Source organism: Vulpes vulpes, chromosome 8, assembly GCF_048418805.1.
Source record: "Vulpes vulpes isolate BD-2025 chromosome 8, VulVul3, whole genome shotgun sequence".
Lineage (NCBI taxonomy): Eukaryota > Metazoa > Chordata > Mammalia > Carnivora > Canidae > Vulpes > Vulpes vulpes.
The window spans coordinates 55,246,967-55,391,145 of record NC_132787.1 but is presented as its reverse complement, the minus strand read 5'-3'; the positions used below and the strand labels follow the sequence as shown (position 1 = coordinate 55,391,145).

Here is a 144,179-nt window from a genome sequence, read left to right as displayed (position 1 = left end):
AAAGCCCTAGATAGGAAGCCAGGCTGCTCCCACCCATAGAGTTCCCTGTTTAGGAAGCCATGGGTAAGCTAGATAACTGAGTGACCCTGCTTCTCATTTCTGGTGCCCTAATTCCTACTCTTACGTCTTAAATTTGCCAATAAAAAGAGCCTAGGAACCCCACCCTTGACCCCAACAAAGGCAGAGAGGGCCAGGTCCTCTCTCTCTCCCCACCCACACCCTCCACCCCACAAACTTGCTGTGTGGCCTTGGGTCCAGGGCTTGTGAGTAATGAATGAACTTTGTTTTTTCAAGATTCCTTGATGGTTGTTGCTGAGATGCACCTTGCAATCATAATAAAAACCATAAGGGCTGGACTAGCTACAGCATTAGCTCCAGTCAGGGAAATGTCTGTGGCGGCTCCCCACAAGTAGAAGGAGCCCAGATGAGTGCCCCCAGGCATCGCCAGCTCATAGCATCACTATGATAGGCCAAGACCCACAGTAAACACTTAAAAACAACAGAAATTTATTTCTCACAGTTTTGAAGGCTGGAAGTATAAGATCAGGCACCAGCATGGCCAAATTCCGATGAGAGCCTTATACCAGGTTCATAGCCTGTGTGTTCTTGCTGTGTCCTCACGTGGTAGAAGAGGCTAGGTATCTCCATGGGGTCGGTTTTATAAAAGCATTAATCCCATTCATGGGGGTCCACCCTCATAATTTAAGCATCTTCCAAAGGCACAGTCTCCTAACACTACCATCTTTGAGGGTTGGAATTTGGAGGGGAGAGACACACAGACATTCAAACCATAACAAAACTCTAAGGTTGAGCTTTCCACAGAGGGGCAGGATTGGCTATTTCATTTCTTACCTGTCATCTGGAGGACTAGCTGCTTTCTGATATGGCCCTGGGCAGGGGCAGGGCAGCAATCCATCAATGACTTACATTAAAATATCAAAAAGCATAGGAGGCACAGGCACCTGATAGCTTCCAAAGTGCAGCTCTTATGGCTTAGGACCCCAAGTGCCAAGGTCTAGACCTGAGCCTGCCATGAATGTGCTGATTAATCTTGAGAAGATCAGGAAACCTCTTTGTCTCTAATGTCTCCTGGGAGTAGATTTGCTACATGGCACTATGGCTGAAAAGATGGATGGTGGGTGAGGAAGGAGGGCACCCTGACAAACATGTGTAACATAAGTCTTCCATGTCTTTCTCTTATTCCTTTAAGTAAGTGGTTTTCAGCCCTGACTATACCCTCAAAACAACAGGGGGAGCTTTAAAAGCCTATGCCTCACCCCACAAGTTCTTCTGCTGTGCAGCCAGAGAATCTCTGGTTCAGGTCATGGTGATCACTCTGCCAGCCATGAAGTCACTTGAAACAGCCTCAGCACTGGTAGGAGGGCAATAAGAGGTCCACACAGATCTCTCTTATGTGGACTTCCTTGTCCTCCAAAAACACCTACCTCTCATTACTTGGTGACCAAAGTGGCCCTTACCATGAAAGGCTTTCACATTCACCCAAAGGAAGGAACTTCTAGGATAGGTGAAAGCATAACAGAAGTTCCCCTAAGAACCGTACCTTGGGATGACGCTTTATGGAGAACGGAGCTGAACGGAAGCCAACTCTACCCACGACCAACAGATGGCGCTATTGGCCAACGCCCCGATATTTAGGTCTCTGCCAATCATTTCTTCTGTAAAATTTAGAATAGCCGCTGCATTTGTGCATGATTTTGAGATGTTTCACAAACACTTTTGACTTCACATACTTCAGAAGTGCAAAAAGCAGAAAGAATATCAAAATACTGCTGAAAAAAGGAGCATAATTAAGACAAAATGGAAGTAGAGATAATTTTTAAAAACAGAAGGTGGCAAAGAAATAAATGAAAGTTTGCACATCCATATGGTATTAATTTTTCGAGAGTAGAAGTAATCCCAAAGGTCAGAGTGAATCACGAAGCCTGAGAAAAGTGTTGTGCCTATGCAATTGACAATAATAAGCAAGGGACGCAGAGGTGGATGAAATGGAAAACTTTATAGAGTGCAGCTAGAGAATTATACAGTACTTGGTGTGTGCCTCATCGTTACCACCAACCATCCCAGAACTTTCTTTTCTCAGCCGGACAGCCAAAGCCAGTTTAAATTAGGCTGTTTTCAATTCTAGAGACGGCTGGGGGTGTTTTTCTAGAACTTGGAACTAAGTGTGGTAAAAATGATGCCACTTAAACTTCTGGAGTGAGTCATGGCAGCTCTGTAATCTTCAAGCCAGTTCAAATCTGTGCTACCCCAAGGCGGCAAGGCAGCCTGATCTCATCTAACCTTAACTGCTAAGAAGGTCTATTTGTCACCACACCTGCAGAAATGATAGAGGAGGCAGGTTTGATCAATGGGTTTCACATAGATCAAACAGGTTCCTGTTAGGAAAAGACACTTGATAGAATCTATCAGCAAGAAGGAGAAGCAGAATGCTGATACATTCTGGTATCAGCAAGAATGATTTTAAGCTGTGAGAGTCTGACATCTTATTTACTGGACATGCATTGGGGAGCTGTGAGTACAAACCTTTTTAGACATTTTGAATTTATAGTGCGTCCATCAGGATTAGATCAAAGAAGCAAAACAAATAGGACGTATATATTAAGAGATTTATTGCAAAGAATCGGCTTATGTGATCACAGGGCCTGGCTAAGCAAGCCCTAAGTCCGTAGAGCAGGCCGTCAGGAGGGGCAGGCTGCTGAGCTGAGGTAGCTGTCCACAGGTGGAATTACTTCTTCAGAGAAGCCTCAATTCTGCTTTAACACCTTTCAACTAACTGAATCAGTGTTACCCAGATTATGTAAAATAATCTCCTTTACTGAAAGTCTATTGACTATAGACTTTAATTATATTTATGAAATACCTTCACTGTAGCACCTAAATTTGTGTTTAGTCAAATTTACAGACTAGCGGGGACTGTAGTCTAGCCAAGTTGACACATCAAAAGGACTATCACAAATAATGTTTTGGAATCTAGTCTGTTTCTGAAGAGTTTTTAAATTAAAAAAAAAAAAAAAAAGGCATTCCACAGGCTCTAGGAACCAGATGTCGTTTGTAGACAGCAGAGATGTCATTGTCTGGAGGATCAATACCCAATGGTGAGTGTGCACTGGTAGTTCAGAACGGGCCTATAACCTAACTTGTGAAGTCAAGGAAGGCTTGCTGGTGGAGGAGACACTTAAACAGAGTCTAGACTTAGACTCTGTGGAATGTGGCATTTAGGGGTGGAGAGAATGGATGGCAGGAAAGCACCTACCTAGACTATGCTGCCCCCACTCCAATGTGGTACTGACATTCTTAAACACATCATAAAAGGCAAGTGAGTTGTGGCAGGCTCACAGATCATTTCCACTTTAGTGTTTCCACCCCAGCAGCTCTCAATGTGGCTGTTAATGGTGTGTCCCTGGCCCCTCCCTCAAGTCTCCAAGCCCTTAGGGAGGTATGCCTCAGTCAGAAGCAAGAGTTTGATTCCTAGAGTGGCAGCCCACACATGGTCCAGGCGCTCAGAATGGTGGCTTTCTCTTCCCATCCCAGCGTGGCCGGTTCATCTGCTTCCCTGGGAAACATCACTCTCCTGGTCTATTTCTCTATTCCTTTATCCACATCTTTCCTCCCTTTCCCTCTTCCTTCAAGTCATCAGTCCCGAGCCCTGGTCATCTGCACATTCATTAGCATGTGAGTCTCTTCATTTTCAAAATGGATTAAGTAATAATATCTGTTGTGCCTACCTCTCAAGAAAGTGAGGGTAAAATAAGGTACGGTGTGAAGTCCCTTAAAACCGGCACTGCCACATAAAAGTACAGATGAGGTATTGCCATTATCTGTTTCTATCCATTATCTGTCTCTATGTATCCATTCATTCATCACACCTAAATTGCGTGTCACTTAAGTAGAGAGATCACCACTGAATCTATGTGCTCTATGCTATGGTACCTACCTAGCACAGTTTCCCGCACATCGTAATTGTTCATTAACTGTCTGGTAAAGCCAATGATAATGAAATCACCTTTAGGAGACAGATAATTGCAAACAGCCATTCTGTGGTTTAGCATGTTCCCCTTCCCTAACCTCTGGCTAATTGGTTAAGACTGAGCTTATGGAACATCTTTGCTAAGAATGCTTTTCCTCCCTATCTTCTGTGTCTGAGTTTAGTGACTCTTCACCTTTTCTTGTAGAATCATCTCCATACTTCGGTCATTTCTCTTGCTGTAGTGGGCTTTCTCTCTCAAAGGGTAGAGGGGTTCTCTGAGGTGAAGGATTGTGTTCTAACAATCTTCACCAGCACGGCTCATATCCTGGCACGGTGTAAGTATGCCATAAACAACAAATTAATAGCATGATAGTCATCCCTCTTGATTTTTGTTTCCATAATCGCCTCATGTCAGAGAGATTGTCTGTAGAGGGAATAATGCTTCGATGTGTGCTTAGAAATTTCTTCTGTGGCCTTGTCAAACAGGTTGAAAATAACATGGAGTCAGGAGGATGGGCTGAGTTCCTGACCCAGTATTTTCTTAGAGAAGATGTGCTTCCCAGAGTTGTACCTCTTTGAAGTTTCTCATACATGGATTCAGTGACTTTCCTCAGCTTGTGTCCCTCACAGGTCTGGGCATGTAGGTGGTTAAGTGGCATCAACCAGCAACAGCAACATGCCCCCCACACCCAAGGAACTTCTAGAGGGTGCTGGTGGAGGAAATTTCATTCTCTTGGGTTTTTGTTATTTTTTAAAAACCTCAGAATATTTATGCATGTCTGTAGCACTGTGGCCTGTTTACAAGGAGTCAAAGCATCTGAATTTATTTTTGCATGTCTAACCCAGAGTAGGCAATCAATGAATATTTATTGATTTAAATATCTGTTGAGCATGTACCCTCAAAGTTAGGGCAGAGTTCTGATTTTATTGTCCTTACTTATTACTCCATCTCTCAACTTGACTGTTGCTCCGAGGTGCCCAGCAATGTGATTCCACAGCACATACATGGAGGAACCCCACCAGGTCACCTTTTTTAGACGGTGAGTCAGAAATATGAAGACAAAGGAATTTTGAGTTGCACATACAAGGGAGAACCTACACACCAAGTTAACTCTTTTTTTTTTTTTTTTTTGTAAAAGGCACAGAATTATGAATTCAAGCATTAACTAACATAACACTTTGCTCTCTTCTGGAATGTGACCGCCAAAAAGCCATTGCCATGGGGGTAGATCTGCAGTGGTTCAGGAACTTTCAAATGCCCGCTGGACTATAGGAAGAATTCATGGCACTAAGTAATTTATGGGGTGTTAAGAAGTTCCTTAAGCCATTATTAAAAACATGCAAATTCCTCCCTGGTCAGATCTCTGGTAAGTCAGACTTCTAACTAAGCAGAACTGATAGGCTGTCTTTTGATGTTTAATGAGTTCTGCAGCAGATGGGAGATGTGATGGACAGGGCCATGGTGGTGATTTACTGGTCATGAAACAGAATGATGAGAGCCCTCTCCTGCAAAAAGAAAATGTAGCCAAAAGGACAGGTTTCCCCCCTCGCCTTCCTCTCCCACCAGTCTGTTCCTCTTTCCTTCTTGGTGCATGTGTTTTTAATTTCCTCACCCCCGTGCCTCTCAGTACTGGGCTCATTTCCATTCAGGCGCACACAGAACACTGCAAACTAATTAGCCTTGGATACTGCCACAGGAAGTCAGGCTGCCAAGTCCTCTTTCCCCACAATTCCTCAACTTGCTCAGCCCGTCTCGGGCCCACAGCCTTGCACTGGGCCTCTCTGTATAAGTTGCCAGTTCTAATTTTGCAATTTCCCTTCACCTTATCAAATATGCCCCAAGCCTGCCAGTGGACAGAGGGGGGACAGCTTTAGAGTTGCTCTTGTCCTCTGGACTCTTTTCTTTGGCCCCTTCTCTGCTCTCTCCCCACAATTAGAGAGTCTTGTTTGGATACAGTTTCAGTGTTGACTTGTTAATCTGACCTTGGTTAATGCTTTTTACAGGAGAGTATTGCCCATGACACAAAACTCAAGAGTTCCCTACTGGTTTCTTCCACCCCACTCACATCTTCACCTTCAGGGGCCCTATACCTCTGACTCTTCTCAAAGGTTAACCCATTTTCTCACAAGCTGTAGGTGTCAACTCTTCTCCAAGCACTCTTGATCAAGAGCCCTTGACATTTTCTGAAACAGGATGTGAAAAGGAAGGTGGAGGGAGGAGAGAGGCTGAGGGATGGAGAGATGATATCCTGGACTCTGGGATTCCAGCAGAGAAGGCTTGGCACCCAGGCTCCTGCTAAAGGGCATCCCTTCCATAGAAGCCCCGAATCAGAGATGGAAAACTGGTAGCTCCCAGGCCAGCTCTGAGCCACTGAAATAGAAAATTAGTTGTCAACATTTGGAAATCAGATTTCACATACAAATCCAAATTGTTTGCTTCCTAGGAAAAAATTAGATGTGGTGACACTGGGCCAACATTAAGACCTGCATGACCCCAGCTGGCTGGAGCTGGAACTGGGTAGTGTTGGCCCCCTAGAGGTAGAGTGTGGACACTCCAGGTCACTCCAGCCCACACTTGTCTCTGTTGTCTTATTAATTTCACCTACCTGGCTCCTGCAAATGTTTGAGTTGGCCATTCTTGCTCTAAATGGAGGAAGGGAAATTTAATATTGACTCCTAAGAGACTTGACAGGGCTTTCTGCATGGCTTTTCTTCTTTTCCATACTCATTTTATCACATCAAAGTACCTACTGTGTCACAGTGGTTGTCTGCTAGGTTCTTGGGCTTCCTTCTCCATTATGACCATGAGCTCCCTGAGGGCAGGGATTGTGGCGGTCTTGTTCACTACTATACTCTCAAAGCCTTGCACAGGCCTGAATGCTTGATACATGTTTCTTGGCAGATGACAATGATATTCTTTCCCATTCAGCAAGTGTTTATCGAATGGTCCCAGTCATCGTGCTAGGTCAGTGATAAGTATGATTCAAGGTCATGAGACATGGGTCTTAATGGGCTCTGAGAGGAAGAAATACAGAAGTAGGAAGTAAGATATGCATGGAAAGTAGAGAATTCAAGAGAGTAAAAAAGAAAAAAATTGCTGTTTGATGGAGCAAGTTCTGGAAGTGAGATTCTTAGAGGAAAACACTCCCATACGGCTTTCTAAATTGGGTAAGATTTAACCACACTCTTTGTCTCACCTTTCCATTACAGGGTTTATCCTCTGAACTCACAATTTTTATCTATCTAAATCTGCCAGTGACTGAACTATATTAATTTCTAATAGTTGCTTCATGGCTTTGTTGCTCTCTGGTAGGAAGCCAGCTGTTATGGAAAACCCTGAGCTCCAGCCCACTCTGCGGTATGCCTAGATGAACAAGTATAGGTGCATAATAAATATAGTGATAATCCAGAGAAGGCTTATCAAAAGTCTTGATGACAATGATAATGAAACAGCATGGGCAAAAGGCTGAAACATTAAACATGCAAAATGTGAAATGCAAAGAAGGAAAATCATCCTGTCTTCATGATTTGGAATGAAAGAAATGTTCAATGTCACCTAACAGAGACTACTTTCCTGGACCAACTGTCACTGACAGTGGAATATGTGTTGGGTGGCATGGCCCACATAATCTTTGTGAATCAAAGAAATTCCTCTCTTGTGCTGTGTTCAGTGCTCGGAATTACCTTTCCAAGAAGCCCTTGTGATATAACTACCACTTGCCAGACTGATGGGAATAATCTCAGGGACCTCTATATACAGGCCCATGCCCCTGAAAGCCAGAGAAATTATGATTATGAGAGTTGCAGGGAGGGGAGAGGAGTTGCCCAGGAATATTTTATAAAACTAAAATATGGTGAAGAAAGAAAATCAACACCTACCATGCTTTCTTTCATAAACATTGGCTAGTACTTTGTTTAACACTGAGATAGATTCATCAAATATATGCTTAAACTATGATCAAATCATGGTGGGTATCATCAGAAAAACAACACTGAAGGGAAAGGATTAGCAACTTACTGTATAGACTTCATTTAGAAATACTCATTCCAGGAGCCCTATGGAAAGAGATTTGCAATAGTCATGATCTTTAAGATCTTGAATCTGTTGAAAAATAATTCTGAAATTATATAAAATTTAATTATGTAAAATTTATAGATACATATATACACACAGGTATAGGTACAGATATATCTAAATTATATATTTAGATATTATATATTTTTACATATTATAAATTTTATATATTTTGTGTGTGTATATACACACATACATATATACATACATACATATATATCATAATATTATAGACATGTTTGCTGTAAAACAGATTTCTGTTCCAGAGGGTTTGAATTTTCACATTAGACATTTTGTCATCTATAAGAAATACATGTGCTGCCAGTCACCCCTCCCATGGCCATGACAAACATCACTAACTGATCACAAAACTTGCTCCTGTTGTACTAAGATTTGTCACCAAAAAGACTCAGCACTATGCCCAGCTACCACTCCCAACCTACTGAAGTTAACATTCAAATTAAAACTTATTTGCCATCATCATCTAGATCTTCACAAAAACAGAATATTTTTTGAAGACATGTTTTAGATCACATAACACTTATAGAGTACTTATAGAGCACTTCACAATTCACAGACATTACACTGTTTAATCTACTTAACATCCATGCAGAGAAAATGTGATAATTCCTATTTTATGATGAGGAGACTGAGATTTGACCTGTGAATGATAATACTAAAGAAACAGGTACTTCAGTGCTTCTTAGCTTCTGGTCTTAGAGCTGGTAGAGACCTGATAATATAAGAACTTCAGACTGCTATACTATAGTAGGATTTACACAGCAGAATTTCTTTTTTTAATTTTAATTTTTTTAAAAGATTTTATTTATTCATTCATGAGAGAGAGAGAGAGAGAGAGAGAGAGAGAAGCAGGCTTCATGCAGGGAGCCTGATAGGAGACTCGATCCCAGGACTCCAGGATCACACCCTGGGTTGAAGGCAGGCTCTAAACCACTGAGCCACCCAGGGATTCCCCCCACAGCAGAATTTCTTAATTAATCTAACCTTTTAATCTCTCTTCCCAATCTCTCACTTCGATTTTTTGAGACACACACACACATTCTTTCGTCTTTTCATTTAATTGTTGTTTTTTTCCTTTTGCTTTTCTCCATAAAGCTGTATATCTCTATAGATTATAGCACAAGATAAGACTTCCCACAGCCAGTGTGGAAGTAGAACCCTTGTCCAGACCAGTTCAACCCTCATCCTGGTTAAGGCTCCTCAAACTGGCAATCTACATCCAATGGGGAGGTTTGTGCCATTGGAATTTCTGGTCAAAAGGATCCAGACACAACTGGTGTTGTATGTGGGCAACCGGGCTGATTTGTCTTCTGGTTCTTAAAGAAAAATCTGTTTTTTAAAGGTAGAATGATATGCCTGATATTAGCCAGAAGACTTGTCTCCAATTGTAAGAGCAACTTGGCAGTTAGACATTTCCCAGCCACTCATGGCCCTCCCTCTATGTGTACCGCAGAATAAGGATTTGAGTAGCTCCAGATTCCATGAGAGAGTGCTTAAGACAAGTTGCTGAGAAGGGGACAAATTTGGCCCACATGTTACCTTGAAACACATCACTTTAAGACTTGATATGAGCCTTACAGAATATCTCTTTCCCTCCTTTCTCTTTCTTTCTCTTTTGCTCCAGTATAAGTAATTTTGAAAAGGCATCAACCTTCAAAGGGCCAGTTTTTTCCTGGTATTTGAGATGGAGTACCTCCACAGCTTATCAGTACAGATTTTCTGAGGCCTCAATAGTATTAAACCACTAGACTAATTAAAAATCCAGGTGAATACAGTTGTCAAGGCATCATAATCCTAATAAAAATACAATTCAAAAGCACATAACTGGACTTTTTAATCAGGAGCTTAAATTACGAAGTAGGCTAGATCTACATGGATCAAGCTGAGCAATGACCCAATGACATTTGGCTGTATACAATCTATATAATTAAATCTGGGATCTATTATATTAAATATAATCTATATAATATCTATATAATTAAAGTTTTCTCCATTTTTTGGTAGATAACTTGAGGGCTACATTTTTCCAGTTAATTGTGAAAATTGAACTTGAGAATCTATTTGTCTGAAATCCTCCTGCAAGTCCTAGGAATGGTTTTTGGAGGTGTACCTAATTTCTAACCTCATATGGGCATAGTGCAGAAATAACAGTATCTCCCTTTAAAGGAGTTATGTGGATCACTAGAAGATGTTTTTGTGAGGTTCTCCTTAAACTATGTGCTCCCAGTCTCCCTAGAGAACCATAAAATCTGCTTAATTCTAATGTAATCAGAAAATTATCACTCACTAGGCAGGAATTGTGCATTCCATATCTTCTCTCAGTTATTAATTCACTGTTAAGTTTAAATAAATGAATAACTCAAAAACATATTTCCACTAGATTATTAAATTTTTTAAAAATATTTTATTCATTTACTCATGAGAGACACAGAGAGGCAGAGACATAGGCAGTGGGAGAAGCAGGCTTCCCCCGGGGAGCCTGATGTGGGACAAGATCCCATGATTCCCAGATCACACCATGAGCCAAAGGCAGGCACTCAACAACTGAACCACCCAGGCGTCCCTATTTCCACTATATTATTAATTTAAAAATCATTATAGCTTTCCATAGACTTGTTTTCTGTGACAAATGATAAGTTAAGCTGCAGATTTGAACACTAATTCAGCAAATCTGGGTTACATTTGGCTAAATGCACTTAGAGAGGAACCTTCCTGGGTAACAGGACTTAAACTCAAAGAGAATTGTCGATTATTTGTTATTTAATAGAAAATAGAATTTAATAGCTAATTATTTAATAAAAAAACATTACATTATTAGAGTTAGCAATCATTGATAAATAAAGCAACTGAGAAAAAAAAATAAAGCAACTGAGGAGTTCTGATCTAGAACAACTACTTCCTTTTTCCTGTTACCTATTTATACTATATATGATTATGTTCTAACCATAACAATAATGCCCTCTATTGCTGAGAAGCAAAACCCCACATAGCATATTGGATATGCCTGCCTCAAAATGCCCTAAATTGTTTATTCTAATGCAAGTTCTTAAGATTAGATGGATAGCATTTTAGTTCAGGTTATTCTGTGGTAGTGAAAAAAGCCATCTACGTATGGATGCTATCCTTCTTGTCATCATCACCATCATTATCCTCAAAAGTTCATCTTTAAGCTTTTGAAACCAAGGCTATATATTTGGTGTAGCTGGCACCTGAGGATAACACTGGTTATAAATAATTAATTGAGATAGGCAAGCTTAAGGCTCAAGGCTGTCAGTAGAGAAATATATTTTTATTCATGAAACAATTATTTATTCAATGTGTGGAGTGTGTGGTTATTATTGCCTTCTTGTAGAAAGATAGTCATATAGATAACATAATTATTTAATTAAGACAGATTAATAACTCTGCTTTCATTTCACTTGAATCAGAATTTCAAAAAGACTCATCTTTGGACATTATGCTGTGGATATCAATAAGACAATAGCTGATGTTCACTTCTCTTCAAGTGTTCACTCTTTATGTACCCTATTATATTAGTGTCTTAAGCATAGAGTCCTAAACTCAGTAGGGATGGAGAGAGGGAAGAGAGCGACTAGTGTTTCTTTTTATTGGCCACTGCTGGATGGATCATGTATTTTTAACAAATTGCTTGTTTTCTCCAGGGTTCAGCTGTGCTGTTTATAAACTAACTCCTTTACAAGAATAAAGCAACTAGACACAATATGATTTCTGGAACCACTACAGTCATATTCCTCTGCATGTATGAGGGAATGGGGCAGAAAACTGGTCTGATCACTAGGTGCCCCAAAGTGAAGACTACACTCCTTTGGGATGACAGAGCCCCAGTGCATAATCAGGAGGTGTAGGCTATGATTCTAATCAAGCCAGCTTTTGCAAATGAACTATTAATCTTAATTTCTCTGAAAATGAAGAGAAATGGAAGTCATTAGAGTCTTTCATATTACTCTTAGCAACATAAATGATTCTTTTGTAAACTTTATGAAAATTTATCTATCATCTATCCATCTACCTATCTATCAATCATCTATAAATCAGTCACAGTATTGAAGAGTTTATAGGAAGGTGGGGATAAGAGAGTGGATATAAGGAGATGGATCCCTGACACCTCAGTCTGTCTTCATTCCCTGTAGGACTCCCCAAATACCTCTTTTGAACCCCTTGGGCTCCAAGATGCACAGTTTGAGAAGCAATAGTCCTTTCCTTGATACCATGGAGGTTAGTATTAGGCACCAAGAGGCAGACATCCCCAAAATGCCAAGTGGAATGGCATTATCACCAACTGAAGTCAACTACCCTCTAGTCAACAGAGCAAGACTGGAGAGATACAGCAAGTCAAGGAGCATGGAAACCTGTTCTGATGATTGGAACCACACCCATCCCTCACTCCAACTCTGCACCCATTGTGTACAAAACATCAAGTCATACCAGTAGGTGGAGCCCAGATCTTAGCAGAAGAAAGAGTGCCAAGGTCTTAGGAAAGCTGTGAACACATTGCCGGAGTACTGGGTTCCTTGAGAGGTTTAAAAGAAAAAAGGGGTGGAGGGTTGTGACAGGGGCCTTGTGGGAGGAGATGTGTCTATATTGGTCTCTGCCTGTAGAGAGAGTACTTGAATTGAGAGATCACTTCTCCATACCACTTAAACCCTTTGTGAAATTTAAAAGTAAAGGCTTTAAGTATTTAGCCCCTGATTTGTCTCCATTACCACCTATACAGTTCTTAGAGGTCCCATCAGATGCTGGTTTAATAGGAACACTATTCCATAGGGAAGAATGTGTGAGGATGCAAGCAGCCTTGGAGGTCATCACATCCAACTACCCTAAAGTGGCCTTCTAATCTTGCCTTATACAGCTCTAGGAATGGGGAATTCATAGCACTTAAAGCAATATATTTCATTGTCTGCCACATATATTTATCATAAAATTCTTCTTTTGCATTGAGCCAAGTTTGCTCTTCTGTTTGTCTAGCTTCCACTGTTTGTTTCTGATTCTGGTCTCTAAAGGTGCAGGGAATGAGCCTAATCATTGTCATGATAGTCCTTTCAGTATTTGAAAAGAGCTACCATGTTTCCTGAGCATCTTCCAATTTTCCAAGGCAAAATCTCCTTCTTATTGCTTGTTTCTTGAAGCAAACTACAGTCTTTTATTGTGACATTAAAATCATCTTTCTAGTAACTGATTCATGTAACGTAGTAAAGGTTTTGATCTTAGATAAACAGCATCATCTTATAATAACAAGTGGTTCAAGGTAAATAGAAAGTAAGAGGCATAGATGCATCATGAAAAGTAAAGGCAGAAAGCGTGGGAAATGGAGCTGGGAAAGGTGAACTGGGCCAGGTTGGGAAAGGTCACCCATTCATCTTTGATTTACTCAACCAACCAATATCCACTGAGCAATTGGCACTATACTAAGCCCTGGGAAGAAAATAGTGAGCAAAACAAATATAGTCCTTGCCCTTAAGCTATGTGCATTCTAGTGGTCATAAAACAGACATTAATCAATAAAATCATATAAATATAAGTGGCAGCAAATGCAGGAATGTAAGGTAACAGGGAGCCTGATCGGGTTCAGAAAAGGATGGTCAGGAAAGGCTTCCTCGGAGGAAAGACCAGTTCAGCTGATATCTAAAGAAAAAGAAGTTAATGACGAGGCAAAGAGAAAGTGGGTGAGATCAAACAGAGGAGAGCTTTGCAGAGAGAGGGAATAGCATGTATAAAAGTCCTGACATAGGGACACCTGGGTGGCTCAGCGGTTGAGCGTCTGCCTTTGGCTCAGGGAGTGATCCTGGAGTCCTGGGATTGAGTCCCACATCAGACCCCCTGCATAGAGCCTGCTTCTCCTTCTGCCTATGTCTCTGCCTCTCTCTGTGTGTCTCCCATGAATGAATAAATAAAATCTTAAAACAAAAAAAAGTCCTGAGGTAGAAAAACTGAGAATGCTGAGGCTTCTGGAAGACAGAAGTGAAGATAAAGTGATCAGAAATGGACCTGGGCAGGGGTAAGATTAGGGAACCTTGATTGAATGAAGTTGTTTAATCTTTATCCTAATATCAGCTGGAAGCTGTTGAAAGAGTATCACCATGAAGTTTTTGCTGTAAGAGAACAGACTAGATCTATGGTCAGAAAGATACTGTGGTAGCAGGGGTAGGAGCCTAGACCAGGGACACACTTGATGCAAGGAGAGTCTGGGGGTGGGAGAGTAACCAAGTGAGAGATGATAAGGTCTGAATCTAAGGCCACGACAGTGATGAATCATGGCTTCAGAACATACCATAGAGGAAGCTAGAACAATTACTATATCTGTCTCACTGCATGACTGAACCCCTGAAGGGGAAAGAATTTTAATGACTTTCTCAAAATCATATAACTAGTTGGTATCAGAGAGAATATAAGAAGCAGTCCAAACTAAACAACAATCTACTAGTCATCCCATTTTTTTTTCTTGAAAAGATAACTGGGACGTGTCAGGAATGGATAATGTCCAATGATGTGCTTCTCAGAAAGGAAATGTAGGTGCTGAACTCATTGAAACAACTTGTTCTTTTTTTTTAAGATTTTATTTATTTATTCATGAGAGACACACAGAGAGAGGCAGAGACATAGGCAGAGGGAGAAGCAGGCTCCATGCAGGGACCCCTATGAGGGACTTGATCCCAGGACCCCAGGATCACACTCCAGGCTGAAGGCCTATGATTGCTTAGCACAGACTAATTTCTATCTTAAGTTAACTTTCTGTATCAGACTTATTGTGTGTGTCTCTGCAGACTCTCTCAGCTGTATTGGCTCTTGGACCTTCATCTTCTTGCTCTGTTCTCAAGGTTGCCTCATCTGCACTAGTTAAAGTCTCTAGTTCCTTCCTCTAGTTCCAAATTGGAATGAAGCACCACATCACATGGTTTGGAATACCCAAAGGGCCAGGTCACACACCCCAGAAGTGTTGGGAATTACATCCACGGGGATAACTTTAACCAACTAGAGACAGAGGGTGGACAGGAAGCCAGCAGATACATTCTCTCGCTCCCCTCCTTAAGGGTCCCTTTTGAGGCATGGTTTACTGTGCAGCCATGGGCAAGCAGCTATGTCTCTTCACGAAACAGTGACTTGGATACTACACCTTGGATTTGTTTGCCAACTTCTGTTTGTTTTTCCCCTTTCCCTAATTCTCACTGCCTTGGGATCTGGGGTTGTACCATCCAGGAAGGCATTGGAACTCAGATCTTATCTTGAGTCCTATTTTCTAAAAATCAATCTCTTCCCCCCACTCCTCTTCCTCTCTCTGCTGGTGAATTATTTCCCTCCCTAGGGATGTGACTTTAAAGGGCAGACACATAGGCATTTTTAATTGTATTGTACATCTTTGTCTAAGAAGGGAGAGTAAGTACCTTTATGGGATTCTATTATATATAAATTTTAATAAACATGATTATTAAAACTTCAGTAGGATAAAATCATAGTTCTGATCTTTTTTTTAAGATTTTATTTATTTGAGCGAGAGAGAGAGAGAGAGAGAGAGCAAGCATGAGCAGGGGGGAGGGGAGGAAAGGGACAAAGTAGAGCAGACTTCCCACTGAGCAGGGAGCCCCAAAGGGGCTCCATCCCAGGGTCCTGGAATCATGACCTGAGTAAAGGCAGATGCTTAACCAACTGAGCCATCCAGGTGCCCCTGATCATCTTTTTGATAGATGCTGCAATGCTGAACTAAGAAAAGCACAAAGAAAGACAGAAATATGGAATGCTTTTACTTTTTCAGAGATAGGCTTTCGGCACTTTTGAAATATTTCTCTGTGCATTTTATGGTGAAAACACGCATTCATTCTTTATTGCTATGGGTAGTACAGAGAGGCCAAACTCTGAGATATCCTCAAAAAGCTCCTCAATGGAGAAGAAGAGGGTCTAGCTCCCTCCTGTAAAACACACTAAGCATCTATTCATGCCGAGTACTATTCTATATGCTTTATATACCTTCATTAATTAAACAGTCATTAACTGTTCACAGTGATCCAAGAGGTAAATGTTATTGCTACTTTCATTTTCCAGATGAGAAACCCACACTCAGCTTGGGTAGGGAAGGCCCGCAGTCACAAAGTGTATGAAAGAAGCAAAGCCACTTTCACCTGTGCACCAAGTGCTTGCTTTCTGCCTACGACACAGGACACGGCCAGCTCCCACCCTGTCCAAGTGTGTCATTCAGGATGACAGGTCACTGGCACTCTCATTTTCTGGGTAGGGAACGTCAGTGGCCCCAGGGTGAGAATGGCCTATGATCCAGCTAAGGGAGAAGCAGAGGGAATTCCAAACCCCACCCCTCCCCGCCAGCCCTAGTCTCAGTTTTCCCACTGCCATCCAACCTCCCTGCTATACACCCCTCTGTGGCTTGAGAAAGATTGGTTACTAACAGGGTCCCCCTCACAAACTGGTGGTGGAAGAGGAGCACTGGGGTGAGGAGGGAGGGCACTTCCTTCCTTCTGTGGATCCTGGGAATACCAGGGCAGGGAAGAGTGCACTAGAGGAAGTGAACACCAGTTATTCTCTCCATATCGCATACCTGGCCTCATCCCTGCCATACCATGTTCAACTAGAACTTTACCTTCTACCTCATGGTTCATCAAGTTTTTGGCAATTTACTTCCTCACATTTTATTTAGACTCTTTTTCATCACTGAGGGGAAACCTACTCAGCATCTGGGACTCGATGTTTTTCTGCCTCTAGTCCTATAGCAGTCGGGCCAGCAACCTCCTCTTCCCTCTGCCCCGACCTACAACCCAGGCTCCCTAAGCTCTGCTCTACCTCCTCAGCCTTCACCCCTCTTCTGGCTCTTACTGCCTCCTTTTCTCCTCCCTATACCATCCAATGGTGCCAGGCTAGTCCCTGCACCCTCAGAATGTCAGAAAATTGGCTCTGAGTCATACCCCTGTGGCCTCTGAGTCAGCACCACCCTGAATGAGGCAAACAGTCAATGTGCAAAACAAAATGTTGACTTGCCTCTTCCAGCAGCCTGGTCCGCACTGGGGAGCCCCTAACCTCTCTCATCTCTTTCCTCCACACCACCCCCTTCATTGAAAACCTGTGGAGCAGAAAGAAAGCAGGTACACAACAAGGTCAACGTTTTTATTCATTCATTTACATGATAAGCCATTTCATGGCCTACTCTTTGTCAGGAACCAGGGTAACAGGTGAGTGTGATTTCAGTCTTGACCTTGGGCTAGCATTCTAGCCCTGAGAACGGCCTGTCCTAGGGCAGGAAGGAACAATTGCTCAGATTGTGGGTGAAAGTCACAATGCAGCTCCCAGTTCAGAACTGCTGGAAATGGATGTTGGGTCAGGGAGGGGCAGACACCGCACGCCAGGGGCTAGATAGGTGCCAGGTCTTAGAGGGAAGTATGCCCTGAAGTAAGGCACTTAGCCTTCATCCTGTGGTCACCAGGAGCCCAAATGGTTTTGGTATAGTTCAAGGTCTGAAATGTATTCTAGAAATGGCACTTCTTGGTAGGATAATGGCTTATGTGATTGCTTCTCCCAGAAGAAGTTTATATTCTAGTAAGAGTTAAGACTCAAGCTAAATAAGTGAAACACTAATATGAGAATTCAGGAATTGCTGTGGAGGCAGAGCAGGAATTTGGGGAAGACAGGCTGAGGCCTGGGGCCATGGAAATTACAGTAAGAGAATCACTCAAAGCTTCCACATTGCCTGCGACCTGCCTGCTGCTGCTGCTTCTTGAGGAGTTAACTTGAAGAACATGAACAGCAGAAAGAAAAAGCAAAGTCCCAAGCCCTGCTCCCATCCACAGCTCCCTCCCTCTTTTGTTAAAACTCTTTGTAGAAAGCAATGACTGAGAGGATCAAAGAGTCCACTTCCTTCCCTTTGATGTGTGGTCAGAGTCAGAGTCGGGCTCTGATGTCAGAACTGTGTTGCATTTCATTAGACCTGATATGAAGCTTTCTTGAGGTCATTGTGACCACGCTGCTTTAACCAGAATACAAACAGGTTCATATCACTGGAAATATCAGAGCTCCCAGCCCCCTTCAGGCCCGTTAGAAAATTATACAGGTGAAGAAATTTGGGTGTAAATATCTCTTCTTGCTCTATACTGCTTTGCCTTATGGGGCCTCTCTCTTCGAGTCCTCTTTCCTGCCAAAACAGTCCCGATACTGCATTCATATGCCTTCCTCATGTCAAATTTTGGAACCTCAAGCAGGTCTGAGAAGGGGCAAGTTTTGGTTTGAAATATATTATTTTTAGCTGAGAGAGCCCTTCCTTTATCTAAAACAACCTCAATCCCAGCTGATAGCAAGGAGCCAGTTTTCCTCTGACCATATTAGGTGAGCTCTGGGTAATGGCACTATGTTTGCTAGTGATATTGGAAGAAGCACAGTGCAAACTCCAGTTTGCCTCTCTCCAGAGAAAATACATAACCATAAATTTTCTCCTATTTATAGGACAAATGGTTTAAGCTGAAAAGCTGCACTTAGGTCCCCAAAGAACATGTTTCTTAGCACATCTTGATTTCAGGCTGCATTCAAAATTTGCTACGGGAAAGAGCTTTTAATGGAAAAACTGAGACTTTTAAGTTAGCTCTACTCACTTCCCAGACCAGATTAAGGCTCAGGCAAATGCCTGGATTCTTCTCCCTTGCGACTGAACTCATCTTCTTTGCAAAATGGGAAAACAGTCCTCACCAGCACTTCGGGTGTCAGATTCCCCATATACATCCTTGGGACATTGAAAAAAATAAGAGTTGTCATCCAGGAGAAAAGAAAAGAATGAGAACTCTGCTGGTCTTGCTTATAATCACTTTATGCTCTCATAATTCTTTTCATTTTCTATTACGGGAGGAGGGGATTACCCTTTTTCCAGGGTTTAGGCCTTCTAAAAGTCTTCACCTTGCCCTGAGGGGTGGGGTGCGGGGCAGGGGTAGATCTCCTGGCCTTATCCCATGTCCCCCTTTTCTGGTCTCTGGTAGCTCCAGAGCTGGGCCTTCTATCTTCCTCTCTAAGCTGCTTAGGCCCATGGTCCTCTCAAGTCTCATTCTGTCGGTGGAGGGCAAAGCAGATGCCCCTACCTTGTCGTTGCCCCTAAGAACAATTATAAGAGCCCTCTCCCCGGTGCTTTGCTCCCTGCTAGTTTGTTTTTTGTTTTGTTTGTTTTTGGAGATAGGAGCCAAGGGAAAAAAAACTAGTGTGAGGAATTTATCACAGTCCTTGTTCCTGGTGCTTTCAGCTGATGTCCCAGAAGACAAGTCCTGGAGGCGGATGAGCTGAGCTGAACACCTGGGTCTGCCTCTCCCATCCTTTGGCAAATCTCTTAACCATCCTGAGCCCAGTCTCCTCACCTATAAAACCTGCTCAAGGCATTGTGTGGGGATTAAGTGAACCAAGGCAGCCTTTACTTCCCTTCTGAAAATAACTTCTCACTCCTCTTTCTCCTCCTCTCCACTCTCCCTCTAGTCTCTACAGGAGCCACAACCTGAAGATGGCATATGCCATTTGGGCCTTGACCTAAGCTTCCCTCTTGAGCTGTTTGCTCTTTCCCTACTTCCTTCCTAACCTATTCTCAAAATTCAGCTCTATTTTTCTCTGGGAAGTTAGTAACTCCTCCTTCTGTGATACTGTAATATTTCAAATATACATTAAGATGTGATAAGCACCACAAGTTTATTTACCTCTTTCACCTGGAGTAAGAGCTCCTCAAGGCAGGGAGCAAGTCATTTGCATCCCTCTTTCCTTATGTGCCACTTCTGTTAATAATAATAGCTACCTTGAATTTACTATGTGCTAGGCAATGTGCTATTCATTCATTCATTCTTTTCTCACCCACAAATGTTTATTGAGTACCTGTGTAGTCCGTAAAGCCTATTTTAAATGCTTACCATATGTATGTGTCCACACAGTCCAAAAAGTTGAGTCTTTGCCATTTTGAATACTCAGGATATTCATGTCCATCGGCCCTCTGTACTAGTCAGTGGGCTTTCATAAGTTGGTAAATGCCTTGATTCTCAGCCTTGAATACTGAACAGGATTGATAAGAAAAAAAATTATCTCTAAACTATATTATAATGAAAATTAAAAGTATCAAAAACAGCTTCTCAGGAGAAAGGAAGACTGACCACAAAAGAACAAGAATCTAATTGGTATCAGACTTCCCAATACTGAAAACAAGAAGCCAAAGGGGTAATTAACATCTTCAAAAGTGGAAGGAAGGAAAGAACTTTGAACCTGAAATTTTATCGTCTGCCATGACCTGAGGAGGGTGTCATGAGAATACGATCACCTCATTCCTGTCTCTTGAGGTTGGGTGAGAAAGAGTAGGAAGAGTAAAGCCTGAGTAGGTACAGCAGCAGAAAATATGAGGCAGAGAAAAGTCTTGTTCCCCAGATACAGGGGGATATTTATGTGATCTCAATTCCCCCTTGTTCCTGTGCCAGCTGTGACACCACCTAAGGTTGTGACAATGGCAGCCAACCCATACTTAATATGCTGCCTATAGTTCCACCAGTAATTGACTTCACCACTCCCTTCTTCCTTCCTAGAGATTAAAAGAGCAGTGGCATCCGATGCCCTCCTAACCAATAAAAGTAGCCAGGAAACATTTCTAATCACACTCACCAAGTTCTGTAGAAACCACAAAATCGGCTCAAAGAAACCTGGAGTGGCCAGCTTCCAGTTGTATGTCACCTGGCTATAGAATTTCGATTTTCAATTTCTTGTTCTTGGCTATACTCTGGTGATCAGATATAACAGCAACAGAAATGAGGCTGGTGGTGGAGGGGGAGCTGCTCCTGGAGGCTCTGGGAGTCTTCTGAACAGCAACCAGAACCTTATTCTCAGTTAATGCATATAGTGTTCCTGCTGCATCAGGTACCCTTTTGGTTATTATGAGTAATAAGTCTCTAATTTAGGAAATAGATCATTGAGGTTGTTACTTTCACTTTTGGCAAAACATAAAGAGAAAAAGTCAATCCACGTGATCCGGATAGTGAGGCATACATGAAACACAAAGACCAAACCTAAGCATTAGTGAAGAATTAGAGGAGAGGTTTTGACCAAATGGACAAACTGCTGACTCTTAGTAGCATGACATTGGGCCAGGTGCTGGGGAACAAGACAGACTTAGTTACTGCTCATAGAGTGTGTTTGATAATTTCCAAAGATGGTTGCCACCAATTTTTCCCCCTTCCTATATGTGCATATCACTCCTTTATTGGTGAGTGCTTATTTCTCTTCATCTTGCATTTATGACTGTTTAGACCAATAGAATGTAGCAGAAATGATATCCTGGGGCTTCTGAGCTGAGGCTCTCAGAAGACTTGCCATTTCTACTTTCTTCCCCTTAGAATTCAGAAATCATGCTGTGAGAAGTCTGAGTCACATGGAGAGGCTATGTGGGCACTCCGGTCAACAGCCCTAGTTGAGCTTCCAGCTGACTGCCTCCATCAACTATAGCTATATGGACAAGCATTCTTAGACATCCCTGCCTCATCCAGCCTCCAGATTACTTAAACTCCAATCAACACCACTTAGAGCAGAAAGATCACCCATGAGCCAGTCATCCCACAGAATTGTAATAATGAATAAAACTGCTGTTGTTTTAAGCCACAAAGTTTCTGGGTGGTTTGTTACACTGGAGTAGGTAACTAAAACACAAAGCTTCTTGTTTAGTGGAGCTGATGGGGATTAAACGGGAGATAATGGTAAAATGTGATGAGTGTGAGGAGCACTCTGAGAGTACAAAGCATGTTCCCAATTTGGGAGCTTAGGATGGACAAAAGCTAACTAACTGAAAAGGAGATATGAGTGTTCCAGATAGAGGCAAAGGTATGTGTGAAGGCCAGAAAGATCAAGAAGTCAACATAATTTTAGTGCAACCTGATCTTGGAGTGTCAGGGGTACGATGAGGAGAGGGCCAGTAGTATTTAGAATTTGGAAGTTACCAGAAGGAAGGCAGGACTTCAAAAGATGGTAAGCCAGAAAGTAATGTAAACTGCTTTGTGCTAAATTTCATCTTGACTATAGTGTAATGTGTGTGAATACTAACAAATCCAGCCAATTTTTATTATACCCATTTTTTTTTAACAGGGTGGGAGAACGGAGATTCTTTTGGGGAGTGAAACTCCCATCAAGCACTCTTGGCTGGTTTGGGGCAATGTGGTACTTTTGTTCTTGGCTATGGTGGCTCTGGTCCCCAGGCTTGGCTGCCTTCAATAGAGCTAATGGATGGGACTGGACTGATGGTTTCCATATGAGCTGACTCTGAAAGGCTCTTGGCATGGACTGGTACAACTCCATCTCCAGTGTTAGAAATTGTTGATCAGTCTATCCCAACAGCCCACCAGAGACGCCTGCTGTCTTTCAGGAAATTCCATGCTTCTGGGCCAAGCCCATTGTTTAAATGCCCCTGAACATCTCCAAGGAGCTGCTCTCAACCCCAGCCAGAAAGAAGAAATAGATACGGACCCAAAGATACTGGAAAATTTGGTCAGGAAGCTATAAAATGAGATGCAGCTTGGAAAAATACAGACTGTTACATCTGGGAGAGAAAATAATAGATCACTAGCAATCCCTGTACCCTTACCCCCAGCATATATGCAAATGTATTCAAGCATAGGCTCAGAGGCAGATGGTTGTCAAGTTAATGAGTTTTAGCTTTAGTCTCTCAATTGTAAAGCCCCCTTCCAAGGGCTTGGTAGAACCTAGCAATGTGTTCTTTGTATATTTTTGTGAATTTGTGAAGGTAAGCTATTTTTGCATTCTTTTTCTTAAATAAGAGCACTTCCTCCCAAAATTATATCAGCTTCATGCCACACAAAACCTGGATCTGCCCCTGGACAGGCTGAAATGTTCAGTAACAAACCAGGTACAGTGTTGGTGGTCATTCTGCTAAATAACAACCTCTCTTTCCTAACTCAGAGGACTCTGTTGGAATAGTCCCTTCAGGCTATCTGTACTGAGGTGAGGATCAAACCCTTTCAGGACACACCTCCAGGTGAGGCTGTGGACAGGTACTGGTCCAGTGTGTTTGAACAGAGCTACGACATCATGTGACTCTGAGACTGATCTTCCACACAGTTGTGAAATTAAGGAAACACATTTTAACACCACCAGCCGTCCTGGTGCTCCTCTCCTGAGGTGTTCCTCTCTCTTCCCTTCACCAAATCTTGCCTGTGGCTTAAGAGCCTGATGGCTTATGTTCACACTGAAGTATATATGGCTGATAAGTGACCAAAGGTATCTTGGGATGAAGGTTACTATCTTCATGTTACTGGGATTCAAGCCTTAAAGTCAAAAAATTCTATTCTATTTGGTAGAATCAATTTGTACTAGAAATGGCTAGCATGGACCTATAAGATTTCTGAGAAACTCCTTAAGGTTATGGCATGCTTGAGGGTTAGGCTGTCCCTCTGTGAAGGGTGAGGGGTGACTCCTGGGAATCTGAGAGGCATCATCTGAAGCAGCAGGAAGAAAGCTTGAAATGGCTTTTTTGAAAACTCATATATAGATCTGATTGTATTCCACACAGAAAAAAATGTTTTCAACTATTTTCTATTGAGTAAGATTGCCCCTTTAGGAAGAAGCAGATGATTATCCTGGTGTTCCCTGTACCACCTAGCCATCTGTCACATGTCCCCACGGGTATGCATGCCCCAGATATAGAAGCATGCTTTCACTCATTTAGCATGGAGTTTGGCTCAAAAAAAAAGGCCTCCTTCACAGCCTGGGACAAAAAGGAATCTCCAGTATCTGGAAGGACTTCAAGCTTTTTATATTGCAAATTGCAATTCTTTGGGGCTGTGCTTCTTAGCCAGTCCCCTAGCAGTGCACAGATATTTGGCAGAACTAGCAGCCCCCTGCACGGACAGACTGGCTTTGCTCGAGGTGCTGAGGTGCAGTGGAAACATGGGGAATGGTGTTTGTTGACAGTGGAGGTGTGCCAGGCTTGGCTGAGGGTGCCTAGGCCCTGTCAGTGGTGCCTTAGCCAGGGAAGCACTTTTAATTGCCAAAGCCTGAAATCTGTCCCTTTAACAGTGATCACAAAATGTGTCTTCCATCTGGCTGTGAATATCCTTCTCCTCTGTGCTTCTTTATCTGAAGTTTAATGATACCACATTTACCAAACAAGAATAGCTTCCAACGAATGAAGGTGGACACTAGACCACTGACATTGAGCAAAGGGGTAACAGAAGTGGGATTGGTCTTTGGCTCTTGCTTCCCTATCCTGTTTTCTATGTCTTACATCCCCCATAGCAGTTCCCATTCCTACAGGACAGCAGCTCTGGTGATTCAGACTTACAGTCGGACTTTCTAACCATAGTGAATCTACGCTGAGAGGTCTGGGGCTTGGTGACTCACTCTGCTCAAAAATATCCCAGAAGAAGTTTCTAGAAGGACAGCAAACATAACACTGACAAATAAATCCCTAATGATGAGCTCTGAAGCACCTACAGAGGAGTTTGGTTTTTTTGCTTTGGCCCTTCCCTCCTCCCCCTCAAACCATCACTCTCCTTATGGAAAAGCCAAGTCCTACTGGAACCCCTCCACTGGCTTTAGGACTACCTGAAAACAAAATCTACTCTGGGCAAGGCTCTGGCATTCCAAGTTCTCTGTGTTGCTCAGCTGAACGAGGATTAATATTTGGAAAGACAGAGAGAAGTATTTCCAATCGCAGAGGGGATCCCTGGGGCCAAGTTCTGTTCCTTCAGTATGCAGTAATTGCTACAATGATGTCTCTTCCCAGAGCTTGTAAAGATACCCATGAGTTTCCACAAGCTGCCTGCCCACTCCTCCCAGCCTAAGGGTTGGATAAGAAGATTCCCAGCCAGAGAGACCTGGGCTGCGGAGCTTCTAGAGGCCATAGTGACTGGTGCACTTGGTCCCTTACTGAGGTGCGCGGAGTGCCTTGAGCAAGGGTCTAGCCTTACCTGAGGCACTGTTGGGGAGAAGGCTCTTATGTTTCTGGCCACTTATTACTGGCCATCCAGCTTTTGAGGCCACTTTGTTTTCTGACTTCTTCCCACCATTCTCTTTAATTCAGCTCTTGTTGCCTCCATACACACACATGCCTCCACCACACCATCCTTCCTCCCATCCCAGTTGTGTCTCCAACTTCCTGCTATATTTCCCAGATGCTCCTTTTAGGCCAGCTCCCCAGGGAATGCTTCCCCACTTTTGTGGGGCATCCTATACAGCCCAGCCCAGGAGTCCAACCTCTCTCCCTAGGTCAGCAGTGAAAAGCCAGGCTCAGACACTGGGTCGCACATGTTCAAAGTCCCTAGAGACGATTGGGGAAAACAAATTCTAGTAGCTGCAAATGAATTCAAATTATGGGGAAAGCACCAGCTGTGATTTAAGATCAGTTAAATAAGAATTCTGGGGAGGAGAATGGAAGGAGGGTGACATGGAGAATGTTTACCTAATTCTATTTTTGTCATCTTTAACTTTAACTAAATGAGAGTGATCTGCAACCCCATCATTCTGGTTGGCTAGTGTGGCCAGCCAAGATTAAGACGGGCACTGAGGTGGACACTTGATGGGATGAGCACTGGGTGTTTTTCTGTATGTTGGTAAATTGAACACCAATAAAAATTAATTTAAAAAAAAAATAAAAAAATTAAAAAAAAAAAAAAAAAAAGATTAAGGCAGTTAATTTCCAAGTAAGCTTGGCTCTAAAAGCAGAGAGCCTCTCAGCACATCGGGGCCAGCCATGTTATGGGGTCAATGCTCCCTGTAACAGCCCTGGCAGGAAATGCACAAGGCCTGCATTCTGTCTGCCTTCCATTGCCCTGGACTCCACCCTGTTTGGGTGGGTCTCACTTGCTTGGCATATATGTGAAGGCATCTGTCTGTTTCCTCCATTCTGGTTTGGGCTGAAACTGATTTGTTCCAAAATCTGTTATGTATTTAGGATGTGTCATGCCCTGAATACTGGGTTTCAGTGCTATTTGAGTAACTTGTACAATTAATTACACTTTATATATGGGCTATTAGGGCTTGAGCTGGCATGACGCATATGTATTGGGCAAGAATAGTATGCAGATGGCATAACAACCAAACCAATAGTTAACATTTGTTTAGTGTGCTGTAGCTTGGAAAGCACTTTTACATGCATTATCACTTTTGGTTCTCACAATAACCTCTTTGAGGTAGGTAGTAGCATTTGCAAAGTATTTTACAAATGATAAATATGGGACTCAGAGAAGTTCAAAGTGGCATAGTCAGAATTTGGGATTCCAAATTCCACTTAAGAACTCAGAGGAGATGAGAAAGATAAGACTTTGGCTCCTGGAATGCTTTAGTTATTTTGTTTGAAATTCTCTATCATTAGCCTGCACTAACTTTTTATTTAACATTGTTACTGAGGTATAATTGGCATGTAATAAACTGCACATATTTAAAGTGTACAACTTGATAAGTTTTGACATATGTATATATACATGGACTCGGCATCATAATTAAGATAACGAACATATTCGCTCCCCTCTCAAAATTTCCTTGACTTCTTTGTAATCCCTCCTCTTTTTATTTATTTATTTATTTTTTATTTTTTAAAGATTTTTTTTATTTATTCACGAGAGACACACACACACAGAGAGGAAGAGACACAGGCAGAGGGAGAAGTAGGCTCCATGCAGGGAGCCTGACGTGGGACTCGATCGCGGGTCTCCAGGATCATGCCCTGGGCTGAAGACAGCGCTAAACTGCTGAGCCACTGGGCTGCCCCTTCTCTCTTTTTTTAAATATATTTTTTTTATTGTAGTTCGATTTGCCAACATATAGTATGACACCCAATGCTCCTCCCGTCGAGTGCCACCCTCAGTGCCCATCACCCAGTCACTCCATCCCCCACCCAACTCCCCTTCCACTAACCTTTGTTCGTTTCCCAGAGTTAGGAGTCTCTCATGGTTTCTCCCCCTCTCTAATTTTTCCCATTCATTTTCTCTCCTTTCCCCTATAATCCCTTTCACTATTTTTTATATTCCCCGTGTGAGTGAAACCATATGATGATTATCCTTCTCCAATTGACTTATTTCACTCAGCATAATACCCTCCAGTTCCAACCACATCGAAGCAAACGGTGGGTATTTGTCATTTCTAATGGCTGAGTAATATTCCATTGTATACATAAACCACATCTTCTTTATCCATTCATCTTTCGAGGGACACCGAGGCTCCTTCCACAGTTTGGCTATTGTGAAGATTGCTGCTATGAACATTGGTAATCCCTTCTTCTCACTGTTCCTTGCATCCCCAGGCAAACATCAATCTGATTTCTGTCATAGTATATTGGTTTGCATTTCTTAGAATTTTATGCACCTGGAATCATATAGGATGTACTCTCTTTTTTTAAAATTTGGCTTCATTCATTCAGCATAAGATTCATTTATGTGTAGCATATATTGACAGTTCATTCCTTTTTTGTTGTTGTTGTTAACTAGCATTCCATTTTTTTTCTAAAGATTTTATTTATTTATTCATGAGAGACACAGGCAGAGGGAGAAGCAGGCTCCATGCAGGGAGCCCGACACGGGACTCCATCCCGGGACTCCAGGATTACACTCTGAGCCAAAGGCAGAGGTCCAACTGCTGAGCCACCCAGGTGTTCCAAATAGCATTCCATTCTATGGATATACCACAGTTCATTTACCAATTCACCTGTTGATGAATATTTGGCTTATTTTCAGTTTGGGACTATTACAAATGAAGTGACTATGAACATAGATGTACAACCCTTATATAGACGAATGTCTTCATATCTTCTGGGTCAGTATGTAGGAGTGGAATGTTTGTGTCACATGGTAGGCATATGCTTCGCATTTTATAAAACTCCCAAGTTGTCCTCCCTTACAGGTTGGACCATATTACATCCCACCAGCAATAGGAGAGTTCCAGTTCTTCACCATCCTTGCCAACACTACATATGATCAGTCTTTTATTTCAGCCAATCTAATAGGTATGTAGTAATATCTCATTGTGGTTTTAATTTAACTTAATTGTTAGTCCTTAGGGACAAACAATGTTAAGTGTCTTTTCATGTGCTTACCTGTTATCTCAATATCTTCTTTGAAAATACATGTTAACATCTTTGGCCCATTTTTAAATTGTGTTCTTTGTTTTCTTATTGTTGAATTTTGAGACTTCTTTCTAAATACTGGATACAAGTCATTTATCAGATGTGTGCTTTGCAAATATTTACTCATGGTCTGTGGCTTATTCTTTCTTTCTCTTAACTGCATCTTTTAAAATTTTGATCAAGTCCAATTTACCAATGTGTTCTTTTATGGATAGTTCTTTTGGTATTTTTATTTCAGAAATGTTTACCTAACCCAAGGTAATAAAGTTTTTCTCCTATGATTTCTTCCAGAAATTTTATGGTAAAAGGATTTACATTTAGGCTTGTGATCCACTTTGACTTTATTTTTGTTTCTGGTGAGAGGGAGGGATCAAAGTCGACTTTTTGCCTATGGATAGCCAATTCACCTACTGCATAAAAGACTATTTTTCACCACTGTGTACTATGCACTTTGGTTGAAATCAGTTGTCCATTTGTGTGTACTTCTGTTTCCAGACTCCGTTCTATTCCATTAATTCATTTGTTTGTCTTTATGTCAATATCACATTGTCTTGATCATGAGTGACGGCTAGTTTTATGTGCCAGTTTGGCTAGGCTTTGGTAGTACTCAGTTATATACCTAATCTAGGTGTTGCTGCAAAGGTATTTGTTTTAGATTATTTTGGGGGGAAAGTATTTTGTAGATATGGTTAATAGCTACCGTAGGTGGGCTTTAAGCGAAGGAGATCACCCACAATAATGTGGATGGGTCTCATCCAATCACTTGAAAGCTCTAAAGATCCCAAAATCACATTTTCTGGAGTAGAAATTCTGCCTCAAGACTCAACATTAACTCTTGCCTGAGTTGCCAGCCTTCCCTACCATTTCATACTTGCTAGCCCTTATAATCCTAGGAGGCAATTCCTTAAAAAATTATATGTATTAATTATAAATTACAAAAATAATAAATTCACAAATATAAAAATTACAAATTACATGTATACATGTAAAATTAATCAGTCCTCTTCCATATAATTCTATATAGGTACAGGTATGTCTCCCTGAACCTCATTAATATACAGCAATATGTTTCTCAAGAGAACCCTGACTGACACCATTACTATAATTTTATAGTAAATCTTTAAATCAAATACTTGTAATCCTCCAACTGTGATCTTTCTTTTCAAAGTCTTGAAGTCTCTTCATATGGTAAAGCAAAGAAAGGAAAGATGACATTCCACTGAATGTTCAGGAGGGATGTCCAAAAAGAGATGGTCTGAGCTGGACCATGGGGTTTGGAAGGCTTCTCCAAGTAAATATAGCAGGAAGGGTATTATTCCATTTCAATAGAAGGAGACTGCCTGAGCGAGTCCTCAGAATAACTTTTCCAATACACTCTGGAAATTAGAGTCATCCGGTATGGCTAGAAAGTAAAGGATATAAAAGAAAGAACAATATGTTTGAAAAACCTATCTTGGGTAAGTAAGTACACTTTTACTTCCAAATAAAGAAGACAATTGAAACTGGCTTCAGTTCAAGAAAAAAAATTGTTAATACAAATAACTAAACAATTCAGTGGGTTATAGTTTCAGGCATAGCTGGTTCTGGAGAGCTCATATATTCTCTCTCTCTCTCTCTCTCTCTCCCTCTCACCCAGCACTCCCTCTCCCTCCCACCTCAACCCCACCTCCAGCTTCACTGTCAACTCTGCTTCTTTCTGTGCAGTTTCAATCACTACCTGAATAACTAGTAGGTGTATAACCTGCAGTCCTTGCAGGAAGAAAGCTTCTAATTTTTTCACTAGTTTCAGTAACAAGAATTATTCCAGGAATGAATTTCATTAGATTAAGTCAAGTTACAAGTCTATGTCAGAACCAAGAACTATGTTCTAGGATCACTGACTTGCCAGACTTGTGTCATGTGACCACCACAGAGTGGGCAGGTGGAATGTAAGGTAGAGGTCAATGGATTACCACATCCTTCTCAACTTCCTCTCTCGGTTACACTGAGGTTTTTACAACCTGAGCATTCGTTTTTTCATTTCATCCTGGAGATCTATTGACTGCTGCTTTCCATGCTGTTTCTTCTTCTAAGAAAAATGCCTAAACTGCTTCTTTCCTCTGAAGAGTCAGTATCATATATACCGGTTTCACCACATGTATTGTCCCCAGTTGTCAGTCAGTTCTCTCTGGAGCTCTGGTTTATGGCTGCCACCACTGGAGCTTGCAACAGCTTTCAATTTGGCTCCTTTGTGAACCTCATTAATATGCAGTTATCACCTCTCTCCAGATCATTAACAGACATTAACCAAAACCAAACATGGTAATGAAGTCTGAAGATTCTGTGGTAGTAACTCTTCTACAGGAACCTGAGGAACTTGACAGAAGAGGAATTTGGGTTGGAAACTGGAAAAGGCCTCCTTTCTCAACACAGAATTTTCATCAACCCCAAAAGGAGATCTTCAGAGGAAAATGAAACAACCATAGTGTAAGAATAAGAAGAGAGAAAAATACACCCCAGCATCTGTTTCTGAAAATTTAGGATAGAAATCACAACTATGAAGAGCTGCAAGTTTCAGTGGGCTGAGGTTACAATCTATTTGTTTAAACGAGAACTCAGTTAGCAAGGCTCAGTGGAGGAAGTTGAGGAAAGAATTCAGTTGTTGGCTGTTCTCCTTCAAGTTCTGAAACATTCCCCCTACAGTCTTTTGTCTGGGTTGGTGGTTCCAGTTTAGCCTGAGCGCCACTCAGAGTATGATATCCTTACCATTGCTGAATTATTTCTTCTTCTTCTTCTTCTTCTTCTTCTTCTTCTTCTTCTTCTTCTTCTTCTTCTTTTCTTTTCTTTTCTTTTCTTTTCTTTTCTTTTCTTTTCCTTTCCTTTCCTTTCCTTTCCTTTCCTTTCCTTTCCTTTCCTTTCCTTTCCTTTCCTTTCCTTTCCTTTCCTTTTCTTTTCTTTTCTTTTCTTCTTCTTCTTCTTCTTCTTCTTCTTCTTCTTCTTCTTCTTCTTCTTTCTTCTTCTTCTTCTTCTTTTCTTCTCCTCCTCCTCCTCTTCTTTTTTTTTTAAAGATTTTATTTATTTATTCATGAGGGACAGAGAGAGAGAGAGAAAGAGAGAGAGAGAGACAGGCAGAGGGAGAAGCAGGCCCCATGCAGGGAGCCTGACGCGGGACTCAATCCCAGATCTCTGCGATCACACCCTGGGTTGCAGTCGGCGCTAAACCGCTGCACCACTGGGACTGCTCCTTCTTCTTCCTTTTTTAAGATTTTATTTATTTATTTGGCAGAGAGAGAGAGAGAGAGAGAGCACAAGCAGGAGGAGCAGCAGGCAGAGGGAGAAGCAGATTCCTTGCTCAGCAGGGAGCGGATGATGTGGGGCTCCATCCCAAGGACTGGGATGGGATGATGTGGGGCTCCATCCCAAGGACTCTGGGATCATGACCTGAGCCAAAGCTTAACCAATGGAGCCACCCAGGCACCCCAATATCAGCTTCTTCTGTCAGCCCACAGATGGATTTATTTTAATGAGTTGGGCTTTTCCTGTTCTATTCATTGTCTCAATCTTGACTGATCCTCATAACGTTCAAATCTATTGATTCATGTTCCTTATCTACCTCTCATCTGAACTACTACAGCAGCTTCTTAGCTGGTATCCTTGCCTCCATCCTGTGACCCACTTCCCATTAAGCCTCCAATCCCTACTCATTACTAACGTCAGAGGGAATTTCTCTAAAACCCAAATAGATCATATCACCTTGCTGTTTTCAGAAACCAGTAAACCTAAGTGCCTAGAGAAGCCATGTAGTAGGACAGACATCATTAGTGGCCTGCTTTGTATATATGGAGGTAAGAAAGTTAAAACAAAAATAAAAACCCCCAAATCAAACCATTGAATGGGTAAAGGCTATAACTCTTTGAACATAGTCTGGCCACATTCTTAGCCCTGGACAATGAGTTCTGCCCCAACAAGTGGGAAAGTGTTGTGGGTTTCTTCCAGGCTGCAGAATTTAGTTGCCAGTGTGAGATTGTCTTGTGTTGGGAGTATAGTGACAGAGCCCCATCTGCCTGGGTTCCTGGGGGATTACAGTGAGCAGAACTTTCCTGCCAATTTGTTGAACATACAAGTGTGAGTGTCCAACTGACCTCTGTTTTTCCAAACTGCTTACGTTCTAGGGTTGCCTCTTGCCAAAGCACAGCCTAGACCCTTCTGATTGATACAGATATTGAAGCTGGAGGAAGGGTACTATTGTTAACAACAGCAAGAAGAACAGGCAACCAAAAAACCCAATGTGACAAAAAAAAAAAAAAATACATAACATTCGTTTCAGGCCAGGGGCTAGGTGGTGAGAAAACTAATATTGGGGGCTGGAAAGTTGACAGTTCATTTTATTTAGTGGGAAAACATCTGATAAAGTTGTCACCTTCAGTTAGGCACCAAATTAATGTCCAAATCTATGAGAAGAGGTTGAAAGACAGAATGCTGTGGTGAATGCCAGTTTCAGTTACCTATATTTGGCAAGGTATTATAAAAAAGAGATGCACTCAGAAAAGAATTGGCTTCTTTGCAAGCAAGGATGAAAAAGAACTGAGAGGATTTGAAAATTTAGGGACTAGTGGGATTGCAAAGTCAGCTGCTTCTCAGTTCTTAACTAAAAATGTAACAATGAGAAATCCTGTGAGCAGCAAAGGCTAATGAAATCTCAGCCTCTCAGGGAGGATCACATTGAGTGTATAGTCATCACACACAGTTGTTAAAACCTCTCAGAGGAGTAAAGTGTCTTACAGTGAAGATCCAGTGAAGGGAAGATGCCCAGTGAATCCTTTTAGTTGGATAAAGGTGCTCAAAGAAAGAAAATAAAGATGTGGCATTACTTGAACTAAGTCCAGAGATAGAAATGATGGTGAGAAAGTAAATATAGGAGGATGTGGCTAGTGGCACAAAAAGTTGACCAAAATCCAATACACGGGGAATCTCAGTTTAGTGAGTTTTGAGACCAAGGAATCACACTAAGAGAGGATGATTCTTAAGACCTAGGCCTCTAATCATCTATAGTAGGAAGTGGACTAGGAAAAATTATTGGTCCCCCAAAGACATCATATCCTCTAATACATATTTTGGATATAGTCAAAAAAGATAAAAGAAAAGGAAAAACTTCTTAGGACAGACACAACAGTGATGAGAAAAATGGATGAAGGAGCATTTTCAACATGAATAATCAGAGATTAGTCAAAATACTTTTCCACTCCAAGGAAAGGGGCCTCAAAAACTTAACCTGGCAGGATTCAGGACTTCTGCCCACCAGTATCCTCTACACGTCTCTGTTCTTCCTCTTTCTGAATAGGAGTGTTTATTGTGGTTATCCTGTCCCTCCATCTTCTATCACTGTGAATTGGGGAGTGGATATGGGGGGAGATCATTTATCTTTTTAGCTCATAACTTTTGAGATCACAAGATGCCGCTTCCAGGTCTGAGGTAGAAATTACAATATAAGATATCATGATGAAGGAACATATCTGAGCTCTGTTCAGAGACCATAGATTTTGAGTTTAATGCCCCACTTGATGAGGTATCTAGGTTGTCTCCTTAGAAAGGGGATGGTTATGTTCTTCATGTATTAAGAAATCAGCACTAAATATTTAGAGATTTAACGCAGACCATGCAGGTATTTCTACTATTGACCAGTAGTTAGTTCCCCTCTCTTTTGGGACACATGAAGGACTGCACTTCCCCACACTCTTAAGGTTAGTCATGTCCATATGATTAGCTCTGGACCATGGGTTGAGAGCAAATGTGAGGTGGACCAGCGGATTTAATTGAGAAGACCGTCTGGCTCTGCTTGTTACTAACTAAGATGACTATGGATTACTTTGAAACACCTTGCTCTGCACATATGAAGGAGACTCCACCAACATGTGTTCCTGAGTGGCTAGATTAAGCAGACATTTTCTGCTAACCTGATTTGGACATGCAACATGAGTGAGAAATATGCTTGTTTTAAGCCACTGAAATATGGAACTGCTTGTTCTGCAGCATAACCTTTCCTATTCTGAAGGACACACTTAACCTTTCCCAAAGGCAAAACTGCCTAAGACTCCAAAACAAAACAAAAAACAAACAAACAAACAAACAAAAAAAAAAAACCTTTCCTAAAGGCAGAAAGAAGAGATAGAACCAGGATTCAAATTGATTTCTGGAACAGAGGTCAACACCTGGCCACCACCTCACTGTCAGCTGCAGGGGGATTAATAAAGCCAATCCTTGAGCACCTGGGTGGCTTGGTGGTTGAGCATCTGCCTTTGGCTCAGGCCAAAGGTCCTGGGATCCTGAGGTCCTGGGATCAAGTCCCACATCAGGCTCCCCACAGGGAGCCTGCTTCTCCCTCTGCCTATATCTCTGCCTCTCTCTGTCTCTCATGAATAAATAAAACTTAAAAAAATAAAACCAATCATTGAACTAGAGCTTATGAATAAAATACAGCACTATATAGCTTCAAAAAATGAAAACATGAAGATATTGGTATAACATAATTGAGATAGAGGAGGGCCGAGAGGGAACTTATTTTCCTCATGTAAAGAAGATGAAATTTACAGATACTTAAAAGAGATTCACTGGGCATATATGAGAATCAGCGATAGAAGTAACATTCATTTATTGTGTCCTGCACAGAAGTTCCTTCTGCTAACTCTGAGTGACAGGTGGCTATGTGTATGGAGTGAAGGGTGTGTTGGGGGTGGGCAGGATAAGTGGGAAGAAAGAAATTGATAATACTTTGAATAGGTGTGTGAACCAAACTTAACATCTCTATCTAATGTTTGAAATTGTCAAAAGGACTATAACAGTTGAAATTTGAGCTAAGAATTTTAGCTATTATACAATAGTCAAGAAATACATTTAGATGGTTGAAGAATTTGATACTTTGACGTTTTCCTTAAAAGTATTATATGTTTTGGCTTTTACTTTGTTTCCTTGATGTTATCTATTTTAATAAAATCTGTTTTCCATCAGTATAACAAGGGAGCTTCATAATTATAAATTATGAAGGAGATTGAGCCTAAAGCTGCAGTCTGTTTCCAGGGTTTCAGAAATCTTGATGAGACATGTTATTACTTTACTGACATCTGGTGGCCATATAGCTTAATTGCAGGTATATTTTTTTGACAAGGCAAATGTGTTCAGGATTTATATTCAAATCATGTAGTGATAGCTACAAATGTTTTTTTTTTTTGAATTTCCTTATTACTATCTGTTACTTTACTTTCAGTCATTTTTTTAGAGAGGGGAGGAGCAGAGGGAGAGAGACAGAGAGAATCCTAAGCAGGCTCCATCCATGTCCAGTGAGGAGCCTGACTTGGGGCTAGATTTCATGACCCTAAGATCACGATCTGAGCCGAAATGAAGAGTCATTCACTTAACCAACTAAGCCGCCCAGGCACCCCTTCCTATCTTTTATGTTATATTTTTCTACCCAATCTTGCTCTTTTTTCCTTTATCTCACAGACAGCATATGCAAATATGCATAACCTATATATTCAAGATACCAAGCACATTTCTGAAGGAAAAAGTTGGAGAAACTACTGAGCTTGCCAGGGATCTGTAACAAGGATTTCAGAGCTTCCCAAACTCGCGTAGTAAGAAATCCATGAGACAGTCCATTCATTTACCTAACATTTCCATAGGTCCCACTATGTGCCAGGCATTATATCATGTGCAGAGAATTCTGAGACAGCGATTGCAGTATTTGTCCTCAAGGACTTCCTTATCTTATAGGAATACAAAAAAAATCATTACAATATAGTAGGATAGAACATCCCTGATGCTCAAACCTTAATCATTTTTTTAAAAGATTTTATTTATTTATTCATGAGAGACAGAGAGAGAGAAAGAGAGAGAGAGGCAGAGATACAGGCAGAGGGAGAAGCAGGCTCCATGCAGGAAGCCCGACATGGGACTGGATCCTGGGCCTCCAGGATCATGCCCTGGGCCGAAGGCAGGAGCTAAACCGCTGAGCCACCCAGGGATCCCTAAACCTTAGTCATTTTTTTTTAAACCTTAGTCATTTTTAATAACATTTTTATCACTTTCAGCTGAGCATGGAGATCTCGGGAACAGTCCATGCATATGTTACATGGGGACCTTTCCTAGATTTGCCTCTTTCCTCTTATCTTTGGTACATTCAGTACAGAGATTAAAACAAATAATACATTTATTTTTTTTTTTCAAATAATGCATTTAAAGTGCTTAGGTCAGTGCCTAAAATTCAGAAAGCACTTGAAATCCTAGTTAATGTCATTCTTCCATATGTGTGTTCATTAGACTATATGCCAGACGCCATGCTAAAAGCTCGGGTACTAAAATGAAAAGACAGCCCCCAAATTTAAAAAGTTTATGAGAGTAGTGGAGAAAATAGATAAGCAAATAAATAATTTCAGTGCACTATGGTCATTGTTAGATTAGGAGTAAGAGAAGGAGAAGTATTCAATCTAGGGGAAGTTGTATAGCTAGCCTTTGAATTGAATGGTCAAATATAAACTAGACTTAGCCAGGATATCAAGAAGAAGAGCATTCTATGTATAGGGCATAGCATGAGCGAGAACATGAGGTGCAAGAGCACATGACCTATTCAGGAAGCTACAAATAATTCAGAATTACTCATGCATAAAGTGCAAGGAGAGAGCAGCTGGGACCAGGTTAGATGGGTAACAAGATCCACATCAGGAAAAGCCTTGAGGGTATATCAAAGAAATTAGAATTTACATGGTAGAGGAGGAGTGGTTCAGACTGGTGGCCTGAGGACTTCATAACTAAGAGATATTTTGTTTGGTTTGCTCAGAGTTTTAAAAAGTTCACAGTACAAACCACTGATTGCATGTTGTTTTACCAACAGTCCTTGCCATGAGTTTGTGTTGCTTGTAGGTATCTGTATTGCAAGCTCAGTTCAACCTGAGAGATGATAGAAAACCACTGGAGAGTTCTGAGCAGGGACCAGCATGATTATATTTGTGTCTCCCCAGTAGTAACATGGTGCATGGGATAAGAGAACTAAGAATTAGTGAGAGAGACAGAGAAGGAGAAAAGAAGAATTAGTAATAGAGACAATTAAAATAGTCCTGATGTGAGAGCCTGACTGGGGGTAGCAGTAGAGGAGATGCACATAAGATTGATTTAAAAGTTAATAGAAAGAACCTAGTAAGTGATTGTTTGTTTGTTTGGTTGGTTGGTTGGTTGGTTGGTTAGTTGGCTTTTTGTTAGGGGCGGTGGGCAGGGAACAAGACGCAGGAGACTAGATGAGTCCCAGCATTTTAGCTTAGGCAATTGAGTGGGGGATGCCATTCCTACAGAGATGTCCAACAGGATGTGAGGGCAGATTATGGGCCAAGATCATGTGTTAGGTTTGAGCAGGTAGAGTTTGTGGATTGTGATGGATATTCTGGCAAGGATCATGGTTGGGATGGATCACAGACAAGTAGCAAATTATGGAATTGAAATTAAAATTGGAAAGGTTTGTAGGCACCAAGACTACATATCTTACAACTCACAGAGGAGGGTCCCCTCAGGCTTGGAGTCAGGGCAAGAATCCACTAGCTCCCCCATAGCTGATTCAAAGAGTTATAAAATGAGTGCTGGTGATAATAACCATAATGGTAATACAGCATTTGTCTTTAGTAGAATTACATATGTGAGAGCCTGGATTGTTTCATTTATTCCTCATAATAACTTTATGTAATAGGTGTACTTATTGTCTCCATTTCACAGATGTGAAAACTGAGGTTTAGAAAAGTTAAATAACTTGCCCAGGTCACATAGTATTAAGGGGCAGAGCTAGAATTTGAGTGTCTTTAGGGTTCCATGAGGGTCACCCACTCCAGCTTAAGGCAGCAGAATATGAGGGATACCAGGGAGGTTGACTTCTTTGGATAAAATACCCAGCTCTGTCCCCAACTCTGCATTGTGCCATTGTGCCTGAAATTTTAACTTTAGGAATGTATTTCTGAAGGTCTAGACAGGTTAGGAGGGGAAGTTTCTCAAATTCCACTATAGGGATCTAAAAACCTCTGGGAGTTAAAGACCTGGTCCCAATTTACAGGATGCTTCAGCCTGATTGCTCTTCAGAATCCTTCTGGGGAAGGAGGTGTTCTTACAAATTACCAATGTGGTAACTTGTCTGCAGAATCACCTCCAACACACATACACACTATGTTTTTGTGGATTTTTTTTTTCAAGATTTATCCTAGAGGGAGAGGAAATGAGAGAGCACGCATGCATGTGAGAGTCGGGGAGGAGCAGAGGAAGGAGAGAGAGACTCTCAAGTAGACTTCCTGCTGAGAGTGGGGGCCCAATGCAGGGCTTAATATTGCAACCATGAGATTGTGACCTGAGCCGAAACCAAGAGTCGGACACTTAACTGACCAAGCCACCCAGGCCACTCACACTATGCTTTTTTTTTTTTTTTTTAACAATGACTCAAATTTGCGTCCAGTTTTGAGACAAGATGCCAATTCTCAGTGAAATACAAATCAGAAATTCTGAGGATGGGCTCAACCATCTCTGCTTTCTCGAACCTTCCAGGCGATTCTCATCAGTACTTTTGTGAAGTTAAGAAACAGCCTAGAAGAGCAAAACAGGTCCAGGGAGAGGACCCAGTACCAGGCAGTGGAGTGGGGAGGGAAGATGTGAAAAGGGGAGTCCAGCCAGCAGACAACTTCTCTTTTATACCATTTGAAAATCTGATAATCTTTCCTCACACACGGGTTTGTCAATTATGTCTGTGCACTCCAGGGGACCCTGGGAGGAGTTGACTCTTCTCTCAGGGTGGGAAGAGGAGGTGCAGAGAAAGACCCCAACATTTTCCTCCCTCTAACTGCTACTAAGAAAGATGAAGTTCACAGCATGACCAGAAGGCGGCTCCACAGTCACTTCTGTCTTCAGTCCTCTGGGAATCTGGGATCTAAGGATCCTGAGACGCATGGTGAAGCAGAAAATGTAGAATGGGATTTGGGAGATCTGTGAGCTGGGATGCTGTGTTAACCAGAATTTATTTGTCCATAGTTTTTGAGGGAGAGGAAACAGAAATACCACTTGCTGGGAAAGTTATGTGAAGGCGAGGATGCCTCCTTCTCATCCCAGGAGAGCTAAATGGAACCATATTGGGCCCTCCCCATGCCACTCAGGGGAGATGCTTTTCAAGGGAGTGAAATGTTTTATTGAAGAAACTCCAAGGAGGGAGGAAAGAAGCCCAAGAGAAGGGCAGCCTGACAGGTCAGCAGATGGAAACAGCCTCTTTCATGCATGTGGCTAAAAGCTGGAAGTCAGTCCCTCTGAAGGCATAGCGGCAGTCTACAGGTCCATGACGCCTTTCATCTGCCTCCTAGCGGCTTTGGACTGATGGGGGCTGAGAAATTCACAGCAATCCTGGGAGAAGCAGACATGGGGCTCACTTTCAGAGTCCACTTCGCTGGTAGCAAATGAAATGGAGCCCCTACAATCTGAACACCGAGGCCTTCTATCAGATTTTGCCACTTCCATAAAATGAGGAGAAAAGAGATCCCTTTAACTACATGGTTATGAAGATTAAGAAAAATTATGTATTAGAATCACCTACCAGGTAACAGGTACTCAACAAATGTCTCTTCTATGTTCCTTTTCCCCAGAACCACTCAACAGCTGTATGGTTAAAATATCATCGACTATTCATTTCATTTCTTAGCTCAGTTTTCTCGAGCAAAAAAAAAAAAAAAAATGACACTCTCTTCTCCTGAAGCAGTAGGAAACCACAAAAGTGAGTTCCCAATATAATCCAAGGAATATTATTAGTTAGCAATAACCGCACTTTGGATGAACTTCTCAAGTTCTGACATTGCCACAACACAAGGATATTAGTAAATAAGAGGTCAACATCTTTTTTCTTTTGACACTTTACACAGCTTGCAGTTACCCTGGTCTGTACTTTCACAAGTCTTGGTCTGTACTTTAACAGGTCTTATCTTACCCAACTAAATAATCAGCAGTTGAAAGTTTATTAAGCATTTTAAATAATGTTGTGAGCTAAAGAGGGGCTCCCTAACTGAATCGCCACCATTACTTTCAGAACATGACTTTCAGGCCTGTGGCCTCAGTTACTGGATTTTCTACAACAAATCTGGAGAAATACTCACTCCACAGAAACACATCTACTGAAATGTTCTCCAGATCCCTCTTGATTGCCAAATGTAGTAAAAATGTCAGTCTTTATCCACATTTGCCTTCCTGGACCTCCTCACAGACTTATCCATATACTTCCTTGACTTGAATAATGTTATTGGCTCCTAGTTCTTACCTTTTTCAATGTCACTTCTCAGTCTCTTCCTTGGACTCCCCTCCTCCATCACCTGTCACTTCTAGAAGGTTCTATCATTCACCATTCTCCGTTCACTCTATGGTCTCTACCTTAATCGATTCCATCCTTTCTCTCCTAGATGTACTCCCTTCCTAAATTCTGATGCCTTATGCAGCAGAGCCACTAATGCTTACCACCAATAACATTAGCTCCTCATGTATTTCCCAGCCCGTGGTGTTGGGTAGGCCTATAAAGCCAAGTCTGGCAATGAAATGCAAGCAGATGGGATGTATGTCATTTCCAACTAAGGGGATAAAAGACCCACATTTAGTCTTTAGTCTCCCTCTTCTCTTGCTCATGTGCCTGAGGAGGACTTCCGTTCTTAGATGCTGAAGTTACAGGATGCTTCAACATGTCAACCTGGGTCCATGTGGATGAAGATGTGGAACCTCAGAGCCCCTGAACAGCACATATTTGATGTTTGAGAAATAAACTTTTTTGTCTTAGGATTTGGGGGTTATTTGTTACAGCAATATAACCTGTCCTATCCTGACTTCCAAGTCTAGCACCTAGCCTAATGTTGACCTACAGTAGTCAATAAATTTAAGAAATCAAATGGCTATCTGTAGCCCTACTTCCCAAAGTTTTGCATTTATTTTTTTCCAATATGCTGCCAGACAAACCCAGCTCTCAGTATCTCTCCTCTTCAGCCCTCCAAACCTTTGTTAGTGCCTCCATGTCTCTCTAGCCATTAAGTCAAGACACAGGTGTCAACAGAGATCTCCATCAGTGCTGGCCACTCCACCTCAATCCAGTCACCAAATGCTTTGAAAACCACCTCCTATCATTTCAGTCTTTTTGTAGCTCTATTATGACTTTCCTAGTTATTGTTCTCACACTCTCTTACTTGGAGTAGTGACCTGACCGTCTCCCCATCAACTGCTCTGCCCTCTGCCCAGCAAGAATATCTAAATCATAGGTCTAACTCTGCTTGAAACCATGTATGGCTCTCCTTCACCTGAAAAATAAAATCTGAGCTTCTTGGTTTGTCAGAAGTTTCCTGGCACAAATGACCTAGACCCACCTAACCTCTAGCCTTCCATCTTACTTCTCCCACATTGCCTTGTATTTGTAATCCTACCTACTTACCTGGAGCTCCACCCATGCTATGTGGTTTCATGCTTCCTTCCCCAAATCTGTGTCTGGCTGGATCCTCTGAAGTCTTGAAGATTCACCAAGACATCACCTCTGCCAGAAGACTTTCCCAGACTTCACTGTCACCCTTCCTCTGTGCTTCTATAGCACCTGGTTTACATTTTCCTCACAGTCATAGTGGCTCCATTGTAGTCCATAGAGGTGAAGATGGACATACTGTGCCTATGGCAAGGATAGGCCCAAAGATTTTCCTCTGACTCCCTGAGCACATGTTTCATTTGGAAATTATTTGGTTCTGGATCTCTGTCTAATTGCCTTCCCCAGGTGTCAGAATAATTTACTGAAGGAGTACTCAGTATCCAGACTTCTTTCTTTCTTTTTCTCCCTCCCTTCTTCTATCTCTTCCTGTTCCTTCTGGCTGTGGGGTCAGAATGACTGAGTTTAAATCTGAGGTCCACCACTTCCTAGCTATGTGACCCTAGAAGAGCTTCTTATCTTCTTTGAGCATTATTAACCTCATTCATAAAAGAAAGATAGTCATATTTCCCCCAGAGATATTCATCTCACTGGATTGATTTAATAATTAAAATATGTATGTATAAAAATTTAGAATGATGCCTGATATGAGGTAAGCACTTGAATAAGTATTTGCTGATATTATTACTTTGTTTGACCTGTCCAGTGAATAAATAAGTAATAATCAATGTTTAGTAGCAATTCTTAACCCTGGAATCTAAGTTTAGCTTTAACATAGAGACTTAGTTTTAGCTTAAGAGTGGTATTTTGGATTTGGGCCCAACTGCTCCCCACCCCCATTCACTTGCCCAAATCCCTCTGTCTAGGGCCCTGCAACCAACATTCCATACCAGAGTTTCAGTCATTTGACTTAAGACTTCTTTCCCCTTAAAGCACAAATACCACATAAAGTCTTATCAATCATTTATAATGCCCGCATTGAAGTAGTCCCAGACAACCCCAGCTGGAAATAATAATAACTCATATTTGTATGGCACTTTACAATTTACAAAGCACTCTCACGTACTCTTGTTCTTTTGATCCTCAGAACAGTGCTGTCTGTTAGGAGGAGGAGGCTGGACTGGGTTTGTCACCATTTCAAAGAGGAGAATACTGAGACCCACTGAGTTTAGGAGCCCAGATTCCCACAGCTGGTGCAACACAGAGCCAGGGCTCATCTTCAGGTTTTGTGGTTTTTGGGTCCAAGTCCCTCTCACTGTACTCTGGTGACGTCACCTCTGAAACTCCCTTGCAGCAGACCAGGTCCTAGATGCCTTAAGTGCCTAGTACAGGGTTATGGAGGCTGGTGACTATGTTTCTATGTTAACGAGTTTGGAGATCGGCTATGCCAAAGTGAAATGAAACTTTAGAGATGATTTGTGCAGGAACCCAGGATTGCAACCAAATTCACTGAGTACACATCCTGTCACTCACTGAATAAATGAGAAAGGCATTCAACTTCTATGCTAACTTCATCACTTATAAAACAGGGATAACAGTAGTCATCCATAGATGTTCTGAGGGATCAAATGAAAGTACTCATTTACAGCACTTAGTTAATGAATGTTTGTCATCATAGCGAACACATTCAAGTCACACATTGCCCTTTATTTATTTTTTTAAATATTTTATTTATTTATTCATGAGAGACACACAGAGAGAAGCAGAGACACAGACAGAGGGAGAAGCAGGCTCCTGCGGGGAGCCCGCTGTGGGATTCGATCCTGGGACCCTGGGATCATGATCTGAGCCAAAGGCAGATGCCTAACCACTGAGCCACCCAGATGTCCTTCATTTCCCTTTAAAGATTAGTAGGAAGAAGACTAGGAAATCACTTGAACCCACTTCCACACTTTTTAGGCAAGGAAAGACACTAAGATGCGGTGAGCCATGGTAATTTATACAGCTTGAAAAAGCAGAGCCTGGAACCCAGACGCCTAATCTCCCACTGGGACCTTCCACCATTTACTGTGAGCTGCACTCTCTAGTAGGTCTGTGGGAAGATATTTCAGTCTTTCAACAAATATCTGTGCCTAGCCCTGAAATAGCCACTGTGGAGGATTACAAACATTTATAATCTATTTGGATTGGCAAGTGTCAAGTAATAACAGCATTTAAATCAGCGTTTAATTGGTAGAACAATTTGTATGAGGCCATCAGTGGGATGCATGAAGCATGTGGGAAAGGAAAGTGCTCCATTAATTAAATAGTTTAATGATTAACAAGCATTTTATTGAACTCCTAATTTTGTCAGGCACTTTGCTGGGCATCAGAGATATGAGGTTTCCACTTTGAAGGACCCCACAGCTTACATGGAATGATAAATATATAAGTAAGTAATTTCAGCACATTATTTTAAAGAAATCCACAAGAAAGATATTTATAAGAAGTGTGAAAGCATAGATGAAATCATAGATGACTATAGAATCACTAAGGAGGTTATTTCTAAGACTGCCTTGAGAAGCAAAGGTCAAGGAAGTAACATGTGTTCTCAAGTACAAATAGGAGTTTGCCAGTGCAGAGTAGAAGCCAGTTAAGGAAGAAGACAGAGGCTTTGCAAAGACCTGGACAAAGAGCATGGCTCCTTTCATGGGGAACTAGAAGATTGTTGTATGGCTTGAGTTTGGAGTGCAAGCTAGATTGTGTCAGGAAGAGTCAGAAGAGTCAGGTGAGGCCAGGAGTCTGGGACTACTCAATCTTGGAGTTTGGATCTGGGACTACTCAGTCTTGGAGTTTGGATCTTATTGTATAGAAAATGAGAAACGGGTACAAATTTTGAGTGGAAAGATAACCAGGGAAGATTGGAATGTTTTTCTTTGTTCCTGTGGAGTTTTCTGATACTACTACAATGAACATGAATTACTATGACCATCAGAGGAAACAGGGTATTTTGAAAGAATGCAGAGACTGCTCTGGTATCCGTGTGGTAGAGGATATTCAGCAGCAAGAATGGAAACAGGAAGCCAAATTAGGAGGTTGTTGCAGTCCCTCACATGCAGATTATTGAGAAAATGGACCGAATTGGGGATGGAGGGAAGTGAAAGTACCTGAGAAAATATGAAACGGAGAGATGGATGGGAAGGTGAACAAGTAGATGTCAAGCCACTGGTGAGGAAGGGGTTCAGCGTGACTTGCCAGTTTAAGACTCAAGAGAAGAGTCTCAGAGCTGTCTTTTGAGATTTCTGTATTTTCAGCTAGACTGAGAATGCCCCTAGGACAAAGACTTCTGTGTTCTGTGGTCTCTTCCTAAGTCTCATCTGGTGCCCTGCTTTTCTCTATGCTGATGGACTTGAAAGCTGGGTTCTGGGTAGACTTGACTTATAAAGTAAAGGACATTCAACTAATTATGAATTTCCCATAAACAATGAATAATTTTTTAGTATTAGTGTGTCCTATGCAACATGTGGGACATATTTATATTTTAAAATAATCATTATTTGTATGTAATTGAAATTTAACTGGGCATCCTGTATTTTTATTTGGTAAATCTGGCAACTCAAGTTCTGGTGTGTGTGTGTGTGTGTGTGTGTGTACAGTAGTTAGCGGGAACAAAGAGCTGTAAGGAAGTAGTGGGGTATAATAGATTAAAATGACAATAAGGAGCCTTCTCACAGAAGGGGCAGGGAGGGCACAAGAGACAAAAATTGGAGAGTCACACTAATAGCAATAGTAGAGCAGAGTAACCTAAGAGTGAGACCTTCTGAAGTAGGTCTTTTTTTTTTTTTTAAGATTTTATTTATTTATCCATGAAAGACACAGAGAGGCAGAGACATAGGCAGAAGGAGAAGCAGACTCCCCACAGAGAGCCTGATGCAGGATTCGATTCCATGACCCCAGGATTGAAACCTGAGTCAAACACAGACATTCAACCACTGAGCCACCCAGGCACCCCTTATTAAGGTCTTCTTAATGATTTCATTCCATCTCTCAAAGCAATAACCCCATAAACTGGCTTCCTATGTAAATTGCTCGTGGATGGAGAATGTGCTAATCTGGGACAAGCTCTTTCTGATCCACATGAACAGGAAGTAGAGGACATTATTTAGTGCATGAGTTCTGTGTTCAGACAGCCTGGGTTCAAGGTCTAGACACATGGCCTTGGGCAAATCACCTACTCTTTTTGTTTTCTTCATATGTAAAATGAAAAGAATAAAACCTACTTCAAGGATCCTTTTAGAATTAAATGGATATCCATGCAATACCTAGAGCCTATTAATAAGGAAATATCATTATTTTCTCATAGTAATCATAGTACCTCACCCTCAGAGACCACTTAAATGTTTTCACATTCATTTTTAAAATTATATCTACACAATAGCTCTGTGACACAGACAGCATAGGATATGTTGATCCATTAAAACAGATTTTTTAAAAAAATTAAACAGCTTGGTTGGCCAAAATCACAGTAGGGTTCTTGGTTAGTACCTGAACCAGAACCCCTAAATTGATACAGTATTAGGACAAGGAGGAAAATGGGATCATCCGGTGATCATCAGCTCAGCGTGTCTGGAAATGTGAGGGCATATGCGATTACCCCATGCCTGGAGATTCTGCTGTCATCTAAGGCTTAAGGTGCAGGTGCTAAATATTTTCCAAAAGCAAGACTGTCCTGGCCCCAGACACCAATTACTGCCTATTGAAAAACATTGGCGTTTTTGCTCCCAAAATCTACAATGAAAAAAACAAAGAACAAAACTGAGGCCCAGTTTTGTTAAGTGACAGGTTCTTCTTGGTGGCTTTCATATGGGGGATGATATTAAACTATTTGTTGAGTAAGCAATTTAAAAGTCAAATTAAAGAGGGCTCATTAAGGGAACTCTCTGCTTTCACCGTTCTGTATGGTGAATGTGGTACCTGAACAAACATGTTGGCATGGCTGGCCAGAAAAGGCCACCGGTCTGGTCTGTGATGCACAGCTGGCCACTAGCTCAAAGCAGTTCCCTCCTTAGCCCCCAGTACTCTGGCTGTCAGTGGGAGACCGGTGGTCTCCCACACATATGTGCTGAGGACATAGAAGGAGCCTTCCAAATGCCTAGGAAGTGAGGCACTCAACCTAAGCAGTCAGACTTCCCAGGCCTCTGGCCCTTGGATCCTCATGATAACTGTAAGCATGAGAAGTGGGGGCTCAGGTGCCTGAGCAGGCCACCTGGTCCTACAGTGCATCTCGTCCAAAACCAACATTCGACAGATGAGGGAATAATAAAAATGCAACTATCACCTTTACATGATTTTACTACACAGGGTACCAGGTGCAGCCGTTTGCACTTGGTGCCTCATTTAACTCCTACACCTGCTCTGTGACAAGGGCGTTTGTATTCCTGACACACGAGGGAATTGAAGGTACAGAATATTAGCAAATGTACTAACTTCCAAAGGAGGCAAGTGGCGATGTGGGATGTGAATAAAGAAAGGTCCCTCAGACTCCAGTAGCAGGACCAGGCCGCTGCTTTCCGAAAGAAAGGGGACACACACGAGAAAGCGACCTGACCCAAGAGGCCCCGCTGCCTGGAGGGACTGGCACCCAAGGCCGCCCCTCCTGCCGCTGTGTATTTTCCGCCAGGCCACACTGTCAGGCATGGATGTCAAGGCAGGGCAGCGCGGCGTGAGCCCCCGTCCCCTGCCTTCCCTGGTGCCACGGGAGGTCGCCCAGGAACCGCCTTCCTTGCCCTCCGTCCTCCCGCTCCCGCTCCCAGAGGAGCTGCAAGGCAAGGAGGACATCCCCCCGCCGCCCTGCCCCCAGGCTGGAGGCCTGGCCTCCCCGCACCCATCCCGGCCCCGCGGACATCAAAGCGAAGGGGGGCGCGTGCGGGAGCCGAGGAGGTGCCGGGCGCCTGGACAGCGCGGAGCCCGCCGCGCCCCTGCAGGTGTGGGCGCCCCGCCCCGCCCCGCCCCGCCCCTCGCGCGGGCGGCTTTCAAGTGGATCAAGGCGGGGAAGATGACAAGCCTCCTGACTGAGAGATGCACCGAGACTTCGCTGGTGATTTATTGGCTTTCTGCACCTGACTGGAACCACCAGGCCTATCTGAGGAGGGAAATATATGGGCTTCCCTGACTCCAAGTGGCAGCCGCAGGGTGAGCATGTGATCTCAAGCTGGGCAGGGAACGCAGAGCCGCGCACCGGCCTGTGTGTTGTAAGCGGGCCCAGGTCATAAAAGTGTCAGCAAGCGATATATTTCCTGCGGGGGATCCTCTCTGGGCTCTTGCCAGCGCCTTCTCTCTGCGGCTGGCAGCCGCGGGGGAGGGCCCGGGCCTCGTTTCTGGCCGCGGCTGGGGTGGGGCGGGGGTCGCGGTCCCTCCGCGCCGCGCCCCCTGCTCCACGCCGGGGTGGGGGCTCCTGGCAGGCCCCGCGCACCCTGGCTCGGTCACCAGCCAGACGTCTCTTAGGATCACCTCTGGCGCTGGGGACTTAGGAGCTCGGAGCTGGGAGCCAGCGTGTATGGGAAGTCCTCAGATGGCGGCACCCCGCGGAAGGACTGATTCCCCTCTATCTGTCCGCTCGTCTGCGATGATGACACACTGAATGTGCTCGATGCGATCGATTCACCCGGGAGGTAAAGTGCCGGGACGCCCGCGTGGCTCAGCGGCGGAGCGTCGGCCTTTGGCTCAGGGCGCGATCCGGGGGTCCCTGGAGTCCCACATCGGGCTCCCCGCATGGAGCCCGCTTCTCCCTCTGCCTGTGTCTCTGCCTCTCTCTGTGTGTCTCTCATGAATAAATAAATAAAATCTAAAAAAAAAAGGAGGTAAAGTGCCAACCCAGCTCTGAAGGATGATGCTGGTGGGAAACAGCTAGCAAAGGAGCAGTGAGGGCCGCCTCTCTTGGCCACAGAAAGGGAGCAGGGAAATGTTGGAGACAGGCTGGGAGCCCTTGGCCTGGATTTCCCTGTTCTCTAATTGCTGCGTCACCCAATTGGCGGAAGTATGGTATCAGTGTACCTAACAGGGCTTCTGTTAAGGCAGCGATAAAAATCTACCTTTTCTTCTATCTAGAAGTAGAGACTCTCGGTCATCTGAAGGATTTAGTTTTTCTAGGGGGGGGGGGCAGTAATTTAAAGGCCCTCGTTGGTTATGGAGGCCTGCCATGTTCTGACCTTCGGAGATAGGAGAACTTTATGTTACTAGGGTGAGGTTGCCAAGTCTGTAAACCCTCTGGCATGCAAGGTCCTAAAGTGGAGGTGTATCCAACGGATAGATGTATCCAATGGCATATCCAGTGGCTACATTGGCAAATCCAATGTAACATTACAGAATGTTCCAATTTGAATGGGTTGCAGGGTGGGGAGAAGCACAAGAACTTACTAGGAGATAAGATGCTAAGACTGACAACTCCTGCCTCCCAACATCTGAACACAGGAAGACCTGAGAGAGTGGACTGGGGCACTCCCAACCAAGGTCTGTGGATAGAGAGGGATGTTTGGTCCAGAGAGACAAAATTAAACCTAAGGAAGAGGGAAACCTGGGGTCATAGCCCCAGCTCAGTACAATAACCAAAAGAATTGCAGAGGAGGTCTGGTGATGATGTGACATGGTATGGCTGATGCTGGAAGCTTTTCCAGAACCACCTGCTTGGCACAGTGGTTGTGTTTGGGGGGCAGATGGCTGAACACAAGAATGTGAACCTAAAATCTCTACAACCGGGACAGCAATGGTGGACCACATTCTACCAGCCTGACCCAAGTTAGCTTCTAAACCAGCAATTCCAAGTTCAAAAGCATCATCAAGGGCAGCAACATGAAGAGCAATAGCAAGTGACCAGACTTCAGGTCTTGTATCTTTAAACTGTAGGTCCCCAGCATTCCTGAACAATTCAGGGTGAGGATGGAGGAAAGAAGACGACACTGGATTCACTGTTCACAGAGTACGTGGGGGAGAGGCTTGAAAAATCAGAGATTAAACTGCATTTGGACCCCAAGTTGGTGAAAGGGATTTGTGATTTTGATCAATTCCAGTGCTTTTATTACTAATTGTTCTGTCTGCAGCTAGAGTATAGGCTTAATACTGGACCCACAATACTCAAGAAATATTTGTTGGATATTCTTTCCTAGAACTCCACTCTACTATGATATTTGGAAGTAGGCTAATTCTAAATTGTATCTGCAACATCTTTCTTAATGTCTGAATCGACAATATGCTTTCTCCTGTCACACATCATCCCTCTTTTCTATCTTCTGCATTGGTCTTGGAAAAAAAACATTTTATGAGTAAATATTCTGCTTCATATAGACTTTGTATGGGTATTCAGGGAAGGAAAGGAATGAGGGAAGCAGGTAAAGCCACAACAATAAAAGCCGTGCTATGATAAATGTAAAAGATCAGTCCACAGCTCTCCTCACACCCTCAACCTAGGGGGTGGACCTACCTATCCCTCTCCACACCCTCCCTCCCTACATGTCCACCCACAGGTAGGGCCAGCACGAGCCCCCAGTGCCCTAGTGCCCTTCTGGTGCATATTAGGAAAGGGGACCTTCTCCAGAGGGCTGAGTACCTTGCCAGGACACATGGCCAAAGGATCAGAACACAGACTGAATTTTAGCCCCCAGTGGCTCCCTCTTCTGGAGGTCCTTTATATGGGAGGGCGACTGCACAATATTATGGAAGACTCCCCCCTTGAACTGCCCTTCAGTGGCCTGTCTTCCCCTTCCAAGCCTCCCTTGGGGCTCTTTGTAGACACTGATGGTCCAGAGCTATAGGATTTCTAGCTCTGCCATTTCTAACCTGTGTGATTTGGGGCTCATCAATTACTCATTCTGAGTTACTTTCCCCTTTTGTAAAGTGGGAATAAGGTTGCTTCTTTCACAGGCCTCTTGTGAGGGAAATGTAATTCCCACTGAGCAATGATCTGGAAAGTCTAGACCCATCCCTCATGTTTTTAATGACAATCCCATCTTACGAGATTGAGGGTTAGGGGATAATTCTAAACCTTGAGTTGGAAGGGGCTTTAAGAGTAAGCGACAACGGGTAATCAGGGCTTCCACATGTTCCAGACAGAGCCCTAGCGTTGCCTCAGATTTTCCTGCCACAGGCTTCATGCCCCTCAGCTGGCAAAGCCAAGGCCAGTGGCCTCCACTGAGAGCCTCCAAAGCAAGGCCAGGAGCTTGTTCCTCCCAGATTTCCTGACACTCAACACTCTACATGTGCTTGTCACCAAGCAAGCCCCCAGTGAAATCTGTAATTCTGGGCTGAGCTGAACTGGAGCTGTGGCAATTTACAATGTTCCTTCATTCCATTGCAGATCCCACTGTCAGTTTGGAAAATTTCCCAGAAGATTTATTACGGTGCCTCTTCTTTGACTCTCATGAGTTGTGTGAACACAGTGACCCTCCCCATCTTTGTCCAACCCATCCATCCTGAACCATGGTGTATATAGTCCAAGAAGACAGTGATCCAGGAGAAGGTGCCAAGGCATACTCAGTTCTGGCAAATTCTTGGATACTCTGAAAGTCTCACTTAGCATTCCAACAAGAATGGGGAAAAGATCTGGGGTCCAGAAGAGAGTCAAGGGAATGGTTTTATGTGTGATTTGAGGACACAGGCATCTGGGAGAGTGGCCTGGGGGAGTCTTCACGAACCCAGCTGTGAGAAGTCCCAGGACCGTGTCATCACCCGTACTTACCAAGGCACCAAGTTCCCCTCAGCCTCCCCAGAAAAGCAAGTTTATAGAGTAGAATGTTTGAGATGTGGGCTTTCCAGTAAGGCTGACTGTGGTTATCCAGACTGTACCCTATACAAAAACCCAACACCTCTGCCCTCTGTTGTTCATGTATTCACTTGCCTCTAAAAGTCCCAGCAGTACTACAAAAATTTCTATGTTTTTGTCCAGATGACAATAAGAATGAGTATTTACATAATACTTAATTTTCCCCAGAGGATATTTTTAGATTATCACAATATCTGAAAGGTTTTGTTTTGTTTGTTTGTGCGCGCTTTACAGACCTCTATCTGTGGTAAATACCAAGAATCAGTACATAAGTATTTTTAAATTCTAAAATAAATGAGTGCAAGTTACCTGATTTTTGTGCGTTTCACAGATGACCATTCAACAGGGTCACAGTGCTGAACTCCCATCAGCTCTGTGAAGTCTGATAGCCTGTGGTTTTCTCTGGTTTCTGCACAACATTGTTGGGTCAAAGATTTGAAGGTATTTATCCTCCTTTGCTTTCTATCTCCACCACTTGATATTTTAGACATCTTCCACCAGGGGGCAGGAATCACAAAGATTAAAAATATTAAAGACAAAAGAACTTTCTAATAAGGAGGTCAGTCTGTGGTTTGGGTCTCAGCGAAGAAAATCAGGAAATCTGAGGACACTCCCTATAGGACCACTGATTCTTTACATGGAAATGGCAAATTTTTTATACCCGGACAAACTTTTGCTGTAAAAAGCCAGATGGTAAATATTTTAGAATTTGAGGGCCTTACGGTCTCTGTTGCAGCTTCTTGACTCTGTTAGTGTAGCATAAAAACAACCATAGTATGGGTACAGCTCTGTTCCAATAAAACTACTCACCAAAACAGGCAGCAAGCCAGGTTTGTCTCCTGCTCTAGACCATCTGTACCTCTGAGTGTAAACTTGGACATACTAAAATCTTTCCTCAGAGCACGAGGCACCCTCGTGCCTATCCAACCCTAAGGTCACGTCTCCGAAAAAGTCCTGGGGGTGGAGGGAGGAAGAATGAGGCCAAGTCAAGCGGAACCCCATGGTGAAGTGGGACCAGTGTAGCCTGCGTCACCCAACTGGCACTTTATTTTCTGAATAAACAATGAGGTAATTCATCAATTATTTCTGGGAACTTGAATTTGCTGTTTAGTTATTCAGAGTCCTCTTCAGTCTCCAGGTCAGCCACCAGTTTCATCATCCTATCCTACAATCAACCTTCTTTGCCAAAGTCAGTAGCGAGAGCAAGCATCTGGGACTATTAACAAATCGGTTCAAATAGCAAACACAAACTACTTTGGGGACCAATGTACCCCTAACACACCCTGAATTCCTGATTTCCCTGCAGTGATTCTTTCCTGTAACCAGCCCTCTCCTCTCCCCTGGAACTGGAGACGTCTGGGGAATTAGTGGCCACGTGATACTGATGGTTTCCAAGACAGATTGAGGGTATGCCTGCCTCTGAGCTTCTTAGAACATCTCATTCTTGTTGGCCCTGTTGGGATCAATACTGTTGCAACTGTACTCATCATGCCTAAGCCAGGTTTGGAACTGAGCAGAAAAGGCCATTGAACAAAAGGAAGAGTACCTCACCGTCTTCCATGACCCCTCCATCACCTTTGTTTGAAAGGGAAGTCTAGTTCGAGGGCCGGTGGGGCAGACAGATTTCCGGCTCTGCCACATATTTCCAACATTACTTACTGCCATGACTTATCATCTGCAACTTGACATGTTCTACACATATGGGCATGTTGTACACATTAAGACATGCTTCCTGCATTAGGAGATTTTCCCGGATCGAGGATATTTTCCTCGTGCAGAATTGGAGACTGAATTGATTGACCTCAACATCTATGGGTCTAGAGTAGGAGGTTGGGAAAGTTTTCTTCCCTTTAGGGGTCTGCCCCTGTTCTAAGGAACAGCAGGATTTATAATGAGGGCTCAGTCTGACCCAGGACATGCTGCAAGGAGAGCCTGCCATCCCTGCAGTGGCTGGTTGTTGACTCCCTAATTGGCCCGGGCCTTAAGCCTGCCTTTCTCCTTCTCTTCCCACATGGGCAGAGGCTGTGGGCTGTAGCTGAGGGCTCACCTGGAACGCCTCCGGTTGCTGAAGGGCTGGATGGAGACTCTGAGACAACCTGATGGATCATCTCATAAACAGAGCCTGCAGGAAGGAAAAGAAAATTATGCCAGCAGAATGCACTTATGAGAAATAGATATGTGCGGTGCAGGGAGAAATGCTTTGATATTAAAATTTTTGTAACTTAAAAAGGCATGAAAAATGATACCAACCACTAACTAATCAACATTCCTTTGCGAATGCAGCTTCAGTTCCTAACCAAAAACACATCCCTGCTATTGTCTTGTCTGGATCCAGATGCAAACATGATTAATTAAGTTTCGGGCTAGGAGTGGGAGGGGGATGGTCAGGAGGGACGGCTTGCCGAGGATCATTTTTATGCACAAGCCCTAGGAGAAGCCCCAAGGCTGAGTGCCTTGCCCCATGTGGCAGGGCTTGCCTTTTGTGCACCGACAGCCGCAAGGGTGCCATGAGAAGGTGGCACCCAGTCCTACAGGGTCTCCTTAGGGCCAGAGAAGTTCTGCGGGCAACAAGAGGCTCTTGGTCAGATCCATGCCACTGCCCAGCACTGAAATGTCTTGTAGCATGGCCTGGGCTCCACTTCTCACACTTCACCAAGTAGTTTGGGACCATGAGCAAGTTGCCTTGGTTTCTGCATTTGTGAAATGAAGGGCCAGATCAAATATTCCTTAAAGTCTCTTCCTTTTCTGGCATTATATCTGGTGCTTGAGGTCCCTCACTCATAGCAGGTGTTTATCAGCTGGTCAACTCTAGGCAAAAAAGTCTGCTGATGGGAGGGCTGAGAAGTGTCTTTGATGGGTGTCTCTGGTGTAGATGGCCGGGCTGCAGAGACTCAGGCTGTCTGGCAGAGGCCAGCAGACTTGCTTTCTGATCACTGCTCTACCACACAGAGCCTAGTAACAGTGAGTGAGACACCTGATTGCCCTGCATCTCAGCCTCCCCATTAGAAAACAGAAACACCAGTCCCAACTTTCACTGGGATATCTATGAAGCAGAGTGAAGCTAGCTGGTCTCAGAGGACAGTGACATGGTGCACAGTCTCTATGTACCTTCTCCAGGAGCCTGCTCCCCATGGCAGCTATAGGTCGATATACACTGTAATTAAGTGATTAAGGAGGTGAGATCTAGAATGAGATTCTCTACATCTAGGCAACCTTCCCCCGAATCTTAACCATTAGGCAAATTATAAACCTCCTTTGGGCCACATTGACCTCATCTATAAAAGTGGGCTGACCAGCAGAGCACACATTCCCTGCATGGTGAGCAGGAGCAGGCTTGTGAATGAGGGAAGGCAGTTTTATAAGGCCTGCTGGCCCTGGAGGTGGTGCTGCTGCCAAGTGTAACACCAAAAACTCATCAGACTTTAAGGCCCTAGTGTGGAGATCTCAGCCAGAGCCAAGGCTAGCGTTTAGGGAGCTATTTTATTGGGAGTTTTATTGCCTCCTTCCAAGGCCAACTGGTTCCACTAGTATTTACCCCTTGTTGATGTTAGCTGGGAATGATCAATTTTTTAGATTACTAGCCACACCCTGTCAAATATTAGAATGACGAATTGCCCAATTCAAGTTCTGCAATTCTTCTCAATTACAGGGGAGGGAAGATGGCTTTCACATGTGTGTGATTTTGTCCCTGGGAGCATCTATGAAATATGCAGCATTCTCTTACCTAGATGAGAACTCACCTTCAAAATATCATCTCTAATCTATCTTCATGTTTTCAAGTGGGAGTTTTTTATTCCCATTTCCCGGATGGAATAACTGAGAGCAGAGGCTGGAGAGAGCTTGCTTAGGGACCCAGAAGCACAGGAGTTGGTGGTGGGGCTGAAGATGAATTCTTATTTCCTGCTTCACAATCCCTTGTAACCCAGGAATGACCTTTCTGGGGAATTTTAGAAACACGAATATATGAAATGGAGAAGTTAGATTGCAGTCCTCTGGACCATGTCCAGGACACTAAAATGAGTGTCTTGCTCCTATTAAATGTATTCTAAAAATTATTTGCTATTCTGAATGTAATCTGAAGTGAAGTAGGTCTTCCATGGAGGCTCCAAGAGGATCCCAGCCCCATGCACAATGACTCTCAGTTGATATCAAGAAAGTTTTAATCCCTGCCATGTGCAGGGGTAGAAGTTTTATAAAAGAACTGAGATGAGAAGAAATTTCACTTAGAGAAACAGCATGAGGATGGCTACAGAGATAACATTTCAGCTCCTAATCTGAGTATGAACCAGCCCTGCATGTGTGCCCCACACTCCAGCTGATCTCTCAGGAAACCTAAAAGCTGCAGTGCTACCTGCAGCAGCTGCTGGGGCCTGTTATCCTCATCCTAGAGCTGCTCCTACTCCTCTCCAATTTCAAATAAGCTCCTCATTTCAGGATGCTTCTCCTTCCCTGGGACCTGGCACTGGTATTTGTGGTGTTGTTTCCCTACTTTTTTTCCTAAAGGCATTGAGTATAGACTCTACCCCTGGCACATACATGCTTTCTCTCTCTCTCTCTTTCCCTCTCTTTCTCTCTCTCTCTCTCTCTCTCTCTCTCTCTCAGGAATCTGTGTCTTCATTTCCCTCTTTCATGACCATGCCCCAGCACTGAGACCCTTGCCTGGGTGCCCAGAACTTGGACTTGAGGGATGTAAGGGGCAGGAGAGGGACTCCCAGGCTCTAGAGTGCAGAGTTCTGATATGAGGGTGACTTTCTTTTGGACTCAAGAGACTTTGTAGAATTGGCTCAAGACCTCAAGCTGAGTTCTTGATTATCTCCCAGACTCAAGGTCTCACTAGTCCTTGAGTATCCCTGAGATCCCCAGTGTTCCCCTGGGGGTGACTGTGCTCCCACTTTGTCCAGGTCTGTGTCTGCAGAGGCGTAGAGCCTCCCAGCCCCTGGGAGAATCCTGTTCCCTCTCATCAGCCACTGCCTGAAGTGTAGATGCTTAATTTCTCTGGGGCTGCATTTTGAGGGTGGTAAATCAGAAATACTTTCCACACATGGGCATACTGAGAATCAAGGCATGTGCTAAAGACTTTCCCACACTTTCTTTGAAGATCACACAAAACTTGTGAGTTAGGTACATTTCCTACTTTACAAATGAGAAAACTGGGTGGCTCAGGGAGGTTATGGAAAAACACAACTCATGTAACTACTAAGTGATGGGATGAGAACTGAAAGACTAGCATGAAAGCCCAAGTGGCTCTGACTTAGGAGTTACATATCATTCAAAAATAAGAATGATGTTGTTGCTGTTTTCAAAGAATTTGTAACTTACCAGAGAGGATAAGAGAAGAACTGGTTGGATAAGAAAGAAAGAAAGAAAGAAAGAAAGAAAGAAAGAAAGAAAGAAAGAAAGAAAGAAAGAATAAAGGAAGAAAGAAAGAAAGAAAGAAAGAAAGAAAGAAAGAAAGAAAGAAAGAAAGAAAGAAAGAGGAAAATACTTATTTACCATATGCATACTAGAAAATGCAGAAGCTTGCTCACAAATGACTGTATTGGTTGAAGGCGGGTTTAAGAGTGTAAAGCTGTGGGAAGTATTTGATGGATTTTAGTTCCATGGTGGAGGAAATGAAAACGTGTACAGATAGGGATAAATGTTTGCTTGCCTTTCTAATGTAGCAGACAGAAAGCTCTATAAACAGACTTTGCCTAGGGCAGATGGGAAGGAACCAACCATGGAGAAATAGAGAATTTATAAGGGTATTTATATTAGTTCAGGCCACTATAACAAAATACCACATATGGGGTGGCTTAAACCACAGACATTTATTTTCTCACAGTTCTAGAGTCTGAAAGTCTGAGATTGAGGTGCCAGCATGTTCAGTTTCTGGTGAGATCTCTCTTCCTGGTTTGTAGATGGCTGCTTTCTCATTGTATCCTCACAAGGCAGAAAGAGAGAGAGAGAATGAGAGAGAGAGAAAGAGATTACACACTCATGACCTCATCTATACCTAATCATCTCCCAAAACCATTATACTGAGAGTTAGGGCTTCAACATAAGAATTTCGGCAGAATGCAGTTAAATCCATAGCAAGTGCATAAAATTATTTTGTCAAATATCAGATCACAGCTAAGTTTCTTCAAATTTGTCTAAGGGTCTGCTATGTACTGTTGAAATCCTACTCGATATTAGCTTTGAACACCAGAAAGTCATAGGACCATTCTTTTTGTGAGTTACCTGCTTATGTTGGTGTCATTATCAGCCATTGTTTCAGCATGATCACTTGAGTAATCTCAAGGATGTCTGGGAGGATAGTTAACTTTTCTCTTCCCACTTCATTTGATGACCTTCAATAATAAGACAATTTAACAGAGTAGGGGATTTGGGGAAACTGTAGTTGAGATTTTAATGGGCTTTACAGATATTAAACCACTTTCAGAGACAATACCTGCCAATTTTTGTAGCAACCTTAGGAGGAAAGTATTATGATCCTTTTAAAAGGATGGTCACTTTTAAAAATGGGAAGCCTTGGGCAGCCCGGGTGGCTCAGCGCCACCTTCAGCCCAGGGTGTGATCCTGGAGACCCAGGAGCAAGTCCTGCGTCAGGCTCCCTTCAGGAGCCTGCTTCTCCCTCTGCCTGTGTCTCTGCCTCTCTCTCTCTCTCTCTCTCTCTCTCTCTCTGTGTGTGTGTGTCTCATGAATAAATAAAAATCTTTAAAAAAAAAAAAAAGGGAAGCCTTGGTGCAAAGGGATTACATGCTCAAGATCACCTAACAATGAAGAGGCAGTGTCTGGACTTGACCCAGGTCATCTTAGATCAAAGCCAATGCTCTTCTTAATCCACAGTTACCTTTTAGAGCAAACAAAATTTCTCTTCAGGACTACTGGATAGCATGCTCCCTACTGGACAAACATCAATCAGATGCACAGGCAGCGATAGGAAACTGAGTATGGGATGATATATAGAGTAGTAATGGACATGTTCTTCCAAGCATATCCTCACATATATTGTTCATTTGTACCCTCAATAGCTTCCATCACCAAAATACTGCAGAAACAGGGAGCAAAGACACCAAGCTCCTCAGCTTCAGAAAGAATTATCCAGGCATAAGACAGAAAAAGTATGGAAGAAGCTGTGGATAAGCAGCACCCATTTTTTCCTGCCTTCCCTCCATCTGTGTCCTCCTCCATTTCCAACCCAACGGAGGAAGGCTTCTAAGCTTCTAAGCTGAGTAGAGAGAGGAAATCTGAGGAAGAAATAGAAGGGTTAGGTGCAGCATAGAAGTAGTACATCCTTCTAATCTGTCAAATCACAAGTGTGAGAGTATCTGGTAGGGGCATACAAAGGATCCCTTTTTAAACTGGGGATCTGAGAATGGAGAAGACCTATGTCTTGCTACCGGCATGAAGTGCAGAGAGATTGCAAGCATAATCCATTGTTATATATCAACAGTGGGGTAGAAATGGTAGCCAAACACAATGGAGCCAGATGCTACCCTGGGTTTTCTATATCCCTAAAGGGAAATGGATGGCCATCTGAAAATACTCAAGGCTTCTGAGTGAAACACAAAAGATATCTGGGAAAGAGCAAGCCTTTAGAGACTCGGGATCAGCATGAGGGAACACCATATCAGAAGCATGTAGTCCATGCACAGGACCACTGATGTTCTGGAAAGATGGAGCTGTATCTCAGAGGATTGCTGGTATGTAGGAGAGTATCTTAGATGGATACAGGACAGGGCATATCTGAAGCAGCGGGTCATCAGAGTGCCAAGGCAAACCACAGCTGAGAATACATAGGTATCTAGCCTACAACACCACACTGGCAAATTTGATAGCAGCCAGTCAGTGGTTAGACAGACCTCTCCCTACTGGAACAAAGACCAGCTGGGGATAAGAAGAAAGAGGGAGAAGGAAATCTTGACTGTGACTTGCTTATAACTCATGATGGCTGTGAGATCTCTGAATTTAACTGGGCTTACCCAAAAACAATTACATTAACTTTTCTGTGTCTATTTGAATGAGGACTCAAGATAGAGTCTTGAAACAAGGCTTGAAACCTTGAAACAAGGCTTGAAAACAAGAAAAATAGTCTTGAAACAAGAAAAATAAAGAAAGGTAATTTTTTTTGCCCACCTGCATCTGTGTTTTGTGAAATGAATAGCTTACATTATTATCTTTAGTTTATGGTTATTGAGAGTTAATATTATACGAAGTACTTTATACATATCATTTCATTTAATTATAACAACTCTGTGATGTTTGGGATTGGAGGGAAGAGTTTATCCAGGATAACATTTTCACCTTTGAATTTTAAACCCTGTGACTATATTGTTACTTCTGTAACAAATATAATTAAAATAATAAACCTGAAGTTCATGATTTTTATGACATATTATTCCAATCTCTGTGTCCTCCCTGCACAAAAGCACACTGATACTCACAAACCATTGAATTCCTTCCACATCTCTTCTTTATAATTGTTCATAAAGCACTGACTTCTGAGACCCAGACTCTAATTGGGCAACAGAGCGACCTTTCCTTTAACAGGGTGAGCAGTTAGTATGGGCTGGGATGGCCTTGTGCCCTCATAAGCAAACAAGACCAGTAAACTTTTGAGTTGCAGACCCCTTCAAAGTCCTGATGGACCTGAAGTTCTTTCTTTGCTGATTAAAAATGTTGCCCATTAACCCCAGACTTTGGACAGTGTGGGGCATGAAAGAGGTATACTGGAAGACCACATGCACTGGCGTAAGGGAGGGCAGAAGTCTATCGTTTCCTAACAAATGTCTGTTCTCCTCTAGATACATAACCAGCCAGCACCACTGGTTTCCTGTCAGATTGCTCATGGTCTTGTAGGAAGAACAGATTCTTCATCTGAACGAAGAACAGGAAACAAAATGGTTGCCCTGTTCGAATGAAGCCTTCTGTGTTGGATTTTTCATCACATACCTGACTATGGGATGTCAGGAGGATTATGCTAAAACTGATATTAGGAAGGGGAGGAAACACAATGATATTTCTAATTCCTCTCACCCATAACACTGACCATTTTCCAAATAGGAATCATGATACCTTCCTGAATATCTGTAACTGTAGATTTTGGAAAATTAGGAAGAAAATAGGAAAATGAAGGGAAAAAGAGGAGCATGGTGGGACAGATGAAGTGGATCCATTTGTGAGTGGTTTTCCTTTGTGCATGAAATTATCTATGTCATCAATTAAGAGTACATTTATGGCCATATATCTATTAGTTTTCCAAAATATCTTGCATGTTGTGTTATTGGAGAGCCCATAATCTTATTTTTAAATCCTTCCCCCAATATCTCACCCACAAAAATGCCAGGAGGTTACACAGTTGCAAAGAGGTTTGTAATTATTTTCTGGAAAGAGGAACTAGCACACACCAGAGTCACTGGTCACCCTTCATAACTTCACAGCTACCCTTGAGTTCTAATTCTGTGAAGACCTTGCCAAGGTCACTATAATCCTCCATGCAAAGATTGCAACTCTTTTGAGCTCACATTGCCTTGTTCACCAATCCATCTCTACCACACAAACATCGGTGGCTGAGCTCTATGCCTGGAGGTGCCCCAAGTATGAACCTTACCAGTCTGTGTCCAAACCACTCCCCAGCACTGATAGACAGCATCATTTGTCCCAATTCCCCACCCTTCCCTACTTCCATGTCTTTTGCCATGTATCTTAGGAACTTTCTCCACTAAAGGGCAGGGTATATTTCCCTGCCTCTTAACTTTGTTTTTTTTTTAATAATAAATTTATTTTTTATTGGTGTTCAATTTGCCAACATACAGAATAACACCCAGTGCTCATCCCGTCAAGTGCTCCCCTCAGTGCCCGTCACGCATTCACACCCACCCCCTGCCCTCCTCCCCTTCCACCACCCCTAGTTCATTTCCCAGAGTTAGGAGTCTTTATGTTCTGTCTCCCTTTCTGATATTTCCTACCCATTTATTCTCCCTTCCCTTCTATTCCCTTTCAGTATTATTTATATTCCCCAAATGAATGAGAACATATAATGTTTGTCCTTCTCCGATTGACTTATTTCACTCAGCATAATACCCTCCAGTTCCATCCACATTGAAGCAAATGGTGGGTATTTGTCATTTCTAATGGCTGAGTAATATTCCATTGTATACATAAACCATATCTTCTTTATCCATTCATCTTTCGATGGACACCAAGGCTCTTAACTTTGGATTTATCTTTGTGACTTGCCTTGGCCAATAAAAAAACATCAAGTGTCAGTGTGCCAATTTTAAGACTAGGCCATAAGAAGTCTCATGTATTTTCACTCATGGAAGTGAGTTGAGCCACCCCAACCAAGGTCAGTCTAGGTTAGCTAAGTTCCAACAAACCAATATATACTTGTACAAGCCTAGTGGGAGTCAACAGAACCATGAAGCTGGGCCCAGCATAGATCATTAACCCCTACTCAACCAGCAGACTCCAGACCTAAATGGTGCTTATTGGTTTTTCCACCAATATTTTGTGGTTGTTATATAGAATTAGTATGGTCCTTGTTAACTGATCCATGGCTTTGTGTTGAGGTCAGGCCGTCAATCTCAGTCCTCTTTCCTCAATATAATTTCATTTTTAGGAACTTCACAAATCTTCCCTATCCCTGGTCTTGGTTAGGGCTAATCTGATCCATCTCTGGTGGATCACTATAGCTTTGACCCTTGGGGCACTGAGTTGAGATCTCAGGCCTTGCTTTCTCAGAAGGCCCCTGAGATCCTTTTGCAAATAATTCTAGATCCTTGCCAGAGTTTCCCTTTCCAAAGAGATAAGCAGTTTTAAAAAGGCTCAAAATCCAGAAAAATCCAACTATATCCTTTGCTCAGAAAATTATAACCTGATCAGCCATCCATTATGTAACTAACAGAGATTCCTCAGTATCTGCCTATATAGAATTCTGAAAGCTTCTTTGGCTGGAAAAAACCCTCTGACAGTATACTGTAATATATAAACATAAGTCTTGGAGTGGCATCTAATTACACATATAATTATAAGGTAATGATCTTATGAACTAGTTTCACATGCAAGAAAACTGAAGCATTGAAAGCTTATATATCTGCCCAATTTCAAACACCTAAGGAAAGACAGAGCCAGGATCAGAATGAAAATGTTTGAGTTTTCCATTTACATTCCTGGACATGTAAACTGTGCTAGGTGGGGTGCCTGGGTGGCTCAATTGGTGGAGTGTCCGAATCTTGGTTTTAGTTCAGGTCGTGATCCTCATGGTGGTGGGATCTAGTCTCGTATGACACTCCATGCTCGTTGGGGAGCCTGCTTAGGATTTTTTTTCCCCTCTCCTTCTGCCCTCCCACCCCAAATAAATAAGTAAGTAAATAAATAAATAAATAAATCTTTTCAAAAACATGCTGGGGTGCCTGAGGGGACCCAATACACAGCATCCTCTTTTCTGTCCATGTTCTATAAAAATTAACTGGCAAATGGAGATAAAAATACCCTTTGTTTCTAATAGGGGCCAGGTTTGGAGGATGTAGCTGTCTGTTAGCTGAATAGATCCGCCAACACTGGACCCCAATGAGAAAAATGATTCCTCCACTAGAAGAGCAGAATAGAATGCTTCCTCTGTGTGAGCAACTCATTCCCAGGAGGAACATGGGTGGAACTGACCTGAGCATGCCCAGATATATTAGTCAGTTAAGATACTCCATCCCCTCTTGGGGAAGTATGAGTAATGGACTGAAAAGGACGAGGAGTTACGCTAAATGAGCTCCCCTTAACAAACAGAAACATCACGAGTTGAGTAAAAATGTTCTTACAGTACACCAGATTTATCCGATATCAATCTAAGTTAGATTTCGTTAGAAAAGCCCATATCTTCTCCCACATCCATAAAGCCAGATTGATGTCTTCTGTCTCTATGTTAACAAAGACAGTAGTAACGTTTCAAACCTTGAACAGACCCTGAACTACTCTGAAGATGGAGTGTCTACTGAACCATCCTGAAATCACACCATTTTACTTCTGTATAAAGTGGGCCTGGTTAACTCTGTCTGACACAGGAAAACCCTCTGTGTTTCATCAATTTGTTAGCTAATAAGACACTATTTTAATTCTAGTAAACTTGTCATTTCCCATCCCATTCCCACCTTCAAATGTAGTAATGTTCTTTTAGGCCCAAAATGGTTCATCTTCTTCTAGAAAAATCATCTGTTAGAAGACTCTGGATCTTAAATAACTTGCCATTCTCTGAGTATTCATAGTACAATACCTATTCCAGCTGTTTATTAGCTCCTTGCAGCCAATTCATGCTGTACAATGAATGTTTAAAGAATTAGAATTGATAGATGGATTCCCCAAACTATGGCAGCAAAGATTACCAATTGCCAAAGGCTTTTATAAAGTAGATGGAGAGTAGGAATGGTTCTCATCATATTCTGTCTCCACCATCTTGATTCATCTACAGTGAAAAAGTGGGAGGGTATGGTGTGGACATGTGTGTGTGTGTGTGTGTGCGCGCGTGTGTGTGTGTGTGTGTGTGTGTGTATGAGAGAAAGAGATTCAAGTTGCATTTTTTGGCTACATCTCTAGTAAGATGATTAAAGAACTTTAGCTCTTTGCAACCAGCTCAGCCAAAAGTTTGAGTATGCTTTGCTTTCCAAATATGGTTCTCATTTGCTTTCAACCTCATTCATTTCTTATTATTTGTCTTTTAGAGAAAAGGCAGCAAAAAAAATCAACCTTGGGCTTTGTTAATTAAGACTTGCATTCTTGCTGGTATATTTCGGAAAGACAATCCATTCTTTTTGCCTCACTCTCTGGAGAACCTTATAATGTGGTTCTATTCATTCATCAGGACTCTGTACAGCTTTGCAGCCTGTCCAGGTTTGGTGGTCCCTAAATTCATTTTCATGTGGAATTGTGGATGTTATATCAGTATATAAAACTAATATTTCTCCTTGTAGCTCTCCAGCAAGCAACCACTAGGATAATCTCATAAATCTTCAGTGGGAAAAAGCAGAATCAAGGATTTTTATCTGACTTTGTGATTTCCATAATAAAGAAAAAGAAAAAAGATAAGCATTAGATCCCTCACCCCCTACCCCCAACAGGTCCAAATACCAAGCATTCTAGTTCTCATTCCCCACTTACTTGTTATGTGAGATCCTGACCCATTTTGAGTTCAGCCTCATTTTTCATGATAAACAAACAAACAAACAAAGCAGGAACTTTGAGATTATCTTCCAGAATGTGGAACCAGATAGAGAGTCAGGGAGAGAAGCCATATGTCTGCCTTCTCAAATCTCTTTTCCTCTTCCTATTAATGACTTCTGGAAAAAAAGACTGATAATGATTCAGCCATTTTACCTAAGCCCCTTATGTCATCTATACCAAAATAAAACTTTCAGCCTGGATTCCTTAGGTAAGAATAGATCCCAAAAGAAAGTTCTCCATCATAAATAGTGTCAACAGACACTATTCTGCTCAAGGCAATGGTGTGAGTGTTGTAGGGACTCAGAGATAAACTCACTGTGCATACTAAGGGGTCCGTAAACAGGGCAGACACGCAACAGAGGAAGAAGTGGAAAGAAATGAGGAGGAGGACAGGTAAAACATGCCCCTTTGTGAAGTTGAATCCCACTGTCTTTGGTTTATTTGACTCTTTACACATCATCGTAATTCTAAACTGATTCTCCTCTAGTTCAGGATTCTTCTACACTGCCTCATTGCTTCCTAGGAACAGGGAAGCAAAACTAGCAAGCAAAAAGAAATTCACAAAAAACACTGAAAACAAATGAGCCAAAAAATCAGTTTTGTCAAATCATTAATTTGTTAAATGATCAATTTACCAAACTAGTAATTACTCAATATAATTTTTCCTGTTAGCTACTTACAGAATTTATAGCAATTCATGTTGCTTGAATAGTTTCAATAGATCTCGTAGAATTTTCTAAATCTGGATTCTCAAAGGCTTTGCCACAGCCAGAGCCACTAGATATCAGAGAAGAATTCTACATATAAGACAGTTTCATACACATACACCCATGACGAAATAGTGGTCCTGCACTTTCTAGGGTGTGTCAATGCATAGCTTTGAGAAGGATGCATAGGAAGCAATGAGGGGTGGCCACAGGGCCAGGTAGCAATGCCAAACCAGCCAGAAGAGATATGGCAGTCCTCAAGCAAGTGAGGGCTGGTCATGGAAGAATCCTAAACATCAAGTGAATGAGTTTGAAATTCCCAGGAGGCTCCGAACACACTAGAATTCTAGACTCTGAGCACTAGAATGACAAGTGTGTAGATGACACCTGCAACAATGCATGCCACACAAAGACATCCAGGACATACCTGTTGAATGAATAAGGCACCTTAAGATACTCCATGTTCTTTTGCTTCAACTTGAGCAACCTCCTCCTTAAAGCCAAAGCAGTTTCACTGATAATAGTTCTGCTTTGGTCAGGCAAGGGCTATAGCCGCACCTTCCTAATTGGAGTATGAGACTATCAATGGTTGGGATATTACTATTTAATTAACATCATCATTATCACTCAATAAATAGCCATGCTGTAGAATGGAGCGTGGAAGGTACTGGGCCCATGACTCAGAGGCTGACAGCTCAAAAGTATCCTCTACTACTAATATTTAAAACCAAGAGGGAAGGGAAGGTACAAGATGGCAGTGTAGAAGGATTCTGAAATCATCTCATCCCAAGAACACAACAAATCTACAGGTACGTATGTGACATTTCCCTCAGAAAAGGACCTGAAATAAAGTTGAACAGTGTCTTCGCAACAAAGGATAAAAGAACTACAGTAAGACAGATAAACAAGGTGGAGACATAGTTTTGCAAGAAATCCTACCCCAGGCACAGCCACCCAAAGTTGGGAGAGATCTCATGATACAGAGTTCATCTCTGAGGAGTGAGGGATTTGTGTCCCACATGAGGCACCTGAATCCTTGGGATCCACACCAGAGAGATAAGCCTCTAAGTGTCTAGCCTTGGAAACCAGTGGGGCTTACTTCCAAGAGTATCACAGGATGATAGGAAACAGAAAATATGCTCTTAAAGGGCTCTTGAACAGACTCATTCACCTAGGTGCCCAGTACAAAAGAAAGTTTGAAAGGCACCTATGCAAAGGGACTCATTTGCTTATCTGAAAGTATCTGCAAGACAGACAGAGATCTGTTGGGACATTCTCCAGGGACTTGGGCACTGGTAGGTACCATTTTTATATTCCTCACACCCTGACTCCACAGCCTGCTAGCTCCAGTGGTAGTGCCCAGCCCCCATGTACCATAGCTACTGCTTGCTCTGCCACAGGAAGCAGCTGAGGTCCCCTCTCCCATGCATTGCGGCTGTGGCAGAGCAGACCACAGCTAGGAGGCACATGCAACCCACAGAGATGCCCACGAACACATGACCTGGTGGCCAGGGCAATTGCATTTCTGGGCTCCATGGGTCTGAAACAATCAGAGAGACAGTTTTTGGTAGGCTACCACTCCCTGAACACTGCACAAACAGCAGACTCTAACACACCCCCACTCTTCATGTGAAAAAGAAGAGCTTGTCCAAGAGCTCAGCCTGAGGGTCAGTTTCAGGTTTCCCACACAACCAGAGACTACAGAGGTACTCCCAGGGAACATAGGTAGAAACACACCATATTAGCACTCTCCGTTGGCCTCACTAAAGCTCACTGATACCTCCCAAAAGGAGCTTATGCACATGTCTAAAGCCATGTGTTTTGCAACTGTCACCGAGGGAACACCTCCAGATCTCCTAGTCTGGAGGTCAGCATGGTCTATAATTGACAACCCACAGGATAGTACTTATTTGCATACTTTAAAAGCTGCTGCCTGAGAATCTGGGTTACAATTAGCCTGAAGCTGGGCACTGTTTGTAATCCCTCCCTTTGGAACACTGACAGGTCTTGTCACCTCCTCAACAACTGGGATTTATCAAGGACAAATAAGGCTATTTAGACATCACAAAGGTCCAAGAAACAAACAAAAGCTAAGAAAAGGTTGAATGATATGTTTCATCTCCTACATAAGTCCACTCCTTCAAGACTAGGAGAGATAGTTGTTTTGCCTACTACAAACAGAGAGTCAAGCAGAATAAGTAGACAGAAAAATATGCTCCAAATGAAAACAAGACAAAACTTCAGAAAAATAGACCTTAATGAAACAGAAATAAGTAATCAAACTGATTAAGTTCAAAGTAATGGCCATAATCATGCTCACTCAACTCAGGAGAAGAAAGAATAAACACAGTCAGAACTTCAACAAAGAGAAAGAAAACATAGGAGAGTATCAAACAAATCGCAGAGCTGAAGAATATAATTGCTAAACTAAATCTATGGTACAGCAGTTCAACAGTAGATTGCTGTTGGATGAAGTAGAAGAATGGATTAGTGACCAGGGCAGTGGAAATCACCCAACCAAGGCAGAAAAAAACAAAAAAGAATTTTTAAAAGTAGAGACTGCTTAAGGGACCTAGGGGACAACATCAGGCAGAATAATATCTGCATTATACAGGTCCTAGAAGAAAAAAGAAAGAGATAGAAATCTTACTTTAAAAATAATGGCTAAAAACTTCCCTAACTTGGGCAGGAAAGCAGACATTTAGCTCTAAGAAGCACAGAAAGGTCCAATATGATGAACCCAAAAGATCTACACTAAGACACATTATAATTAAAATATCAAAAGTTGAAGATAGAGAATATTAGAAGTGGCAAAAGGTATACATCCCCCTCCCCCATAAGACTACCAGTTTATTTTTTAGCGAAAAGTTTGCAGGCCAGAAGGAATTGGCGTGATATATTCAAAGTGCTGAAAGGAAAAAACTTCCAGTCAAGAATATTCTATCTGGCAAAGTTATCACTCAGAATTAAAGGAGGGAGGAATAGATAGATAAATAAAATCTTTTTTAAAAATTGGGATGTCTGGGTGCCTCAGTGGTTGAGCTCCCTACCTTCAGCTCAGGGTGTGATCCTGGAGTTCTGGGATTGAGTCCCATATCGGGCTCCTGCATGGAACCTGCTTCTTCCTCTGCCTATGTCTCTGCCTCTCTCTCTCTTTGTGTCTTTCATAAATCAATAAATAAAATCTTTTTTTTTAAAGGAGAGAGTTTTCCAGAAAAGCAAAAATTAAACTTGCTCATCACAACTAAACCAGCCTTAGAAATGTTAAAATGACTTGTTAAAGTCGAAAAGAAAAGGCACTAACTAATAACAAGGAAATATATGAAAGTAAAAATCTCATTGGTAACGGTGAATATATAACAAAGGCAGTGGATTGAACCACTTATAAAGCTACTAAGAAAATTAAAAACAAGAGTGGTAAAATTAACTGTATTTAAAAGATAAACAAAATAAAAAGATATAAAATATCACATCAAAAACAAAACACATGGTGGGAAGGGTAAAAAGTAGAGATTTTTGGAATGCATTCAAACTTAAGATGCTATCACCCTAAAATAGACTACTATATATATATATAACACATATATATATGATTTTATATGTGAATCTCATGGTCGCTACAAAGCAAAAATCCATAGTAGATAAACAAATGACAGTAAGAAAGAAAGCTAAACATAACACTAAAGGAAATTACCAAACTATAAGGGAAGAGAGCAAGAGAAGAGGAAAGGAATAGAGAGGAGCTACAATAACAACTAAAAAAACAGACAAAATGGCAATAAGCACATGCCTATCAAAAATTACATGAAATGTGAATGAACTAAATTCTTCAGTCAAAAGACATAGAGTAGCTAAATGGATAAAAAAAATAAGACCAACCTGTATGTTGCCTACAATAGACTTGCTTCAGATCTAAGGACATGCACAGACTAGAAGTAAAGGGATAGAAAAAGATTTTCTATGCAATGGAAATGAAAAGAAAGCTGGTGTAGCAATAATTACGTCTAACAGGATGCCTGTGTGGCCCAGTGGGTGAGTGTCTGCCTTCAGCTCAGGGAGCAATCCCAGGGTCCTGGGATCAAGAGCCACATCAGGCTCTTGCATGGAGCCTGCTTCTCCCTCTGCCTGTGTCTCTGCCTCTCTCTCTTTCTCTGTCATGAATAAATAAATAAAATCTTTAAAAAATAATTATATCAAACAAAATAAACTTTAAAACAAAGACTATAAAAATAAACAAAGAAGGGCATTACATAATGATCAAAAAAGTCAATCCAGAAAGTATATATAACACTTATAAATATTTATGCATCCAACGTAGAAGCACCTAAATATATAAGGTAAATAATAACAGACTAAAGGGAGAAATTGACAGCAATACAATAATAATAGGGGACCTTAATACCCTACTTTCATCAATAGATAGATAATCTAGACAGAAAATAAAAAAGGAAGCATCAGCTATCTGACATATTAGACCAGATAGACTTAATAGATATATACAGAAAATTTCATCCCAAAGTAGCAGAGTATACATTCTTCTCAACTGTACATAGAACACTCTCCAGGATAGATTACATGTTAGGTCATAAAACACAACCCAATAAAGTAAAGAAGATTGAAATCATATCAAGCATCATTTCTGACCACAATGGTGTAAAACCAGAAATCAATTACAGAAAAAAAAAACTGGGAAAAGTGGCAAATATGTGAAGATTAAACAATAACCTACTGACCAACCAGTAGGTCAAGAAAAAAATAATAAAAGGAGAAATTTGTAATATACCCCAAAACAAATGAAAATGGAAATTCAACAGTGCAAAATGTATGGGATACAGCAAAAGCGGTTTTAAGTGGGAAGTTTATAGCAATATAGGCCTATCTCAACAAACACAAAAATACCTTAAGCAATCTAACTATACACCTAAGAGAAACAAAAAAGAGAAGAACACACAAAGCTCAAAGTTAACAGGAGAAAGGAAATAATAAAGATCAGAGTGGACATAAATGAAATAGAGACTAAAAGACAATAAAAAAGTCAATGAAACTAAGAGCTGTTTCTCTGAAAAGATAAAGCTTGTCTCTGAAAAGCAAAATTGACAAATTTAACGAGACTCACCATGAAAAGAAAGGGCTCAAATAAATAAAATCAGAAATGAAAGAGGTAAAGTTACAATTGGTATCACAGAAATACAAAGGATCATAAGAGACTACTACAAGCAAACTACTACAAACAATTATATGCCAAATAAATTGGACAATCTAGAAGAAAAGGATAAATTCCTAGAAACACACAATCTTCCAAGACTGAATCAGGAAAAAATAGAAAATCTGAATAGACTGATTATTAGTAATGAGATTGAAACAGTAATAAAAAACATCTCAAAAAACCAAAGTCCAGGACCAGATGGCTTCACTGGTGAATTCTAACAAACATTCAAAGATTTAATACCTATCCTTCTCAAACTCTTCCAAAAAATTAAAGAGGAGGAAATGTTTCCAAAACTCAGTTTACAAGGCCAACATTGCCCTGATATCAAAACCAGACAAGAAAAGAACACAAAAAAAGAAAATTACAGGCCAATATCCCTGATGAATATAGATGGAAAAATCTTCAACAAAAATATTAGCAAACTGAAGTCCACAATACATTAAAAGAATAATATGCTGTAATCAAGTGGGATTTATTCTAGAGATGCAAGGACGTTTCAATACCCACAAATTGATTAACATGATATACCATATTAACACAATGAAAGACAAAAACCATATGATCATCTCAATACATGCAGAAAATGCATTTGACAAAACTCAACATCCATTTATGAAAAAAACTCTCAACAAAGTGGGTATAGAAGGAATGTTCCTTAATATAATAAAGACCATACATGCCAAACCCACAGCTAACATCATACTCGACGGTGGAAAGATGAGCTTCTCCTCTAAGATCAGGAACAAGACAAGAATGCCCACTCTTAACACTTTTATTTAACATAGTATTGGAAGTCTTATCCATAGCAATTAGGCAAGAAAAAGAATAAAGTCATCTAAATCAGAAAGGAAGAAGTAAAACTGTCAATATCTGCAGATGACGTGATACTATACATAGAAAATTCTAAAGACTACCAAAAAATTATTAGAACTAACAAATGAATTCAGTAAAGTTGCAGGATACAAAATCAAAATACAGAAATTTGTTTTATTTCCATACACTAGTAATGAACTATCAGAAAGAGAAATTAAGAAAACAATCCCATTGGGGATCCCTGGGTGGCTCAGCGGTTTAGTGCCTCCCTTCGGCCTGGGTGTGGTCCTGGAGGCCCGGAACCCAGTTCTGCATCGGGCTCCCTGCATGAAGCCTGCTTCTCCCTCTGCCTATGTCTCTGCCTCTCTCTCTGTGTGTCTCTCATAAGTAAATAAATAAAATCTTAAAAAGAAAAAAGAAAACAATCCCAATTACAATGGGATCAAAAAGACTAAAATATCTAGGAACAAATTTAACCTAAGGAGATAAAAGATGTCTACATTGAAAACTACAAAACACTGATGAAAGAAATTGAAGAAGAAACAAATAAGTGGAATGATCTTCCATGTTTATGGATTAGAAAACATTGTTAAAATGTCTGTACTACCCAAAGCAATCTACAGATTCAATGCAACTCCTATCAATATCCCATTGGCATTCTTCACAGAATTAGAACAAATAATCGTAAAATTTCTGTGGAGCTGCAAAATGTCCCAAATAGAAAAAGCAATTTGCAGAAAGAACAAAGTTAGAAGCATCATGGTCCCTGATTTCAAAATATACTGTGAAGCTACAGTAATCAAAACATTGGCATTGACATAAAAACAGGCACATATATATCATTGGAATAGAATACAGACCCAGAAACAAACCCACATAAATGCAGTTAACAAAATATAAAAAAGGAGTGAAAAATATACAATGGGGAAAGGACAATTTCTTCAGTAAATGATATTGAGAAAACTGGATAGCTACATGCAAAAGAATGAAACTAGACCACTATCCATACACACCATGCATAAAAATTAACTCAAAATGGATTAAAGACTTGAAGGTAAAACCTCAAACCATAAAATTTGTAGAAGGTAGAGGGCACTTGGGTGGCTCAGTGGTTGAGTGTCTGCCTTTGGCTAGGGATCCTGGGATTGAGTCATACATCATGCCCCCCCCTGTGAGCCTGCTTCTCTCTCTTCCTATGTCTCTGCCTCTCTCCCTGTGTCTCTCACGAGTAAAAATACATTTTTTAAAAAAAACTTTTTAAAAATTTGTAGAAGGAAACTTAAGTGCTAAGCTCCTTGACATTGGTCTGAGCAATGTTTTTGGATCTGACTCCAAAGACAAAGGAAACAAAAGCAAAAAATTTTTAATGAGACTGTAGCAAACTAAAAAGCTTCTGCACAGTGAAGGAAAGTATCAACAAAACAAAAGGCCAAACTACTAAATGAGAGAAGATATTTGCAATCATATATCCAATTAAGGGGTAATATTCAAAATATATAAAGAACTCATACAACTCAATAACAAAAACAAACAAATCTGAATAAAAAATGGGCAGATGATCTGAATACAATTTTTTCCAAAGAAAACATGTGTGGATGGCCAACAAGAGCGTGAAAAGATGTTCAACATCACTAATTATCACAGAAATGCAGATCAAAATCACAATGAGCTATCACCTCACACCTATTAAAAGGGCTATTATCAAAAAGACAAGAAATGAGTGTTGGAGAGGTTATGGAGAAAAGAGAACCCTTAAATACCATTGATGGGAATGTAATATGGTGCAGCCAATATGGAAAACAATATAGAGATTCCTCAAAAAATTAAGAATAGAAATACCATATGATGCAGCTATTCTACTTCTGAGTATTTATCTGAAAGAATATGAAAACACGAATTCAAAAAGATATATGCACCCCAATGTTCATTGCCCCATTATTTACAACAGCCGAGATATGGAAACAATCTAAGTGTCCATTAATGGATGAATGGATAAAGAAATGTATACATACATAATGGAATATTAGCCATTAAAAAAGAAGGAAATCTTGCCATTTGTAACAATATGGATGGACCTAAGCAAAATAAGTCGGTCCAAATACTGTATGATCTCACTTATATGTGGAATCTAAAAAACAAAACACATGAACAAACAAAACAAATACAAACTCATAATGCAAAGAACAGATTGATGGTTATCAGGAGAAGGAGATTGGGGGAAGTGAAATGGATGAAGAGGCTGAATTATATGAAGACGGATGGTAACTATACTTATGGTGATCACTTTGTAGTGTACACATATATCAAATTATAGCATCATATACCTGAAACTTATATAATGTTATACACCAATAAAAATAATTAAATATAAAACAAAACCTAGGAGGAAAAATTATTTGGTATCTAAAAGTTAAGGTATACAAGGGGTTATAAAAAACAATGTCTATAAATATTGTATGTCAATTATGCCTTAATAAACAACAACAACAACAAAAAAAAACAAAAGAAAAAAACCTAATGTCTATAAGATCTTAATTCCATTTCCTTGTTCTCCAATCATTTGTCTATTGGGTCGTTGTAAGCAAGAGACTCAGGGTATTTAGAACATGTTTAATTCCACTAATTTTGAACACTAAACACAAAGTACCAAGATCTTGGTATAAAACTGAGGTCTATCTCTTTCTATGTACCCTTGAATAAGCTTCTTATCCTTTCTGAGCCTCAGTTTCCTCAGCTGCAAAACCCATGAGACCTCCACAAAATGTTCTGGAGCTCAAAGGCACAATCCATTTGACATTTGAATGAGGTGCTCCTTCTCTGAACACACTGATAGATCTTCTCCCAAAGTATCTCATATATTTGGAATTGGCATGGTCTGACTGCCTTGCTTACTCTGCTAGTAAAAATTATTCAAATAACTATAATTAAAAGGAAATTTTAATTTAACGGGAATTTTTAACTTAATGGTGGATGTATTAAACCAGTAGATCTCAATAGTCTTTGAAAATTCCTCATGCTGCCCAGTTCCACATATCTTCCACCTCGCTCATGGCCTAAAGAAGTGAACACCTTCATGCTGTCACTTCCACTCACCCAAGCTGCCTCCACCTTTCCACCTTCCTACCAGGCAGAGAACCTCCTTCACCTTCCTTTCCTGGACTATCTGCCTCCAGCTCCTTTTGCTGTATGCTTGCTCCTCCCCTTTATGCTGAAATCTACAGTCCTTATGGAGAGAAGGGGCCTTGAAAACCTCAGTTGTCTTTCTTCAGTCACTTCCTTTTGTTCCTCCTCTGGCACTCACATCTCAATTTCTCTCTTTCTGGTAGAAAGGGACTCCTTTGCACTCCTTTTAATTTCTGTGTCTTAGGAGACCCCTGTCCCCAATCAGTTGACTCATCTTATGATCTCTTATGGCAAATTCTCCTTCCCCGTTGTCCACCCATCCATTCCCAATCTTCACTGAAGCTTCTAGTTCCAGAACCAACTTCAACTACCTCTCTGAAGGTCTGGTTCTCATTTTCATATATTTAAATTACATGTAAATCACAAATATGTGAGTTACATATGTATTTTATATAATACATACACGTGTGCATATATACATCCAACATGGCACTTGATACTTTGGAGGCCTATGATTTTGCCTTTGTCTCATATTCTATATCTACCTGCTCAATACTGTAGCCACCAGTCACATGTGGCTATTTAAATTTTAATTAATTAATATTGAATAAAATTTAAAATTCAGTTCCTCAGTCACACCAGGCACATTTCAAGAGCTCAGTAGCCACATGTGGCTAGTGATTCCTATAGGAATCCTAAAGTTCTATTGGGCAATACTCCTTTATATCATTTGTCTGTGTCTTTCTGTGTGTCTCTCCAACTATTACCACATCCTTAGAAACCCAAAGAGATCTAGAAAGTACTCATTCTTTTTTGATTCCGTTCAGCAAAACTCAAAACTAAGATGGGTCTCAGCATGGACTGAGTCTTATCCCAGGTTCTGGATGGGAGCAGAATGGAGAAGACTGTTTTCCAGCAGTTAGAAAGAACTACAGATTCACTGTTCTCCCTCACCTAGCTTCAGCCCCTGGCTTCTGGGAGGGTGCTTGAGACTCTGAGTGAATGGCAGCGATGACATGTTTAATGAAAGGTAAATATTTACGTCAGTCTCCAGCAGATGTACTCTGTGGGTGGGTGTGGGCAGGTTGGGTCAGCAAGGCCATTGGCATAGATGCTGCAATACCATCGTGGTTACCCTCACTTTCTCTCTTGATATGTTGCTGTATCTAAACTTGACCCTGTTATTCTGAAACCAGAACAGGTAGGGAATCAAGCAATCAAGACTATGAGCAGCCATCCAACTCCAGAGGATAGGAGTGTGCTTGGAACTGGAACAACATTCCTTGTGGGGCTTTTGGAAACTCCAATCTAGAGTCCTAGGATGCTGCTGGCATCTAGTGGAAAGACAGGGAAGCAGCTGGCATACAAAATTACTTGGTGCTCACAAAGGGAGGGTCCTATCCAGACCTCACTCTATGCTGTAGGGTTCACATTTGCCACACCCTGCTCTAACCAGAGTGCTTGCTTGCCAGCAAAAAGAGAAGCCATAGGAATGAAAAGATGTCACTCCAGTTCTCTCAGACAGCACCCACAGCATTGGTTCTCAACAGCCTAAGATCCAACGCCCTCTTTTTGTAATATATATTTAGTTTTTGCTCCCCTTTACCATCCTATAATTAACTTCAGAGGTAATATACCTACTTATGCACATTATTATAAAAATAAATATAATGTCCTAACTATAACATAAAGGTGAAAACATAGTATGTGACTTTTATAAATGTGTATCAATATGTATATATTCACACATGAACAAACTAGAACATATAATTGGGTCACATCCGCACCTAGGTAACATGATTGTGAATTTAAGAGAAATAAGAATATTAGAAGCCACACTCTACAAGAAGCACGGGAAAGTAAAAGAGCAAAAATACAAGTGACACTAGAATTATACCTTATACTCCAATAAATAATAACAGACCAACTATTTAATATTGAAAAGAGGGTGGCCGCATGTGATCTGGGTCACATGTCACAGCCCAGGTACTTTTGCTGTCATCTTGTGAACTTTATCAGCAGACCTTGTGTCTAGTTCAACAAGGGTGGGTTGTCAACTGAGTGGCTCTACCATTTGAAAAAACTGTCATCTAGTTAAGGGCACCCTTACGGGTCTCAAACCAGTAGTCTGCTTAATAGTGAGGCTCCCGTTTACTGACCACCCACTGTGACAGATGTTTTACATACATTACTTGATTCTTGTAACAACATTGCAAGGTATTCACTTGTTACCTTCACTTTACAGGGGTGAAAACCCAAATTTGGAAAGTTGAGTAAGTAGCACAGTCAAGCTTTTGGTAGGATGCAGTAGAGTCAGGATTTGAATGGAGCTGTATCTCATTTGAATCTCACACCCACTGTAGCAGGAAGGTGGGTAGAAATACGAATTATTGTTCCCACTATAGTTTTGTGTGACCTGATAGCAAGAGAAGTGACGTGACTTGCCAAATGCCACGCAGCTGGCATGCCATGTCCCTATCCTGACTGCAAAGTCTGTATCTTCCACAGTATTTATATATTATATATATATAATATTTACTATATATTTATATATTATCTTGTGATCTTGTGATTATATATTTATATATTATCTTGTGATCTTTACTTCACTTTATTTTTAGGGATCTCAGAAATCAGCCACAATCTTAAGGAAAATTAAAGTCAGCTCTACTGGCAGGATATGAGCATGGTAAATTATCAGCTGTTTCATAACACACCAGAAATGTAAATGTCATTTAGGGCATTTAGTTAAGATCTGTGCTGAGTATGGGAACAATTAGCTAATGGACAGCAAATAAATTTCTCTGATTGCTCAGGAATGGGTAGTGACTTGTTGCAAAGGCACTCTTCAATTTGAGGGTGATCTGACTTGAACATCTGTTATCAAATTGGTTGTTGGGTTTGATCCTTCATGGTGGGCTGAGCTGTATTGCCTTTCTCCTTTATTGTTCCTTGGACATCCTTCCTAATTTTGCCTGCTGTGTCTAAGGTCCCAGTGAGTGGAAAACCGTTTTTCCTAACAAGGGTACTCAAGTATGAAGCATCTCTTGGGGATAGAACACTCAGAAATCTATCTTTAAGAACAAGTGTTATGGTTCCTAGAACTGTTCTAAGTGTTGACTATGTGCTCACAGAACAAACATAGGCAAAGCCAAAGAATTGAAAATTTTGTACTCTGGGGTTGGGAATGTGAAATCGTACAAACACTTGGAAGAAGTTTTCCTTAAAAAGTTAAACATATACCTACTCTGTTACTCAGCAGTTTTACTTTTGGGCATCTATCCAAGAGAAATGAAAACACGTTCACAAAAAGAATTGTATAGTGGGGGTACCTGGCTGGCTCAGTTGGAGGAGCATGCAGCTCTTGATCTTGGGTTGTGAGTTCAATCTCCATTTGCATGTAGAGATTACTTAAAAATCAAGTCTTTTCTTAAAAATAAATTGTATAGAAGTGTTTATAATGCTTCTATTCATAATAACCCCCACATCTACTCATAATAACTGGTAACAACCCAAATGCCCACCTGCAGGGTAATGGATAAACAAATTTGAGTTATGCTAACATAATAAAAAACACTAAGCAATGAAAAAAGAACAAACTACTCATACAAGCAACAACACAGGTGAATCTCAGAAGCATTTTGTTGAGTGAAAGAAGATAAACATACATAAATAATCATTCAATGGATTCTAATAAAGTTCTTGAACAGGCCAAACTAAGCCACAGTGACAGAAATCAGAGCAGAGTTCATTGCTGTGGGTGAGAGGGCATTGACTGGGAAGAAACAGGAAATTTTCTGCGGTGATGAAAATATCTAACATCTTGATTGTGTCAGTGGTTATACCAGTTTTGTCAAAATTCATCAAACTGTACATTTAAAATTAGTTTGTTTTATTATGTGTAAATTATACCACAACTGAAAAAAGAAAGAAAGAAAGAAAGAAAGAAAGAAAGAAAGAAAGAAAGAAAAGAAAGAAAGAAAGAAAGAAAGAAAGAAAGAAAGAAAGAAAGAAAGAAAGAAACCTAAAACTGTTTAGGCAACTGTGTGTATTTCTGCTCCTGCCTTCTCTTGCCCTTCTTTTCTCATGCCTCAGGCTTTAAGTGATCAAGAATCTTATAATGAATTCTTAGTGGAAATAATTGGGTGGGGGCCTGGAGCAATAGGGTATAACTGTAGCTTAATGTTTAAAATTATAATCAACCCATGATTCTCGGAAATAGATCCAGCTTGTGGATCAGTTTTGAAGGACAACAAATGCTTGCTGTCCCCTCTCAGCAAAGTATAAGAACAGTCAGGCAGCATGTTCACAGAGCTTTAATTTCCCTACTTCAAGGAATGAACCTTGAGCACACACAGAATGCTTTTAGGGAAAGAGGACTTGCAAATTCAATGTATCAAGGGGGAAGAAGGGCAGTTTCAGGCAGGTGCTTTCCAGGGGCACTAAAAACTCCTCTTACCCAGAGTGGCATGGAAGGCCTAATTAGTCCATTTGAACCCAATGTAGCTCATTCAGCATTCACAATGGCAGACTCCAGTGGGAGTCAGTGGTATGGTGATATGTGGGCAAGGGGCTGGGGGACCGATCAGAAGCTTAGGATGTAATTAGAAGCTGATTATATCAATAGGATTTGATGTGCTCATTTGGAATTCGGCCCCTGGGTACACTGAGGTCGTTGCAAGTTCAGAAATGTGAATCTCAGTCAGCAGTCCAGAAACTAAAGATCCTGACCTTTGCATTAAATTGGCCATACTCTTCCAGTGGGACCTGTAGTAGAAAGGAAAAAGAGGAGGGTGGAGTGGGTAAAAATGGGAACAAATGATGATGGCTGCGTACTATTCTTGTTTCTTTGAGAATTCAGGTTGTAATATCTGTTTCCTAATTCTACAACAAGTAATCATCCTGTGCCTACCATGTGCCAGGCCCTGTGCTGGGAAGTGGGATTCAAAAGTGAATACAACATGGTTTCTGGCCTCAAGGACCTCAAAATCCTGCAAAAGCCACGACCATAATGGACCAAGTGGAGCAGAGTGTGACCAGTTTCACACACCACTGCCAGCTCTGCCTGGCAGCACTGGGGAAGGCTTCATGGATGAATAGACAATAGAACTCAGTCTTCAGAATGAGTAGGATTAATGAGAATATTCCAGAAAGAAGGAATAGCAAGTACTAGGTAAAGGCACGAAAACAATGTGTTTTGGTGCAAGCAGAGGCAAAAGTTAGCCAGTGAGGTATGAACCTTTTCCTGAAGACACAGGCAGTCTCTAAGAGTCCCTTACTAGCCAGACTACTCATCCCCAATCCTAACAGGCTCTGGGTTCAGTAGGTCTGGGGCTTCAGCTAAACGTTATGTTATGAGCATTTATGTTAGAGCAGGACCAATGGGTTCAACTTCAGGCCCAAGGACTGGGGTCAGGAGCAGAAAATAGATTTGAATGGATGTTAAAGGAAAGTTGAAACACCTGTTTATTCAGATTGCCCACTTCCTTGGTCACCCCAGCCAGAAACTGTCTCTTTCTCCTCTGATCCCCTGTGAGCTACTATCTTTGAATTAAGTAATAGCATAATAGTTGATAGAGTAAACTCTGGTGCCAGATTGCCTACCTTTGAATCCTGGCTCTGCTGCCTGTTACCTATGTGATCTTGGGCAACTTATTTTACTTCTGTGTGCCTTGGTTTCCTCATCGGTAAGAGAAGAATAAAGATGATCCCTATCTCATGAATTAATACCTTAGAACATTGGCACATAATAAATACTCTGTGAATGTTATTATTATTGCTATTATTGAGGATAATACTATCATTAATTGGGCACTTGCTAGTAATAAGCACAGTGTCAGACACTTTACACACCTTGTCACAGGTCAGCTGTGACTTACCCTGGTGGTCTCCACAAGGGGATGTCACAGTATGAGGTGACTTTAGAGAAGACATTATTGCTTTCTCAGTAGAAGAAACTTTCCTGCTCTAACCATCCCTCCCATGCACCAAACTCATATGTATGTTATGCTTAGTCCTTGATCAACATAAACCTTCCAAAAGATACAACCCCTCTCCTAGATGCCAGTGGCTCTCCCATCAATGGGCTGTTGTCAGGATCCTGCATCATCTCACAGGTGGCCCTCAAGCCTCCACTAAGATAATTGTACTTGGGCTAAAGCAGTGAAGATCGACATGACAGTGTGTCACCTTGGAAGAAAGGATGCTCCTTAGCAAAATGATCAGGTTAAAATGTCCCCAAAACACTGTATTAGATTCAAACTTGAGAATCTACTTTCAACTAAATTCAAACTATGAATCTAGTTATGAGGTCTATATGTTGTATATATTACCAGACCTTTAAAAGCATTAATTAATTTACTTCTCATTAAAGTGTGAGAGATGTCATAGGAAACTGTAATACAGAAAAATTAAGTAAGTGGCCATAGATTTCAGCTCAGGCATTATGCTCCAGTGTCTGTGTTCCTAACCACTACACTAATGTCCCCTGGAAGGGAGGGGCATGATCCAAGATTGGGAAATGGCAATGGAAAGTCTGGGTCAGGGGACAGTGAGCAGGCTGGTGTTGAGGGAGCTGACTGTGGGCATGACCTACAGGTTGATCCTGGAGTGAAAGCTCCTATGGGATTTCCAGATCCCAGATTATGGGGTCTTTGAAAAGCATTTCTGAAGTAACACTGCTATCTAGTGGTAATACAACAGATAGCAGTTACTTTCCAAGCAAATACAGTATAGAGGAGCCAGTGGGGAAGGCATAACAAATAGCAGGAAAGTGATTTTTTGCTCTAACCACAGATCCTAAAAGACAGATACCACTACCATGGTCAGCAGAATTGCCTACAATTTCCACATGCCACTGAATGGTGGCTGCATGCTAGAGTCAAATCCCAACTCTCCTCCTTAGGGAAGAAAGGACAAGTTCAATAACTCATTTTCTCTCCTGAAAAAATGGGGAAAATAATATATGCCCATATCGTTGCAGTAAGGATTGAGTAAAATAATGCCGGCAATATGTCAGGCACATTATAAACAATTAATAAATGTTAATTGCTGCTATAGTGCTAAGGGGATGTGACAAGAGCTGGGGAGGGCACAGAGGGAAGGACCTGGACAAGTTATGCCTTAATCATTGACCATCAGTGAACCTCCCCAGATAAGCCTTTCTTTTACAACACAGAGGCTTTTGTAATTCTCCACCTGAAATCACTTTCTCCCTTCCTAAAACCATCTTTAACGAAATGGGAACATATATGGCTTGGGAGCAAACAAGCAAATATTTTATTGTATTTCATTATTTATTTATTTTAAAGATTTTATTTATTTATTCACAAGAGACATACAGAGAGAGAGGCAAGGGATAGGCAGAAGGAGAAGCAGGCTCCTTGCAGGAAGCCTGATTCAGGACTCGATTCCGGGACTCCAGGATCACACCCTGAACCAAAGGCAGACATTCAACTGCTGAGCCACCCAGGTGTCCCACTACTATTTTATTTTGAAGCTTAATTTTGTAATGAACTCGCTTAAATTTGAGGTGACTTTGCAAAACCCACATGGTTCATTTCAAGATTAACCTTGCTCTGGCCTAGTTGCTCATTTACTTCCAAGCTGGAAAATTAACTTATTGCCTTGAACCTCTTCTGAACTCATGGAGTTGTGGACAATGACCTACGTTTCCTACCACATCCAGCAGTGAGCCAGGCTTTCAACAGCTGCCTCTGAACACCACTCTCCCCAGAGACTGGAAGACGCTAACATCAGGTTTGTTGCTGAGTGTCATTTGAGAGCTTGGAATGGGGGAAGCAGATGAAGTGGCAGGAGGTCTAGAAGAGAGGCCAGAGATTGTGTGAGCATTATAGATGCTGGTTGTAAGTTTTCAAGGTGAGAGATGTGGCCAAAAGGGGCTGTATAGAGACAGACCAAGGGACACTGAGGGAACTAGCAAAGGAAGGCTCTGCTTCAGACACTACAATAAGATAGTCACTTCCTCATTTTATGGATAGCTGAGAATTGGAGTTGTCTAAACTAGATGGAGTAGAATATCATCTATTGGCATTACTTGAGAAACAATTGGAATATTCCTAAATCCCCAGATACCTTCCCTCAGGAAAGGATTCCTGTTATACTCTATGCCATAGCAACTAACAGAGAATGAGCTATTGAAATCTGTCTTCTTTGACTGTAAGCTTCTTGAGAGTAGAGATTGACATCCTGAAATTTTTTTAAAAAATTTCTATTGTTCAGCACAATGCCTAGATATATATAGTAGTTAGGTTTGGTTGTGCTGTAGTAGAGAATAAACCCTGAGATCTTAGTGAATTAATACATAAATATTCATTTCTGGCTCATACAAAATCAGCTGATCTCCAGGGCCTCTCCTGTCCAAATGACAATTCAGAGACCAAAGCTGCCTTTATCTTGTAGCTATGCCTTCTGGGGATAATGGCCTCCACATTATTGTATCCAAAAGAAGAGAAAGATCAAGGGCTACAGGATTCCTGGCCCAGGATTTAACACATGTTACTTCACTCCTTGCCCACTGGCCAGAACTAGTCGCAGAGCCCTGCCATCTCATAGCAACTGGGAGATGTCATGGAGCATATGATGAGTAGTAAAAGTTTCTGCCCTCCTGGCTGACAGTGTATACTTGACAAATTTTAGATAAACTAATGAGTAAACCTGACACAGGGCCTAAATTATGCTATCACAAAATTGAAGCAACTTCCAACCTCCAGAGACTCTGATGAGAATGCAAATGTCATCAACAAGGGGAATAATGTACATGAAGCTACCATTTATTGAGGACTACTCTACACAAGGCAATGTTCTAGGAGCTTTACATAGGCTATATGGTTCAGTCCTCCCAAGGATTCTAGGGGATAGGCCTTAAGATTCTTCTTTCACAAATTACTTTTTCATAGAGCCATGGAGACTGAGAACCAAGTAGCAGACTGAGGTTTGAGCCCAAGTAGGCCAAGTTGCAAAACTTACAAAAGTCTATCTTCCTCCATGGACTCCCTCAGCTATTAAGGATGTAGGGAATATCATTAGCTGCTGAAAGCAATGACCTTCAGAAATACAGTCTAGAGTCATTGCCATAGTGAGATGTGCTAGGAGGAAGGCAAAAAGGGACAGAGCTCCATTTCATAGCTGGTTTTCCCCATTTCTAACAGCCCTGCTTTTTTTCGTTTCTCTCCTGCTACCTCCTCCTAAGGACTACCACTATCAGACAGAAATGCACCTACAAGATCTAAAGCCAGTTGTAAAAAGAATAGAGTTTGGAGCTTGTTCTGAACATTTGTGTAGTTTCTGATGTCTGTTTTGCACACTTCATCTGTTTAAGCAAACGAAGAGGCAGAAACAATGATCTCCGTCCAGGACACCTTCCTCAATAGCCTAGATTGTCTGGGAATCGGCCACGCTTGCTATATGCAGCTCTCCCAATCCCATGAGACAGAGACCTGACTGTCTCCTAATACACCATTACTACTCCATACCAGCTCAACTATATCCAGAGCAAGTCAGAAGGATTTCTGGTCAGGCTTTGCTATTCTTATTGTGTGAGCATAAATCACCTGAATTCTCTGAGTTTGAATGTTTTCATCCATAAAGTGAGACTGTTGTATATCTACCCTCTGATCACTATCTTACTGGGTTATTGTGGGCATGTAATGGAATAATATATGTAAGAATGCTTTTAGATTGCTAAGATTGCTTAACTGGTTATTGTTCATGGCCAGCCAAATAATGAAATTTTCTTACTTTCTTATTGAGTTACATCTTCTTGAGGGAACTTGTCGGGCAAAGCTACATTAGCCCATGGCATTTATTTTTTTTTTAAATTTTATTTATTTATTCTTGAGAGAGAGAAGGAGAGACAGAGCCAGAGACACAGGCAGAGACAGAGCCAGAGAGAGAAGCAGACTCCATGCACCGGGAGCCTGACGTGGGATTCGATCCCGGGTCTCCAGGATCGCGCCCTGGGCCAAAGGCAGACGCCAAACCGCTGCGCCACCCAGGGATCCGCCCATGGCATTTAAATGCCAACTCTCTCATTCTATAAACCATACTTGGAAAAAAAAACCATACTTGGCTGTACACATTTGCTTTTTTTCATGATGCTTAAGAGCCAGGCCATAGAAGTCAAAACATATTACCAATGTGTGATGCTGGGCAAAGTATTAAGCTTCAGGTTTCTCATCTGTGAAATGGGAATTATTATAAGGGTTGAAATATTAATGCATATAAAATAATCTATATGGTGCATGGCACAACATACAGCACTTGATAAATGGTTGCAATGTTACTGTCATTTTATCATCAAGAAGCCATCATGCTATCTCCAAGGTTCCTTTTTATTCAAATTATTCCACTGGCCAATAGAATTAGAAAATCCCCAAACTTTCAAAACACCATATGAGCACTTGAATCAATATCTCCCAGTATGCCCAAACAGTCTCCCACAGTCTCATAGAAAGCACATAATTTACAACATGGCTGTGCTCTGCACTGAAGAGGGCACTTGATGGGATGAGCACAGGGTGTATACTATACGTTGGCAAATTGAACTTCAATAAAAAGCAAATGAAAAACAAAACACAACATGGCCGTGCTCCAAAACTCTACTTGGAAGTCATTTGTTTGGAACTCAACACATATTTTCCCATTGAAAGAATGCTATTAAAATAGTGGTTGGGTTCCCAGGTCACTGGAAATACCCGTTTGGTTCACAAAGTAGCAGAAAATTGGCCTATTTGCAATGCAAATGAGTATAAAGCAACGATGTTGCATTGCTAGTCTTAGGCTGAAACTGAAAACTAAGAAAATTATGTAATGCGTAGTTTCTTTTATTTTTCATAAATAATGGCGATGAGGAAAAGCAGGCTTAATCTGAGGAAGAGAGAATTCAGAGAATCCTCCCTTAAGGTTCTTTACTTAAGGTGCCTCTGAGGGTGTTTTCAAAGGCTTTGAAGGTTCTTTACCACATCTAATGTGACTTCAAATTTTTAAAATTTCTTTGTTTGTTTTTTTTTTTAACTTTTTTGTTCTTAATCCAAGAGACTATATCTCATCTTCCACAATGGAGTTATCTCTGGTTTCCAAACAGTAAAGGGAAAGAAATGGGAAAGATCAGGCAAAGAGAAGAATTCGTGAGAAGGATTCTCAGAAAAAGAAAAATCAGCCAATGGTTTGGATAAATGGAGAACGGAGGAAAAGGCATACATATGTAGAAAAATGGACTCCCCGGGGTCTGGGAGTAGGGAACCCAGGTTGAGTGAGAACCCACATCCTCTTGAAGAAGGGAAACGGTGCTGTGACTGGTCTAACAGTTCCCCGCTGAAGCCATAAGGTGGCGCCACAGGGCCAGAGCAACTTAAAGAGAGGCCTCAAAGTTGAGGAGTGAGAGAGAAGGAAGGTTGCGAGTACCCAGTCACTTGGTGTTAGGAAATAAGCCCAAAGGCTGTGCTGGTTCCCTGTTCTGTACTTTACTGCCACGAAGTAAGTGGTTGACTAGAACGTCAACACGGGCTGCATATAAATGAGGTCTTTGTGTGTACTGGCCAGCCAAGCATGTGAAGACACCAAAGACCTCAATTTCTAGTGGCTTTAGTTTCTGGTGGCTTCAAATCTGGTAGAGATTAAAAGGGAAATATATAAAAACCTATAGTTTTCAAATGAGAAGCTGAAGCCCAGGGAGAGGAAATAGCTTTGCCTATGCTCATATAATTAATAAGTGTCAGGAACTTCTCCAAAGCAGGTTGCCTGTCAGTCTGCTGCCATCAGCAGTCCACTGACCAGTCCCCCAGTCCAGTTTATGCAATACCTCTAACTTCAGCCCTTCTGGCTGATATCGGCTAACCAAGTTGGGTCAGGAGTAGATAGAAGAAAGTGGAATGATGAAATCCAGTGTAGGTAAGTCTCTGGAAGCCTTAGGATTATTTTTTTTTTTTAAGATTTTATTAAGTAATATCTACACCCAATGTGGGACTCGAACTCCCAACCCCAAGATCAAGAGTCACATGCTCCACTGACTGAGTCAGCCAAGAACCTCTGGGAGCCTTGGGTTTATGCTGAGAAGCTAGTTCTCAAAGAGAAGTGAATCCAGGTACCATTGCCCAGTTATCCAGAGGAAAATGCTAGAGTCACCCAGTATGTCAGCAAGAGCACTGAATGTGGAGACGGAAGACCTAAGTTCATTTTAAATTGTGCTATGGTATAGGTTTGCACACATCTTTTCCTCTTTCTGAAGTCCCTCACAGCTCTAATTGTCTTCTAATCCTTACCAGGCAGGATCTGTGGTCTTGTGGCCTGGGGAGGTAGGGCAGTGGGTGGCTAATGACCTAATTAGGTCACAGTAGTTCCAGGGTGAGTATATCCTTAATATAAATGTACTTCGCCTCAGAGCCTCAAAAACTTCAACTTGTGATAAACAAAGCTTCTGGGGTAGACACGTGTCATTCCTCATCATCCTTGCAGAAGAGGTTCTGAAGAACTGGAACATCCTACTCGTCATGGTAGAACATGACTATAGGTCAAGAGAAGTTGAATTACTGAAAAGAAAAATCATTTAATGGGAGTAGTTGAGGAGTGGAGGCTGAGGAGGAAAGATGATTATTACACAAAACAGAATAAAATTTTTAAAAATGTCCATCGTAGCCCGGAAGGGGTCCTGAGTCCTCCATTCATATCTTGTGAGGGCTCAGGAGAAAGGCCAGAAGTGATTGGACTAGGCTGATGGCTGACAGACCCACACTGGGCCCCTTGTTCCCTCACTGCTCCCATATAAATGTAACCCTCAATGTTATGGACACTCTGATATCTGACCAGATGTTCCTAGAAATCCAGCTCCTTTACCCTGACCTTTCCTCCCCATTTGGAAGACTCCCTGGGAGCTTATGTGCCTCAATCAGGGCATTGCTGATTCATGTCTTCTCTGGTCCTGACACTGACTGTGGTCCCAGCCCTGGGATCCCCCTCCCTCTACCACCACACATGGGCCAGGGCCTCCTTGTGCTGCGGTGTCTCCTCTCCCAGGGCTACCGTTGCTATGGTAATGGCTGTAGGCTTTGCAACTACTCTCCTTGAGGCTGTCATCCCATATACAGTGATTAAAGCACTTTCAGCCAACCTTGAACAGTGTAATCCCTCGGATAAGGTCCCCAAAGTATAGCCTTGATGTTATCTCTACCACTTCATTGAGAAACTTGGCATAAGTTCCCAGGGGACCAGGTCAGAGGGTCTTGAAGGACACCACCTTTCATCATCAAACATTTGCACCTGGAGCTGGGTTCTTAGAAGCAGCCTTTGCTCCCCTTGTATCTCAATGACCTGCCCTGGGATTTCTACCCTGAGATTTCTTACAGAACACCTAGGGGTTTCTCACACAAATAGAAGCTCTGATAAACCAGATTCCTAAATGACACCAACATGAATCATGAGTCATCGAAAATCTTCAAAGACAGACAATTTGTTTATCTAGCCTAATTGCATTATATCAAATGGCAATCTTGAAGAAAAGGTCTGCCCTTGAAATGCCTACTGGTCATAGTCTATGTCATTCTTTTTTTCCCCATCAGGGAAAACTGCTTGAACTTCCAATCATGAGCATCAGGTACTACTGAATGTCCTTGCTCTTATGTTTGGGCTTTCTTTTTTTTTTTTATCACCCATATGCTAGTTATATTTCACCATTTTTTTCACCAGGAGACAAAAAGCCTGAATAAATTAAATCACCTACAATGAGCTAAAGTTCTCACAAGAGGCTTTTACCCTTTCTATCCTTTTCTCCACTTTCTCTTCATCTTGGGTAGCTGGGATCGAGGAGAAAAAAAGAAAAAAACACTGCAGTTGAGATCAAATAAAATGGGAATACAAGAAAACCGCTTGATAATTTGGTTCCTCTCTTGAATTCCTGGTGGCTTTAAGTCTGGTATGGATCAAACTGAGATACATAAAAACATAGTGTTAAGTGTCCCTTCCAAATGTGGGGAAAGCTTTGAACAATGGATTTGTCCTTCCGGTCAACTAGAGGTCTCATATTGGACATCTGATAAAAATAATGGGCTCAGTACTTTATTAAGCCATGAAAAGACAAAAATGCATTATAATTATATTTTCATCCTGAGAAATTCTTTTAAAGTTAATAAAATGAGTAATTTATGTGAACCAACTATTTTTCTCTGCACCATGAAATCGAAAAAAGAGAATGTCTATCTTTAGGGGCTACCAGAATATAGGAGTCTGAGCCTTCCCCGTCATAATTTACTGCCTGATATTTCACAAGTTAGTCCATATCCTAGGCCTCATTCTTTCCAAATGCAAAATGAAGACACTAATACCTTCTCTGTCTGCTTCACAGGGAAGTAGAAAGGAAATAGTAGAGAGAAAAAGAAATTGTAAATAGAAATGTGATAATGAAGTGTTTGGTATATACAAAGATGTTGAGCTATTTCTTTATTTCCAAGCAGTTTCCAGATGCTATAATTCCCACTATTCCAGGCAAGTAATTCTGAGTGAGTCTGAGCCATTACTCTTGGACTAGACTTAAGTGTTATTGAGGTCTTATGCCAGAAATCTGCAGAACATTTCTGTGAATGTGCAATGTATAGGATATGGAGATTTGTTGAGACATTAGGAGTAGAAACTTGGTGGTGAATTCTCATCTAATAAGGCAGAGATGACGAAACAGGAGAATGTTAAATTCAAATAATGAACATTCATGAACAGCACCTCACTGTCACATACAGTGATGGGGATACAAAGCATGTTGGGGTCCCAATTCAGTGATTTACTAGGAGGACTCATAGCACACAGCATGTAGTTAAGGCTATGATTAATTACAGAGAAAGAATGAGAAGCAAAATTAGCAAAGGGAAAAGGCTCACAGGGCAAAATCCAGAGGGAAATAGGTATAAAAACTTCCAAGAGTTCTCTCCCAGTGGAATTATGCAAGATGCACTTAATTCCTCCAGCCATGAGTTGTGACAACACATTTGAAGCATTGACCACTAGAGAAGCTCATTTTAGAGACTCATTGCCCAAGGCTTTTTGTTGCGGGGTGGTCATATTGACACTCTCTGCTGAACCCATGCCAAAATTCTAGACCCTCAGAGGGAAAGCAGATGTTCAGCATAAACCAGGTTGTTTGTGCAATCAATTCAGACATAGTGAGCCATGCTATTCTTATCAGGGAATAGTGGGAACCCTTTTGAAGTCCAATTTCCCAGACTCCAACCAAGGTCCAACTTTGAAAGCCGGCCTAGAGCCTGCTATGTTAACTCTTTTATGCACACAGAGGTTTAAATCAGTGATGACAATACAGATGGATAAATACAATGATTAATTTATTCAACCAAAGTCACTGAGACTTTGAAGGGTTGGGCAAGAAAGAGATAAATTAGACTTGGTTGTTGTACCTTGTCAAACTCAATTCAGCACCTCAATAACTCCTTTCCCATTCACTGACAAGGAGCATTGCCTATAAAAAGCACTGTGGCTATGCTCCAAATTCCTCACTGCACATCCCAAGGGCTCTGTTTTCTGCCTGTCATAACTTCTTTCTGCTTAACCTCTTGGGTAGGTATTTGGGGTTACTTGTTTGTTTGACCTGATTAAATTCTAGTATGGCCCTGGCTGCCCTCCACCAGTTGTACTCCATCCCTACCCTTTCCAAGATCCCCACCACTTCATATTTCATCTGGTTTCCTTGGCCCCTTTGTTCATTAGAGGAGCCTCCCCATTCACATTTGAAGCCCTAGTTTCTGGGGCCTATTATCCCTTTCCCTCAGTCAATGACTTAAAAGTCATTTCAGTTTTACTCACAGCCTTTGGCTAATTTTTACTCCAGTGCCAGCTGCCAGGGAGATGCCCAGGACTATGGACTACAGATTTCTCAGCCTTTCTCAGCCTTTCTCATGTGGGAGATCCACATACTGTCCCTGACTGCGACCAGTGCCTTTAGCATCTCTGCAGCTAGAGTTCCCACTGCACTTGTCCCTACCACAGGGATCTATCCTCAAACCATGCCCTCTTTCCTCTTTAGGCAGCAGGGGGTGGAGGGCGGGTGTTTAGAAGCTCCAAGCTCCAGGTTTACTTCAGATTGGGGGTGAGGATGAATGGAGGTCACATATGGAGGTCACTTGGTCTTAAGATGAACATGTTCAATGACTCAGCCAAGGAGTCAAAAATAGCTTCTCCCTGATGTCAACCAGGGCCCCAAGCAATTCATTCATCCAGAGATTCCCAGGAGCTCCCGGGTAATGGCATCAGTTCAGTCACAATTTTCCCAGCCTCATGGATATCCTTCCAAAAATATACAGAGCTAGGAAAACCCTTGGGCATGTTCAGAAAATACTCACAGTGACTCAAATGACAAGGAAAAGCTACCCGGAATGAAGCTGATAAGACAGGAGCTGGTCCAGGAAAGCTGTGAATGCCATCACATGGGCATTTGATCAGACTTATATTTCAGAAGGATCCCAGGAGCTGGAGGGAGACAAGATAGAGAGTGAATCTGAAAGCTGAGAGACAAAGATAAGAAGCTTCTGTAATAATCTTATAAGAGGTGCTAGGGCCTCAAATGGATCTGAGGCAGTGGGTGTAGAGCTGTGGGTACAGACATGAGGGATATTTTAGAAGACCAGATAGTCAGCATTTGGGGATGAGGGTGGGAGAATGGAAGTGTGGTTTTAGCACCTTTGGCAGTACTTCCATTGGGATAAAGACTACAGGGAAATTAATGTTGAATCCAAATAGCTTCAAGCCACAGCCCCCACATTTACGTTCTCCTCTATATCTGACGTATTCTCAGTGTCCTGTTTGTTTGGTTTTGGTTTTTCCTTTGAAGGTCCAGAAATTCCAGAAATGCCCTTGGTGTGTTTGAGAGACTTTCAGGCTTATGCCCAGAAGCATCTGTCTAAGTCAACTTGGGATTATATTGAAGGAGGAGCTGATGAATGTTTCACCCGGGATGACAACATCACAGCATTTAAAAAGTCTGTCTGGTCTCCTGTATCCTTTCTATTGTTAAACTAGGGTGCACTGTGTGAGAGGTCTTTGGAATGTAGTAGCTCTGCTCTCTGCCTCCAAAGAGCACAGAGTACTCAAGATATATTAATGGTCTTTGTTGTTACTGTTTTGGGTTTTAGGGGATTTTGAGGGGAGGGGCAGGTGGCTGGGGAGAGGATGAATGGACAAAGAACTTATCTTAGTGCCTCTGTGGAACTAGCACAAGTCATCCTCCCTCTGCATCCCAGCAACTTTGCCACCTGACAAGATAGTATAAGAGTCCAAGGTTGCCAGTTACCTGGGCTGGGAGAAAAAGCCAGCTGGGTAGGTCTAAATCTCCCGAGTTCCTAAACTTCTGACTTAAAGGAGGTAATGTATGTCGAGAGAGGGAACACAGGAAATATGGAGACCCAAAGGGTCTTAGGGGTGACAGGAAGTTGACTTCAAAGAAGAGCTGGTCTAGAACAGCAGCAGGTAGAGCATAGGGTAGTAAACAGCCCACAGGCTACATCGGGCCCTCCTCCTGTTTTTGGATGGTCCACAAGCTAAGAATTTCTGTTTTCCATTTTTAAACGGTTGAAAAAAATCAAAAGAAGAATGATAATTTGTTATACATAAAAATTATTTGAAATTCAAATTTCAGCACTTCTAGATAAAGTTTCATTAGAACCAGCCATGTTCAGTCATTTAACATGTCTCTATGGATGCTTTTGCATTCCAACAGCAAATCTGAATAACTGTGACGGACTACATGGCCATAAAGCCTAAAATGTTTGCTATCTGGCCTTTTATAGAAAAAATTTGCTATCCCCCCATAATAGAAAGGTCAGGAGAAAATTGAAAAATGGAACACAAGATGAACAACATATTCTGTATTTTCATACTTGTTTAGCACTCTATGAGGCCCCTTACTCACTTTATCTCACTTTGTCTTCATGATGAAGTTTGTATCTTATCCAGGTTTGTACTATCAGTATTTCTAGCAAAACTTTTTTACATTTGTGTGCAGGAATAATAACATTTTGTGAAAAACAAACATTTTTGGACCTGAGACTAAGTATTTATTGGACTTAAAGTGTGTTTTATATATTTATTATTTGTGAATTTCCTTTTTTTCTAAAGCAATGGTTAAGTCAAATCTTCAAATGAGTTAGCCTCTAGCAAAACACAAAAACAAATAAAACAAAACAAACCCCCCACCATGATCATTCTCTGGAATTTGTCCTCTTTCAGTGGCCTTTTCTTTATAGAGACTTGTTTCTAACTCAGGAAGGCAAAACTCAGAGACACAGACCTGTGAGAGAGCAAACCTGGAAGTGATATGGAGGACACACGCACTGGGGGTTAGAGAAACTGGTGTTAATGTGAGTCAGAGAATTGGGAAACGCTTCCTGAAAGTTGGTCTGTGTGGCCCAATCAGCCAACCAACCCCACCAGAGGCTTCTTGGCACCAGTGTGGTGTAGACCTGCACCAGAATCTGGAGGCCTCAGCACCAGACAGCACTACATGCTGAGAGTAACCTCACTAATAGAAGAATCTTTGTTTCTGAGCACAGAATCCGCCTCCGTCCCCGGTACCTGAAGGATGTGCAAGAGGTGGACACCCGGACCACAGTCCAAGGGGAGGAGATTACTGCTCCCATTTGCATCTCACCCACAGGTTTCCACTGCCTTGTCTGGCCAGATGGAGAAATGAGCACAGCCAGAGGTATGACCCAGCCACACCTTGAGGCTCTCTTCTCTGGGGCCCTGAACTGTGCGGGTATCCGTCGGAGCAGTAGCAGGATTTCTTCTAGAAGGAGTTTAGGGACATCAATCTGGTCAGAATTAAGGAGGGATGTTCCCATAACATTTCCTCTAAGATTGAGAAAACATCCATTTCCAACATAATGAATGGTTAGAGAGGGCGGCTACAGATGACTAGATGTGGAAATTAAGCAAGCTATCCTTTGAAGGAGGGTTGCAGGCCACTCAGTCTGTGGAGAAAGGGATTCTCAGCATGGCTTCAAGATAGGGCTCTCTTTGACCGCCTTCCGGGGCCAGGCCTGGTGAGTAAATGGTGAGTCTCTGAATTTAGGATGAGGAGAGAGTCATAACATGAGGTCCTAACAAAGGCCCTGGCAGTGCTCCTGCTCAGTTGCATTTCCCTTCTCCTTGACTGACTTTGTCATTTTATATGACAAAAATTTTCTTATTGAGTATGTCTCCTTCCTAGTAGTTCCTTATTCTCTCCTCTCATCCCGCTTGACCGAAAAATAAGAGAAGGAAGAGGGGAGGGATAAGGCTGAAAACAGTCTTGTGACTCCCTTTATAATCTTTACTATATAGGTCAAATCTAGGAAATATTTATTTGCACGTTGCCCAGGGCTTCTCAAGGATCTTTTACTTCGACTCTGTGATATAGGAAGCAATGAATCCAAGGATTCTAGAGCTGGAAGTGGCATCTGTCTAGTTAGGAGCCAAGTCTGGTTAGACTGAAACATGAATATTCTGTAGGACTATGACTGCTTTACTAAATCTTCATGGTTGAATGTGTGGTGTTGTTTTTGTAATGGGGCAAAAGAATGTGGTATCTCCTGTTGATGTTAGGAATTGAAAATATTAAATCCTGATTAGGTCAGATTCTGTACCCAAGGGTTGTGAAATGGTAGTGACATTAGCCTACTGGAGAATCCTACAGAAAACAATGATCACAGTAGGAAATGAGAAATATGCAGCAATGTCAACATCATCATCACCACCATCCTGGCCAACCTCGTTATCACCAAGCATTTGTACAGCACATCACATAGTAATTTTAAAAATGCTTCCAGAGTGATGCTTGGGTGGTTCAGCATTTGAGCGTCTGCCTTCAGCTCAGGGCATGATCCTGGGTCCAGGAATGCAATCTCCTATCGGGCTCCCCGCTGAGGAGCCTTCTTCTCCCTCTGTCTATGTCTCTGTCTCTCTCTTTGTGTCACTCATGAGTAAATAAATAAATAAAATATTTTAAAAAATGCTTCCAGGGTTGTGTGGGTGGCTCAGTTGGTTAAGCATTGACTCCTAATACCAGCTCTGGTCTTGATCTCAGGGTCATGAACTCCATACCTAGCCTTACTTAAAACATAATAATAATAATAAATAAATAAAATACATAAAAATGCTTCCATATCTAGTATCCTGTTTAACTCTCCGCAACCCTATAAGAGAGGTAGTATTATTTCTCTCCATTTTACAGACGAAGAAAATGGTACTCAAGGCACACAGCTAAGGAGGAGTAGAACTAGCATTCTTCTAACCCTTCTAACTCAGATATTATGCTTTCTTCAGTACAAAGATCAACCTTCTCCACTGACATTACATTTCCTCACCCTTTGTTCTCTAGTTCCCTTCTGCATCATTTACAAGTTCATGCGCAGCCCATTCTCCCATCTGGAAGCTGCACCATCTCCAAAATCACTCTGGGTACTAAATGACCCCTCTAGCTAGGAATCTTAACAGGGTCTAGAAGACAGGCTATATATGGGGACAGCCTCCCAGGCTGACTGAATGCCCCCTATGCCTCCTACCCTAATGAGAAGCAGAATGGAGTCAAGCTTTATCTTCACTCACAGGGTAAACTGATCAGAGGTGGCCCAGACTCTAAGGGCTTCTCATCCTAGTCCAGAACCCTGCTCTCCATCCAAACTGAGTTGTGCTGTTTGCTTTGTAGCTGCCCAAGCAGCCGGGATCTGCTACATCACCAGCACCTATGCCAGCTGTGCCCTTGAAGACATTGTTGCTACTGCTCCCAGGGGCCTCAGGTGGTTCCAACTCTATATGCAGTCAGACAAGCAGCTCAACAAACAGCTGGTCCAGAAAGTTGAATCCCTGGGTTTCAAAGCTCTGGTCATCACTGTGGATGTACCCAAACTTGGCAACAGGCGACAGGACATTCAAAACCAACTGGACTTAAAGATGAACTTATTGCTGAAAGACCTTCGCTCACCTAAAGAGGTAGGAAAAATACCAGATCCAATGGGCAAGCATAACAGGAGGCAAATTTCCTCTCCTCCTTCCTCCCTTCTCTATTTCCACAAAAGTTCAGAGTGCTTGCTCTTGGCAGATACTGCAGATGCCATAGTTCAAAAAGCTGAGCTGATTCCTGCTGTCCAGAGCTTCCAGATGAACAGAATAGAACACAAAATATCCTCACTCCTGGAGGCACCCAACCTGTCACCACAAGTGTTCTGGCCAGGGCTGGGTGCTAGGAAATAGGAAAGCTATGAAAAGGATTTTTTCATGCAGTAGGAGAGTAAATTAAGCATGTTCTTCCAACATTTTCTACACTATGGGACACTTAGAAAATGATAATTTTGGATGGCATATTTAGGTAAACTGACCTCCTGAAGATGCTCACAGACAAGGTAACTGGCCCAAGGAGTATAACCAGCCCAGGCCCCACCCTACTGCCTTGAGAACTGAGAGTCAGTATCTCTCTACACTTAGAACTCCCTGGATCTGCAGCACACTTGTTTGGAACCTCTGAAATAGATGACTGCAAAGGCCATTTCCCCATTAAAATCCTACAGTCAGATGGGATGGAGTGCCCCTGAGCAAGAAAGTAGTGATAACATTGGAGTCCCTTGACTACATTAGAGATAATTATACCAGCCTTTTCAGTCAATGAGCAGCTGTGATAACCAGCCAAGTGACTCAACCATTGTACCCATTAACCACAAATTAGCCTTGAAGTTTTCTGGAATCCTTATCTCAGATTACAGGGACACATTGGGATTTATGGGATATTTGATTCAAATTATGAGCCAAGGTTAACTATAAGGTAGTATCTGGTTCAGGATTATCAAAGTATTTCTTAATTCTTATGACCTTGTGTATATCTCAAGCATAACAGTTTACATCGGCCTATAAATACTTTCATTCATCCCCTTCACTTACTAAACTCAGTTCCTTTAAAGTAGGGACTGTGTCTTGTCTTTGTGTCCCCAGATTCTGGCATAGTTATTGAGCAGGGACACAATTAATGGTTAATGAATAAGAAATTAAAATAGTGATTCTTTTGCACAAATTTTGTTAAGCAAAGGATGGCTGGAAGTTGTTGATTTCGTTATTCTTCTTTTAAGGGTTATGAAGGGTGACTATCTGAATGTGTCTCATTTTGAAATGTATCAAACAATCCTAAAGGAGCTCAAGTCGTCTAAGATTCTTTTTTCTTCCCCACAGAGAAATCCAATGCCTTATTTCCAGATGTTTCCCATTGATGCATCCTTCTGCTGGAATGATCTCTCCTGGCTTCAGAGCATAACTCGATTGCCCATCATCCTTAAAGGGATCTTGACAAAAGAGGATGCAGAGTTAGCTGTGAAGCACAATGTCCATGGCATCATTGTTTCCAACCATGGTGGGAGGCAGCTTGATGATGTTCTCGCGTCTGTAAGTAGGGTAACTTCAGAGGGTGTGTGTGTGTGTGTGTGCCTACAGCAAGGTACTCTGTGCAGATTGCAGATTGGCCTACACTCCCCTCTCCCTTACCACATATGCTGGTATATTCCTGTGAATTGCAAGGGCTTTTAATCATTAACAGCCTAGTATATGCCAGGTTATTTTTATAAGCTTCATATATACATCATCTCTAAATCTCACAACTGTCTGTAAGATGGGTATAATTATTACTCTTTTACAGATGGGGATCCTGCAGCTTAGAGAAGTTAAATAATTTGTCCAAGTTCACACAGTTAATAAGTGGTTAAGGCAGAAGTCAATAGGAGAGATGTTCCAAAGGCATTGAGGTCTCCTGCCTTCTGGAAGAAGTATTCAGCTAAAAGATTGCCTGTGTGCATGGAGTATAACGACATATTTTCTCATATGATGCATCCTGGGAAGGAATAGAGCCTCACTTAAACTAATAAATAACCATCTTTCACAGTAAAACTAAAAAATGCCGTATGAATCTTTTTCTAAAAATTTTTGAGTCCATGATTTTCTCCCCATCTTTTGAATTTATGTCCATTATAGATGAAGAGGAGGCAGGCAAGAAAAGAATCTTTAAATGGGAATTGTTTATTTATTTTCATGGATATATATAGCTTATATTTTTCAAGAGATTCTTCTATTGTTATTTGATTCCATTCTAAGAAAGGGAAGTGTGAGGGGATCCCTGGGTGGCGCAGCGGTTTGGCGCCTGCCTTTGGCCCAGGGAGCGATCCTGGAGACCCCGGATTGAGTCCCACGTCGGGCTCGGGCTCCTGGTGCATGGAGCCTGCTTCTCCCTCTGCCTGTGTGTCTCTGCCTCTCTCTCTCTCTCTCTCTCTCTCTCTCTCTCTCTCTCTGTGTGTGTGTGTGTGTGTGACTATCATAAATAAGTAAAAATTAAGAAAGGGAAGTGTGGGAAGGGGGCACCTGGGTGATGCAGTGGGTTGGGCTTCTGATTCCTGGTTTCCACCTGGGTGTGGTTTTGGGGTTGTGGGATCAAACCCCATGGCAGGCTCCACTCTCTCCACAGAGTCTGCTTGGGATTCTTTCTCACTGTCCTGCTGCCCCTCCCATTCATGCACACCCATGCTCTCTCTCTCAAAATAAAAATCAACAAATCTTTAAAAAAAAAAGGGGGGGAAGTGGGTTTTTTCCTCTTTTAAGTTATTTTTATTATGTATGTAAGACATGTTCACTGCAGATAAGTTATAAAATGTACATATACAAAAAGAAGAAGATAAAAATCACCCCTAATTTCATCACTATCATTAATGACAATATTTTGGGATTTTTTTTTATCAATTTCTTAATGCAAAGACGACACTTTAAAAAGCCACATACTATTTTGTAATTTCTCTCTTTTCACTTTATCAATACACTAAGAGCATAATTTCACTTCAGTATATATGCTGCTCCCACCTTTAATGGTGTATTGTATGAATGCACAATTTATATAATCAACTGCCTACTGTTGAATATCTGATGACTTACAAGTCTTCACGATTTTAAACAATGCGTCAGTGATCATCCTTAAATTTTTAACACACTCTCAATTACTTCTTTAAGATGAATTCCAGGAAATGGAGAAGCTGTATCAGCAGGTTTGTACATTTCAAGGCTTGTGAAGCTTGGAGGTTTAAGGTGCTAATCACTGGCCCCCATCTCCCCACCAGGTTCTCACTGACAGAGAACAGGCACAGAATAACAAGCCCGCTTGGAGAGTAAGGGACACTGTTTACCAGAGCTCTTCATAAGAACTGACTAAAGAGAACAGTTAGACCTCCTACTTCCCATCCCCCAAATTTTGACCTATGAATCCAGGAGAAAGTAGATCTGCAGAGCACATGCTAGCTCTCTCATCCAACTCCTGAAAGGATGCCATCGGCCACCTCACACACATCCAGAAATGGGCAGAACAGAGTGCAAAAGATTATAGCAGGTCCCGAGTAGTCCCAATTGTGCTTTCAGGTAGGAACAGAAAGCAAAAAAGGGCCCATCACCAACAAGCAACAAATAGAGTAGAATGTTGACTTTCGAAACAACTCTAATAAAACATTAGATGATAGTGTCTCTCTCATGAATCAGTTTAGCTAGTCTTGCTCCCTTTGGGGAAGGACTGAGTAATAGTTGGAAAGAAAAACTAAGTAATTGTTCCCTATTGCTCTTCCTCAGTAGAGAATGACTGTTAGCAAAAGCAGGAGCCAAGAGAGAATTTCTCCTTCCCTATCATGCTGATCAATACGTAATTCTCCCAAGCCATCTGACTTAACAACCAAACCCAAGGTCATCCAGGGACAGTGCTGAGATTAATGCAAAGCTGATGAGGTACCTCTGGCTCAAAATTTGAGAAGATGCCAGAAAAAAACCTAGTAAGATAAATAATAGTTTAATGTACTATTTAAAAATTTTAAATTAATGCAAAAAATCCATGGCCAACAAAATATCAACATTTTAAATAAAGATAGGATCTGTCCCTGTGCCTGCATAGCCTGCCTCCACTCATCTTACTGTCATCGTGGCCCCGGATCCAATAAAACTTTATTTATAAAAACAAGCCCCCCAGCTCACAGGTCAAAGTGTGCCATTTTATTCTTAAATATTGCATTCAAATGTTATCTATCTGAGCGTTTTGGCACTCCTTAAATTTTGTGCCTGAGGTAAGCACCTCACTCTTTCCACCCCATGCCCCTCCCTGTGAGAAGTATGACTCTTTGAAGTTCTCATCTTTAGAAGGTTCCAAATCTAGCACTACTTGTATTTCTTCCTTGGACCTGGGAAAAGGGTCAGAGCTATCTGTTGTCTCCTGAAGGCTCTAATGAATGTCCTATCATGACCTATTGAAAGTAACTCTAAAGTATTGTACCCTAGGCCAAAATTCACTCCCTGTTCTGTTTCTCAAATTCCATCAGCTCCATTGTCCAGTACAGCTCACTGGAAGAGTTTGTACAGATATGTTTATTTCTTTTTCCCAAAATCATTGAAATATTCCAAATAATACCATGCCGGGGCTATAAAAATATATTAAATATATATTATTTTATATATTATATAAAATAATGTCCCCTTATTTGGACATACATTATCACCAGTTATCAATGTCAGTTTAAAATGTATTCAATTCTTCTCCACTTGTAAATTAGAGTACAAAGTTCTTCCCTTCCTTATTTCATATTCTGCTCAGTAATCCAAAGGATCTCATTGAGGTAGAATTCCCATTGATTCCTTGGGCAGCAGAAGTTCCCTGGGGCTAGTTTCTCCTCCTCTACAATCCAAGAGCCATAGAACAGGAGCTCTGTGGCAGTTCCAGAACTCTCCTCCCAGACTCTGCTGTCACCCCTTCTCTTAGACTTGGAGGTACTCAGGAGTGCAGCTCAGTCTGGGGCACCATGGATTGGCACAGCCTGGTAACTACAGAGCCTAGAACTGAGGACACAAGGTGAGAGACAAAGCCTGGGAAACACCAGGCTAAGTTATAAGCAGCTTTTGTTTTACCTTTCAGAGTCTTCAACCCTACTTCAACAGCACTGCGTCTTCCATTCCCAACCTATGTCTTTGATAACACACACACAGAAGTCAAGAACAGGTGGTTCAAGTGTGGTGTGTAAGGAACAACATGCAGCCCGGTTACACAAGGTGGGCTGTGATCCAGACACTTGCCGAAAAAGACTCAGTGCCTTAGCAATGGAGAACATTCCTAGCTGTGCCACCCTAGAAACAGAGAAGATAAGAGAAAACCAAAAGTCAAAATGTACTTTAAAAAGAACACTAAAGTGAATACCGTTAATGGAAAATATCCCCTTTAGGATATGAGGAGGAACCAAGAGTTTCTTCCAAGCTGTAGACAGCTGAACAAGAGAATCAGAGAGAAGTCACACTCTGTCAGGGCAGAAAGTGCAAGAGAGGGAGCCTGCAGAAAGTCCCTGGGGCTTGGGAACCTAGCTGCACTGCTCTGGTAGGGGAGGGGAAGAAACCAGTAGATGTCGTCCACACTTGACTTCCTATTCCTAACCCACACTGAGAGGCACCTGTGTCCCATGATCCCTGAGAGTGAAAATGGTAATCCCTCAAGCCACATGTGTCTCGTTCTCAGATTGATGCCTTGGCAGAAGTGGTGGCTGCTGTGAAAGGGAAAATGGAAGTATACCTGGATGGTGGGATCCGAACTGGCAATGACGTGCTCAAGGCTCTGGCCCTTGGGGCTAAGTGTGTGTTTCTGGGAAGACCAATCCTCTGGGGTCTTGCCTATAAGGTGAGAGTGGCAAAGTGAAAATCAAGATACTGTGCTTCTCATTTTTTCCCCACACTTTACTGTGACTTACCATCCAAGCTGAGCCATTTTTTGAGGTGCCACAGATTCCTGAGGGACAGCTACTCCTTGCCTGCATCTCTGTAGCATGTTGCACATTCTCAGGCATGCTCACCCCCATCTTTTCCTCTTTGCTTCCCTGTCTTCCTGACATTGTTCCAATTTTACAGACATTGCCATCCTCCCCACTGCAGCTGTGAACACACCTAGAACTGATACTCAGCACATGGGCAGAATGTTCCCTCACACTTCTTTTTGTCTCTCCCCATCCCGCATGTTGGAAGCAGGGTGAATATGGCGTTGAGGAAGTTTTGAACATTATAAAAAATGAGTTCCACACTTCCATGGCCCTGACAGGTAAGTTTTTATAGTCCTTTTCCTTTTTTTAATAAAATAATTTTTTATTGGTGTTCAATTTACCAACATACAGAATAACACCCAGTGCTCATCCCGTCAAGTGTCCCCCCTCAGTGCCTGTCACCCACTCACCCCCACCCCCCGCCCTCCTCCCCTTCCACCACCCCTAGTTCATTTCCCAGAGTTAGGAGTCTTTATGTTCTGTCTCCCTTCCTGATATTTCCCACACATTTCTTCTCCCTTCCCTTATATTCCCTTTCACTATTATTTATATTCCCCAAATGAATGAGAACATACACTGTTTGTCATAGTCCTTTTCCTGATTTAGACCTGAAGGCATGAGGGCACAGGAGTGGCAGCTCCTCCTTCTAGCTAGTTTCTCCCAGCCCAGCCTAGAATAGAGAGAAAGAAAAAGATGCCCCAGACAAAGAATTGAATACAGACTCAAAATGCAACACCTTTGCTACAAAATCAAATGCAATTTCAGATTATAGGAAAGACTGTCCCCTTATACTCTTCTGTGTTCGGATCACACACCAGGCTTGTTGGGTGTGGCTCTGTGTGTCACTTTTTCATATTCATGGACTGTGAGGAATTGAGAAATTATGTCAAGGAGGAGGCATGGAGGAACTGGGGAGATAGACACAACAGGAGGAGAGAAGGCGGGGAGAAGGAGAAGTGCCGTCTTGTGTAACCACAGCCAGAGAAACGTAAATGTCTAAAAGTTACATGCAGGTGGATTTCAGTCAAAGATAAAGTTATCGTAAAGTAGTGCTCATAAAAATTTGTAAGTTTTTAGCAAAGCCTGGGATCCCAGTGATCTATAAAATAGTAGTTCTCAACTAAGATCATGGATGACTGCCCTCTTGAGGAAGATTTGGTTTAGAATTTGAATTTATTTTTTTTCTAGTAGGCACAACTGTAGGCTGGATAATGCTGGTAGTTAGTGCTCAGGGGCTGGGGACACTAAATGTCCTAACATGCCTGGAGCTGTCTCATAGAAAAGAATTACCCTACCAAAATGCCAATGGCCAAATGACTCTGTCTTTGATTGTCTTTGTCTGCTGTAGATCTAACTGATCACTATGTGAAAGCTCAGACAAGATGAATCTCAATAAGACTTCCATTCACTCCTCAATTCTAAAATTTGGTAATACTTCTCCAGAAGTAAGGAAATAATGAATCAAGAGCTCTGATGTGAAATCAAGACCATTTTCATGCCATTGACTTATTTCCATAAATATTACAGTGCATCAGTCGTGTGTCAGGCACAAAGGCAAGATGTCCTGGTTCTTCTCAAGTCTGGTTTTGGTCTGATATTTGGACAAGTGTCTTGTACTCAGTGTCCAAGTTATATTAGTAGTGTCCATTGGGACTACAGATCGAACCTTTGGGGTTGAGTAATACAAGTTACAAAACTTAGATCAGCATTACTGCCAGTACCAGCCTCCTTCCCACAGAGCAAATTAATTAAAGAAAGGAAGAGGGAGGAATAGATCAAGTTATGGAGAATGAGGACCAGAGCCATACTTTTCAGCTTTGGACCAGAGTCATACTCTTCAGAGCCTATGAAGATAAGTCAGTAAGTGACCTGGTGTTACCAAGGCCCTTTCATGAGGGAATGGAGGGCACAAGGGCAAACAGATATCATAGTGGTGTGTTTTGACCCTGAGAAGGAGGAGAGTGAAGGACGAGAAGACCCATGAGCTTCTGCAGATTCCAGGAGGTTGAGGTGACTTCTGATCCCCCAAATATTTTCTCCTATCTTTGTGAAATGATGTCTGATCTTATTTTAACAGAAGCCTGTTGGAGGAATTAACAATAACAAAGCTTTTTTATTCTATCAAAAGTTTACACTTAACAGTCACTGGGGTGGAAATGGTGGCTGGAAAAGAGATGAGATCTCATCTCATGGACTGTGAGGCCATCTTCTGAAATAAAGAGGAGAGCATCCTTTTTTAAAAGGGGCAAGAGAAAAAAACGGAATTGTGAGCACTTTTAAGGCTGACAATTTATACTCCCCTCCTTCTAACTGTACTACAATGAGAATGTATTGTTTTAAATGTCTATATAAAAATTAGTAATCACAACCAAACATGGGACAGGGAAGAGGGAGGAAGAGAAAGAATAGAAAACTCAAGCAGAAGGGTATCTGTTGGCATCCTCTGCATAAGAGTCTCTCCCCAGGGTAGACCCCCAGGCTGGTCCTTGGGAAGAAGGGAGCTGAGGCAGGGGTTTGTGCTTTTGGTGGAACTCACTAAAGTGCAAAATCATAGTGTGAAAGCCCTGAGATTCTGCACCCCTTAGCTCTTCTGCACACCATGCACATAAGGTGCCTGACACAAAATCAGCACCCAAGAGGAATCAGTTGATGTGATTTCTCTCACCTGATTCCCTTGGAGATGTGTGATATTTTTCCTTTATGACCCTCTGAAAGCAAAATAAGCTTAAAAGTCATGTTTTTCTCACCATGACACCAATTGCTGAAATTATAGAAAGATTAAAATCATGATCTCTCTTGAAAAATGTCCACACGTAAATCATACCAACACAAGGCTGCATGGACCTCACTGAGATCTCATTCTTCACAAGGGGAGGAGGCTGAATTAAAAAGTATATGAACCTTCTTGAGGTTTATTGTTTGGAATTACCTACTTCACTTTAGAGTAGCCAAAAGATTTTAGTGTAAATATCCTCCTAATTGATAGCAATGAAAGAGTGGAAGAAAATCATAATTATGCATTCTCCCTCACTTTTACTGAGCCTCTGCCAAGTGCAGGGCAGTGTCCTTGGTATTGTATAAGACCCAGAAACCAATTGATGAGAGTTGAGTGAGCACGGAAGCATTTCCAAGGCTTATGTGTCAAACTGTATTAAAATGAAGTCATAACATGACTTTGTTACAACTATTGAGATATTTTACATCATTTAAATATTATTTGTATTACAATATATAACCAAAGATCATACTTTCGCATCTCTGTACTCCTTGAATAGGTCTGCCTGCCCACTGTTCTCCCCTCTGGGGAAACCCAAAGCTCTTAAAACCCCACTGCCCATTCTGAGGAGAGCCACCTCTGGCACCAAGTTCCTGCTTCTGCCGAATGAGTTGTTGTGGGTTATTTATGTATCCCATGCCTGCCATCTCTGTCCACTATAATCAACAGAGGCATGATTTTTAGAGAGGAAAACCCCCCTCTCATTAATTTTATTTTCACAAATAATACATTTTGCTAAAGTTGTGTTTTGGGAGGTGAAGTTACATGCATCATACATGTGGGAAAAAACTTCAATTAAACATTACACATCCTGGCATTCAAGTTTTCTGCCTTATCATCACCGGGATTTCCTGTCCACTCAAGGCCACAACTCTCCAGTCTGTACCAACATACAGTCTGTACCCTCTTTCCCCTTCCTTTTTTTTATTTATTGGAGTTCAATTTGCCAACATATAGTATAACACTCAGTGCTCATCCTGTCAAGTGCCCCCCTCAGTGCCCATCACCCAGTCACCCCATCACCCTGCCCACCTCCCCTTCCATTACCCCTTGTTCGTTTCCCAGAGTTAGGAATCTCTCAAGTTTTGTCACCCTCTCTAATTTTCACGCTTCTGATCCAACATCACTCTCTTCGATCCCTGTGTCTCATCTCAGCTACAGTTCTAATTTTGCATTTTAATTCAGATCCTTTACTAAAGTGTTAAATTTTGCAGAACTTTTCTTTGGAAGGCAACCGCAGTATGAAGTACCCATCCCATCTCTTATTCCTGACTCATATTTCTCTCTGACATGTACTTCCTATATCCTTGAGGCTTATCAGTGCTCAGATAAAGGTCAAGTGTATCTATGGCACATATGAATTTATTTCTAAAATGCTAAAATAGTGTTTCTATATTTTTACTATGCCATTTTGACATGGTTGTGTTGAAAGAGGACATGGGCACAGGCTCACAAAGTAATTCTCAAGGCAATCAGAACCACATTTCTCATGTGATTCTGGTGTCCATAATGGTTTCCCGGGGTGAGCACAGAGATCAAGTCAGGCCTGTTCCCATTGGATCATCCCATTACCCATGATGGGGTAGGTCATTGGGGTTTTAGAGAAATAAGCTCATAAACCACATTGTTCTTTTAGGTTGCCGGTCGGTTGCTGAGATCAATCAGGACTTGATCCAGTTCTCCAGGTTGTAAAGAAAGAGGGCTAATGACCAGACTGCTGAGGTTGCCCACAGGAGGAAGACAAACTCATAGCATGGTGTGTGATGCCTCCTGCCTTGGCTCTATCCTATCCAGAGGCTTATCCCCGGACCTTCCACCACTCCATACCTTGTGCTTCAGGCCCTCCAAACCCCTCCTTCTCCTCAAATTTGACGTGCTCCTTTTTGCCTATAACTGCTTGTTATATGCACTTGCTTGAATTCCTCCTCAGAAAGAATTGTTAAAAAGGTGGAACAATAATGACTGAAATAGATAGTGAATTAATTTTTTTTGCATATCAGTATCTCTATGAACCAAACTATGGGGATTTACACTCTGCATAGAAGAGCTACATGTATGAAATATTATCCCACCAAAATAATACTCCTATCTGTAGATAACAGAGAAATAATATAGTTAAAAACATGGACTTTGGAGCATACAGACATGGTTTAACAGTCAGGATGGGTACTGGCAAGTTGTGCAATGGGAACATTTTTCAATCTCTCTGTAAATGGGAATGATACTACCTAGCCTGCTAGGTTGAGAGAAAGACTAAGTGAGATAATGTGTGTAAAATTTAAAGCATATTGCTTAGCACCCAGTAAAAGTTTAAGAAAAAGTAGCTTTTACTGGCAAATTTCTATTCATCTTTCAAGAACTTCTTCAAATGTCACCTATTCTATCGTGGCTACTTGCTAGGTGCTTCCTATTGTACTTTGCACTCTTATAACCCTTATTATAATATGTTGTTATTTATTTATTTGCATGTCTCTATCCACAAATAGACTGTACATGGCTTCAGGCAGGAAACTGTACACTTGGTACTAGGCTTGGCATTTAGCAGCATATTGATGAATAATTGTAGAATGTATGGATCAATGGATGGATGGATAAGTGATGGATGGATGGATGGATGGATGGATGGATGGATGGATAGACTGGAGATAAATGGATGAAAGGAAAAATGGGAAAATGAATAGATGCCTTATCCGAGTAAAAACTCCCCAGACCAGTAGTCAGCTTAAATAGAATTCTGAAGCAGCGGAATCCCACTGAATAAGATCTGACATTGTAGACAACAAGAAAGTTGGGGACAGAAATCAACATCATAAATAGCCTCGAGCTCATTTTCCCGTGTTCTTACTTACTCCTTTTTACATCGTGTTCTTTATACAATAACCAGAGAGATTATTTTTCAAGTACAAGCAAGTCCTCTGTCCCATTAGTTTAAAGCCTTTCTGTGGCTTCCCATTCCATTTAGTGGAAATCCAAACTGATCCCCAGCTCTTCCCTGGGCACCGCATGTCTGGTTCTTACAGACCCTTCCAGCTCATTTCTTCACTACTCTTTCCTTCACTCACCATGCCCCAACCATTCTGCCTCCTTCTTATTCCTTAAACAAGCAAAAACAAGCAAAACTCTTTCTTGCCTCTGGACTTTTACACTTGCTCTTCCTTCTCCATAAAATATCCTTCTCCATCCTCTTCTCATGGCTGGCTCTTTCTTGAGCTTTATATCACAGCCTGTCACCTCCCCAGTAAGTTGAGATTTCCCTGACCATCCTATCTAGAAACAGGCTCCATTTGACCCATGCCACCCTGGCTTTCCCCTCCTAGCACTCACCACAATCTGTGATTAACTTATCCTTTGTTCATGTGTTTATTACTCATCTGTAGCTGCACAGAGACTTTACTCTTGCTCATCACGACATTCTGAGTCCCAAACCATGCCCAATGCTACAGAAGGCTTTGAGAAAATATTTGTTAAATGAATTCAATCAAAAAGATAAAGCTGGATCAAACTCCACTGTTACATCTGGGGAATGATAACAGCTCCTGAGGAAAAGCAGCAAGTTAGACAGAACCAAGCTGAATAGTTCACTGTCTAAGCCAGCAAACATCATTCGTGGGCTGGACATTTTTCTGAAGGAACTCATACCATAGCACAGTCTCGCTTTTGCCCAGCTTCTCCCACACACCCAAAGGCCTGGTCAAGGGAACATCAGGTGGCATGGAAAACACTGAAAGAGAGAATGGTCCTATAGCAGCCTCCCTGCTCATAACTCCTAATGCTCTAGCTGTTGCATAGTTAGAAAATAAAGCATGGCAGGATTAGGTAGTCCTGCTTATCTGGACTAGACTGTACTCTGACAGAATCAGGGGAAGTGAACACCCAGACTTCCAAATCACCAATCCCTTTGATTTTTCTTAGAATAAAAGATCATAAAGGGCAAATCAGTAATAAATGAAATAGTTAGTGGATGATATGTTTTGCATATCCCTTCTATCTCTATGAAATAACTATAGGAATTTGTACTCTCAACAGAAGAGCTATCCATATAAAATATTCCTCAATAAAAATCATACTATCAAACAGGACAAGATAGACCAACAGATAAAAAAGAAAAGTAAGTCAAGTGTCGTTAGAGTACTTAGAAGAGTAGTAGATTCTTTACTGAATCATAGTCTTTGAAAAGAGGCTCAGAACACTGATTTAGATGTCATTAATGGGTTGATAAAAGAAAAAGGGTAATTGATTGGAATCCTTGTGTTAGACTAACTTTTTATTCAGTTAAAAGTTCAATTGGTTCATGCACTTGTGTGCTGATGGTCAGTTTGAAGCCAAGGAAGGGTCTTAATTTGGTAGCATGGATGGAATGCTTGGGCTGAAAGTTTAGGGAAGTGCCACGTCTAGGTGCAACTGCCTGGCTGATATAGCAGTTGTAGTTGCACTATGGGGCAGGAGGCCTACATGATCATGGGTCTGGAGATGACCCTTATCACACTGACTGGAGTAGCAACATGTGCCTTGAAAAAGATGGAGGTTTCACAGGATCAAGAATGGATAAAGGGCAGATGTGATCCTGGTGTAGCCTAACTCAATTATTACTACAATTGATCTTGGAAAACTTTATTACTTTAGTTCACAGGGCCAGTGCCAAAGACATGAAAGAACAGAGGAGCAAACAAAAGCCTAAAATATTTGTGTTCAGGACTTATGATGCTACAGGATCTTCTGGCTCATCAAATAATGTCTTTTTGGGTAGCACACTCCAAAAGAAGTACCTCCAAGAGCAGTAGCAAAAAAAAGAATTTTGAAACAAGAGATTTGAGGACTCTGGAAACAAATTAAAATAGACCATACCACTCCTTTGCCAGAAAATGAGAGAAATCTTTATTTCAACCATATTATATAACCCTACAGGATAGACGTAGGCTTTTTCAATAATGTATCAAAAGCTAAGCCAGGGACCCCTGGGTGGCACAGTGGTTTGGCGCCTGCCTTTGGCCCAGGGCGCGATCCTGGAGATCTGGGACTGAATCCCACATCGGGCTCCCAGTGCATGGAGCCTGCTTCTCCCTCTGCCTGTGTCTCTGCCTCTCTCTCTCTCTCTCTCTCTCTCTCTCTGTGTGTGTGTGTGTGACTATCATAAATAAATAAATTAAAAATAAAAAAATTCAAAAGCTAAGCCAACTGAAGAGATTAAAGTCTGAAAAATATTCTGCTACTCAAGGACCCCAAGAACATGGACTCTAATGGTGGGCAGGCTCTGGGAAGACTCATGAAAGAACTATACTACCTCACCCAGACATATTTTGCTCTTCTCCGGCCTATCCCTCAGCCCTCACACTCCTGTCACCCTAATGGTATCAAATACAGTGGGGCTTGATGCTGATAGCCAGGTCATCTCTTCAACCCTGAATCACTAGCTGGGGACTTAACTCTGTCATTTCAGATTGATTTGGGATAAGAATGAAGCAAATACAATAGCATATGGCATTAAGGAAATCTGGTCTACAGATATTGGAGTTAGCTTACTTTATAAGAGAATCTAGCACAGGTTGTCCTGTACATATCTATCTTGGTAATAACTGTACACACATATGTGTGCTATTTTTAAAGTTGCTTTTCCTTCTGGACTTAGAAAGCTAGGTCCAAGATTCCAAGGGAAATGTGCAGATATTATAAAGATAGTGCCAAAAGGCTGTTCTCATTACCTCACAAGTTTGGACAGAGGAATTTCTACTGTCACCTGAAGAGATGCATATTAAATCTCAGAAGGGACCTCTTGATCCTTAAAAGTGCCCTACATTAGAATGGATGGGTAAAGAAAGCAAAGAAAGCTTCTCCACTGGAAATTTTTCAACAATTGAACAGAATACTGTGTATCTAATAGATAAGCATTGTGTTCTGATAAAGAGAATCAGCTTTGGAGTCATCCCATGAACAGGGTGCTTGGACTCAGACTCTGGCTCCACTGTCCTGAAGATGTTTGGCAAGACTCAAAACATCTTTACTTTATCTATTAGATAATAATACTAATCTACTTGGATTCTCACTGTGAAAATAAATTATCTGGGGGACTTCTGATTCCCAATCCAAGTTGTAAGTAGCTTGGAAGTCACCAGTCCATCCCAGCAAAGTAAAAACCTGAACAAACTGAAAAATCAACAGTTCCTCTATATACTTCAGAACAGTGAGGTCAGAGGGAAAATGACTGTCCCCAAAATTGGAGAGACAGGCAAATACACAGAAGTACAACTTCCCTGAGAAGAAACTTCTATAAAAACCAGCATCAGGGTTGGAACACTTAACCTGTAATTGATGAGATGCTGGAAGCTCTGTGTAGGCAGGTCTGAAAGTTAAAATGGGGGCCGACTCATTAGGAGGTCCCCATCCCCATACTTTTGTTCTACCTCTAGGAACTCTACCAGGTTCTCACAATGAATATCAGAGAAAAAATCCCTAGAGCTTTCAGCAGAAGGAGGGAAAAGTAACCCTTTTGAAATACACCAGAGCATTCTGTTCTCAATAAGGCTAACCTCAAGAGAAACCATTTTACCTGACCCTAACCTGCTAAGGTTTTATCAGAGCCTAACTGATCCAGGACATGCAAAATACCCAACTCCAGCCCACTGTAGTCACCCTGTCCCACATAAAGGGGAAGGTGGGGGACTGAGCAACACTGGTAAATGTCACAGTCCAGGGACACAGGCTCATCAAAGACTGAGACATAATCATAGAACTATAGAACACTTCCCCACACATAAACCTTACCACTATATCACTACCAGCCAATTTACCAAAGTTCCTTTTACCCATTACATCATATCTGGTTTTAAATAAAAAATTTTCAAGGTATACTAAAGACAAAAGATACCATTCAAAGAGACAGAACAAGACTCATATATGGCAGTGATGTTGGAACTATCAGACCAGGAATTTAAAACAACTCTGATTATTAAGAGCTCTAATGGGCAAAGTAGACAATACACAAGAACAGATAGGTTATTTAGGCAGGGAGATGTAAATTATAAAAAAGAATTTTAAAAAATGCAAGAAACACTAACAGATGTGGAAAGTGTCCTTGATGGGTTCATCACCAGACTAGACATGGTAAATATCTTAGGCTTTGTGAGTCATACAGTTTTGTGTCTATTTAACTCTGTTGCTGTAGCATGAAAGAAGCCATAGCTCATAAACAAATGGCTGTGGCTGTGTTCCAAAAAAACTTCACTCACAAAAAGCAGATAATGGGCTGGACTTAGTTTGCAGGTTATGGTTTGCAACTCAATGTAGACCAACAACAAATGATATCAAATATTAAGCATAATGCATAAAACATTTGTTCTCTTACTCTTTCCCTTCTTGCCTATCTGGTATCCTTCTAATACAAGATAATCCCTACCATCTTCCTTTTATTATCGTCATTTAGAGGATTATTACATGGGGCATTGTGTTGAGCTATGGGTAATGCATTTTAAAAGGTTAATGCATTCTTTTAAGGACATTTTACAATTCATAGAACTGTTTATAGAAAATTCTAATTGATTGACCCATTTATTTACTTAACAGTCCTTTCAATGGGGCGGGAGGAAGGGCTGCTTTGGCAGGTTAATTAAGACTCCAGTTTTGGAAGGCTTTTAAACAAGGGCCTATGGGGAGCAAGTTTTTCCCCTTACACTTGTGGCCTGCTGGCAGCCAACATTCCTCCTATAGCTATCATTTGCCAGTTCCAGGAGGCAAAGTTTACATATTGTGACATATCACAAACTGTTTTTCTCCTGCCTCTTATGAAATCAACTGAGCATAGCGTGGAATGTGGAGTGTGAATTTGAACCAGAAAGTTCTACTTATTAACAACTAATTATGGACATTCAGGGTATCATACATTAGACAGTGGCTGTACTCAGATGGACCATGGTATGTGTGCCTGGAATGTCGTCTGCAAAGAGAGTAACGCGATGTTCCCTTTTATTTCTCATGAGTCCATTATCTTCTAACTCCATACCATGATTTTAGTGAGTTTTACCATCCTTTCTTTTAGAATTTCAAAGTCCTTTCCTAATGGGTTTCTCTGAGTCTTTTTATATAATCTAACCTTTTCTCCATAAAGCTCCCAGAGTGATCTTTTAAGAATGCAATTCTCATCATGCCCCTGCATGACTAAATTCCTTTTTGGGCTTCACTCTGCTCTTAGGAGAAAACCAAAGTTATTGTCATGAATTTCTCTCAAGTCTATGCATGCTTTGGCTCCAGCTCACCTCTGCAACCTCATCTAACTCCACTCTATCCATGCTCTGACATTTCAACCATGCTTACATGGTTTAGTTCCTTAAACTAATTCTCCATACTGGTTCCCACCTAGGAGCCTTTACTTCTTTTCATATGCTGCAGTACTATTGATCTTCTTTTTATAGCTTTGATTCTTCAATTCTTTTTTTTTTAACCTGTTGACCTCCTCACCCATTTCTCCACCTCTGGCAATCATCAATCTGTTCTCTGTATCTATGAGCTCAGTTGTTTTGTTTTTGTTTTTTAGATTCCATGTATAATATTTTGTCTCTCTCTATCTTATTTCACTTAGATGATGTCTTTGAGGTCCATCCCTGGTATTACAAATGACAAGATTTCCTTCTTTTTGTGGCTGAATAATATTACTGTGTGTGTGTGTGTGTGTGTGTATCACAATGTCTTTATCCACCAGTGGACATTCAAGTTGCTTCCACATATTGGCTATTCTTTTTAAGATAATGTTTAATTTCCTTTATTATTATTTTATTTTTAAAGATTTTATCTATTTATTCATGAGAGACAGAGAGAGAGAGAGAGAGAGAGGCAGAGACACAGGCAGAGGGAGAAGCAGGCTCCATATAGGGAGTCCAACTCGGGACCCGATCCCGTGACTCCCTGGAGTCACACTCTGGGCTGAAAACAGGCACTAAACCTCTGAGCCACCCAAGCATCCCTTCATTTCTTTTAGATAAATACCCAGAAGTGGAATTGCTGAATCATATGGTAGTTCTACTTTTAATTTTTTGAGAGATCTCCATACCGTTTTCCATAGTGGCTGCACCAAGATTACTGTTCCACCAACAGCACACCATGGTTTGCTTCTGTCCACATCCTTGCCAACACTTGCTGTTTCTTGTAATATGGTAGATATTAGTCCAACTACTATCAATATTACACCTAAACAAAAACGGTCTAAACCAATTAAAAAACAGAGATTGTCAGAGTGAATAAAAAAACAAGAACCAACTAAATGTTATCTACTAGAAACCTACATGATTAAAAGGAGGATCCTGAACTCACTTCCTCCTATGGAAACACCAAAGCAACAACTACATGTATTTCAAATCACTCTGAAAATATCTAAAGACTGGAGGAACAGATCTTCCACAGCTAAAGTCATAAAGGAAATGCCACATTGAGAAGGGTAAAAGGGACAGAGACACCATCTGATACCAAAGTCCCAGTGCAGTGACCCATGAGTAGGAGGGACATCACAAGTAGGAGGAGCAAGAAGATTAAACCCCACATTGGGCATCCTGGCCCTGGGAACCCTACTGGGAAGACAAGTCTCCATAGAGTTTGGCTTTGGATATCAGTAAAGTTTAACTCCTAGAGAGCAGGAAAGCAATAAGAAACTGAACCTTCACCCTTAAAAAGCCAGTACACTTTATCATTCAGACCAAGACCCAGCACAGAACTGTAGTTTGAAAAGTGCCTGGGTTAAGCATGAAGGAGATCTACTGACCAATTTTAGGATGTGTGCCAGAGGGTCAAAGATCTGCAGGAAATTTCTGTGGGAACCAAAGTACTGGTGGGTGCCATTTTTCTTGCCCTCTCTCAGTCCAGATGCCAGATGATTGTAGGAAGCAATTCTGACATTCCCTGTCTAATTACTAGCACCACTTGTTCCACCCCAGTGTTCCTTTGTGGACTCATCCCACCCAACCCACCTACCCTGGCACATGCCTCTCCAAATCAGCTCCCATTCTGTCACACCAAGTCAGGTTAGGTGAGGACTAGCATCCTCCCAAAGTGACTATTGCCCCACCATACCCAGTAGGCAACTCTGGCCAGAATAACTGCCCTCTCCAAAGCATATCCTGCCCCAAGGAGGATTTAGCTATCCCATGCGCCAGCTGGTTGCAGTAGCTAGTCACCTCAGGAGCAAGGCCTGCCAGCAGTACACCCACAGCAGTTGCAGAAAGTCATTGCAGACACCTAGGTTGAGGGCTGGCGCACCCACCAGTGTACTTGTAGTAGTCATAGCTCAGTCATAACTGGACAGCATGTGCAGTCCACAAGGGGACAGCTGGTTCTGGTGACCAGGAGTATTACACTACAGGGCACATAGGATGGCCTTCTACATAAGGCCATTACTTTCAAGATCAAGAGATACAGTTGACCTGCCTAATACATAGAAACAAACATAGAAAGGCAGATAAAATGAGAAGACAGATATGTTCCACATAATATATTCCAAAATAACAAAATAAAACCACAGAAAGGGATCCCTGGGTGGCGCAGCGGTTTGGCGCCTGCCTTTGGCCCAGGGTTTGATCCTGGAGACTCGGGATCGAATCCCACGTCGGGCTCCCTGTGCATGGAGCCTGCTTCTCCCTCTGGCTGTGTCTCTGCCTCTCTTTCTCTCTGTGTGACTATCATAAATAAAAATAAAAAAATTTAAAAAAACACAGAAAAAGATCACTGAAGTAAAGATAAGCAATCTGCCTTGATACAGAGTTCAAAGTAATAGCCATAAAATGCTCACCAAACTTGAGAGAAGAGTGGATAAAGTCTGTGAGAACTTTAACAAAATGATAGAGAATATTAAAAAGGACTAGTCAGAGCTGAAGAATATGATAATTGAAATGAAAAATATGCTAGAAAGAATCAATAACAGATTACAGGATGCAAAAGAATGGATTAGTGATGGGGAAGACAGGGTAAAAAAAAGCAACCAAGTTTAACAGCAAAATTTTAAAAATGAAGATAGGTTAAGGGATTTCTATGACAATATCAAACATGCTAGCATCCATGTTATAAAGTTTCCAGAGAATAAGAGAGAGCTAAAAGGGCAGAAAACCTATATGAAGAAATAATAGCTGAAAACTGCCCTAACCTGGAGAAAAAAACAGACCAGGAAAGACATGGAAGCACAGGAACAAGATAAAGCCAAAGAGGTCCACACCAAGATATATAATAATTAAAATGTCAAACCTAGAAATAAAAAGATAATCTTAAAAGTTGCAAGGGAAAAGCAAACAGTTATGTACAAGGGAAACCCCATAAGACTATGTGCTGATCTTCAAAGAGAAACTTTGCAAGCTAGAAGAAAGTGGCATTATATATTCAAAATGTTGAAAGGAAAAAATCGATAACCAAGAATACTGTACCTGGTAAGGTTATCATTCAGAATTAAAAGAGAGAGAAAGTGTTTTTGAAAACAAACAAAAGTTAAAGGACCTTATCACCATGAAAGCACCCTATAAGAAATATTAAAGTGACTTTTTAAGTGAAAAAGAAAAGGTCATGACTAGAAGTAGGAAAATTATGAAGGGAAAAAAATTTCACTGGTAAAAGCAAACATATAGTAATAGATCAATCACTTATAAAGCTAGTATGAAGGTTAAGACACAAAAGTAGTAAAATCAGTTATATCCATAGCAATTAGTCAAGAGATACACAAAATAATAAGATGTAGAATATGTCATTATATATATATATAAAACAAGGAGTGGGGAGTAAAAATGTGGTGCCTTTAGATACATTTGAGAACTTAAGCAAACATCAACTTAAAATAAGCTGCTATATACATAGGGTGTCATATGTGAACTTCATGGTAACCACAATCCAAAAACCTATAATAGATACAAACACACACGAAAGAGAAAGAAATGGCAGCATAACACTAAAGAAAGCCATCAAATCACAAGGGAAGAGAACAATAAATAAAGAAACAGAAAAACCACAAAAATTATAAAATTATAAAACAATGAACAAAAAGACAATACATACCTATCAATAACTACTTTAAATGTAAATGCCTTAATCAAAACCTATAGGGTGACTAAATGAATTTTAAAAAGACTCATCTATGTGCTGCCTACAAGAGATTCACTTCAGAGCTAAGGGCACATACTGACTAAAAGCAAAGGGATGGCAGAAGATATTCCATGCAAAGGGGAGCAAAACAAACAAAACAAAACCCTGGGTTAGCAATACTTAGACAAAATAGAGTTTAAAACAGACTGTAACTGGGATGCCTGGGTGGCTCAGTGGTTGAGTATCTGTCTTTTGTTCAGGGCGTGATCCTGGAGACCTGGGATCGAGTCCCATGTCCAGCTCCCTGCAGGGAGCCTGCTTCTCCCTCTGCCTATGTCTCTGCCTCTCTCTCTGTTACTCTCATGAATAAATAAATAAAATATTTAAAACCTAATTAATTAATTAAATGAAACAGACTGTAACAAGAGAAAAAAAGGGCAGTATATAACAATAAAAGGCTCAATCTACCCAGAGGATATAACAATTGTAAATATCTATGCATCCAACATGGGAGCACCTAAATATATAAAACAAATATTAACAGATATAAAGGGAGAAACTGACAGCAATATAATAATAGTAGGGGACTCTAATACCTACTTACATCAATGGATAGATAATTTAGACAGAAAATCAATAAGGAAACAGTTGTCCAATCAGAAAGTCAATAAGAAATAGTGGCTTTGAAAAAAAAAAAAAAGAAATAGTGGCTTTGAACAATGCATTAGACCAGATGGACCTAACAGATATACAGAAATTTCCATACAAAAATAGCAGAATACACATTATTTTCAAATGTATGGAACATTGTCCAGGATCGATAGATCACATGTCAGGCCACAAAACCAGTCTCAATAAATTTTAAAAGCCTGAAATCATGTCAAGCATCTTTTCTAATCACAGTGGTATAAAGCTAGATATTAACTATAAGAAAGAATGAACAGAAATGCAAACACACAGAAGCCAAACATTTACTAAACAAACCAATGGGTTAATAAAGAAATCAAAAAGAACATTTAAAAATACCTTGAGACAAATGAAAATGGAAATACAACATTCCAAAATCTTTGGGCACTGCAAAAGCAGTTCTTTTTTTTTTTTTTAATTTTATTTATTTATGATAGTCACAGAGAGAGAGAGAGAGAGGCAGAGACACAGGCAGAGGGAGAAGCAGGCTCCATGCACCAGGAGCCCGATATGGGATTCGATCCCGGCTCTCCAGGATCGCGCCTCGGGCCAAAGGCAGGCGCCAAACCGCTGCGCCAAACCGCTGCGCCACCCAGGGACCCCTGCAAAAGCAGTTCTAAGAGGGAAGTTTACAGTGATACAGGCCTAGCTAATGAAACAAGAAAAATCTCAAATGATCTAACCTAACACCTAAAGAAAATAGAAAAAGAAGAGCAAACAAAGCCCAAAGTTACTAGAAGGAAGGAAATAATACATGTAAGAGTAGAAATAAATAGAATAAAAACTAGGGGTACCTGGGTGGCTCAGTTAAGTGTCTGACTCTTGATTTTGGCTCAGATCATGGTCTCAGGGTTGTGAGATCAAGCCCTATGTTGGGCTCTGTGCTAGGCATGGAGCCTACTTGGAATTCTCTCTCTCTTTCTCCCTATGCCCCTTCACCCCTCTAAAAAAATAATATAAACTAAAAATAAAATAGAAAGAATCAATAAAACTAGGAGCCGGTTTTTTGAAAAAATAAAGTTGATAACTTTACCTTGAATCATCAAGAACAAAAGAAAAGACCCAAATAAATAAAATCAATAATGAAAGAGGAGAAGTCAAAAAAAAGCCAACACCACAGTGATATAAACGATTTTAAGAAAAAGTGAAAATTATATACTAACAAATTGGACAACTTAGAAAAATGCATTAATTCTTAGAAACATATAATCTTCCAAAACTGAATCAAGAATAAATAGAAAATCTGAATGAACTGATTACTAACAAAATTGAATCAGTAATCAAAAAACTCCAAAAGAAACAGAAGTCCAGGATCAGATGGTTTCACAGGTAAATTCTACCAAACGTATAAAGAAGAGTTAATATCTCTCCTTCTCAAACTATTCAAAAAAAGAGAAGAGGAAGGAATACTTCCAAATTCATTCTATTATCTTGATACTAAAACCAGACAAAGACACTACAAAAAAAGAAAATTACAGACCAATATCCCTGGTAAGCATAGATGCAAAAAAAAATTTCAACAAAGTGTTAGCAAACTGAATTTAAAAATACATGAGACTGAAGAGAGGAAAGATGATGGAAGAGTGGGGGAACTCATTTCATCTGGTCCCTTGAATTTAGCTAGATAACTATCAAAGTATTCTGAACACCCATAAATTCAACCTGGGATATAAGAAAAGAATATCTGGAACTCTAAAAGTAGAAAAGTTTTTGCAAGGTAGGAGTTGCAGAGAAGTGAATCTGAGGGGAGATATCATAAGATAAATGGCAGGGTGAGGGAGCCTCCATAAGGTGGCTACTGGAAAATGAAATAGCCCTATGGGGCAAAATTGGAACCCTTAGAAATCTGCTCCACTGAGAGACATTGCTGCCCGAAAGGTGTTCAGGTAGTGAAATAGACAGAATTCTAGGTGGGTCTCAAGATCCCTGGCATCACAGAATTAATAGGAGTGTCTGAGCCAGTGGAGTTCCCAAGCAGTGGAGTGGGGAAACTGTTGGGTTCAGTGGGCCCGTGAGGGGACTCTCAACTTGGTTCACCATAGACCATGAGCCAGAACCTAATTGGGTGACTGCTCTCCATCTGGGAAACCTTCTGAAGACTGGAAAGCAGAGACTCTCCACCATTTCCTAGGAGTAGTGGAGTGGGTGCACATGCGACTGGACGTCAGCTCTAAAAGAATCATCCACCATGATCAAAAGGGATTTATTCCAGGAGTGGAAACAAGGTTCAATATACACAAATCAATCAAAGTGATACATCATATTAGTAAAATAAAAGATAAAATCATATGATTATCTCAATAGATGCAGAAAAAAAACATTTGAAAACATTCAACATCATTTACAATAAAAACAACAAAGTGGGTATAGAAGGAACATACTGCAACATAATAAAAGCCATATAGAGAAACTCAGAGCTGACAATATACTCAATGTTGAAAAGCTTTCAGTTTTTCCTCTAAGATAAGGAACAAAACAAGAATGTCTACTCTTACCACTTTTATTCATCGTAATACTGGAAGTCCCAGCCACAGAAATCAGACAAGAAAAGAACAAAAGTCATCCGAAGCGGTAAGGAAGAAGTAAGACTGTCACTATTTGCAGATGACATGATAGCATATATAAAAAGCCCTAAAGACTCTACCAAAAAAAAAAAAAACTATTATGGCTAATAAATGAATTCAGTAAAGTTGGAGGATACAAAATCAATATACAGAAACCTCTGTATTTAAGTAAACTAATAACAAAATAGCAGAAAGGGAAATTAAGAAAAAAGTCTTATTTACAATTGCACCAAAAAGAATAAAATACCTAGGAATAAATTTAATCAAAGCAATGAAACACTTGTACTCTGAAAACTGTAAGAAAGAATGATGAAAGAATTGAAGACAACACAAGTAAATGGCGAGATACTATTTACCCAAAGAAAATAAAAACACTAATTTGGAGAGATACATGCATCTCTATGTTTACTGCAGCATTATTTGTCATAGTCAAGCTATGGGAAAAGAATTCCAAGATGCCAGAGGAGTAGGAGATCTTAGTTTTGTCTGGTTGCAGGAATTCAGCTAGATAGTTACTGTACTATTCTGAACACCTGTGAACTCAACTGGAGAGCTAGGAAAAGAATTGCTGCAACTCTATAAATAGAAAAGTGACCACTTTCTGCAAGGTAGGAGGTGCGAAGAATTGAATCCCAGGAAATAGATGAAAAGAGAAACTTCAGGGAAAGGTGCCTTTCTAAGCCAGCCACCTGAAAATGATAGAGCAGTAGAGCACAAAATCAGAACTTTTAGAAGTCTGTTCCAGTTAGGGACCCCACCCCCCCAGCCTGAACGGTGTTCAGGTGGCAAAGTGGGAATGGAATACTAGGTGAGACAGTGTGGTCTCAAGATTCTGGGCCTACAAGAAGACTGGGAGTGCCTGAGTAGGGCAGAGTTCCCAGGCAAGGGAGTGGGGACGCTGGCTGCAATCACGGAGCCTAGCAGGGGGCTCTCAACTCTGGGTTCTGGTAACCTGTGAACCAGTGCTTGGTTGGGTAACCGCTCTCCCAGTAGGGGATCAGTAAGTGGCAGAAGCACAGGGAGACTCCCGGTGGCTCCCCCGGGAGGAGCAGCACAGGAGCATGCCCTAGGATTCTGCAGTGTTTGGAGCCTGGAAGCAGGGTGGCAGGGCTGAGGTAGAAAAAGGTCAGTTACAGGCTGGGTGAACATGGAGGGCAGATGGAGATCAGGGAAACAGGAGTGACTGACTGCTTTTCCTTTAGGGTGCACTGAGGGGTGGGGGGCCCGAGCTTTCAGCTCTGGGGCTGGAGATTGAGAGGCCACCATTTCATTCTCATCCTCTAAACCTGTGTGGAAAGCCTTCAGGGAACAAAAGCCACATAGAGCAATCTGGAGGTGCTTACTTCACCTGGCCCGGGCAAGGATGGTGCAGTTCCAACCCGGGCAAAGACACCTGAGAATCAGTGCAAAAGGCCCCTCCCTCAGAAGAGCAGCAAAAATATCTGGTAAGACCAAGTTTACTGATCACACAAAATGGCAAAACTCCAGAGCTAGGGGAAAATAGTATATAGAAGTCATGGATTTTTTTCCCCCATGATTCTTTAGTCTTTCCTTTTTTTTTTTCTCTTTCCTTTTTCAAACAATTTATTTTATCAACTCTTTTTAAATTCTTTTTTAATTTTCATTTTTAATTACATTTTATCCTTTAATTGCACTTAATTTTATTTTTGTATGTATGTAAGTTTTTCTTTCTTTACAATTTTGGGATGCAGTTTCTTCTCACAAATAGACCAAAATACACCCAAAATGTACTGTATTGCCTTGTTCTTTTCACCTATCTGATCATATTCTCTCGTTTTTTTTTTCTTTCTTTTACTTTCTCTTTTAAAAAGTCTTTTAAATGTTCATCTTTACAGTTACATTCTATCTTTTCAATGTATTTAATTTTATTTTTGTGTATATGTAAGTTATTCTTTCTTTACAATTTTGAGAGATAGTTTCTTCTAACAGACCCAATACACCCATGATATAGTGTATTATCTGTTCTGTTCACCTGTCTATCTTCCTTCCTATTTTTAAAATTTTTGTCTTTAAATTTTCATTTTTACAGTTACATTCTATCCTTTCATTGTACTTAATTTTATTTTTATACATACATGTTTTTCTTTCTTTACAATTTTGGAATCTAGTTTCTAACAAACAGACCAAAATACACAGGATCCAGTGTGTTGCTCTGTTTTGTTCACTTGTCTGATTATATTCTCACTTGTTTTTTAAATATATATACATATATACACATATAAATATATTTATATTCATATAAATTATTATATATAATAATATAATAATATATATATAATAATTATAAATTATTATATATATATTATATGTATATATTTTATATATATATTTGGTTGGAATCTTCTGATTTGATTAGTGTATATTTCTCTGGGGTTGTTGCTACTTTAGTATTTTGTTCTCTTGTTCATCTATTCTTCTCTGGACAGAATGACAAGATGGAAAAACTCACCTCAGAAAAGAGAACAAGAGGCAGAATTGACAGCCAGAGACCTAATCAGTATGGATATAAGTAAGATGTCAGGTCTAGAGTTCAGAACAAAGATTACAAAGATACTAGCTGGGTTTGAAAGAAGCATAGAAGACACTAAAGAATCCCTTTCTGGAGGAATAAAAGAACTATAATATCTAATCAAGTCAAAATCAAAAAGTCTATTAATGAACTGCAATAAAAAATGGAGGCTCTCTAGGAACGCATGGGTGACTCAGTGATTGAGCATCTGTCTTTGGCTCAGGGCATGATCCAGGGTTCCCAGGATCAAATCCCACATTGGGCTCCCTGCAAGGGGCCTTCTTCTCCCTCTGCCTATGTCTCTGCCTCTCTCTCATAAATAAATGAATAAAATCTTTTTTAAAAGTGGAGGCTCTAACTGCTAGGGTAAATGAGGCAGAAAAGAGAATTAGTGATATAGAAGACAAAACAATGGAGAATAAAGTACCTGAGAAAAAGAGAGATAAACAACTACTGGATCATGAAGGGAGAATTCAAGAGATAAGTGATACCATAAAGCGAAACAATATCAGAATAACTGGGATCCCAGAAGAAGACGGAGGGCAGAGGAATATTGAGGCAAATTATAGCAGAGAACTTCCCTAATCTGGGGAAGGACACAGGCATTCAAGTCCAGGAGGCACAGAGAATACCCCTCAAAATCAATAAAAATAGGTCAACACTTCAATATATAATAGTGAAACTTGCAAATCTCAGAGACAAAGAAAAAATCCTGAAAGCATCTTGGGACAAGAAGTCTGTAACGTACAAGAGTAGAAACATTAGACTGGCAGCAGACTCATGTAGAGAGACCTGGCAGCTCAGAAAGGCCTGGCGTGATATATTCAGGGTGCTAAATGAGAAAAATATGCAGCTGAGAATACTTTATCCAGCAATGCTGTCACTCAAAAATAGAAGAGATAAAAAGCTTCCAGGACAAACAGAACCTAAAAGAATGTGTGATCACTAAAACAGCCCTACAAGAAGTCCTAAAGGGAATCCTAAGTGAAGAGAAAGCCCAAAAGTAACATAAACCAGAAAGGAACAGAGACGATATACAGAAATTGTAACTTTACAGGTAATATAAGGGCGTTAGATTCATATCATTCACTAATTACTCTGAATATAAATGGGCTAAATGCCCCAGCCAAAAGACATAGGTTATCAGATTGGATAAAAAAGCAAGACTCATCCATATGCAGTCTCCAAAATGCTGGGATCATTCCCTGCATATTTTCAGACCACAATGCTTTGAAACTTGAACTCAATCACAAGAAGAAATTTGGAAGAAACTCAAACCTGTGGAGGTTAAAGAGCGTCCTGCTAAAAGATGAATGGGTCAACCAGGAAGTTAGAGATGAATTTTTAAAAATTCATGAAAACAAATAAAATGAAAACACAACTGTTCAAAACCTTTGGGATGCAGTAAAGGTGGTCATAAGAAGGAAGTATATAGCAATACAAGACTTTCTCAAGAAATAAGAAAGGTCTACACAACCTAACCTTATACCTAAAGGAACTGGAAAAAGAACAGCAAATAAAAACTAAACCCTGCAGGAGAAGAGAATTAATAAAGATTCGAGCAGAAATCAATGAAATAGAAACCAAAAGAACAGCAGAACAGATCAACAAAACTTGAAGCTGGTTCTTTGAAATAATTAATAAGATCGATAAACCTCTGGCTAGACTTACCAAAAAGAAAAGAGAAAGGACTCAAATCAATAAAATCAAGAGTGAGAGAGGAGAGATCACAACACAAAGAAATACAAACAATTATTATTGCATATAGAACTATATGCCAACAAATTAGGCTATCTGGAAGAAATGAATGTATTTCTAGAGACATATAAACTACCAAAACTGAAATAGGAAGTAATAGAAAATCTGAACATCCATAACCAGCAAGGAAATTGAAGCAGTAATAAAAAAAAAATCTCCCAACAGACAAGAGTCCAGGGCCTGATGGCTCCCCAGGGGAATTCTACCAAACATTTAAAGAATTGATACCTATTCTTCTAAAGCTGTTTCAGAAAAGAGAAACAGAAGGAAAACTTCCAAACTCTTTATATAAGGCCAGAATTACCTTGATCTCAAAACCAAACAAAGACCTCATCCAAAAGGAAAGTACAGATCAGTATCTCTGATGAACATGGATGCCAAAATTCTCACCTAGATACTAGCTGATAGGATCCAAAAGTACATTAAAAGGATTATTCACCATGACCAAGTGGGATTTATTCCTGGGTTGCAAGGGTGTTTTAATATCCAATGTGGCAGGATACAAAATCAATGCACAGAAATCAGTTGCATTTCTATACACTAACAATGAGACAGAAGAAAGAGAAATTAAGGAGTCCATTCCACTTAAAATTGCACTAAAAACCATAAGATATCTAGGAACAAACCTAACCAGAGAGGCAAAGGATCTGTACACATAAAACTATAGAACACTCATGAAAGAAACTGAGAAAGACACACAAAAAATGCAGATTATTTCATGCTCATTGATTGGAAGAACACATATTGTTAAAATGTCTATACTATCTAGAACAATCTATACATTGAATCTATACATTCAGTGCAATCCCTATCAAAATACCATCAACTTTTTTCACAGAGCTGGAACAAATGATCCTAGAATTTGTATGGAATCAGAAAAGACCCTGAATAACCAAAGGAATATTGAAAAAGAAAACCAAAGCTGGTGGCATCACAATTCCAGACTTCAAGCTCTATTACAAAGCTGTGGTCATCAAGACAGTATGGGACTGACACAAAAACAGACACATAGATCAATGGAATGTAATAGAGAACCCAGAAATGAATTCACAACTCCACAGTCAAACAATAACTAAGTGAGAGAAGCCAATCCAAAAGGTGCATACTATATTATTCCAATGATATAACATTCTGGGAAAGGCAAAACTATAAACACAGTAGTTAAAAAAGTAATCAGTGGTTGCCAAGTGTTTAGAGGAGAGGAAGGGATGAGTAGGTGGAGCACAAAGAGCTTTTAGGGCAGTGAAACTCTTCTATATGATACTGTACTAGTAGAAGCATGTCATTATGTGTTTGTCATAAGCCATATAATGGACAACACCAAGAGTGAACTCTAATGTAAGCTACGGACTTTCAATGATAACATAATATGTAGCTTCATTAATTGTAACAAATACACCACTCTGGTGCAGGATGATGATAATGGGCCAGGCTGTGCATGTATACATGGGAATTCTTTGTACTTTCTGCTCAATTTTTCTGTGAACTTAAAAATCTTCTAAAGATAAAGTTTATTTTGAAAATGAAATGAGATAATACATATGGGTTCCACATATAAGGAGCTTGGATGTCATCATCCAAGATAAGAGAGATTACAGGGCAAATTGCTGCCTTCAAGGCTGGAGAGGCAGGCAAATATGGGGAGTTCCATTAATATGGGAAGTTTTCTTGTACACTTAATTGTGTGGTTACTGCTCTCTTCTATTTCTTTTTATGTGTTACTCCATAAGAGTTTCAAAAGCATTAAGACATTGGAGACCTTGATTGTTCATATATTCATTCATTCAGCAAACATTAATCAAGTTCCTATAATGCATCAGATAATGTGCTATTTCTTATGGGAATATGAGGATGTATAAGATATAGACACTTCATTCAGTCAAACATTCAACAATTTTCAAACATCTACCATGTGCCATGCGCTGTGCTAGCTGTTAAGGATTCAGTAATAAAGGGAGTATCCCATTTTGAAAACAGTGTGACAACCACAACAACAAAGTATCGACTCCACTGGCTTTAACATGTTTCTAGTGGGATCTTCATGGTGCAACTCCTTGAACAGGTGAATAAGACACCTGTTTGTTTGTTTGTTTGTTGGGTTTTTTGTCATCACTCTCTTAACTTCTTTTGGACTTAATGCAACACTTTCCAGTGGGACTTTCAATACAACTTTTCATGGACATTGCTCTTAAGTTAATTATGAACTACATGTTGCCAAAACCAAAGGTCGATTTTTTTCATCATTGCATTTGATGCCCCAGCAACATTCAACACAGTCTACCACACTTCTTGAAATACTTTCTTCACTTGACTTTCATAGTAGCACTCTCTCAGTTTTCCTCCCGCCTCACACTGCTCCTGCTCAAACTCCTTAACTGGCTCCTCCTCCTCTGTTCAACCTCTAAATGTTGTGTCTGTCCCAGGATTTAGCCCTGAGGCTTTTCCTTTTATCCATAAATACTCTCACCCTATATTTCATCTAATCCTGTGACTTTAAAAATTATTGTGTGCTTCCATTTCCCAAACTTACCTCTCTAGATGGCATAAGAAGTATAATTGTCCTAAAGTGATCCAGGAGTTTAGCAAGGTAGCCAAGAAGAGGGATCCACTCTTCCCAGCATCACAGAGCCTGAATGGCTCCCTATGGAACCAGTGACTTCCTTCCCCAAAAAGAGGGAAATACATCTCATGAGCTCCACTGACTCCAGGTGTTGGGAAATTGATTTTTCCTTACAACTTTTATAAACATCCGGCCCTAAAACCCAGACTGTCTGGGACCAACATCATGTGTGTTTCTTCACTGATAAAGCTGCTCTCTGTGTTTGTATGATACAAACATAGAATAATAGAGGCTAGTGTCCCTACACTGGAATGCAGACTCACACTGTGCACTACTTATACATCAGTGTAGAATGGAAGGATGGAGTAATCATGCCTTCTATTTCTTTGCCAACCCTTGGCCTTTGTGAGTTTTCCTAATACAGTATATTAATTAGCCCATGCTATGGCATATTGGGGAAGTCTTCTCAAACTCTGATGTCAACTGGCAGTGACCCAGAGAGGCCACACTTTATAAAATGTGCCCTGATCTTCCCTGAGCACATAGACACTCCAGCTGTCCCAGCACCATTTGCTTAAAAAAAAAAAATCATTTTCCCCTGTTGAATTTTTCTTGGCACCTTTGTCAAAATCCATTGGCCATACAAATATAAACTGTTAAGTCACACCACATGCAAAAATTCCCTCTAAATGGATCATAGACCTAAATGTCAAGGCCAAAACTATACACCTCTTGGAAGAAAACATAGGTGAAAATCTTTATGACCTTGGGTTGGACAAAAACATGAGTGATAAAAGAAAAACGTGTTTTTAAAAGATTTATTGATTTTAGAGAGAAGGAGTGCATGTGAGAGCAGGGGGAAGGGTACAGAGAGAGAATCTTCAAGTAGACTCTCTGCTGAATGTGACCCAGTGCAGGGCTTGATCTCATTACTCAGGAGATCATGACCTTGGGCAGAACAAAGTCCCACACGTAATCAACTGAGCCACCCAGGCACCCTCAAAGAAAAGAATTTTTAAGTGGGATTTCATAAAACTTAAAATGTTTGTGTTTCAAAAGACGTTACTAAGAAAACGAAAAGCCACAGACTGGACAAAATGTTTCTGTGGAAATCAATTTTTAAAATTTCATTTAGGATGGAGTCAGTAGACCAGTAGAGGGAGCTTTTATGCCCAAACACTCATTGTCAATTGCAGACCCAATAGGAGATGCAGGTAGATACCACTTTACTACCCCCAAATGCTTTCCTCCTCCGCCAGTCAATGAGACTATCGCAGCCCAATCAATGAAAAGTTATTATACTTCAAAATGGCGGTTCACTCCAATGGACTTTCTGTTTATAAAGCATCCCAGCTTCCCTTTTTCCTCTATAAGCAAGTGTTCCTCCTATTCTTTGTTCTGTGCAAGTGGATTTTATGGCATGTAAATTATATCTCAATAAAGATGTTTGGGAAAAAAAGAAACGTGATATGTAGCCCTATCTGCCTTGCCTTTCATTGATTTCTCATTTTCTATAGAACCTAGTTATTGGTTCCACTCAGAGACTCTAAACTCTTGTTCTATTGGCTCTTTGGCTGAAAGCGATTCCCAGGCAGACAGTAGTTGAATTCTGCCAGCCTCCAACATTCACAACACCTAGGGGAATGAATACCCCAGTCCTGAAGGGGGTAGGGGATGTGTGTGGTTCACTTCAGCATTACTCTAGCAGGCAAAGCTGTGTGATGCACCTTGGTGGCCTCAGGTAAGGCTTCACAGGTTTCAGCAAGACCAAGGCCCTTTAGCTAGTGTGACAGCTTCAGAGAACAAGCCACTATAACTCAATGACTACGGTCAAACTCCAGGCAAGTGTGTTTGCAGCACAAGGAGTCAGGTGTTAAGTGGGAAGAGGAGAATGTCCACAACACAAGGAGAAAGAGAGACCCAGGGGAGGGTGTCAAACCCAATCTTTGTAGGGCATTTTTCCCAACAACTAAAGAAAACATTCTTTTCGAGTGCATATGGTGTTTTCACCAGGACCATATGCTGGACTTCAAAACAAGTCTCTGTAAATATCTAAGAGTCAAAATCATACAGAGTATATGCTCTGACCACAAAAGTATTGAATTAGAAGTCAATAACAACAAGATATTTAGAAAATTCCCAATTTTAGAAATTGAACAATATACTTTGGAAAAACTCACATGTTAAAGAGGAAATCACAGGTAAATTAGAAAATATTTTTACCCTGAATGATGGTAGAAGTCCAATACAACAAAATTATTGGATGTGGCTAACCTACTGCTTAGAGAGGCATTTACAGCTCGAAGTGTCAATAGTCACAAAAGGAAAAGGGATAAAATCAATAACCTAAGGTTTAACTCTAAGAACCTTGAAAAGCAAGACCAGTTTGAACCCAAGGCAAATAAAAGAAGGCCAATAAGTAAAAGAAGCTGGTGAAAGAAAAAAGAGACAACAGAAAAATACAACAGTAAATTATTCTGTAATCCGCACAGAATCACATGGGTTCTATATTTAAATGTATATCTGGAACCATAAAGACTTTAGGAGAAAAAAATAGAAGAGCATCTATTGAAACTAAAAATCAGAAAATCATTGCTTCTAGGATAGATTGAGGGGTGGGGAAGAACTTTTTGAGGTGAAAGAAATGTTCTATATGTTGTCTGGGGTGTCTGTAATCACAATATTATACATGATTGTCAAGGTTCATTGAATAACACTTAAGATCTGGATGTTTGAATGCATGTAAATCACACTTCATTTTTTTAAAGTAGGAAAAAGGCAATGTCTTGAGGAGCTTATGGTGGTAGTATTTGGGTACCTTTGGCGTACAGGCTTCAGAAGCATCCACTGCATCCTTAGTTCAGGATTCTGCTGAGAGTGATTTTGCAACCAAAATGTGGATGAGTGCAAATGTCCATAAGATCCACTGTGGCCACAACTACACATTCCTATTCTCATTATCCAAGCCATAGAACTAAACAGTTATCACCAGAGAGCTTCTCTTCGATGCTTATCTTCCTCCACAAATCCAGAGCTCTCCAAGGGAATATCAAAATTGAGGTTCTGGATATATGGGTTTGGAAAGAAAGTCACTTCCCATAGAACTTGGTGACTGGAGCTGTCACCAGTGCAAATGTGTACACCTTGCAAGACAGTAACATTTCAAATGGCACTCCAAAAAAGGAGATCATGGATTATATATTGGTTTTACCCCCCCCCCCAAAGTATTTATTTTACAAGGCAAAATTGCACATCATGCTGGCATATTTCTTCTTTTCATTTAAATCCACAGATTATGGATCCCAGACAGCTGGCACTGACTGCCGGATGTCTTGTTGCAGGGAGAACCAAGCTGTTATCGCACTGTGGCCCTGAAATTTGCTTCCTGTGCTTTGGAGGAATGAAAGATATGTTAAAGGTCACCACTTTTGAGGGAGGAGGGAACCTGGAGAAGGCGTGAGCAATGAGTATGTGGTAAGAGTTCAAGGTGAAGAGGCTGAGCCAGAAACAAGAGTGCATAAAACTCCAGTCCTGCCTTCAGGAGATAAGGAGACCAGAACCTCAGCTCTTTCAGCTAGCTTCTGACAATCTAACAGGTTAGAGCATTCTCATTTTCTTTCAATTATTCCCGGGCATTCAAGTTTTGCAAATAGAGGGGAGGGAACAAAATGGTTTTTGTAAGCCTGCAACCACTTGACCTCTCTTTCTGGCTTTCTCCAGGGTCACCCTGTAATCTAATTTGCTCTCCAGTTTTTCTGGTTCCTGGAGAGTACTTCTTGGGACCCAGATTTGACCATGGCTGGATGGAGCTGCCTTGTGACAGGTGCAGGAGGGTTTCTGGGTCAGCGGATTGTTCACTTGTTGGCAGAGGAGAAGGAGCTGCAGGAGATCCGGGCACTGGACAAAGCCTTCAGACCAGAATTGCTGGAGGAATTTTCTAGTAAGTGAAATTGAGTTCATGGATGGGTAGCTCCATCTTAACCCCTGTACAGGTATGGGGAAAGGAATTCTTGTCTAGCAAATCAAGAAAAATTGTAGCCAAATCAAGTCTAATCCCAAGTCCAAAGTCATCAGAAAGGAAATCACAGGTCGTGTAGTATAAGAGATACAGGACTGTCAGGAGACTGAGTCTCTGACCCTGATCTAGAACTATAGAGGATGACCTTAGGCCACCCATTTTGGCCTCTGGATTTCTTCTTCTCATTTATAAAATCATACATCTCTACCTTGTCAACAACTCTAATGTCCTGAAGATTGTGGACTTGGAAGTTGCTGTGCAACATCTGCAAAGGGCAAGCAAACACCATTAACCTGAAGACCCTACCAGTGGCTCCCTGCCTCTCTTGATTGCCCTGGTCTTTCTGTGGCTTCATTTAGCATCTCCAGTGAAGGTGAAACAAAAGAAAGTGAAGGTGAAGCTGTGTGTGTGTGTGTGTGTGTGTGTGTGTGAGAGAGAGAGAGAGAGAGAGAGAGAGATGGGGTGGGGGGGTGGGAGGGAGATGGAGAGGGCACTGTACAGCATGGGAGGGAGCCAGAGACAGAATTTGAGGCTCTGGAGTGTGGATTCCTCATGTGGCGTCCCTGCACATCTCTTTTTCCTATTTGTCTCTATTAATCACCGTGAGAATAGTGGCTGTAGAGTCTGCTGTAGCAGCTCACTGCTCTGCTGTGTCCCCAGAATGCTATCCCTGGTACAAATGCAAAAGCGAGATTTATAAAACCTGTTTCATCCCTGGATCCTCAAAACAACCCTGTAAAGAAGGTAGGAAAGGGATCTCACCCAACAGGACAATGAGGAAATTGAGGTACACACAGGTAATGTGATGTGCTGAGGCCCTCCAGTTAATGAACTGTAGGGTTCAGAGTAGAGCTTCATCACAGATGTCTCAGTCATATGGCTCCAGGGCTGCCTCTTGGCAAAGTGAGTCTTCAGTCTCTCCCACTTCCCCTCTGTGTGACCCAAAGCAATCCTTGTCCCCCTCCCAACCCTTCTGGACTGGGTGTCAACATCAGGCCCCAGGGTGCCCAGAAGACTCCACCTCCCCACTGAGAGTCCCCTACCGCCTCCCACCCTCCAGGACTGCACCCATCACTCTTATCCTCTTTCCTGTACTCTGAATATCTCAAATGTCCTATTTTCTCTACCTTCTGCTTCAATGGTGTCTCTGATGAACACACATGAACACATATGAGCAACTTCATCTGTTTGTAATCCTTATGGCTCAAAATACTTACAGTCTGACAGTTGATGCTCACAAAAAGGCAATGTTCAACCTAAAAGAACGGTTCCCCAGTGTGACAAGTCAGGCGATGTCAGGGATGGATAGGGGCCTCTGTAAATATCACAGTGGAGAATCCTTTCAGTGGTCTTTCTGTGCAGGCACTGTGCTAAGTGTTCTTTGCATGTCAACTCATTTGCTCCTCATAACATCCCTGTGGAAAAGGTAATACTGTCCTCCTCTTCTTAATGATGAGAAAACAGGCGCAGAAAGGTGTCTTAGTCTGTCAAGGCTGCTGCAACAATATACCACAGGCTGGGTGGCTTAAACCCATCAGAAATTTTATTTCTCACAGTTCTGGGGCATAGAAATCCAAGGGCAAAGCAGGGTCATGCTCTGGTGAGAGCTCTCTTTATCTAGTTCAGAGCCTGTGCCTTCTTTCCATGTCCTCCCTCACATAGTGCAAGAGGTGAAGGATGTCTCTGGGATCTCTTTAATAAGAATACTGATCCCCTTCATGAAGGCTAAACCCTTATGACTTAATCACCTTCCAAAGGCCCTATCTCCTAACTCCATCACATTGGCATTAGGATTTCAACATTGAATCTAGGGGACATAAACACTCATACCATAGCAAAGGCTAACTTGTTCAAGGTCTCACAGCTGAAAAATGGCAAAGCTGGACCTGAACCCAGAAGATCTAACTACAGCAGCTGTGTTCTTAGCCACTAACTTGTCTGGTAGCTTCTCTTTGGGCTTCCTTACAATGCAACCCACACCACATAAGCCACTGTATATTCAGGCTATGAAAAATCCTCAAGTCCGCAGAGCCTCAGAGAGGGAGGGAGCTATGCTTCCACTGCCAAGACACCAGCAGTGCCCTCTGCTGGTCTCTTTACACCCCTGCAAACCAATAGGTTGAGAGTCCTTTCCTCCCTTGGCTTTGGACTTCTCACTGCTCAGCAGATCAATTCCTCCCAGCCTGTCTGCTGAAGCCTGCAGCAAAGAAGACACAGAAGAAAGGGGGGGAAAGGCAGAGGTGGAGACAAAATCCGAGAAAATCCTATGATTCCCAGCAGCTTTCCCCTACCTTTCTCCCATTTGGGGGCATTCTTGGAGTTGCCCAACAATGGGAAGGAGCCCAGGACAGAGCAAACTTGGCAGAGGCTTAGGGAAAGCAGATGGTTCTTCCAATTTGTAGTCCAGGAAGGAAATTTCCCAGCCCTGAAATTTTCACTCTGAATTTCTCTCTCACTGTTCTCTGGCCTCTGATTTCAGTTAAATTGTCTTATCCTTTAAATACACAGACTTATCCTTAATCTGCCTCAGAAAATAAAAGCACTAGTCCTGCACTTGGGTGACAGGGGAGAGAGAACAAAGCTCCAAGGCAGGAGGCAGGTTTGGGTCTTCACTGGAAGTGTGACTTAGACCTGCCCTTTAACCTGTCTCTGCCTCAGCTTCTTTGCCTGTATAGCGGAAATCTGAATACCTATGTCATGAGATAGCTGTGAAAGAAAAACCAGAAAACTGTGAAAGGAGTGTGCAAAGTAGAAAGCACAAAATATGTGTAGGGTATTAATCCAAACTGTATGTAGCACCATGTTGAGTTCACAGGCTAGTTTGAGGCGATGGTGTGACTGGCAGTGCCACTTCTGGTGGATTTCAGAGGAGCTAAAGGTCCTAAGGCCCTTGGCTAGGTGGCCAGAATGTTAGTCCCTTGGTGGCTGACTCATTTTCAGCATTTTCTATAATAAATTTATTTTTTATTGGTGTTCAATTTACCAACATACAGAATAACACCCAGTGTTCATCCCGTCAAGTGCCCCCCTCAGTGCCCGTCACTCATTTTCAGCATTATTGTCTGCTTTAGATGATATCTAATAAGGTTTTTTTTTTCAGTTAACCTCTCATTTGTGCCCATCCCAAATTCCCTGTTACTGGCTCCACTATCCTTCTGGTCAGCTAAGCAGGAAATATCTGGGCTGACATGGACTCCTCCTCTTCCTCTCGGCCTATCTCCAATAAGAACCAGGGCATGTGTGGGTAAGGTCTGCAAAGTTGAGCCTATGTATCCCTCCCCTTCCCTCCTCCTGCTGTGGGAGGCCCGGTTCCATCCTCCTCCTCTGAACTTTGGTGCAGACATTCTGAGTAATCTCTCGATTGCTTTGCTTTTCTCTTAGATGTACCACATGGATCCATTTTATGCACTGCAGCCAGGGTTAGCTTCCTGCACCACAACTCTGTTTCTCTTCTTGTTCTAAATCCATACATGATTCCTCACTCCCTACAGAATTAAATTCAAATTCTTTCCTCTTATACCCATTCTTCATAATCACCTGACTATCCTTTTTTTAATTTTTTTTAAATTTTTATTTATTTATGATAGTCACACACACAGAGAGAGAGGCAGAGACATAGGCAGAGGGAGAAGCAGGCTCCATGCACCGGGAGCCCGATGTGGGATTCGATCCCGGGTCTCCAGGATCGCGCCCTGGGCCAAAGGCAGGCGCTAAACCGCTGCGCCACCCAGGGATCCCTCACCCGACTATCCTTAATGAATTTTATGAACTTCTTATGAATGTCTTTAACAATTTTTATCCCAGGCATACTTGACTCCTCACTGTACAAATAATTCCTCTCCTCCTCCTCCTCCTCCTCCTCCTCCTCCTCTTCTTCTTCTTCTTCTTCTTCTTCTTCTTCTTCTTCTTCTGAATAAAATGGAGTAGAAATGGATGTTTGCTCTTTCCCAATAAATGCTACACATACTGGTCTCTGTGTTTTTGTTTACTTGTTCCTTCCATGGATTGGTCTCCCCACCCCCACCCTCCTCCCAGTGTACATGTCTTTGAAGATCTAGGTAAATGCCACTTTTATCAGGAAACTTCCAGATCCAGAAAGCCTTCCCATGACCTGACTTATGTTCACACAGAGCTCCAGAGCAAGACCAAGCTGACCATGGTGGAAGGAGACATTCTGGATGAGCAGTGCCTGAAGAGAGCCTGCCAGGGCACCTCAGTTGTCATTCACACCGCCTCTGTCATTGACGTCATGAATGTCATTCACCGAGAGACCATCATGAATGTCAATCTGAAGGGTATAGTATCCCAGGGAGGATATGGAGTGAGGTGGGCAAATGAGGCTCAGAAAAAAGAACAGGAATGGAGAAGCCCCCATCACTGGACACTGCTGAACCTGCTCCAGCTTTTTCTTATCACTACTGAGAGCTTTCAGGCTGTGATCCTCAGTTTTTTAGATGAGGAAACTAGGACTGAGCAAAGCTGAGTAACTTGTCCAAGTCTCCCTGAGTAGGAAAGCTAGAATTTAAACCCATACCTGTGTGTCTGCAAAAGCCACAAAGGCTCTTTTTACTGAGGTTCCAGTCAAGCGTCGACTCCAATCCAACCTTAAACTCTATCCAACTATCTCCAACTACCTCCTGCCTCCCCTGGGCTAGAACCAGGCCTTACAAGTGCCTCCCTGGTCGTCATTTTAGCCCTTCTAAGTGCCTCTAAGTTGGTGGTCATACAGTAAGGCCAAGAACCGAGTTCTGTAAGGAAAAGTGTCCCATAGACCCATGTCCCAGCTGTGGCCTGGGAGTGAAGGGCCACAGCTCCCAGCCAGTTTCCCTCAGGTAGGACTTCCATGAGGGATCTCCAAGCATAATAAGAACATCCATCACCTTCCAAATCACATCAAGAAACCAGCAAAGCTAGCTCACAGCAGTCTGACAGGACAGAATTACCCAGGACATGCCTTCCCATGATATCTTCTTAATGATAATAGCTTCCCTTTATCCATAAGAGTACTTCTTCAGCTCACTGCTGGCTTTGCTATTAAAGGATACTTTAGGGGATCCCTGGGTGGCTCAGTGGTTTGGCACCTGTCTTTGGCCCAGGGCGCAATCCTGGAGTCCCGGGATCGAGTCCCGCGTCAGGCTCCCTGCATGAAGCCTGCTTCTCCTTCTGCCTGTGTCTCTGCCTTTCTCTCTCTCTCTCTCTCTCTCTCTCTCTCTCTCTCTCTCTCTCTCTCATAAATAAATAAAATATTTTTTTTTAAAAAAAGGGTACTTTATAGCTAGGTGCCCAAGGTACACCCTTCTTAGAGCCTCATCCATAAATGCCTGGTGGCTCTTTCTGGATTGCGGCTTTTCAATCTACTTTAAATCTAGACACATTCATTTAATGGATTAGCTTAAATCCCTTATTAGCTAGGCATGTAAAGTCATCCTTCTGAGCCCTGGAGGACAGTCTCTCTAGGACCACAGAACCCCAACCCCCACTCCCATCTGGCTTCCATGGCCCTGCTTTACAAAGTTAGTCATTAGTCTACTCAGAGGTTCCTTTTCTTTTCTTTTCTTTTCTTTTCTTTTCTTTTCTTTTCTTTTCTTTTCTTTTCTTTTTTTCTTTTTTTTCTTTCTTTTCTTTTCTATCTTTTCTTTTCTTTTTTCTTTTTTCTTTTCTTTTTTTCTTTTCTTTTCTCTTCTTTTCTTTTCTTTCTTTTCTTTTCTTTCTTTCTTTTCTCCCCTTTCCTTTTCTTTTCTTTAAGATTTTATTTAAATCTTTAAAATATCTCATGAGACACACACACAGAGGCAGAGACACAGGCAGAGGGAGAAGCAGGCTCCATGCAGGGAGCCGATGTGGGATTAGATCCTGGGACTCTGGGATCAGGCCCTGAGCCAAAGGCAGATGCTCAACTGCTGAGCCACCCAGGCATCCCCAGAGGCTCCCTTTCTGAAGCAACTCATTGCTTCAGGGTCTCCAGCCTAAGGTAGCACCATCTCAAAAAAGACCCTTTCTAGCTTCTGCTTAGCCATACCCTCACCACTCCCACACTTCAAGGAGGGTACTAGATTAACCAAATTTTCCATTTTGGCCCCTTGGCTAATTCCTGCTCTCCGGGACCCCCAACAACAGGGGATTTGACATCACTGAGAAGTGTTAGAGCCATCAGTTAATTAAAACTAATGTCATTTCCAGGTTTCGAAGATACTTCAAATAATGATAATTTCCGCCTCTGCAGGAAAATTAACGCCAAATATTCTCAGCCTCTAGATTTGGTATTTTTTTAACGAGGCTGTCTCTCCCGAAAATCAAATTGCACAAAGCCTTTAAAAGGGATTTTTTAAGAGAGAGAGAGAGAGAGAGAGAGAGAGAGAGAGAGAGAGAGAGAGAGAGAGAGAGAGAAACAATGTTTTGCCCGGGTTATTCTTTCTTTCTTACGGGGAAGGCGCTTTGCATTACCTCCCAGAGCTGGGATTCTGCGAGATCCTCCCGTTATAGGTGTTAACCACCAGAGGGCACACTCCTCCTTCGGGTTCTCCACCAAACTCCCACCTAGAAGGCCAGAGCCAGGCTCCAGAAAACTAACTAAAAGGAAGGTTTGTCACCCCCACTTTTCAGAGCTGGGTGAAAGGAGTAACAGCCAGAATTAGGAGTGGTCTTTGTGGGAACGCTCAATCAAGACTAGGTAAAATTCCAGTCCATATTCTGAGAGTATGACCTCCGAATTTTTTTTTATTTAAAATAACCTGTTTTTAATGAGGTGGTAGGGATAAGTGATAATTTTTTAATCTCTCCACTCAGCAAGATATGAAATTGCAACCCTCTGCCCTTTTCCAAAATTAAAAATATACACACAAGTCCAGGAAATCTGAAAGCCTAGAAATTCTTGCTTTCTAGAACTCAGATGTCAATTTCTTCTCATTTTTGCATTTTTGCATTTTTCCCATGGCTATTGCATAGTCAGATCTTAGCTGGAGACACAGAGGAATGCACTTCTGATCTGCAGTAACCACCTCACTGAAGGGGAAGGGGTGGACATGGCCTGTGGGCATGGTTGGCCCCTTGGGTTATTTGTTGACACTGACAGTGTGCTCCTCATGGGCAGGTACTCAGCTCCTGTTGGAAGCCTGTGCCCAGGCTAGTGTGCCGATCTTCATCTATACCAGCACCATAGAGGTGGCTGGGCCCAACTCCTACAGGGACATCATCCAGAATGCCCACGAAGAAGAGCATCTTGAATCAACATGGTCTGCTCCCTACCCATACAGCAAAAAGCTTGCAGAGAAGGCTGTGCTAGCTGCTAATGGGTGGGCTCTTAAAAATGGTGGCACTTTGCATACTTGTGCTTTAAGGCCCATGTATATCTATGGGGAAGGAAGCATATTCCTTTATAACTACATATACAAAGCTCTGAGGAACAATGGTATCCTGACACATCACAGCAAGTTCTCCATAGTCAACCCTGTCTATGTTGGCAATGTGGCCTGGGCTCACATTCTGGCCTTGAGGGCCCTACAGGACCCCAAGAAGGCCCCAAGTGTCCAAGGACAGTTCTATTACATTTCAGATGACACTCCTCATCAAAGCTATGATGACCTCAATTACAATTTGAGCAAGGAATGGGGCTTGTCCCTTGATTCCAGAATGAGCCTTCCCATATCTCTGGAATACTGGCTTGCCTTCCTGCTGGAAATAGTGAGCTTCCTGCTCAGTCCGATTTATAAATACCAACCCCCCTTCAACCGCCACATGGTGACCTTGTCAAATAGCATATTTACCTTCTCCTATAAGAAAGCTCAGCGAGATCTGGGGTATAAGCCACTCTTCAGCTGGGAGGAAGCCAAGCAGAAGACCACGGAGTGGGTTGGTTCTCTGGTGAAACAGCACAAGGAGACCCTAAAAACAAAGACTCACTGATCTGAGGATGGCAAGGATGTAGACCTAGATGTTGTTGGGAGAAGTCTATCAAGCTCATCCCCTCTGGTTTCATACAGAAAGAAACAAGGGCACAAGCCCAGGTCCTACTGTGTTCCTTTTCCAAGATGGCCACCTTCCTATTTTTCTCCTACTACCAGGAACATTTTCAGGCCCTGGCCCACCTGGAAGTTTTCTGTCTTCCCCACACTCCACAGGACATACACGGAGATTTGCTGTAGCTGCTGGTATGAAAGCTGCAGCTGCTGGTCCTGAGTTATTCGGGCCTCTTTCTTGTAGAGTTTTGCCTATGAGCTCCATTTCCTTTGTCACGTGCAAAGCATTTCTTATCTTTTACAAATTCCTATTCCTGCATACAGCTCAAGGAAAAGAGTAATAAATGTTTTAATGCCTAATCTGGAGGATGCTGTGGTTGATGTGAACACATACCTTCCTCCTTTCCTCATCCAGTTCTAAGAATCATTATTTCCTATTTAGAAAAGCAGTGTGGAATGGAGGTGGACAGAAGTGTCTGGAAAGCGGATCACGACTAAACACCTGCTATGTTTCAGGCAAATATCACTTCATTTAACCCTCTCCAGAAACCTCTGAGGTAGGGATTATCACTGTCTTTTATTGATAGGAAACTTGATCATCAGTTGCCACTAATTGCTAAGTGACCAGGACATTTAGCCCAGGTAGACTGACTTGAAAGCCCCTATCCCTGCACCGAATCTTGCAGCTGGAACCACCTAAATTTACAACACAATGGGGGTGGGACAGAGGGGTTTGTCAGCAGTGCAAGACAGCACCAGCCTTTGGTGGTGTGCTGCGCCTTGGGAGAGCCTGGCTGCTTTGAGTCACCTCCTTCTGGGTCACCTCCAGCCCTGTGCCGGAGACTCCCTAGGACCCAGGAGAACCCCTGAGGGGCATCTGGGAGGGTCTGCAAGCCCTTGCAAGATGACCTGGGCAGGGGAAGGAGATGCAGAGATGTAACCAGCCTTTACTGCCAAAGCCAGCCAGGGTCCTTAAAAGGCCCCTGGGACATACCTGGGCCACCCTGGCAATCCACAGCCTGTATTTAACCTTTCAAAACACACAATGAAACCACACCATGGAAAGTAAAGGGGACAAGTATGAACACCCCTAAAACTTTGGCTCCTACCCAGTGCAAGAGGTAGAGGTTTACTACCCCACACTTTCAGAATCAACTGCTCCCTACTCTTTCCTCCTCTCCCCAACTCTCCCTGACACTGCCTGCTGGGATGAAGCTTTATCCCTCTATTTCCTTAGCCTCTGTCCTTTCCTTTCCCCTTCATCATTGGCCTGTGGTCCTTCTCTGTCCCTCTCAGGAGAGGAGGTCAACCGAGGCAGGTTTAGGGACTTAAAGGATGACATAGTCATCAACTGAACAGAGGACCAAGAGTCAAAAGAAACAGTGCCAGGGCTGGCAAAGACTGCGTGGCCTGAAGTGGGTGAGGAGGTGGTAGTGGGGCTCAGAGTGTGGGAGGTGATAGCTGTCTGTCTCCAGACCAGGCTGTTGCCTGCCTTTATGAACCTGAGCCATGGCCAGAGTCACACCTAATATTCACATGGCTTCTTTCTCACCCAGTTCAAATTGAACTGAATTATGAATTCAGTTCAATTTGATTCCCACAAAGGAGATATTTTAGGCTTTCATTCTAAGGAGAAAGGGGGAAAAAAACATTCTGGTCGGGGTGAAGGTTTCTGTCACCAAAACCTAAGGGCCAGAGGATCAGCAGGGGGCATCCAAGTGGAGCAGGCCCAGTGGATGAATGAAACACTCCATTCTGCCCTCCCCGCCCCCGCCCGTGCCCCCACAGACCACCAGAGACAGCAGCTGGCCAGCACCTGTAAGGTGCACACTGCTTTATGTGTTTGTGCCAGGAGCCAAGCAAGGGAAGAAGGGTGGTGGGATGCAGGACAAGGGCCACTCAGCTGAGTTTTTAGCCTAGTGAGATTCCATACCTATGAACCCACCAGGGCAATCTCATAGGGAAGGGAAGGAGCATGTTGGCCAGAGGGCCAGCATGGGCAGTGTGAGCAGAAGCACAGAGAGGGGTTCTGGGCAACTGGCAGTCTAGCTGAATAAGCAGACAGGCCTCGGAATGTTTGGGCCCGTGAAGCTGGCCCCTCTTTACTTACACTGGGCACAGGACTGAGGCCTTCAGGCCTTTAGAGCTATGCACAGAAGCCCCCTGCCCTCCTCTTCCCTCATCTCTCCTCCTTCTCCCTCCCCTTCCCTCCCCTCCCTCCACCCCCCTGCCTTCCGCTTCTTCCCTCCCCTTCCCTCCCCCTGTCCTTCTGTCTCCCTTTTCTCCTTTCCCTCCCCTTCCTCTCCCTTCCTTCCTCTCCCTTCCACTTCCCTCTCCCATCCCACTCTTCCCCTTCCCTCCTCTCCTCCTTTCCTTTGCCCTCCCCTCTCCCTTTACCCCTTTCTCCTCCCTTTTCTCTCCTGGCCCCCTCCTCCCCCCCTCCCAGGTGCAGCACAGAGTCCAGTGAATGAGTGAATGAAAGAAAGCACATGTAAGTGCTCAGCCATCTGGTAAGCCATAAGGGTGAGTCCAGGGAATGGAGCTCACCTGATGGGGGGGGGGGGGGGCAACCCCACAGAGCAGGGGGTCCTCAGCTAGGCCTTTAAGGGCAGAGGGGCCTTGAGTTGGAAAGTGAGGTGGTCCAGGCAGGTGAGGGATCTGAGCAGTGGTGGGAAGGAGAGGGTGAAGTGTGGAGGTGAGAGAGAAGGAGGCTGAAGGGGAGTGAGGAGGCTGGCCTGTCAGGAGAGAAGGATTTACCCTAGGGGGGATTAGATAGCCTAGGGTGTCAAATGGGACAATGAAGCTGGCCTCAGGGCCAAGGTGGAAGTGGAGCAGGCAGGCAGGTGAATGGCTGAGTGAAGGGCCCCCAGAAAGGTGGCAGGAGGCCTGAAGGGGTGAGAAGGGGTGAGGTGGACAGGAAGGCCAGCAGGACCAGCTGTTGTAGAAACCCAGAGATCTTGCCTTTCACCCTGCACACAGAATTCTCAATTTCTTTATCAACATACAGACGAAAAGCAATAACACAAATGGGCCTCACAATTTTCCCTCTCATTGGGAAGTCAAAATATCCAAGAAAGAGCTGAAGTAGGAGACAAGGGCAACATACCTCTGGGGTGAGGATGGGCCTCCTCACCCGGGGCATCCTGACAGCTCCAGGCAGCCTGGCCCACCCTGAAATTGATGAAGTTATCGGGGCAGGTCTTAGAAGTGATGTAACCATCGATTGACCCTCAAGCTGGGCCAGGGCTCTCCAAGGCCTCTAATCCCCTCCCCTGTCCTTGGAGTGCCGGCCCTGCTCACCTTTCCCATTCCCAGAGGCTGCTCCAAAGGACTCAGCCTTGAGATAATGATGTAGTCTTGAGAACACCTGCATGGTATATGTGACTCAACCCAGTGAAGGCCTCTTTATAAACTTTTAAGAACTGGCAGGGAGGTGCAAAGATCCGTTCCTCTTGGAATCACCCAAGACAAGCCTTATAAGTAGGTTCCCTTTGCTTATTACAACTGTCACCTACTAACCGGAGTGGCCTCTTGGGTCTCTCCCTGCCCTCCCATGGTAGGAACTGGTTTCAGATTATAATCTGACACCCAGGAAGGTCACTTGAGGATGGTGAGCCAATCTGTATCACAGTTCATGTGAATATCCATGCTTTTTCCTGAAGATATTTCAATGTGTGCAATTACCAAGTGCTGGGCCAGATCCTCCAGGGCGAGGGTGTTATGTAACATATGATATTACTTTATTAAAATCTAAAAGAAATCTGAACTTCAAAACACATCTACCCTTTGAGTTTTGAACAAAAGATCATGGATCGCTGGTGGCAGAATGATGTGCCAGGTATTGCTTTACACACTTTATAGAATAATCCTTGGACACTCAAGAGCAGGTACTCCTGTTACCCTAATTTGACATCTGAGGAAATGGAAATACAGAGAAGAATTTACTAGAGGTCATCCAGAGAGTTAGTGGTTCAGATAAAAGAAGCTTTTTGACTTCAAGGGGCCTGCATGAAGATGTCAAACTCACACACCTGCGGGAGCCAGTCACTTGTGTTATAAGTGAGACGGGCTAGAGCCCAGAGGCCTTGGGGAGTGGTGGAGACTGTGGTGTGCAAGACACCACACTCTGCTCCTGGGAGGCGGCAGCTGCAGAGCCCTGGCTGATTCAAGCCTGGGATGCACCCCGAGTCACCAGATCTTTTGACTCCCAAGGAAACCAAAACCTTCCTGAATTTACGTGAAGTCCCTTGATTGCTAAATATTGGCACCTAACTCTAAATTTTGAAAACAGTGTGAAGATCAGCTCTGGGAATGTGTGGGCTAGTGCTGCAATCGTATGTGTAATATTTTATCTCTTAAAAGAGTGGGTAGCACAAGGTGCTCATTCTTGGTGATAGGTCCTGAGTATATATTACAGTATATTCTGTACTTTTCTGTATGTAATTTTTTGAATAAATTAATTTTGTTTTTTTTTTTAAAGATTTTATTTATTCATGAGACAGAGAGAGAGACACAGGCAGAGAGAGAAGCAGACTCCATTTAGGGAGCCTGACGTGGGACTCAATCCCGGGATTCCAGGATCATGCCCTGAGCCAAAGGCAGATGCTCAACCCCTGAGCCACCCAGGCGTCCCTAATTTTGATTTTTTAAAAAAGAGTGAAAACTAATGAAAAAGGTCTGTGGGCTAGATCCCACAACTAAGGCTTCCAGTGTTCCATCTTTGTTCCCAGGCTAGTGGGGGTGGTAAAATGTGAGACATGGCAGGCATAATATACAGTAAAGTGTACAAAGGCCATTAGAAAGGCAGTTTGCCTCTGGAGGATCCCATCCGGGTAGGAGACTCAATAAAGCATTTGCATTTGGGCTGAATATTGAAAGATGGGTAGGATTTCAACAGGTTGAAATGGGAGGCAATGTATGACCTCACCAGGCAGAGGTAAGGAAGTCGGTGAAGATGGAGAGGTGGGAAAGGGGGAGTCCTTTTCAGGCAGTGTAGACAGACCAGAGAGCATAGATGCAGGGGAGAATGGAAGACACATCTGGAAAGATATGATGGAAAAAGACCAGGGTCACCTTGGGTCACCTCTAGGAGATACTTTGCCTCCTTTCTTCTTTCCCCTCACAGCACAAATTCAGTTCCCCTTCTAAAGAAGGTTTAACATTTAGCTAATTTACATATGTAATATATCCCACCTTCCATGGAAAATTATCCTGGACAAAGAGCATGTCTCCATGTCCCCACTAGCAATGAATATTAAGAGTCAGGCTAAAGAACTTGGAAATTATTCAAAGTGCACTGTGAAACCTGTCCCTGGAAGATTACTTTGGCACCAGTATGTAGGATGGATTAGAAGAGATTAAGAAGATACTTCAAGAACCTCAGCAAGAAATAAAGGCTTGATTTATGTAGTGTTAACACAATGGGATGCAAAGGGCAACTGGGGCTAGCCTGAGGCAGAATGGATACTATGAGTAGGATCACAGCAACCGATGCACCTACTCTCTCAAGCCAGAAACCTGGAAGTCCTTTGCCCACTCTCCCTCCAGCCTATCAACCCATTCTATCCACTTCACCTCCAAAGTGCCTGGTGAGTGTGACACAGCCTGATTCAGGCTGTCTTTGTCTCTTGCCAGCCCTCCCTGCCTCAGAGAGTCACCCATGAAATCTGCTCTCATCCTTGTTGCCAGAATTGTCCACCCAACATCTAATCTGACCAGGTCACCCCCTACCTAAAAACTATCCAGGACCCTTAGGATAGCCCTGAGTATCTTAGGATAACAGATAAAGCCCTTCAAGGTCTAGCCCCTGCCTGTCCACCTCTCTGGACTAAATTGTCACCAATTCCTGCCCTATCTCCAGATTCCCCAACCTTATGCTCTAATGATAGGCCAGGGTTTGGTACTTCCTGCAAACATTATGCTTTTATGTATTCCTGTGCTAAAGTAGTGTCCCTCCTGCCCAGACCTTGTCCATCGCTCCTGCCAGCACACCCTTCCCAAGTACTTATTCACCATCCAAAGCTTCCATTTTATCATCTGTGCCCCTTATGCCTATCTAAATGCAAGTAACTATTTATACTCTGCCC

General features: G+C 41.8%; 2 protein-coding genes and 1 long non-coding RNA gene across 5 annotated transcripts; all 3 read left to right on the top strand.

Moving 5' to 3' along the window:
• The first annotated feature begins 47,250 nt into the window (after positions 1–47,250).
• LOC140599970 (uncharacterized) lies at positions 47,251–59,696 on the top strand. Its single transcript, XR_012003057.1, has 3 exons — positions 47,251–47,698; positions 48,011–49,481; positions 50,856–59,696. It is a non-coding gene; the product is annotated as an uncharacterized lncRNA (long non-coding RNA).
• A 22,228-nt stretch (positions 59,697–81,924) lies between these two features.
• HAO2 (hydroxyacid oxidase 2) lies at positions 81,925–106,305 on the top strand. Of its 2 annotated transcripts, none has more exons than XM_025994658.2 (8): positions 81,925–82,124; positions 91,210–91,357; positions 92,927–93,078; positions 95,062–95,345; positions 96,573–96,782; positions 100,912–101,070; positions 101,415–101,484; positions 105,619–106,305. In XM_025994658.2, exons 2-8 carry the CDS (start codon positions 91,227–91,229, stop codon positions 105,672–105,674), a joined length of 1,062 nt encoding a protein of 353 aa, XP_025850443.1. In that variant the 5' UTR covers positions 81,925–82,124; positions 91,210–91,226; the 3' UTR covers positions 105,675–106,305. The 2 variants fall into 2 exon arrangements, with proteins under 2 accessions (XP_025850443.1, XP_025850442.1); XM_025994657.2 differs by having other exon boundaries at positions 81,992–82,124; positions 101,412–101,484.
• Positions 106,306–129,461: 23,156 nt separating this feature from the next.
• On the top strand, positions 129,462–138,453 carry LOC112916789 (3 beta-hydroxysteroid dehydrogenase/Delta 5-->4-isomerase). Of its 2 annotated transcripts, XM_072766773.1 has the most exons (5): positions 129,624–129,716; positions 129,841–130,060; positions 133,239–133,382; positions 134,269–134,433; positions 137,229–138,453. In XM_072766773.1, the coding sequence occupies exons 2-5, from the start codon at positions 129,916–129,918 to the stop codon at positions 138,038–138,040; spliced, it is 1,266 nt and encodes a 421-aa protein (XP_072622874.1). In that variant the 5' UTR covers positions 129,624–129,716; positions 129,841–129,915; the 3' UTR covers positions 138,041–138,453. The 2 variants fall into 2 exon arrangements, with proteins under 2 accessions (XP_072622875.1, XP_072622874.1); XM_072766774.1 differs by lacking the exon at positions 133,239–133,382 and having other exon boundaries at positions 129,462–129,716.
• The last annotated feature ends 5,726 nt before the right edge of the window (positions 138,454–144,179 follow it).

Bases quoted from the DNA above. Each gene is read 5' to 3' on its own strand.
- HAO2 (XM_025994657.2), top strand. From the start codon at position 91,227: ATGCCCTTGGTGTGTTTGAGAGACTTTCAGGCTTATGCCCAGAAGCAT. The intron at 95,346-96,572 runs GTAGGAAAAATA...TCTTCCCCACAG, and splicing joins ACCTTCGCTCACCTAAAGAG to AGAAATCCAATGCCTTATTT. The intron at 101,071-101,411 runs GTGAGAGTGGCA...GCATGTTGGAAG, and splicing joins TCTGGGGTCTTGCCTATAAG to CAGGGTGAATATGGCGTTGA.
- LOC112916789 (XM_072766773.1), top strand. From the start codon at position 129,916: ATGGCTGGATGGAGCTGCCTTGTGACAGGTGCAGGAGGGTTTCTGGGT. The intron at 130,061-133,238 runs GTAAGTGAAATT...TTTTTTTTTCAG, and splicing joins ATTGCTGGAGGAATTTTCTA to TTAACCTCTCATTTGTGCCC. The intron at 134,434-137,228 runs GTATAGTATCCC...CCTCATGGGCAG, and splicing joins CATGAATGTCAATCTGAAGG to GTACTCAGCTCCTGTTGGAA.